Genomic DNA, 121896 nt, shown 5'->3' with positions numbered 1-121896 from the left:
GAACCATATATACCAGTACACACACACACACACACATACACACACTCATTCAGCTGAAGTCAATAAGTGGATGAGAATCCGTCACTATAGCAACACAGCAGCACAGCTGAGGGCAAAGTGTGAGTCATCATTGTTTGGCACCACACTCTTTCAGACTCTGGCACCACAGACTGAATTTTTAAAACCTCAATTAGGTCGGAGAGAACAGCAAATCACGGCAGGTATAAATTACAGCGATTCAGTATAGGCCTTTCATTCGTGAAAAAAAATGATAAATCACAAAGACACATTTAAAGCCATTTATTTAAGTAATACAAGTCTCTAAAATTAAATATACTTTCAACTTTACAGAGTAAACACTACAGCAGATTACAAACAGCTGAACACTCCTGAAAAGTCTATTGCAGCTCATTTTATGGGACGGGTCCTGCTCAAAATTAAAATTCTGTCATTTACTCATTTTTTCAGGTTGCACTAAACCTGTTTGAGTTTCTTCTGTTGAGCACAAAATAAGAGATTTTGAAGAATGTGGGTAACCCAAACATTTGACGGTAGCCATTCACTTCAATGGTTTGGAAAAAAAAAATATTATGCAAGTCATTGGGTGCCACCATCTTTTTGATTTACAACTTTCTTTAGAATATCTTCTTTTATATTTAACAGAAGAAATAAATTCATACAGGTTCTGAATGACATGACGGGTGAGTAAACGATGACAGAATATTCATTTTTGGGTGAACTATCCCTTGAATCATTCTCAAACAATACCTTTGCAATTCACATAATAAAAATACAGCAATTTTTTGGTAGATCTAAAAAGAAATCACATGATCAAAAAAGAAAATCATAAAATAATTATAATATACACAAACTGAAAAAAAAATAGTGGTACGATTAAAATAACACAATTGGATCTGAATGATTAAATATATATATTTGGACTTGTATGCTTCTTTGAGTATTTATTTGAGTTGCATTTGTAGGGTGGGGGAAAAAGATGCACACACAATTACTATTGTCTGTAATGTCTCTGTCTCTCTGCTGCTGAATCTGGGATCATAATTACTATCCAACTCCACCGGAGCTCAGAAGTACAGCGGAAGAGATAATTACTGGTTTCAGAGCTGTATTTGCTGACAGATCAAACTATCAGCTGAATCTCAGACAAAGAGGCTCTGCATTGTTCAGGTAGAAGTGCAGATAGTACAATATTAGCAGCTTCCAAGTAGATAACATGGACCATATCAATCTTAACCTCTAACTTTTCAAACAGACACTGTGAAACTGATCTAAGAGTAAAAGATGTTTCTACTCGCTGTTGAATCTGAAGTTGGATGAGGGATCGGGCAAAGATGGAGACGAGGGCCCAGAACTGGATACGGTACTGGGAGGGCTGCTGGTGTCTGCACACAAACACACACACAGTTAAAGATCCTTGTCTTTCATATTTTTTATTTATTTTTTTCCATTTGTAGTTGTTGCTTTGACCAAAAAATCCTTTAAATGTAATAATGTCATAATCATTAATTTAATCAAATGTACTTTAAATGACATGTTATCTTATTTGAGTTGAAAACAAAAAGATCAAAAGTTTAGAATCAGTAAGATTTTGCTTATATGTGACCCTGGAGCACAAAACCAGTCTTAAGTGTCGATTTTTTGAAACTGAGATTTATACACCACCTGAAAGCTGAAAAAAATAAACTTTCCATTGATGTATGGTCTATTAGGTTTGGACAATATTTGGCCAAGATAAAACTATTTGAAAATCTGGAATCTGAGGGTGAAAAAAAACAAAAAAAAAAACGAAATACTGAGAAAATCGCCTTTAAATTTGTCCAAGCCATGGATATTACTAATCAAAAAGTAAGTTTTGTTATATTTATGGTAAGAAATTTGCTAAATATCTTCATGGAACATGATCTTTATTTATTATCCTAATGATTTTTGGCATAAAAGAAAAAAATCGGAAATTATAATGCATACAATGTTTTTTGGCTATTGCTAAAATATACAATATTATTATTATTATTGGGATGGCAAATCTGAACATTCAGCATCAGTACTGCAGTTTTCAGTGTCACATGATCCTTCAGAAATCATTCCGATCTCATTTTGTGCTAAAGAAACATTTATTATTATCAATCTTGGAAAACATTCAAACATTCAGTCCTGGAAACATTTATATATTATTATATAATCTTTTATATATTCATTTACAGTAATCATCCTGTAACCTAACACAACAACCTTGGCTCAAACAATGGCGTGATTTTGGGGTGGGGCTTCAGTATCTGAATAACCAATAGCAATTCCAATTGGTACCGCTTGTGTCACAGTAATCAATCACAGCACTCAAAATTAATTTTAAAAAACATAATAGAAAGTCAATTAAACTAGAGCCTCTTGGCAGATTCTTAGTATTGGTTCCATAAATCATCTTTTCACATGACCACATATATATAACTGATATCCTGCTCTATTGTCCTTCGTAAACAGCCTCATGGAACTAATGTTACATAACCAAAAACAGAACAATTACACTATTAATCTGAAAGATACTTTTGTCTTCCAGCATGTACCTAGCCCCACTTTTACAAACAACAATATTATAGTAAATGGCTAACAAAGAGGCAGACAACGCAGTGACTAACGCAACCTAGATTTTTACTGAAAGCTGCCCCTAAAGCCACAGACTGCACATAAATCACTAAACTCTCAGGGGAAACTGCGGCATTAAAAGACAACAGTAATCATCTAAATGGAAGAGCTAAAAACTAGAATAAACCTGACGACTAAATTTTGCACCAAATGGAGGTTTCATGTCTCGTCCAGTAAGAGTGCCCATTTAAATTGCCCTCAAAAGGGCCTTAACCTTAATGAAAAACAGGGACTATGACAGTTATAAGATGACAATAACATGCCAAACATTTGTCCAACACTTTACTAGGAACACCTTTTCATCCTGTTCATTAATACAAATATGTAATCAGCCAATCTCATGGCAGCAACTCAATGAATTTAGGCATCCAGATATGATAAAGATGATCTGCTCATATGGCCTCCAGAGTCACCAGATTCCAATCCAAGAGAGCATGTTTGGGATACAGTGGAGACTCGGGATTGCAGGCGACAAATCTGGAGCAAATGCATGAAAATCTCACTGGAATGTATGCCATGGAGAATTGAAGCAGTTCTGTAGGCAACAGAAGGTCCGAGCAATGTGCATCTAATAAAGTGGGTGTCTATTAAGTTAAAGTGAAGTATACTCACACCAGAGAGACTGTGGAGCTGGTTGGTTCTGGACTGGAGTTGACATTGGGGTCTCCTGATTATCAACATCTATGGATGGCTGGGAGTGTGACTCAAACATGGCAGACAGGGCTAAAGAGAAAAGAAAAGAACATACACTCAAATACACTAAAAATTAAGGTTCCAAATGGGTGTTTTGACAGTCTTGGTTTCCAAAACAATCTCTTGGTTTAAAACCATTTTTAGTGTCAAGAACATCTTCAAAATCTAACTTTAAAAATAAAATACACAAAAAACAAAAATAAAACCTTTTGTGGAATGGAAAGGTTTTATGGATGTTAACGGTTCTTCATTGGATCATTAATGTCAATAAAGAATCTAAACACTAAGGGCTATTTTAAATGTCATTTAAGCAGTTTACAGCTATACACCGATGTTTGGTTTCAGTTCAGTGTAAATACATTTTCACTTTAATGCCAGTGTGATCAACATCCTCATGTAAAAAAGAGATCATGATAATCAAGTGTAACAATGAATGTCAAAGTATTCATCCACTTACATTTGAGCCTCTTGAATTGTGTCTCGCTCCCGTTTTTACACAACGTGGTGAGGAACTCGTCCACCTGCTTGAGGGACAGCGAATTGTGCAGTGTCTCCAGTGGATAGATGGAGGGCACCAAGGAGCAACCTTCAAACCCTGCACCAACACATGGTCCAAAAACACAAACTCGTTCAGTGGCAGCCATCATTACAGATATCCCATGAGCACACTTTGAGCTCTTGTATGTAGTATGAAGCCAACCTCTTGTGGCCTATAGGCACTCTATTGCCAAACAAACAGCATTTCGCCAATGGTTCCAGAAAACCTCAAAGATGCAACTGGAATCGCAATGTTCCCTGTTCCCTATTAACAATTAATATGGTGAAATCGAACAAGTTCTAGAATTTCTGTCCACTAACAAAGTGCTTTGCATCTCATTTGCAAGACATTATCATCAGTTTAATGCAGAGAAAATTTGGACGGACTGCTGCAGCAGACTAATAAACCAATTTGAAGCTTTACATGTTTAACTAACCAATAAAAAGATTAGAGAAACTGTCATAAAAAAAAAAAACAAGTGCAATGCTGGAGAAATGCACTTTAATGAGCCCAGTACATTGAAAGTGTATTTAATTATGTCTTTGTTAGCTAATGTGTTGAGGTTAGCGGTAATGGAACTTGATGATGATAGAGAAAATCTGTAAATGGAAGTGATATACTTTCGCAGTTTAATAATGACAAAAAATAACATAGTTATACAGAAGCAGTTTAATTCAGCACTTTATAATATATGAAAGATTTGCATATTTTTAAAAAAAGCTTTCTTTCTTAATCTCATAAGCTGGGTGCACTGTAGTTCTTTACAATAGTTGGTAATCAGATTGCACTGTGCGGCTTTGTGTAACTTGAGAACTTTTGCAAGCAGGTCATTCAGTTAGTGAGTTCAAGATCTGAACGAATCCATCTTGATTTATGAAAAATAATTTTGAGTTTCAAAAGAGCAATAACAATGTACAGTTTAGATGATGTTATTCATTTGACTTTACTGAAATCAAGTGTGCCAGGATGCTTTGTTTAGTAACCAAATCTAGTCATGCAGTTTGTACACACCATATGGTATGCAATAAACACACACAGTAAAAGCACAATTAAAATATAGAATCTTTGAATGATTTATGGGCTCAAGCTAGGTTTGATGCATAATCCTGTTCCTTACATGGGCTACAAAAATATTTGTATATACTCTATTATATCCAGAATTCTTCACATTCACTTAATTGATTTGATCGTTAAATTGATTTTACCATGGTAAAGAAGGTATAAGGGCACAAAGCATGAGAACACTCAATAATGGCGGTAAAATAAATGTATCTACAGGCCTCTTGTGGATCATCTTTCAGTCCTGGAAAATGGTAACATTTCATCAATTAAGTTACTCTAAATAACATGTAAATAGCTGCAAGAGTATTATACTTACTCTATGTAGACGTCAACATAAGCAAGTAATCTTCACATTCACCAAGCCATATGTACAGGCATGCGATAAGAAAAGAGGATCAGAGGTTATGAGATGTTATATAGCAGAACGAAATGAGTGGTGAAAAGCAAGAAGTCAGATAAAAGAGCAGAGCAGATAACTGTAACACTTTGGCGTAAGCTGATGCATCACACACTTTGCACGTGTACATCAAAAATGAGGTCATTAGACATGAAGCAGGGGAAGGACTGGGCAAGTGACAAGAGTGCTGACCAGAGAGGCATTCTGGGGGTTTCTGGCCAGCACGGAGCAGGCGGAGGTGGTAGGAGCAGCGGTGTAGGTGGTGGAGCCCAGCTAACAGCTTTACCACCTGATGCTCATTTAAGAGTGCTACAGAGGGGAGAGAGAATGATGGATGCAAGAGGTGATGGTTAGCAACAGAGAGGGATAACAAATGTCCAGGGACAGCAATAACGGGAAGACAGGAAAAGATGGAAAGGAAAGAGTAATGACAGTTTTTAGTACTACTCATTTCTTATTTGTTATTTTTAAGAAAAACAAATAACTTAATAAAGATACTTAATAAAGGCACAGCAATTCTGGGAAGGTAGAGGAGAAGAAAGGCAAGTAAACAGAAGTAAAGAGTAGAGTGATTTTGAGAGTAAAGCATTATTAATTCTTCAGAAAGAAAGAAACTAGTCATTAAAAAAAAACAGGAATTTTGGGAAGATGGAGAGTAGAAAGAAAGTACCATTTATTTCACATTTTTGATAATTTTATGAATAAAAACGTTTCAATTTAATAAAATCATAAACTGTGTCATTTTTGTTTTGTTTATTAACTACAGTTAATTATTGAGTCAGATTCATAAGCAGAATTATTCAAATCCACGGAGTAACAGGAGGAAAATACTGAGTAACAGGAGGAGGAGGAGGAGAGTAGGAGGACAGGAGGGAGAGGGATGAGGTAAGCAGAGATGTGGCAGAGATGGAGGAGGGATGGTGTGGGCCGTAGGGAAGCCAAGGCTTCGGGGAATCGGGAGGGAAATAAACACTGCAGGTTGAGGGGGAACAAAGGGATGACAGAGATGGAGAAGGAGGAGGAGGACTGCAGCACACAGCAATGAGGATCCACTGCCTCAACCCCTGCTGGGATGTTTCTGCCAGTGGCTCAGCAACATACAATTAATGAGCTGAAATTAATGTTTTTGGTTTTGTCAGGACCTACAACTATTTTCAGAGGCAACTAGGGTGCAATTAGAGTCCCTGTAAGAAGCTAACTCTCCGAACAGAGCCTAAAGATTGAGCAAAGCTCTTTGCATTATCAACTCACGTTCAAATTATGCTGTGGTATTTGTATTTGAATGAAACATTCGAATAGTGCATGCAAACACTCCTGAAGTTTCATAACATAGTGAGTCATTCAAACAAAGTCAGCTGTAACAAGCAGCAATAATCTTGCACTGAAGCATTTTTTATGCACTTCTGTGACATGCAACTAATATTTAAAGAGCATATATACAATAGTCCATAATACACAATATTATCTAACCAATATACCTTAATGTATATACCTTAAGGTATATCCATTTCAGACTGAAAAAGCAGCCCAAATAAATAACAATAATGAAAATTAATAATATAAATAATCTGCAATTAAAACAGATGTTTTTAGCTTGAAAAAGCAGCTCATTTAAATATCAATTATAATAATTAAACAAACATTGATTAATATTTAATAACATCATGTAGATTAATAGTGCAAAATACTACTGTCAATAAAAAAACTAATAATAATTATATAAAAGTATTTAAAAGTCATAATTAATAATAAATAAAATAACTAAGGTCAATAATTGCAAAAACAATGACTTTATTTTTTTTTTTTAAACAGCAGGATGCATCGGTTTTCTGGGTTTACTAACTTGATTTTAATGACTTGATTAACTTGGTCTAAACAGTATGTTTTTTCCTCATAATCTGCAGCTTAAATGAGTCAGTCCAACATTTTTCTCACTTTAAATCAGATCATGTATTAGAGCCTGCAATTCTACTACAAACGATCGCAATGTAAAACCTTTTTTTTGCGTGCTGAATGATAGCACGTAAATCTTCCTCGGTCTTGACAGATATCCTTAAAGGCTGGAAAGATGACTGACACGTGTTGATAGGAAACACATGGTTAGCCTGTCTGAAGGGTTTTTAGACTCGTGGCAAAAATGAGTTTCCCTCAAGCTGTGTTAAAGTGTCAAATGAAATAAGCAGAGTTAGATCATTTCAACTCTTTCCTAGGCTGTACTGTGTGAAGAAAAACACTTCAACCTCTTCAAAACCCGTCTGAGCTCAAATCCCTACAGAGACGCCCACATTCGACAAAGCCTTGTGCTAAACATCTGCATCATTTTAAAAGGGTTCAGTCCCCCAGCAACAGACTTGCTTCATGAGGAAAACTTGTGAATGTGACTATAATGATCATCTTAAATGTCTCACAAAATTTAAGACCAAAAACAAAGTCAAACTTGGTAAATACGAATTGAAGCTTTGAAACTTCTACTTAAGATGTATTGAAACAATCAATAAGATCATGCATACATGAACAAGTTTGTTCAAATAAAAATGCACATCATTTTCATACATTTGATTTAAATCAAGATCATGATTCAGGTAAAACAGATGTTAACCCTCACCCCATTAGCATCTATGACCATCATGCAAAGTGTGAAGTCTATCCATTATCCCCACTGGCAAAAGTGCTTTAATATATTACAATGAGGGAACTATAAACACTGCAGAAATGCTTTAAAAAAATTTTTTAGCAAAATATTTAGATGTGTTTTTCCATTATTAGTAGTTTTAAAATGGTCTATATATAGTTTTTATTTTATATAGTGTATATATTTTGTTATTATTTATTGTAGTATATAAAAACTAAAATAAAATAAATAGAAAAGTAAAATGTTGCCATGGATGAAATCATTTTTTATCCTTTTAATTCTAGTAATAAATTAATAAATAAATACAAATATATTCTCTGAAAAGTCTTAATATCATAAAGATTTTCTTCATCAAATAAATGTCTGTATAATTATTAATTATTTAATATTAAGACTATGATTTATTTTGCAATGAAGACGTCGTTTAAAGTAATGCATATGCCATGTGATCATTAATGCAGTAATGGTGGTGAAAGGGTTAATCATTTCTGGTCAAGTGGATCAACATGAAAGGTGTTCACACATTTTTCCACACAAACAGCAATATATCCAGAGTGATATATTCGGTACACAACCCATGCATCTAGCCAATCAGAAGGAGAAATGAATTAAGATGGGTGTGTCTTGTGAATCTAAATGAAAAAGGTGAAGAAAAGCCTCCCTGATTCATGAAATAAATTCAACAAAAATCACAAACTGAGCTAAATTACGAAGACTAGAGGCAGCAGAGGGCATGCAGGAGAGTGTCAACAAAAAAACACGCAATCAAGAACTCCAAACATACCATTAGTCGGATGCCTGGCATACGACACAGAAAATCTCTTTACTGCCGGCATAGAGAGCAGCTCTGAGGAGATAAAAGAAGCATTCAGCATTACTCGTGTCACTGCGGCCCTCGTGACCTTTCACTTTTACTCAAAAACACCAGCAGTTTTAATCCTCCCACCATCATGCAGTCTTTCCGTCCCTGGTTAAAGCATCTATAATAAGCAGGTAAAAGTAACAGTGGACCAGCCCTTGAATGTGGAGATAAGAGTACCAAAAAAACAACAGATGTCACAACAAACTACCCAGAATTCTCTGTGGATGCAGCATGACATGGCAGTATTTTGGGTGCTATTTCAAATGTGTTACGCAAGGTAATCCTCTATATCTAAGAGACACAGCAACACCCTGTGGACAAAACTATTAATGCTGCTAAGAGAGAGAGAGGGGTGAACATTCATTTCGATTAGTATTATTAATAATAATAATAAATATAATAAAACAAGAATAGCTAATTCACTTCAAATAATAATTTCAAATAATGTATTTAATCCTGATGGGGACAGAGAAAACGCATTTGTTTGCACATATGAAATTGGAGTGCAATTTCTAATAAATGCTTTGCAAATAACCCTAATATCAGTCAGAGATTGTGGTAAAAGCAATCATTTGTGTTGCTATGGATATTATAAATCACAAACACATCTTCAGAATTGCCGTAGGACACTAAATTGTTTCTCTTTTGCATAAAATAGCTTGCAAATTTGTGCAATTTAGCACATCATGAAATGTGTTTACATGCACATGCTGCATGCAAATAAGCCACTTAGCAAAGGTGACAAACGATTAGTTATAGCATTATTTGGTAACTGTGGAAACCTTATTTTCCTATGAGAGACACTGATAAACAGCTGGACACAAATAGTTTAGGAACAGCTCCTGCTGTCTGTAATGGCTTTTTTGGGATGAAAACAAGACTATAATTTCAAGAATGTTGAAAACAGCCACTGGGATGGAAGTAAGAAAACTGAATGCTACTCAACATTATTTGTTGCACTGAATAATGTAAAATGGGAATATCTAGACATTATTCAGAAGAAATGTTCGCTGGGACGTTTGTGATCATTTGAATCTTCAGGTACATTATGACCCTGTGTGTGTGTGTGTGTGTTTGGGACATACCGGTTTGAGAAGACCGATTCCTGAGCGAGCAGGGCTTTTTGCGGGGAACTCGTGCTAGGTCTCTCAGGTTGGGGAAGGAGGCACTGAAGAGGCCCGCACACTGGGCGCCTGCGTGTGGGAGGGGAGGGAGAGCGTGGTGGGGCGGGGGCAGGGGGGAGGGGAAGGGGGGAGGGTTAGTATTGGTTAGTTTTCACAAGTGAACATGCAGCTCCTCATCTGAAGAAGTCAAAAATTAAACGATCTGTTCTAAAACATTTCTGAATTAAAATGTCAAGTTTATATATATATATATATATATATATATATATATATATATATATATATATATATATATATATATATATATATATATTAGGGCATAAAGTAAAAAATACCAGGGTACTATGACTGTCAAAAATGACATTGACATTTTTGAAAAGAATATGTAGTTTAAAGGGATACTGCATTCCAAAATTTAAATTTTGTGATTAATCACTTACCTCCATGTCATTCCAAAACTGTAAAAGCTTAATTTGTCTTCGGAACACAATTTAACATATTTTGGATGAAAACCGGGAGGCTTGTGACGGTCCCATAGACTGGCAAGTAAAATAGTCCATCTGCCATCGGTGGTTCAACCATAACATTATGAAGAGACGAAAATACTTTTTGTATGCAAAGAAAACAAAAATAACAACTTTATTCAACAATTCATCTCCTCTGGCTCTCCGCATCACCGTAGCGCCATTTCGGAAAATATGAGCTGAATGCAAACTGTGTACGCACTTCAGCCACGACACAAGGATACATTTACGTGTATTTACGCTTTGATTTGAACAAAAAACAGCGCATCAGCACAGCACAGCTGAGGCAGAAAAGTGTAGTTATTATTTTTGTTTTCTTTGCATACAAAAAGTATTGTCGTTGCTTTATAATGTTAAGGTTGAACCACTGATGGCAGATGGACTATTCTGACGACGTCTTTCATACTTTTCTGGACCTTGACAGTGTAATTTACTTGGCAGTCTATGGGACAGTCAAAAGCCTTCCGGTTTTCATCCAAAATATCTTAAATTGTGTTCTGAAGAAGAGCAAAGCTTTTATGGGTTTGGAGTGACATGGGGGTAAGTGATTGATGACAAATATTCATTTTGGGGTGGAGTAACCCTTTAACGTAATCTTTAATATATATTATTTAGAAAAATAAAAGTAAAAAAATATTGTTTTAAATTAAGTACTTCAACTGTTTGTTGAAAATTATATAAAAGTTTTACAGAACCATATAAACCAAAAAAAAAAAATGAAGATAACAATTGAACAAGCATTTTAAAATAGATTTTAAAAAGATTTTGTCTTCCATTTTTAACATTCATTTTTGGCTGAACTATTCCTTTAAGCTCAATTCCAGGCCTATAGAGAATTTTTTTTAATAGAAAACCCAGTTAAACCGCTGGTCTTTGGTTGGGAACAAAAATATATTGCCAGTGCAGGAGGGTGAAACTCTAACGAATTTAATTTAAGGCTCTAACTGCAACCAGCAGAGGGTAGTACTATAAAAAAACCAGCACTCAAATGAAAGACATGCCATATACAACATGCACTTAGTTAAAAAATAGTGATCTGCAAATCATGCTTTAAAGGTTTAGTGAGGTGCAAACGTTAGCCCCAATCTCTAATCATTATGCAACGCCGGGCCTAACAAAAACTGCGCATTGTCGCCCTGTAAATGTTCTTTGGAGACAGAAATAGTATAGACAAGAATAGCAGAGAAGGCACTGCCAGCAGCCATATTTTGAGCACTACTGGCAGCATGGACGCATTTCCGATGCACATGATTTAAATGAACTTGAGAAGGGTCCTTGAACTGTCATTGGCGCTAAACAGAAACAAGTGCGTTTAATGGTCAACCGGGATTGGTCACTAAAGAGGTTTTTCCGAAGAGATGTGGTGCATGAGAACAACACAAGTGAAATGTAACTCCCACCTAGCCCGCTGGGTTTGATCTCGGGTGACTGACGAGAAGTCGATGGGAAGATGCGATACGCCAGCCCTCGAGAAGAAGTGTTACTCTCTGAAAGAGCCTGCAAAGAGAGGAAAACAGAAAAAATATAATTATACCAACACAAAACAGCATTGCTAATCATTTTACCACAACATTCCTTCTTTCTAAATAAATTCCGCTTGTTATTCAGTTTTTAAATTACACCCCTGTATGATGACCCCTGTGAAGGAATATAAATGTTATTTATATATTTTTAAATGTAAACAACTGTTCAAAGATTCAAAGACGATCCTTCAGAAATCATAATATAATGATCTGGTGCTGAAAAAAAAAAAAATTGTGCTGCTTAATGTTTTTGTTGTAACCATGATACATTTTTTCAGGATTATTTAAGTTGAAAGGCAAAAATAATCGTTTTTCTTTAAAACATAATTTTTTGTAACATTATAATTGTCTTTACTGTCACTTTTGATCAGTTCAAGGAACTCTTGCTCAATAAAAGTATTAATTTAAAAATATATATATTACAGAGCGCAAACATTTGAAATCGTTGTACTATGTGAGAAAATATTACTGTATGATTTATGATCAATATTTTTGTAAATAAATATAGCACTGTAATTGTTTTATTTATTCATTTTATACGGTCATTAACATAACCTATTAAAATATCATCCAAAACATTTTTAGCAATATCTTAATTTGGTGGTGGCACTTTTTCTTAAACCTTAATGTAGAATGCAACATAAAGGGTTATTAAAGGGTATAATGAGTTATAATTATTCATAATGTACATTGTAATACACAATATCTTGTCGTAAATTATTATAATGAAATTTTAAATGCATTATGTAACAATGTAATGGCTCTAGGTAAAGTGTTACCCTTAATTTCACATGTTTATTTTCACAAAATGTCACTTATGGATTAGACTATATTATCCTCACGAAACTCTCTTGTGCCATTAACCTTGCACTATTATCACCACACAGTTGGCAGTTAAATTAATTGAATTTCAAGTAAATGTTTGTGTCCATTTTTGGATTATGGCAGCCGCCTATTAGAAGAGGCTATAATACAGTACTGTACCTCCATAGATCCAGCCTTTCGGCCTCGTATGAGTGGTGACTTCCTCTGAATGCTGATTGGCTCAGTCAGTGCAGCTCTGTCAGGCTCGTCTTGAGAAAGGTCTTCAAGACTGCCTGGGTCTGTCTGCATCTCGTGGTTCTGTTACATGTGAAATGGAAGTGTTGGAAGTGGACCAGCATGTATATATGTATAATCCATGGGGCAAGTAAAACACAGACCTCGGAGGAGGCAGGCCGGAAGCCAAAACCCATCGGTGCATTCTCCTCATCCTTGCACCCCTTCACTCCAGGGCTAAAGTGCAACTCCACATGGAAACGTTCCTCTGAAGAGGGGTCCTACAGACAGATATCAGCATATGAACGAAGCATAGAAATTGAGTACAAATTGCTGATGCCACATCTTGTACCTTGTTATTGTCCTCATACAGCATAATAACAATCTGTGTCATATAGTTGAGTTCGGTTACAGCGCTGAGGTAGTCCATAGCCTGCTTCCACTGGTCATCTTTTAGCTCCTAAACAAACACAGATATGATAGAGAAAATAGTAACCTGCATTTAGCATGATGCGGGGCATCATGTGCATGCTTGATGTTTGTTGACTCACGTCTAACAGGCCTCCGTAGCGAAAGATGTTAAGCAGGGAGTGGACGTGGCTCTCGCTGGTGAAATACAGCCGGGTTCGAACATGTCGACCCGGAGACATCACGCCCCGCGAGTACCTGAACCACCAGGAGGAATGAAACACATAACCTGATCACTCACAGGTTCTGAGACTGCAGAGCTTCTACAACAGTGTAGCTGAAGAACATACTGCATGGTTTTGAAGGAGAAGTGGGAACTTGTCATTTAGTTATAATACAATATATAATTAATATAATTTTTATTTGAATTTTTTTAATGTTAATTTTGTTTTGCTATTTTACATAGTATTGTCAACAAAGAAATGAGTGTTAAAAATGTTCATTTAAAAAATCTGTATGGATTTTAGTTTAAATATCAAAACTTTTTAAAATAAACATTAAACAAATTAATATCTGCTTTGAAGAAACTTTTGGCCTGGTTTGCTAAATTGTGGTTTGCTATTATTTGAAAAAAAAAAAAAATGCTGACAAAAATGCTATTCTATTTTAGTGCAGGAGTAACATTTACTACATTTAATACATTTCAACAGATTGCATTTACAATTATTTAAAAAATATGGCATGATAAAACATTTTCATAAAAAAACAAACAAACAAAAAAAAACAATGACTATAAAAAAAACTTAATATCAATAACAACAATATTGAAAATAAATAAATAAATTAATAAATAAATAATTATATATCTTTCAAAATGGTCACGTTTGGATTGCTGAAGTGTGAATATGTTTTTACATATATATTACTGCCAACAAAAAAAAAAAATGTTATTTTTTATTGACAAAAACTGTTCACCATTTTAGTGCAAGTAAAATGGATATAAGTTAATAAATCTGAAATGAAAAAGCTTTTCATCAAAGCATTAACTATGGCCAATAAATAAATACATAAATAAAGGTAAAAGTTAAGTGCGAGGGGCTGTGAGTAAAATAACCACACAAAAAAAACATGAATGCTGAAGTGGAATGTACTAATAGTAATTTAAAGCCCTTTGCAGGATGTACAGTATAGACTTCACTCGGTCAAAGAGTCAGGCACTGTACCCCAGTACAGAGACTCACAGTGGATGCAGCTTGTTGACGGCCTCGTCCTCATGGGTTCTCTGAAGATCCAGCTGAATCTTCTTGACCAGAGGCAGGCAGTAGGCACTGGCAATATCCAGCTTCTCTGCTTTAGTGATTCCATACTCCTGAAAGAGAGCGTGTATGCAGCTAACACCAAGGTGAACGAGAACACATGAACACTATTCGCCGCATTTAACTATTCCTCTACCTGTGGGATAATGATGTCTGCAAGTGCTCTGGACAGACGGAAAAGCTCCAGCGTGTCCTCCAGCCCCAGAGAAGAATTGTGTTGGGTGTCGTATTTCACACAGTCATAGATATCTGGGATCTTACTGATGTCATAGCGGCCGTTTTTCATGCGGAAGTCACGCTCCAGTTTGGACCAGCGCTGCAGCATGAGCTCCAGAGTCTCACTGTGGTATAGCTGCAGATCTGTGAAAATTAAAAAATAGATATTTATATATATAAAAATATACATGTAGTATATATATATATATATTTTTCCCCTTCTAAGAAGCCATAGAGAGGGCAAACCTGCAGATTTGGGGTCTTCCAGCCTTTTACAGATCTGCCAAGTAAGGCTTTTAATGAGTGTGTGAACTCGATCACAAGTACTGACTGGATTGAAGATCACCCCCATAGAGTTCACCAGAGATGGGCTGCCTGTTGGAGCCAACTTAAAGAGACAGGACAAATTTAAGACTAGGTTTAGTTAGACTAAGATTATGAGCCTTTTATAAATAAGCAGTTAACCCGCTTCAACCTTGCTGTAGTCCTCCTCACTGAAGTCTTTGTTCTTCTGCATGATCTCATGTAATCGAGCTTTGACTCTCTGCTGGCAGTCAGTGAGAGAGTCGCTGTCGCTGTCCAGCAGTCCGTTCATGTTGGCACTCTTCACCATCTGAACGAGGATTGGAGTCAGCTCTCCTTCCAGTGCTAACAGACCCTGAATACAGCCACAAGTAATATTTCAATGTAAATTAATTTGTGAAATAATCAGTTGGGGGGTGGATTTAAAACTGGATATAATAGATATGATTTTGAATAAAACAATTTAATGCAAGATCCACCAAATAGAAAGATAATTTACAAATAATAACCATTTTCTTTTTAGTAAAAACAGTATTAAAAATATATATTTTTTAAAACAAGCAATGCAAACAATAGAAAAATAAATAAATAAAAAAAGCTAAATTCTGAGCGCCGCTCTTAACCTGCTGTGGTTTATATCAATCCCATCACAGAGCATTATATAATACCAACATACCCAGCAGACAAAACCCAACAAACCTTTGCAAAAGCTGCTGCAGTCATCTGAACACGACCCTCATCTGATGCGTAAATTTTGAGGTCATGGCGGTAAGTGCTGTGTAAACGGAGAAGGCCACAACCAGGGAAGCCGGCATAGTCGCCTGCAAAAGCACAGAGAAACAGTCTTTGAAATAACGGCAATTACAAGAACAGAGCTCCAGATGCATGTGCATATCCTGGAGCCAAAGGAAGGAATGAGTTTACACACACATTCACATTACATAACCACCATTTATAAACCTACATAACATGCTGTACAACCAACAGGCTGAATATATTTCCACAAAAATAAAAAAAATAATCCATGCATTTCAATGCATCCACACTGTTGAAAGCATCCGGCAATGTGGGTTTAGGTGCTTATCAAATGAGTGTTGCATTGCACTACTGAGTAGCAAACAGAACTCTGATTTAGGATTTCAGAATGGCCATTTGAGTGAACAGATGAGTCCCTAAAACAAACCGCCATTCACACAGGCTGCATCCCCCTCCGTTCTTTTTGTCCATGTAAGCAAGTGTCAAATGGAGATATTTAGCCATTACGACGCAAATTTATAAGAAAGTTTGTTTGTTTTTTACAATTTTGAGATGTACAATGTGCTTCATGAAGCTGGTTCTGAATGCAAGAACATGTCCTGTAGCAATTTATGAGATGAAAAATCTATGGTAATTATTACATATTAAATCATAATCTCAAAGTTTACTTTTTAATGTCTTAAGATTTTTAACTCAATTTTGACTGTCATAATTATGCTTATATGTAATAATTAGATTTTTGCATCCCATAAATGACTTTTTTTATGCCAAAAGCATTTTTTTCTTACGTGGTGTTAATACTAGCAGTCCTTCATAAAAAAAAGTTCAAAAATCTGGATGACATTGTCTTATTCCACCTGTTTAGACAAGATATTGGACTGACATGTCTTAAAATTGACGTCACAGATTCTGAAAATAATGGCACAGTAGTTTATAAAGTAGTAGTAATAAAAGTTTTTAAAGAAATCTCCAAATAAAGAAATTGTAAACTCTAGAATTTCAAACTCTCTACACCGAAAGTAAAAATAACTACTTTTATTTCAGTATGTCAAAGCATGACCAACGTCCATATCATCTTCCACACAAAACCGTGGCAAAAGCGAAGCATGGAATGTTTTTGTTGCGTCCTCCAGTTTGGATTAGTTTAATGAGATGGATGTTAAGCAATTAAATTGATGAATGGGGCAGATGATGCATTAACCCAATATCAAGACCACGCACAAATCCAAAATCTCTTCTTACCACAGTCAATAGGGGACTCACAGCCGAGGGACCTGCAGCTGTCTAGTTAACAATTCAGGGTAAAAGAACACTACATTAACCAGCATTGCAATATGCTGCTGACTCAGTCTGATAAGAGAAAATGGTTTGGTCTTTGGAAGTCTGTGAACTCCGAAATGTAATGAGTTACACTCAATTACGGTAGTTGCAGCATGCAAATATGGACTCAAAGGTCTGGGGGGAAGTGATGGAAAAGAATCCACAGCATGACTAAGAAGTTTCTGTGCTGGCGTATTGAAAGTTAAAGGTGCTACTTGAGGAATAAGTATTCACGCCTCCCCGAGTCCTGCCTCTACATGCTTTTGTATGCCAAGCCCATTGAACAAGCAGGTGGAACTGGTTTCCTGCCCAAAGCTATGAGCTTTGAAAAACTGCATCATTGCCCCACTACCTAAAAACAGACACAATATCTTGTCAAAGCATCCAATTCATCAAGATCTCATGCAAAGGGAGCAAAACAACTGTTCCTGTAAACAGCTTAGGCTGGATTCACGGAAATTTTCTTGAGGCAAAAATTAAAGGAAGAACAAGCATGATTTGTTGGAATTCTTAAAATGTAAAATTTTATATATCTTCAATATTTTATACTATTTGTATAATTTTAAGTATACATATTTTTTTATTTAGACCTCAGACAATTCTGACTATAAGAGGATATTTTAATGCATTTTTATAGTTAGAGTTATAGTCAGAATTGCAAGATATATACTCGCAAATCTGACCTTTTTCCCAGAATTGTGTCATATAAACTCAGAATTGTGAGTTATAAAGTCAGAATACCAAGTTTAAAACTTTTTTGTGAATACAAGTCTGTATCTCACAATCCTGAGTTTATATCTCAAAATCCTGACTTGTGAAAAATGAAAATTTAAAAGTGAAAAAGTGACATGACATGTGGCCAAGTATGGTGACCCATACCCGGAATTAGTGCTCTGCATTTATCCCATCCAAAGTGCACACACACAGCAGTGAACACACACACACCGTGACTTCCCCCCATAAATTTGATGTTTACCTGCTTACCCCCAGGGCATCCAAGACTTTGTTTCTTCATAGAACACAAACCAAGATTTTTACCTCAAATCATTGCAGTCTATCAGTCTTATAATTTAAGTGGATGATCACAGCTAAAACATACAATAAAATAAAAAAATAAAAAAACTAACTAAACCAAATTAAACCCTACGGCTCATGGCAATACACTGATGTGTTAAGACAAAATTATCAGTCTGTGCAAGAAACTGAACAGTATTTATATAGATATAAATTTATTTATATTTATATATTTGAGCTAAAAATCTTGGTTTGTGTTCTGCTGAAGAAACAAAGTCACCTACATCTTGGATGCCCTGGGGGTAAGCAGGTACACATCAAATTTTCATTTTGGGGTGAACTATCCCTTTAACTCACAATTGCGTCATTAAATGAAAAAAATTGAAAAGTCAGAATTGTGAGTTTATCTCGCAACTCTAACTTCATTTCTCACAACTGCGAGTTTATATCATGCAACTCTGAGGAAAAAAATCAGAACTGCAGGATATAAACTTGCAATTCTGATTTCGTTTCTCAGAACTGCAAGATAAAAAGTCGGAATAACCTTTTTTATTCAGTGGCTGAAACAGGCGTTCATAGCTTTCTTACGGTTATGCACCAAATTATTTTCAAACTACTTTTTAGGGTCACTGTATTTCTAATCCATTTATTAGTACAGCTTTCAGGCTGGTGCAAGCATAGATCTCTACCTTGTCCTCCAGGGTACATGCAACGAAAGGCTCGTCCAAGCTCCTCAGCCTGAACTCTACCCGCTGGTGTCAGCTCACCGCCCCACTTCAGCACCAGCAGTAAAGATGGGCCCTCCTTCAGAGCGTCTGCCATAGACACAGAGAGGTCAAAAGTGATGCAACAGCTATTTTGAGTCAACATATATACATACTGTACACATACCTTCCTCTTCACTGGATGCTTTGGGCTGCCCATTTGGGAGGTAGGTCAGCTGCACCTTCCTGTTGATCCCTGAGAAATGGCCATACCTGAAAGACAATACACGGGTGGGGGACATAATCATACCACCCCCTCTTAATGAGCATTCTCCCACTGAATAACACAAAAAGCACACATCAGACATAGCACTGCACTCAAACCACTAGCAGGTGCTCTGTGGCCTCCATGTTTCTGGAAACATTTATCTGAGTGACCTTCCCAAGCTGGCAGGGGTTAATCTGTGCCATACCAGGACTGTCTCTACAGGAATGACAAGCTTTGGGAGGAATAAAACGTGTCATCTGCAACAGTGTCACGTTTTTAAGTTACACAATACAGCAGAGAATGGGGAATTTTGGAGAGTTGGTCTCTATAATTTACTGAAAAATGTTTTTAAATAATCTTTTATATAAAGCATATTTTCAAAATATGTTCAAAAGTTTGGGGTCAGCAAGACAATTTTTAAGAAATGAATACCTTAATTTGGAAAGGATGAATCAAACTGCCCAAAAGTGACAGTAAAGTCATTAGAAAGACATGAAAGACATGAAAATTCTGATTTGGCATGACAAGAATAAATAGCATTTTAAATATAATTTAAATAGAAAACCGATATTTTACATTGTAATAATCTCTCACAATATAACTGATTTTAGTGTATTTTTGATAAAGTATAAATCAACCTTGTTGAGCACTAGAGACTTTAAATAAATATTGGCATCTGGCACGCTTTTAGGTTACATAATACAGCGGAGAGAGGGAAATTCTGGAGATGTGGTCTCTACAATTTATCTCCACAATTTATTATACAATATTATGGCTTATAACCGACAATATATATATTTATTTATTTTTTATTTTCTTTACAAAACTGAATTTTAATTATTAGTCAATTATCGGTTATTAGCCATAATATCAAAATAATTATCGACTCATTAATGTTGGCCAGATTTGTAATATCAGTGTGTCCGTAGTTTCGAATATTTCTAATTTGATACAACTTGGTCTAAATCAGGTCTAAAGGTGGTTCTTTATCTCACTGGCCAGAAACGGACTCTGGAGTGGATTTGCTCTGCTGCATTATGTTTAATCAACCCAAAGCAAAGCACTTGCCCAAGCACCTGTTTCCTAGTTAATCCATGACCCCGAACAACCGATAAATGTGTTGATTAGGTGCTTTATTTGAGCTCGGTGAGGGGGTCTGGAGGACGTGAGGGATCGTGAGAGATTAGAAAACAAAATGGCATGCAGATGCCACACAGAATTGCAAAAGGGATTCATCTCCAAGGTATGGTCAATTTTGGAGCCCTCATTAAAGTGTCAGTAATTTGAACAAGATCTTGGGTTAATGAGGGTTATGATCCACTTTGCCTGCTTTCTAAAGAGACAGGGGATATGAGGGTGCGTACTGATTATCATTCAGGCTGGATTCCCTTTGAAGAGAATGGCCAAGACACAAAGAGGGACACAGAAAGAGGAGAAGAGAGACAAAAGGAATGAAGTTTAGAAACTCATCCATATGAGGACATCTAAGGAAGCAAATGAGTCAAGGTCACACTAAAGTCAGTTAAATACATTCAGCTGTTCATGAGATATCATGTTTCTTCTGAAATACGCATCCATGATGCTTAAGACTAGAAGATATGATAGCAATGTAAGTTTTCCTGTGTGTGTCATGTTAACAACAAAATCTAGTCTGATTAGGCTTGCCCTGATTCCCAAGAACTGATTTTAAACTCAAGACATAAAAACTCTACATTTAAAACCTAAATTTAACTGGTACAACTAGGGAGATGCAAAATATCGGTATAATATATTTATTAATACCAGCCGATATTAAAGATTTTTTTTTTTACATTTATCGGTAACGGTCTATATTGGACATTTCATTATCCATGCTCATTTCCACTGTTTTTACTTTTTGACCTTGGAACAAATAAAATTAATCCTTAAAAAAAGAATCTCAAAAAGAACATCTATTCGTATTGTACATTATAATGTTGTAATACCTTCTATTTTTAGTCAAATTAAATTTCAAAAAAGGACATAATTTTAATATTTGCAATTTATCAGGTATTGCCCATAAAATAAACAATTAATTATAAACTCTTCTGCACTGAGAAAACTAAAATATCGGTGCATATCTAGTTACAGTTAAATGCATTTACTGTATTTAGCAACCATTAACAGTGAAATATACATAAGTACATCAAACTCATTACTTGTATGTTTTTTAAGATTTGTATTTACTTAAAAATCATTAAAAAATTATTAAATTATTAAATTATAATTATTAAAAAAATAAAAATGAAAAAAATTGTTTTGGCCATTTTTGTCTTGTTTATGATAGGACACCGTGGAGATGAGAGATGGGGGCGGGATCGGGAAAGGTCCTCGAGCTGGGATTCGAACTCGAGAGGCCGTAGTACAACAATGCTGTATGTCGGTGCACTGCCCATGAGGATATCAGTGCGGACATAATATTATTATTTTATTTTTTTTAAGTAACATATAATTAATAATGTTCCAGTTATTCCATTGTGGCTAAACTCATAAAACTGTGTGTAAAAAATATTTAAGCATTTTTGCACATTCTGTGAGGGCCTACTAATATCTATAGTGAAGCTAATCAAAAATACAACATATGTTTGGAAATTATTATACTTTCAGAAAGACCTTGTGCCCGAAGATGTGAAAAGAGAACATGTATTAGAAATTATTGAGATGAGATGATGGTGTGTGTACAGTAGCTTTCCATAACCTCAGTGTTGGAAATGGAGGGTTTCGGAACTACTGAACTTTTGAACAGTTTACTTACATCTCCAGAACCGTCTTCAGTTGTTCTAGCTTGGATTTCTTCTCCTCAATCTCACAATCATTATGCAGGACCAGTTCTGCCAACAGCTGACGAGCAATATCCAGCACTTCCTGTAAAACATCAAATAAAGTGTTGTTCAGACTTTTATGATGATGTACAAATCACAACTGCACATTATTACAGAAAAGATCAAATAGGTCAAAGCTTAAGCCAACTGTCCACATGGTTAATTTTCACACAAAACCCAACAGCTGCATAACACGCCGATGAGTCTCAAGGCTGCAGCATTCCAGACATAACACTACATCGGTCTTAAAAAAAGACAGCTCAATTCTCTTTGACCTTTGACCCTGTGGCACAAATTCAAAGTAAATCACTAGGCTGGAGGCAAGCCTGTTATGAAACTGCAATATTATGTTAGGTCTTGCATCTACAGAGCAAGCAGCACTTGTCATAAAAATAAATCACTTGTACTTTAAAACAGACCAACCTGGAGCTGTTTTGGTTTCTTCAGCTTGAGTTTTCCAGACTTATAGCCACCGTACTTCTCAAACAACTCAAAAAACCTGAGAGAAATGGAATCAGACTTAACCAGCAGATAAAAGACTTCAATTATAGACAACTTTAACCCTGCCACGATGTGACAACCATTTTAAATGCAGAAGTGTGTCCTCATTCAGTTAACATTTAATTAATTATTTAAATTTACATTACAAAATATAAGCATTCAGATTAAAAGTGATAAAAATATGTAGCTGTAGTCTAAAAGCAGCCTGTTAGAATGTGTCACTTACAGGGCGTTCCTGACCTCCATCTTCATCTTCTGTTTGGGTGTACGGTCACCATGGCGAATTACAGCAATAACACAACGCAGCTCCATCCTACAGACAAGAGACGACATGTTCAAAAGCAACAACACACATAGTAAGCATTTAATTCTACCTCATGGATTTTAATAATCCATAATAAACAGCTTTGAGACAGAAATATATCCTTAGGACAAGAATGGTACACCCACATGGTCCCTGAGGTAGTCGGGACGATAGGGATGTCCTCTGCTTCCATGGGGATTGACCAGGGAATATGGAGCTGAGGAGCCAGCTCTCGCATCACCATGTTCCTGTGGGAAAGACATCAAATATGACCTAAAATATCTAGAAAATTACCTTATACAACAGGAACGAATACATCCGTGCTGAATAATGACACTATTGCCTTCTACAGAGCTGCTTTGCAGTTGAACTGAGTTCACTTGATAACTAGTGAACTTTGCAATACTCACCAGATTAAAGAACTGAACTGATTCAAAACTTGACTGAACTGAACTGGATAATGACACTATTGTCTTTTAAAAGCAGCTTTAGAACAGAAATTGTATTGGTTTCATAAATGAAGAACTTTGTAACATTAATGCTATTATTTCTTTGGTTTACTACTGCTAAGCTGATTTAAAATTAACTGAATCGCATAAAGAGCTATAGAAATAAAAAAAACTTGCTGTTTTGCTGGTCTTCACTGGCTCAAGCTGGTTTTAGCTCCAAGCCTGCCAAGTATTTAGTAGGTTTAGCTTGGTCAGGTAAAAAAAAAAGTGCCCAAAACCACTCTAAAACCAGTCAACCGATCAGCCTTAACAGCCTGGAAGACCAGTAAACCAGTTTAGATTGGTAACAGATTCGATTTTTTCAGTAAAGATGCGTTTTCAATTCAAAGTTTAGATCAAAGAGAATTCAAATAAAAAAATGTTTAGTGTTAGTTTAGTGTATGTGTTGAATTTTACAGAAATTGCAAAATTATTTGATATTATAATTAAAAAATAATAATAATAATAATGTGGCAATTTACACACTGAAATACCAAGTAAATTTCACAAATAATTACCAAGAAACAGCAAGTAACAGATTTAATGAAATCTACAGTATAAAGACCCTAAAATCTTAATTTTATTTACAAATATGGTGGAAAAAAATTAAAGTGTATGCAGTTATGTAGTTTTAATATGTAAAAATTGTGTAAAAATGGGATTTTCGATTTAGGGTTAGGGTTAGGGTTAGGACCACAGACAACAAGCACGGCCTCACCTACCCCAGGACTTTGGCACAATCATCATAGTACTTCATGGAGTTCTTTACAAAGCTGAAGCCATTAACGTCACAAACGAAAGAGTGACCATTTGCTCGGAGGAGGTCAAAACCACAGACTGTTTGCTGGTTTGGAAAGACATTATGAAACAACAACAAAAAAAAACTTTCATTATCATTCATAGCCTGAAGCTACGGTCAAAAAAACTTTGTTTTTTTGCGAGACTCACCTTGAATGCAAGACACACTTTTCTGGCCACAAGCTTCTCCATAGCGGTGAGCATCACAGGATAACGGATCTCCTTCCCCTCACTGTCTCGCTCCACTTTCCCATCCAGAGCAGGAGACTTACGGGCTTCGGCGTGAGCATAATCAGGTCCAACTGTGTAAACCTACAACATCCATCAGGAATAAATAAACGACCCAGCCACCACATACAGTAGAGTCTTGACATGAAATACAGGTTTACCTTAACATCAGTGCCATCTGTGGGCATGAACTCCTCATAGATGTATGATCCAGTCTTGCGAACAGTACTTTCAGGAGAATACACACTGCTCCGACTGCCGATCTACAGAAAGGATGATTTGAGCTCCACGCCAAACAAATGTAAAGTTATTAAAAGTTATCAGTACTGTACCTTTCTGAAGAGACGCTGGCTGCCGCCGCCAGCAGAGGTTGGGTAATAGATGTAGACATTGTGGTCCTCAGCGGAGACGGGCTTCTCCACAAAGGGTTTGTGAAACACTTCCCCGTTCACTTCCACATGGTCCTCGCTCTCCACCAGGTTACATTCTGATGTTGACGAGTCAAAATGTCACAATCTCTCACAATATAGGGAGTATTTATATACCCACTATGAGGAACTTAAATGGCACAGCTCAACCAAAAAAATTAAACATCATACACGAAACATCGAAACGACATAAGTAAATTAGGGCTACATGATGTTGCGAAAATATGTAATTGCGATTTCTCTGATAAAAATTGCAATAGCGATTTATATCTCTAGATTTTCTCTGCTTGTTTGCAGGGCTACACAATTAAATAATAATTTATCAAATAAAATGGTAATGATATTTGTTGTTGTGGTGAATTATTAATATTACTAAACAAAAAAAGTAAGTAAAAAATATTGCTACTACAAAAATGTGTTTTCAATAACAATAGTAATAATAATAAAATAATAATAATAAAAGTTGTATTTTATAGTATAGCAGCTGTTATAAAAAAAAACGTTTTTTTTACGTTAAAACGTCAAGTTTTATTTTCATGAAAACCGAGTGATTAAAGCTTTTATTTTATTTTATTTTTTGTTGCCAGGTTTTTTTTTTTTTTTTGTTGCACGCTTGCAAATGAACAGTGCCATGCTTTACTCTGTCTTCTTTTAAATTATGACCACAGTATTAATCTTTACCCTCTGGTCTGTCGGGGTCCCGGTTCAACACTGCATAGCGAGGAAGGTCAATGCCCTCTTCCTGTAGAATCCTGTACACTTCCCTCCTAAAGCCATGAGCAAATACTGTATGTCCCAGTCAACTCTCATAACAACGTTTACTTGTCAAGAATATTTCAGAGAATAATTTACCACACCTGTCTTGAATGAAATACTGCATATCGAGGTCGTTGATAAGGAGGGGGTTTCTTAGTTTGGCATAACTTACAGCTTTGTCAAGGGCAAATCCTTCAAGATGAGAAAAAATATATTGCATCAGTTTACATCCAATTCTGGGGGTTGTCAGATTTTGAAATGTTTTTCTATTATTATTTTAAATACTCTCTGTTATGCTTACTGAGGATGCATTTATTTGATCAAAAATACAACATTTGTAGAAAAAATACCACAATTTTAAAAAAATGTATTCGATTTTTCATTGTAATTAATTTCTGTTTTAAAGGGCAGCATTAATAATAATACTGAGACAGTATGGCACATCAAGATTTCACGCTGACTGCGTGTGAACTGTGTGATGTCGGATACCTTTGGAATGGAAGGAAATGAGGCAGTCACACAATGGCCACTTCTCCACCGGTTCGTTCAGTATAACCTCCTCTGGAAAAATGACCACAGTGATGTACTCAAACTTACAGAGCCTCTCCAGAATCTCAGTCATTGGCTTGGATTTGGATTTCTTCATCATGGAGCAGATCCCCACTACAATCTGACGCTCTGACTGATAGAAGAAGATATCGCATGAGCATTAGATACAAAAAAAAAAAGAAAGCTCACTCGAGCCATGCATGAACAGTTTTCTGTACCTGATCCTCATCCTCCTCCTCCTCCTCCTCTCCGTAATCCCCTGAGATCTTCCTCATGTCTGTGTCACCCAGCTCTCTGCTCTCACCACCCTCACTTCCAATCAGGAACCGGGGAAGTTCGCTGTTGTACATCCCCTGTCCACTTGACTTCGACATTTCTGTCGAGTCTCTGTCAAACAGCCAAGTTCCCAGCACACCATCTCGTGCTGAAGCTCAGTGGTGGAAACATCAGGCAGATAAGGTGTGTAATCCAGTCAGATGAGGGTCCAGAAGTGACCTAATGCCAAGGTTGTCTTAGAAACTTATGAGGTGTTTATTCCTTAAAGATTTGGTGTCACCCTTCCAAAACCAGGAACATGTTGTGAGTTAATCCAGATCAATTTCTCTCACAAACCCAGTCCTGTTCTTACCTGCAATAAAGAGCCAATAGACAATATGTGATAAATTAAAACTATGTAAGTATGCATTCAATTCATCAAAAGTGACAGTACAGACATCTACAAGTTTCAAACGCAGTCCTTTCAAACTTTCAATTGATCAATAAGTATTATTAATATAAAAATATTGACTCTTGAGCAGCAACTCAGCTTATCAGAATGATTTCTTAGGGATCATGTGACATTAATGACTGAAGTAATGATGCTGAGAAATCAGCTTTACCACCACAATAAATTACATTTACATAAATTACATTAAAAAAAAAGTTATTTTGAATTGCAATAATATTAAATAATACTAAAGTTTGTACTGTATTTTTGATCAAATAAATGCAGCTTTAGTAAGCATAAGAAACTTATTTATTATAAAAAAAAATGAATAACCGATAACAAACATTTGAACCATAGTGTAAAATATTGTAATGTATGCATGGAGCATCATTAAGCACCTTTGCAGTTTTACCTTAGCATACCAGATCATTATTTAATGTTAGCTACTGCATTAACTATGTTTATATATATACATATATATACATATATATATATATATATATATATATATATATATATATATATATATATATATATATATATATATATATATATATATATATATATATATATATAACCTTATTATAAAGTGCTAACACTATTTTGTACCACATTCATTCATTTTCCAGATGTTTTAAAATAATGCAAATAATACTAATAAAAATTCTACAACATTTTACCAAGTCTTGCAGTTACACTTGGTCTACATTTTCCAGAGTTAAGCCACATCTCCCAGAATGCTGACTGCTAGGGAAAGCATGCACTGTTGGAAATATATGCTGGTCCATATCACATTTCCATACCCATGCTGATACAAGGTCATTCTAGCCATGCCTCTAAACAAACACTGCACTGCTGCTTAATCCAAACTATCCCCGGGCTACTTTTTACACAATCTATAAACTCCCATCAAGCCACCCAGATATAGAATCAATGGGTTCATCCGATATGTTTCTCGGTTTGAAAGAATACTACAAACTACAAACTGTTTGCATGTAATCAAGGGCCCAATAATAGCCACGGGCCCCTGGCAGAGGTCATTGTGGGGGAGGGGTGAGACTTGGATCAAATGCTGAGGTCTATGGCTTCCAAAGATAACTCATCACGCTGTGGATGTGTTGACAGGGAACATTAAGTTGAGAGGAAGCCGTCTACAGCGACCCAGGGTCAGGAAAAACACACACACAGATAAACAAACTCATAAATAAATGCTACTATCACTTACAAAAAGCCACAAAGCAACCAGAGTCCAATATCCTTGCAAGATAATACGTTTTTTGAACATCTTAACGCACACTGATCACAAAGTCATTGCCTTCTTCTGCAAGATTGCTGTGTTGCACAATCTTGACTTTGTTAAGCAAACATGCCAAAGTAAGTATGTCCAAGTATGTAAGATTCAACGTGCACTATGTAAATGTCTATAGCTGTTTATTCATTTTTCAGCCTTAAGTGGACAGATTTCATTATGTTTATGTCCATACAGCCTTGTAAAATGTGAAGTCATTCCTGGAACTGAAAAAAAAAAAGACTTTTAAACATGCCCTCATCTGCTATTGGTCGAAAATGAAAAAAATAGCTCCTCCCTAAACTCATTCCATTGGTTGACATTGCTGGGCTGGAATTTTAGTAGCATTTGCTCACTCTTCCAATTTCAAACCTGAAAGCATTTCTTTATTCTGTGTGACATAAAGGTAAGAGATTAAAAATAAAAAAAATTCTATGGAAAAGCTGTTTTTGTTCATACAGTGAAAGTCAATGGGGTCTAAAGTTGTGTGACCCCATTGACTTCCACTGTGTGCGTAAACAGCTTTTCCACAGAAGTCAGTCAACTAGACCAAATTTATCATGACTACTGAATAGTGATGACATCTTTTGGTGAACTTTTTTCTATTTCCAAATCAGAGCAACGAAGAGCCAATTTCCATCTGACATCATAGGAAACACATCAGAGTCCAGTACATATCAGCAACGTGCCAACATGATCCTGTGAAGATGAACGTAGCAGTCCAGCAGACACCAGAGGAGAGAGCCAACGACCTTTGAGATCATATCCTGTGAAGTGCTTTTATTATGATTGGGAGAACTGCCACTATTTATCAGGTTATTTCTGTCATAAATGATTATCATTAAGATAAAGAGGTTAAGAGCAGCTCAACAACCTTGCAATTGAATACCAATGACAGAACGTGGCTATATGATTCTTAAATAATTCTTATTTTATTTATTTACTTTGTTTTTGTTGACAAAAATGTGCCAAATGTCAAAGGTTTTAGCAAATACATAAAATTTCGCAATATTTTGAAAAAGTTGTTTATTTATTGAAAATTTTAAAATGTTTGTTTTCTTTTTTCTTCCATTTTTAAAAAAACAAAAAACAAACAATATGATAAATGCAAAAGACTTAAATAAATCAAACCAAATTTTACAACATTGTGAAAAATAAAATAATTTATTTAAAGACATATTTTTTTTGCCGTGCATTCTTGTTTTTTCTTTTTTTACCTAAGTGGTTCCAAAATGGTAAAAAATTAACTAGAAAGTTAATCATCACCAGTCTTTAGTAAAAAAATCATTACTATAGCATTATACTGCTTAATAAAAAAAAAAAATGTTGAAGGTAGAATCAAACTAGGAACATATGGTGAAAAGCCTGTCCACTGAAGAAAAAGAAAGAAAAACGTTTTCCATCATTTACTCACCCTTGAGTCAAACTCAACAGGACTTACTTTCTTCTGTGGAGAAATGAACAGAATGATGTTCAATATCCCACAAAATAAAAGTAAGTCATACAGGAAGCAATTCTCTCTTGTGTGCCTGTGTGTGTTGTTTAAACTATCCCTTTATGTGCTTCTTTGGACCACAACATTGCGAGTTGTAAACATTTTAAGCCACTTTTCACTTTCACAAGCATGCATGTGGCACATACTAACCTCACAAATTAACCACAATGAGCAAACATGTCACAGAAGTAGAGCATGATCTAAGGAAAGTGTGTCAGACTGTGGAGAGTCACATCTGCAGCTGTCAGACTGCTGGCAGCATTGTAGCACTGCCTTAAAAGTAGTCCCTAGAGGCCAGGACACACAGAGCCCAAATGCCAGGCTGCTGGAGGATGGACCAGCTGAAAGAAGTCGAGCGGGAGTGCAGTGCACTAATGCAACACAAATAAAACACAATGAAGACTAAATAAGGAAGACAAATTTGAGCTACAGGCAGAAAGTGGTATATTATATTGCGCAAAACATTATGAATACAACATCCTCCTCTCATCGTATCATCAGGCGAATCGGTTGACTCAAGTCTAACAAAGCATCACTCAACCGACTTCGTTTAAACTCACGCAGCAGACTAACGCTACAACCACACACTTTACAAAGCAATAAACGACACACAGAAATGACTGCGACATGTCACGGTCCACGCTGCAGGATACTCACTCGTTCTCGGACAGAGTGTGACTTCCTCATCTGCTGTCAGAGTGAAACTAACTGGAGCTCCGCGTGAACTACCTTCACAGAACCCTTGAGCAGCGCCGTCTTTCGTGATCCATGACATGGAAACTGCACACAGAACACTGCCGCCTACCGGACGGGCGAAGTAACACGTCCCTTTAGTATTGAAGGGTTAGTTCACCCAGATAGCAAATTTATGTAATTCATAACATACTCTTATGTTGTTTTAAAGCCTGACGTTTTTAAAGAGCAGTTTTCTTATTAACAATCTAAATCAAATGTGTTTTATGTTTTGCATTATATTATATACAACACAATTTTAAGGTCAATATTGTGAGAACATGGAGCTCACAGTCACTCACAACAAGCAGTAAAAACACATGCAATATGTTGTTGTATTATATGGCCAGATAGAAGCATGGAATTCTGATCTTTCTAATGTAAATGAAAAACATTTTTATAACACTATTTGCTGACTACTTAATGCATATTAAGGCATGTAAAAGATCATAAATGCATATAAATATCAGTTGTCACTCTTTACCTCATGACATGATAATTAAATGCTTACTATTATGCAATGTACAAATAAACAATCTTCATATCATATTGATAGTTACATTAAAAAATGAATGGATAATCAAATCAATTTTTTTATATATTTTTTTATATATCTTCTTTTGTGTTCAATGGAAGAAATAAACTTTTACAGGGTTGAAATCTGAGGATGAGAAAATGATGACAGGATTTTTATTTTTCCTTGCTAATAAGTTATAAAGGATTACTTGATGCATATAATCAAGTATAAACTATCAATCAGACAACAGAAGGCATGTAAGCAGATTGTTTACAAAAGGTTTTTCATTCAGTTATGATAATGTTGAAAATTTAGAGGCCTTAGAAATTCATTTATCACAATTGATACAGTTATTATTGCAGTTAATCTGACGTGTGAACTGTAAAGTGGTCAGAAGAGTATAATATTATGTTGACAGGTCAGTCCCACCCTTAAAATTGCCATGGTATACTGCAATTATGCATTTTACAATAAAACTGAGCTAGTATTAGGTTACATTCTCATAAAATGTATCATAACTATTGTATTTTCTCTGGAAAAATTATAGTTACAATGGTGCATGGTGAATTGGCCTTATACAAAAAGTATTAGGTTTCATTCTATGCTTGTCTTTAAAATGCTTTTCAAAATAGATTTTGTTCCAAAATGATAATAAAGGCTAAAAATAGAGAAAATAGAAAGTGACTAATTATTGTTTTATCTTAAAGAAATAAAATAAAATAAAAACATGCACCAAAGAAATAATTCAATATTTAAATGTCAACTAATTGTATTGTGTACAATTTAAATGCAATGTGGGATATTTAGTTTTACAATGAGATAAAAAAAGTATGCAAATACAATAGTATGCCACTATAAAAATAAATACAAATATTTAAAAATATGAAGTATACCTACATTTTATTTATAATGGCAAAATTAAATTAATTTATAATTAAATTAAAATAAAATTCTTAAAAAGGACACTACAATAAAATTATTATTATAAACAAACAAACTGCTTATCTGTGTAATTCCTAAAGAAACTACTTTAGGAATTAATTATATATATATATATATATATATATATATATATATATATATATATATATATATATATATATATATATATATATATATATATATATATATATATAAACAATATTTAATCTATTCTATTTAAACATTATGTAGAACTATATGACTCTATAGTACTTTAATAATGATTATTTTAATAGCTGTAATATTCAAGTACACTATGCAGATTACTATGGTCTGCTACCGTAAGCATAAATGTCCATAAACCATATATCATCTGCATAATATTTGTAATAATGCTTTTAAATAAACTATTAGATAAATACAAAATAAATAATACATCAACAACAGTAAAATATTAATCAATTAATTAAATAACTCAGTAAATCTTAAGCAGTTAGCTTATTAAATCATGGAATTTTGGAACTTTTGCTGCATAAATGTCACTGTATACATTTAAATGAATAGATAAGTTAAAAAAATAACCTCTCTGTAACCCGTCAGTTGGTCACTGAGTGCTTATATACAGCAGTAGGGGTCCGTGGCTGTGACATCTCCATAATGCCTCCATTCATTTAAATGAAGCCCAGTAAAAAAGGCTGCTTTCCCCCCTTAACGGACGCCGAAAACCTGTGTCAATACCCTGTTGAGCAGGTCAAATGGGAAGTGAGTCAAAGCAAGCTTGTTCAAATTCAGGCCCTGCGTCATATTGAGGTGATGATGAGAGTTTTGGTTCGAGACCTGTGCTGGGGTCAAAGAGGACAATCAGTTATGTGTGACTCTCTACAGCACATATGTGATTCAGTTCACCACAAAATACAGAGAAAGAAATCTGTGTTGGAACATTTACGCTTGTTTCCAATCAACACACACACAATAATTAATCATTTTAAATATGATCTCATTTTTTTTGCTTGAGATGTCAAGAGATGTCAGAACACTGATCAACAATTACATGGTCTTTAAACATTTCATAGGTAGAAAGGCCAAATTAAGACATGAAGCAGACATCAAGTATATTTTTGTTCACTATGAATCATGTTTCCATGTGTCATTTGCCAGAAGCTTAATGTGAAGATAGGCTGGCTCAAAACATTGGTACTAGGATTGCCCAAAGAGGAAGAATTAATCATAAAAAGACAAATGTTTAAGTTTGGCGGTTGGCTGAGGTCTAATATTACCATTTGTGACATGATTCAAATATGACCAATTTGGGGGCTCTTAGTGCACTTCCTCTCTTACACTGTGTCCTTTATATCAGTGTTACTCTATTTATTTATGTATTTTTTGCTGGACCTCCATCATATGTAAAGCAATCATCAAGGAACATCTTGATCATCAAAATACGGTAACTGATGTCAAGGGCAATCAAGCATGATTCTGCTCTAGTCACGTCATTAGCCAATTTTTCTCTCCTTTGTGACATAGAGGTTCTATGCCATATTTCAGTAATTTGTGAGCATTAGCCACTAAAAATGTTTCTATCCCATGACAGAAAATGAAAAATGAAGCATCAACAGTCCTTGACTTGCTTGAAAATTGTCACCTCAAAGAAAACTACTGTTTTCCATTCCATCCACACGCTGGTCTGAAAAAATAAGCAATCCAACACGTACACTGATGAATACGTGTTTCTCTTTTTCATTTTAGAGAGGAACTTGAGCAAACATTACAAGTTGCAGGACTCCTGCTTTGAACAATGAAATACTGTCATCACTGTCTGAATGAAATCTCTTTTAGTATTAAACTTATATTCTGAGACCCACTGAATCAGAATCACGAAAGAATTATTGGATTCTCTACATACATTTATATTCGATAATGTATAACTCTATATTACCGTTTTTATGTACATTATAACATCTTGTACATATCTTAAAGTAACGCTCTAACGGTTATTTAACAGAACTGCACGCGCCCGCGGAAGAACACATTCTAACCGGAGCTACTTCTCCAAGGCGATTACGAATGTAAAAGGTGTTACTCCGCAGCGGTAACAGGCTACAATAGTCCAAAAATACTCACTTATAATAAATGTACCGTAGTTATTTGGGATAAGACAAAAAGGCGTTTTGGTAGATGAACTTATGATTTACTCGCTCATTATATATATTTTGTTAATTTTGAAAACAGAAAAAGTAAGATAGTGTTGCTTTGAATATCAATGTTGTGAACAGTCTTTGCTGCTCAGTAGTTTTGTGGAAACGGATATATTTTTTCAAGATTTTTGATTAACAGATAATACTTATTTATTTATTATCATTATTATTATTATTATTTAATTATTATTATATAATGATTATTAATTTCTTTACTGTCACTTTTAAACACAATAAACAATAAAAAAATTTTATTTTCCAAATTTTTGAATGGTACTGTATCATAGTTTCAACAAAAACAAATTACTATTTTTACAATATTAGAGTTTTTACACTCTTTTTCTTTTAATCAAATAAGCCCCAGTGTGGAGTATAAAAGTTTGAATATAAATTATTTATTTTAACAACATTTAAAACCTTGACTATTACAAACATTTTACTTGTCTACTCAAGCAATTTTCCTTTTACATAGAATTATTGAAGAATAATTACATTTAAGAGCATTTAAACATGCAGTACAACACATATACTATTTATATTGCTATTTAGATGATGTCATGGCTTTACCGGTTCATGACGTTAACTAGTATCCAGGGACGTGTAAAATCCTGGCCCTAATGAACCCCATCCTCCACCTCATTCAAGCTCTTCACTGAACTACAACTGTTATAAACTAAGCATGTCATAAGGGTCAGCTTTTTACCGTTAAGAGCAGACAATACCTGCAATTCTCTGACTTCTCATGTATATTTTGAAATATACCTCAGTGGTCACTCGTAAGACTTCGAAGGTTGTTAGTTTGATTCATAATGTACGAACTAGAGCAACAATGTGCTAGTATGAGAAATAACAAGCACGGCTTGTGTGACCAGACACAATATGTTTTCATTTGAGCCGTCCATGGTTTTCCTGGTAATTAAATTTCTGTTTTACACACATGGTTTATAGTTCACACGTGTGAATATATTGCAGGTTTTTTGTTTATGTTGCCCGTTTAATGAGGTGTATTGGCTCATTGGAGGTCCCTCCTCAAGACATTGTAGATATATCTGTAGAAAGTAACGTTTACTAAGACAGTCTAAGTGGTTAAAACAATATAATTTCACATTTCCTTACCATCTTAGTATGGGTGATGGATTCCATCCCATTGTTAAACTGAATTTATGCTCGATAGTTGAGTTGCGTAGCCAAGATAATCAACTGTGTAAAGGACATTAACTGCCTATTGAGCAAAGCAAGTTTCTTCACATACTGCATAAGGAGAGGAGAGTCTTAAAGGTGTATCTCACACTTCAAAAACGTGCGAAAAACAGCTTCTGTTGGCGAGTCATCACTTTAAACTTTGAACTGTGAAATTCCAGCACCATCAGACGTAGACTGATATTTGGTTGAGAGATTCTTGCAAGATTCACCAGTGTCTCTAAATATACCACACCAAAGGCCCACAATAGAGCTATAAAACCTGTACTAAACAGGAAACTTAAGCAAAGACTGATATTTCCACAGAACTGATGCACAACAGATGATGAAGACTGATAAACTATGCACATTTCATAATATGAACTACTCTAATTGTTAACAAACACAAAGTACCGTAATAAAGCAATGACCCCTATGACCTCTTCTGGTTTCTTCGTTGAATTAAAAACCTAATTAAAAAGACCTATACGTAGAAAATATTAGCGATCTAAAATACTGGTATTATGGGTACTGGTTAGATTTTTTTGATTATTTATCTTTGATGAAACAAACATAAATGCAAACCAACTAACTGCAAAATAAAATTAAATGAAAATGAAATTGAAAATGAATAACCAAGACAGATTCAATGACAGTAATTTTTCATAGTTTTTATTTTTATTTAATACAAATAAAAAATATACAAAGATAAATAAAATCTAAATATAACAGATTCCTGTATTTATTCATTAACATTGATCTAAATATCTCTTTTTAAAAACATGTTTAGCTGAGAGGAAGGTGAAAATGCCCATAAAAATCACTTTGACACATTTTGAGCTTTTAATGTATTTATAGAATCAATGATTGTGGGTAAAGAGGGCAAAAACATTACAATTTTGTGACAGCACCATGATAACAACTCATGTGTCAATCAACTCTTGCAACCTAACAACCCCAGTCTACCCTAAAGTTATGATTTGAACATTCAAAATGCCACTCAGGGGCACTCAATAGTCCCCACTCCCACCTCTCTGCCTCCCTCTGCCCTTTTCTGTCTCTCTCTCCCACTCACTTTGCTAAACTTGTGCCCAATTTGAATTAGATCCCTTTCTGCTCCTGACTCACACAGGGAAGGCAAGCAGTATAAAAACACAGGATTTTAGACATTTCCCAGCTAACAGATTAATGCAATACACAAGGACATTACAAAAAGCAAACAAGAAGAGACACTACTAGTTTGGTAAGATTTTTTATTTATTTTTACTTTTTATTTAGTTTTATATATATATATATGTTTAAATGTTATATATAAATGTTATATATATATATATATATGTATATATATATCATGTTTTATTTATTTGTCAATTAAAGTTTAGAATTTTGTAATACAATTTTATTGGTTACATGTCTAGCAACTAATATTTTTATATATTAATATTTTCTATAAATTCTATTATTTTTTTAATATGAATATTCAGCATTTATAAAGCATGTTGATTAGTATCATGAAATAATTCAAATTCCAATTAAACTGGATGAATGGATAAAATGGATTTCATTAATATATAACCAATATTATATTGGCATGCTTGCTTTTTAAATTTAGATAGCATCTACTCTTTTCTCATTTTGGGGAAAGTAATTACATTGAAGTTTCACAAATTCAGTGCAAGATGAATGTTGCAGTTTTTTTTATATAATTTAAAATATAAGTTATTTTCTATCTTTTCATCTTGGATGTAAAATTGTCCTGATAAGGCTGGGCAAGGTGTGTTATAGGTAAATATATCTTTCTAAAATGCTTGCAAGAGTGCATGAGAGTCGTAATCTATGACCAAATGCATGCCTACAGATTACATGTAGTATGTCCATGATTAATATGAGATAGGTTCACAGTACCATATTACAGTACAAGAGTTACCTGCCACTCTGTGTTGAATGTGGACAGTGTTCTGGTCCTGTGGCTCTCTTGGGGTTTTGGTGATTTAGGGCCTCCTTTGGAATACAGCAGAGTGTTTACATTGGCTTTAATGCAGGTCTGCGTCCATGAGCACAAACCACAGCAGAAACAGAACTCTGCTTATTGGCCTGTGCCTGATGGGAAGAGAACATACCACACTGGCTGAATAGAGATACTGTGGAAGCCCTCTCTCCACCCCTGCTTGACAAGACCAGAATATAGCTGTAGACATCAAGTCACAGTTTTTAAACAGCGTCTGAAAGACACATGTGACTGGCCATTTTGAAGAAGGCGGTTCACTTTCACAGTTCACAAGACTAGAACTGAAGCTAGCCAGTAGGCAGTTGTTCCTTTTGGTGGTAAAAAAAAAAAAGGCAAAAAAAAGAAGAAAAATTGTCATAATTTTTCTGGACTGTATTCTTGTCTTCATGACAGAGGAGATCCTCTTTGACTCGCCTCAGACAGCTGAGTTAACATATTTCCATCTATCAAGCATATGTTGAATGTGGCGCTTCTCACCACACACTTTTTTTATTATTTGCGTGCGTGTTGGTTTTGTGTGTGTGTGTGACTAAAACATTTTCTGTACAGAATCTATAAAAAATTGAATAAACAGTATTACATATTAAAATATTTTTACTGTTTTTGTCTGAGCACAGTGAAAGCAAATTTAAGCTCTCATTCACTTCTATAGGAAGTGGTCTTTTGTTCTTACTTCTGATCCTACTGGCATATAAACCAGTAAAACAGAAGTAAGTAAGGCATTAGAGGTGGGAGATAAAAAGCTACTTCAGGACTGTGCCAGGATGGAGGTCTCCTACAGTCACTCAGTGCATTTAAAACAGCTTGATTCAGAAAACCTGAGCAATAGCCAAGAGGGAAAATTTCAAGCAAAGTAGTGAATGATGCACTGTGTTCATTATCAAACTGAACTTTAGAATTTATAAATCATACAGGGAAATTTATATATTTTTTTCCCAAGCAGATTTCACAGTAACCATTGATTAAAATTCAACTTAACAAGCCCAGAACATTTCCTGTGGCTCAAACAGTGAACTATTCTTCTTTAGAGAGAGACAGGGAGAAAGAGAGTGTATGTGTGAACATTTAAATAGGAGAGTGAATTAATGACGCCATGTTTCCAATCTATTCCAAATTTCCACAAGGAGTACAGTAGCTCAGTCAGGCCATGTAAAGCCTCGGAAACCGGGAGAAAATCCTTTTGGAATGGCTTGAGTGATTTGCTCAGTCCAGTGTGCCTTACATGCCACAACTTTAGGGGTACAACAGCTTGTTAATGGGCCAGTAGTCACTGTTGAATACTCAAATGTGTGTGGTACTATATATAATAATAATATAAAGCATCCACTCTTTTTCTATTTTTCCTTAGGTCAATGATGTCTTTGATTTGGCTCCTGTTATATGCATACATCCATGCCATTTCTGGCATGATCTTATTTGGGGACATGGCTGGTAGGTAAATCTTTTAGATTGCTAAGATTTACTGATTTTAAGTAAAAGATAATTTCAAAATAAAATTATGTTTTACAGATCAGGACAGCCCCATTAGTGTGAGTATCCCTGTTGAACCACCACTGCGTCCCCTATTGGGGGGAAGCATGATTATACCTTGCTACTTCCAGGACAACACTGTCCAGGACCCTGGCGCCCCAACCACTGCCCCACTTCCCCACCGTATTAAGTGGAGCTACATCTACAAGGGCAGAATATCTCTTATTCTTGTTGCCAGTGGGGGTGTGGTGCAGGTTGAGACAGACTACGTGGACCGGGTTCATTTGGTAAACTACCCCATGGTGCCAACTGACGCCACCATTGAGATCTCAGAACTCCACTCCAGTGACTCCGGCACCTACCGCTGTGAGGTTATGCAGGGGATTGAAGACAACTACGATTCTGTAGAAATGCAAGTCCAAGGTAATGCACTTTCAAACTGTTGAGACACAAAAAAAAGTACATTTATTAAACATATAAACAACTGAAAGTAAGAATTAAAAAACTGGGTCAAATCTTTACAGGCATTGTGTTTCACTACCGAGCAATATCTACCCGATATACCTTGACATTTGAGATGGCAAAGGCAGCCTGCATCCAGAACAGTGCTGTTATTGCAACTCCCGCACAGTTGCAAGCTGCCTATGATGATGGATACCATCAATGTGATGCTGGTTGGCTTTCAGACCAAACTGTGAGGTAATGGGAAAATGTAAATATCTAATAACAACATAGATAAAAATCACTCACAAACATGGGTGGTCACAAGCTGGTGTATAAGATGCATTGAACACAATGGAAACAATACTAATATATTTAATAAACATTTAGGTAAGTTAAAACTATAATAAGATTATATGAAATTCGCCATAGGTATCCAATTCATGAGCCAAGGGAGCCTTGCTATGGAGACAAAGAAAATTTCCCAGGAGTACGAACATATGGAGTCAGAGACATCAATGAGACCTATGACGTGTACTGTTTTGCAGAGAAAATGTCAGGTACCCCAGGCAGTGTTTCCAAACTGAAATGTAACTAGTTGGTGCGTTTTGCTGTTTTTACTTTATGGATTCTAATCATCATCCAGGTAGTGTGTTCTACTCTATGTCTGTGGAGAAGTTCACCTTTGCAGAGGCTGAAGACCAGTGTGCAAATTTGGGAGCCCAACTGGCCACCACAGGGCAACTCTACCTTGCATGGAAGGCTGGTATGGATGTGTGCAATGCTGGCTGGCTGGCAGACAGGAGTGTGAGGTACCCCATTAACATAGCTCGACCCCAGTGTGGTGGGGGGCTTTTGGGAGTGCGAACAGTGTACCTGTTTCCAAATCAGACTGGTTATCCATACCCAGACTCCCGCTATGATGCAATATGTTATGCAGGTAAGCACAAAGAATGTAATTCATATTTGAGCTTTTTGTACTTGGTTTGCTAAATCACTTCACATTTACACACCTTAGAGCAATCATATCAAAATGTCACTAAAGGAACAGAAACTCAAAAAAGAAAAACTTATTTACTCACCATTTTATTGTTCCAAACTTCTGCATTCAAGGATGTCTGTGATATGTCCGAAACTTTGTTAAATATTTTTCAGAAAAAGAAGATAAGGTTTCAACAAAGACCTCACCATTTCCTAAAATATCCACTACCACGGATTCCATGATCAGTGTGGCTACATTCACCTCGAGCCCTTCAGACTATACTGAAGAGGTGAACACAGGAGAAGAGGTCCGTGGTCAGCTAGTGACAGAAGAGCCTCTTAACACCACAAGCATAGAAAGTCCTCTACCTTTACTTCCCAACATAACTGAGGTTGAGGAGGACATTATTAATGTGGCCACGGCTCGGCCTTACTTGGGATATGAGATTCCCATGGACAATGAAACTGCTGGTAAGTAAACTAAACTGGATCCAGTGTATGATATCACAGCACATCAAATTAGCAGTGTAAACACCCAGACACCACTGAAGGTAACTGAGCCAATGTAAATGAGCAAAAACAAGGATTTGCAAAGAGTTACAGTACAGGGACAAAATCTAGTTAACAGGTGTTTCAACTGATTTTCAAAAGCAGATGTAAATACCACATGCAAACTGTAAAGTTTAAAATTGGCCAAACCTTTTCTTGCCCTAGAAACTAAGGGAGTGGTATTCCACTATCGTGCTGACTCCGGACGCTATGCTTACACCTTTGAAGAAGCACAAGTGGCATGTCAGAAGCTGGGAGCAATCATAGCCACCCCTGAGCTTCTTCAGGTGGCTTATGAAGCTGGCCTTCATCAATGCAGTGCAGGTTGGCTAAAGGACCAGACTGTCAGGTAAGCTTGTTTTTTACAAAGTGCTGCCCTACATGTTCATAACTGCATGTGTTTCTTTTGAATTAACTAGAATCATGATCAAGTAATGTTGACACCTTATTTTGCATTCAACACTGTTTTCAGATATCCAACTGTGAATCCTCAAAAGAAGTGCTCCGGAGATCAGAAGGACCTCCCTGGCATACACTCTTACAATGTCAGGCCTGCACATGAGCGGTATGATGTGTACTGTTATATGGAACAGATAAAGGGTGAGTAAAGGTTAATTCATGACATAAAAATGAACAATTTATTTAATCCTCTATGATCTCACTGTTCAGTCTCTATCCCTTAGGAGAGATCTTCCATGTGAGCTCATTAGCAGGCTTCACCTACTATGAAGCTGTTGCCCATTGCATAAAACTGGGATCTACTCTTGCTTCAACTGGAGAACTGTTCGCCTCATGGAATGAAGGTTTCCACAAGTGCAGTCCAGGCTGGCTGTCTGATCGCAGTGTGCGCTATCCTGTCCACAACCTAGGCTTTGGTTGTGGTGAAAACAAGACAGGAGTGCATACTATTTATACTCAACCAAACCAAACAGGCTTCCCAAACCCATACTCCAGATATGATGCATATTGCATCAGAGGTATAGCAGCTTTTAAGCCTGTATGTATGAGTTTGCAATGAAAGGCAAGACTGGGTGTTGATCTTGGTGATTCTTTTGTTATTTTTCAGCAAATCTGTCTATGCTGCTTGATGAAGATATGATGAACACTACAAAGATGGGGATGGATCTTAACATGACAGATATAACAGAGCTACTGAGACCTGGTATGAGATATGTTGGATATCGCCACTTGTTACTGCTAACCTTTACTGCATTATTGTCCTATTTAACTATGCTAACTTTCTGTGATGTGTGTTACAGTTCGCCCAATTGTCCCTCCCTTGCTTGTGGAACTGTCTGGATCTGGATCTGGATCTGGATCGAGCTCGGGCTCAACATCAGCATCAGGTGATCCTGATTCCAGTTCTGGGTACATGTCAGGGAGTGGCATACCCAGTGGGAGCATATCCGGTTCTGGCCAAAGTGGTGATGGATCAGGTCACCTTGTGAGGTACCAAGAAGGTGCAGATACACTCATGTGGCAAACTTCTGCCTCCGGCAGCACTATGGAGGCAAGAGAAGGTAGTGGCAGTGGCAGTGGTGTTATCATTACTTCAGTATCATCAGGGGATCAAGAATCTGGAGAGGAATCTGGACTCTTTTATGAACAAAGTGGCAGAGGACCTGGCAGTGGATCTAGTGGTTCAGGAACAAGTGGATTCTTCAGTGGTGAGGAATCAAGCCTTCCATCAGGATTTGGCAGTGGATCTAGTGGTTCAGGAACAAGTGGATTCTTCAGTGGTGAGGAATCAAGCCTTCCATCAGGATTTGGCAGTGGATCTAGTGGTTCAGGAACAAGTGGATTCTTCAGTGGTGAGGAATCAAGCCTTCCATCAGGACATGGTAGTGGATCTAGTGGTTCAGGAACAAGTGGATTCTTCAGTGGTGAGGAATCAAGCCTTCCATCAGGACATGGTAGTGGATCTAGTGGTTCAGGAACAAGTGGATTCTTCAGTGGTGAGGAATCAAGCCTTCCATCAGGACATGGTAGTGGATCTAGTGGTTCAGGAACAAGTGGGTCCTTCAGTGGTGAGGAATCGAGTGGGTCGGGCTTCTCTGGTGTATCATTTATAAACACAGAAATGATAGATATGACTGCAAGTACTTCTGGAAAACAGGAATTGTCTGGTGTTTCTCCATTCGACTTGACTGATGTTAGTGGTCTCAGCTCTGCTTTTGGATCTGGTTCTGCCTCTGGATCTGGCTCTGCCATTGGCTTTGGATCTGGCACCATCATTGACTTTGCATCTGGTTCTGCCATTGGCTTTCGATCTGGCTCTGCTTCTGGAGCTTCAGGTTATCCCAGCGATCCCTCTGGTGAGGTATCTGGCCACATTCAGAGTCAGGATGGAAAGATTGTCATTCTAACGGATGATGAGGTTGAGTTGATGTTTAGGCCTACAATTGGAACAGAACAGGGTCGTGGATCAGTGGAGATCAGTGGAGAGGGCAGTAGTCAAGAACATTATGCTGAGGACGTCTCCATATCTCTTTCTAATAGTACTTCATATGAAGATTATTGGAGTGTCAATGAAACTGTTGATCTCCTACCAGAAGGACAAAATCAACTTAAAGTCATCACTGAGGCATTTGATGTGACTGATCAGTCACCACTGAACACAACACCATCCACGACTTCTATACTCATTACTCCACCTTCAGCTGTACTACAAACACCAAAAGCTATGGAGGAGCCATTTTTAACTGATGGTAATAACTGAACAAAACTATACTTTTGTGTTATTTAACTGGTGTACAACAACATACTTAAAAAAAAAAAAATCTTTAGCAGCTTCTGCTAACCCCTGCGATCCAAACCCCTGTGGTCAAGGTTTATGCTCTTTACAAGGTGGCATTGCAGTATGTCAGTGTCATTTAGGATTCAGTGGGGAAAACTGCTTAACACATAAGTGAAAAGTAATGGAGCATTTAAACAAAGATATCATGCTATGCATTTATTGTGACTTAAAGGGATAGTTCACTCAAAAATGAAAATGTGATGTTTATCTCCTTACCCCCAGGGCATCCAAGATGTAGGTGACTTTGTTTCTTCAGTAAAACATAAAACAAGATTTTTAGCTGAAACCGTGGCAGTCTGTAAATCTTATAATGTAAGTAAAAGGGAATCATGGCTGAAACATAAATAAAAATAAAATAAAAACAAACACAAACAAAACTAAATTAAACCCTGCGGCTCATGACAATACATTGATGTGAAAAGATACAAAACAATCAGTCTGTGCAAAAAACAATTTTTTACTACCTCTGATTCACGCAATGTCTGAATTGTTAGAACTTTCCTGAGCACGTCCTGTTGTTCGCGTTCTAAAGCAGGCGCTGAGGTGGCAATGGTCCAAATGAGAGATACGTGGCGGTAATGCACTTATAAGTCTGCGATCTGACATAAAGCAAGAAGAAGAAGACTACTCACACACCTGCAGCTGAGAACATACACAACAGGATGCACTCAGGAGAGTTCTAACAGTTCAGACATTGCATGAATCAGAGCTAAAAAAAAAAAAGGTAGCACTTTATTTTACAGTCCTGTTCCTCGTGTACATACTATGTACTTATTATAGTAATTACAATAACTATGTAATAACTAGGTACTAACCCCTACCCCCATGTAGTTCCCTTGTATTACCAGAACTTTCTTAGATAAATACACTGTAAGTACACTATAAGTACATGTACGTACACATACTGTAAAATAAAGTGCATCCAAAAAATATATATAAATACTGTTCAGTTTCTTGCTCAGACTCATCTTTTTGTGTCTTTACACATCAGTGTATCGTCACAAGCCACAGGGTTTATTTTAGTTTTATGTTTGTTTGTTTTTTACTTTTAATATGTTTCAGCTGTGATTCCCATCCACTTACTTTAAAATGCTATGTTCACACCAAACGCGAATAGAGCGTCTGGCGTGAATGATTTCAATGTTAAGTCAACGCAAAGGCGCGTTTACTCGTGTCTGGAGGTCTCGCGGCGTGAATGAGGCGTTAAGCGCGGCACGGAAGACGCAAATTCGCCTCATTCGTGCATCTAGTTCGCACGAATAGAGCATTTCGCGTGAATAGAGCGCTTCGCGCAAAACGCACGTTAAGCACGAATGGTGCTTTTTGTGCATTTAGCGTTTGGCGTGAATTCGCGTCTGCCGCCCGAGTTGAAAAATGTGAACTTTGGCGTCAATTCGTGCCGCGTTAATCAATCAGGAGCCTGCTAGGAGTCACTCATTCAACATGGAGGAATGACTGATGTTGTCAGTGAGCAGTCAACCGGAGCTATATGACAAAAGTTCATATTTCTATAGAGACAGGAATAAAAAGGACCTATATATATATATATATATATATATATATATATATATATATATATATATATATATATATAACATTTATAGATAAATTGAATAAAGGCCAAAGATAAGAAACGTTTCATTTTACCCCAAGCAAATTATATTTTATCTTGAACCACTAAAGAGACATCAGAGCCAGCGACAAATGTCAGAAGATCTAGCCGAGGTAAAGCTGCTCTCAGCGGATACATGATGACGGAGCTCCCGCTGATCGCATGGAGCTCATCTCCGAGATCGGCGAAAACACATTTTTTAAATAGATGCTGTCATTATAAATAAACCGCATATTTGAGTTTAAAACAACTACATTCTCGCCTGAAATACTTTTAAAACCACATTTCATGACACATAACAGTAATATTTGGAAAATTATCAGAATAAAAATGGCGGTTGAAAATGCTGCGTGAACTCAGCTGGCTGAAGCCCCACCATGAAGCGAATTCGCGTCTGTTGTGAAGTTAATTTCACGCGCGAATGAAGCAAATTACATGCTCAAATGAAGATGATCTCAAAATGGTCAAGCGGCAAACTAGACGCGGTAGATGCGAATTTGACGCTCTATTCGCGTTTGGTGTGAACACAGCATAAGACTGACAGACTGCAATGATTTGAGCTAAAAATCTTGGTTTGTGTTCTACTGAAGAAACAAAGTCACCTACATCTTGGATGCCCTGGGGGTAAGCAGGTACACATCAAATTTTAATTTTGGGGTGAACTATCCCTTTAAAGACAATTTTAACCACCTTTGTCTTGCTGCCTTGTTACTTCCTACTGGCAAGTAATGGAATAATCAAACTGGACTTCACAGGGTTTTTGATTATATTGCATGGAATTATAAATCATAGGGTAAATTTATGAAAGATGAATTTCTAGGCCATTTGAAATTAAAAGATTTTGCCAAATTAAGTATACAGACATACCAAGTTCAGCAGGTAGGGAGCCTGTCAGTCTTGCTAGTCTTTTATAACTTGCCACCCTTAAAGAACACATAATAAAAACTTGTAAAATTCATTGTCTCGTCTGTGTTGTCAGCGGTACAGGGATGTGCTGAGGGGTGGATGGAGTTCATGGGCAGCTGTTATATTCATTTTGATGTGCGTGAGACCTGGACCACTGCTGAGCAGCACTGTCAAGAGCTAAACTCTCACCTGGTTAGCATATCCTCCCAACAAGAACAAGTGTTTGTAAAAAGTGAGTTTGATCTGATTATATGAATAAAAGACATTTACCTGCTTGTTGATCTAAATGAAAGTGCTAACACATTTTAAACTTACCTAGATCAAGCTCGTGACTATCAATGGATTGGACTTAATGACAAGGATGAGCAAAATCAGTTTCGCTGGACAGACGGAAGCCCTTTGGTAAAAACACCTCTGAGATTCCTTCCAAATTGAGAAACGACTGTGTACTGAGGCATTTGCAGTAAGTCGCTGTTTCAACCAGTGCTACTTTCTCTGCAGAAATATGAAAACTGGAGACCCAATCAGCCAGATAATTACTTCAGCACCGGAGAAGACTGTGTTGTAATGATATTGCATGAGGATGGCCAGTGGAACGATGTACCCTGCAACTATCATCTTCCTTTTACTTGCAAGAGTGGACCTGGTAAGAAAAAGTGACAGACATTAACTTCAGCACCAAGTCAGCCCTAACCATTTAGCTAAGTTATCTATTAGCCTATAACAACAGCTATTCATTGTGAATAATATATTGTGTATAATTTAAGGAAAGTATAGTTAAGATACTTTTGTTTATTTATCAATGAACCACAAATACTATAAACTTAAAGAAACTTCTATTTTCTTGTTTTAATAGCAAGATAAATGTTTTTTGCTGTTTTACTCTTTTTTTATTGTAGTCACGTGTTCATCACCTCCTGAAGTGAAGAATGCCAGGATGTTAGGCAACAGCAAAGATCGCTACCCTGTTAATTCTTCAATTCGATACCAGTGTGACAGTGGATTCACACAGCGCCACCTTTCAGTGGTACGTTGCTTACCTGACGGGCAGTGGGAGGAGCCAAAAGTGGAATGCATAGGAGGTAAGTATACACCACACACACTAGATGGCACAGAAACTATGTTATGCTCTGTAGTGTAAAGTTCCAACAACAAAAGTATTTGTGTCAATGTTATTACCTTCCTCAACAGGTGAAACAAACAACAGGCTACGGAAAAGATCCCTCAAGACACATCCCAAAGCAGTCAATAGTCGAACGTGGAGGAAAGTCCTCTAAACAAGACAAAAAAAAAACACACCTAAAAACATTCAGAGGACTGTTATTAATAAAGATCATCTCAAAGACAAGGGAATAACTTATGTAATGACAAACTTTACTTAGTCCATCTGGCTGATTGGTTTACAAGTGCTACTCAGAGCTCTGTTTTGGGGAAAATAAAGATTTTATTCCTCCCATTTATGTAACTTCTGGGCCACGGGATGATAATCTAATCTAAAAAGAATAGACTTAATTTCACAGAGCCCCCCTTGAGTTTTGACTTTAATTATTACATAATCACTGCTTAGTGCCTAATATTACAAGCAAAGCACAGAATTTACTTTACCATTAGTGCAAGTCTTGAAAGGTTTGCTCCAGGCCACAAGTTAACACTAATGTGTGAATGTTTCCCACTTTCTCTCTAACAATTTGCACAATCCAAAACTGTGATGTGGCCATGTATGTTCAGAAGGGAAGACTACTACTTAGTGAATATGGCTAAGTAGTACTGCCTACAATTAAAAAATAAAATAAATAAAATAAGTGAAAGAGTAGGCATTGACATGACCATCACATGACTTATATACTCTGCATATGAGCGACGGTGACAAAATTTGCATACTCTGCACAGTATACATTATACAGCAATAGTACAGGTAGTGTAGAATTATGCAGAATAAACATAGTCTCTACAATCCCCAATATTGCCCCTTCATACTTAACAATAACTGATGACTGGAAAATGCATTTTTGAATATGTAGAAACACAATACCAGTATTGGGGCATTTTTTAGAGTTTAGTTTTGTCACATACTGTTTGCATTTGAATGTAAGTGTTTGTATCGAGCTCCGTAATTACCTTAGCTTAACTTTTAGGTTCATGCATTTACATGTGGCAACATTGGCCTTGCATTCCTTTTTATTTTATTCAATTTAAAAGGAGGACACAGGGGGTTGTGGGCAATATTAACCCAAACAGCACAGAAGAACTTTGGAAATCTGCCAGAAATAGTGTACCATCCTGGCACCTTTGGCATACTATTTTCAACATATTATGATGGCAAAAAGAAAAAAAAATCCTATTTAGGGCAGACGGTGTGCGAAGTGAACATCTGTGCATTAGATAGCACAAAGGTTATACTGTCTGTGTACCTCTGGGCAACAATAAAAACAAGACAAAAGGCTTTAATGACCACAGCTGGACACAATTACATTTAAGTACATTAGTATTTCAAATTCTTTAATTAAGATGTGTCTTTTTATGTATATTGTTGTTTGTTGTAGTTTAAATGTCTAGTTGTATTTCTGTGAAACTGTGAAAGATACATTCCCCAGCTTTTCGCTTCTGATTCTAGGTCAGCTTGCAATAGTATACAAATGTTTACTCCGATTAGAAAGATTTATTAATTCATTAGCTCATATGATTCGGCTTGGCCTACAAAACAGATTTAACCTCTAATATTGCCTTATAGAGACAAACATACATTTTCAAAAAAGACAGTATTACAAGATGAATTTTTTTTAATGGCCTAAAAGTGTTTAAAAATCCATAGTAATAGCCAACACACAAAGTGTGTGCCACAATGTTGATGGAAAGAGTCAATCGTTTCCAGTAGAGCAATTTCTCATTAATTTTGCACTCTGTCACTGTCAGCCCTTCGCTGAGCTCATATCTGTCTTAGTACCCCTAAAATAAACAGACTAAATGTGTGAATAGTCGATTTTTCTTTTAATACCAGAGAGTGGTATTAAAGCTGAAATGTGTCATTTCTTTGCTGCTAGCATCAACAAACTGCATTGCAAAAATAATAGCTGTTTTCAAAAAGCTTTTCCAATCATTCTCACCCTCTGCCACTGGTCAAACAAACAGACAGTCCCACCCAAAATGACTCCTATTGAATGAGCCAATGTTGCTGTTGTCGGGATGATCAGGATGTTTAAACACACAGAGCCACACTGTTCACACTTTTCTGGGAAATAAACCTACCAGCGACTTACTTTTAGTTCTTTCTGCATACTAAACTGGGATGGAAAACATTTTAGCATTAAAAAAAACATGCACTTCTCATTTAAGTGGTTGTATGGTGAAAGAAAGAGAGTAATGGAAGAGAAGCTCATTCACACAAATTTACATGACTGTTCTATTATTTTTAGAACTTTCATTAATTGTCACTGTTTCCATGCCTAAAAAAAAATATTTACATTTTAATGCTGTAAATTGTGAACCCAAATAATGTTTAGACAAGAACATCACTGCTTTAGATAGAATATAGCTTATCAAAGTCAAATATGGATCAAAATTAAAGATTTTTCTTTTATGCCAAAAATCATTAAGATATTAAGTAAAGATCATGTTTAATGAAGATATTTCATATAAGATATAAATACGTAAAAACGTAATTTTTGATCAGTGATATGCATTACTATAAGAACTTAATTGGGACTACTTTAAAGGCGATTTTCTCAATATTTAGATTTCTTTTTTCTTTCTTTCTTTTTTTTACCCTCAGATTCCAGATTTTCAAATATTGTCATATCCTAAAAAACTATATATTAAATTGAAAACTTATTTAATCAGCTTTCAGATGATCTATAAATATAAATATCGAAAGATGTACCCTTATGACTAGTTTTGTGGTCCAGTGACACATATTACACTGTATACACATAGAGCCTTTTATATATAAACTACATCTATGGAACGTATATTGTTGAGAAACGGGTCAAAAAGGACAGTTCATGTGAATATGACCAAACATTACTCAACATGCAAGACCTAAATTACACGGCAAACAAAACAGTGCCTACTTCATAACATTTTCTCAAGGGAAAAGAAAAAAACCGAAAAGCTCATGAATATACCTCTCTTACCTAACACTGTGCATCTTTATGAGCAGTAAGCAGAGTGAAAAAGCCAGACTGAGGAACACTGCTAGCTTTTCATGTGCTACTCCTCCTCCTCCTTCCATTTCTGTTTGGGAAGCAGGTGAAATAAGGAACAACTTTGACGCCAAGGGATCGTGAAATCCTGTGGAAAAGGGTGGGGTTACTGCTTGCTACAGTGCATTTATTTCTCTCTGGTCAGCTCCCAGTTAAAAAATATAAAAATTTAATAAAATAACAGGAGAAAACATATAAAGAAAACAAACTTGAAATAATAAAGTTACTGTTGGGAAAATAACTGATGCAATGGCCTTAAGTGGATCATTTTTGTAAACATTATTATTATATTATTATATTAACCTATAATTTGATGATTTGAAAGTGATTGTTTATCTTATTTAACAGGTATATATAAACACATTCAACACGTATAACTAATTATTATAATGTATTCCTGCCTCCCTGACTGCGCTTACCAACACTTGATTTTTGTCCCTCATGCCAGCCCTGACAACTCCGCCAAGTAGACCAGCATGTAGCTAGGCTGCAACGCTCTATATGCCCAGACTTATAATGATTCTCGCCCCTCTCTATGCTCACACACACACACACGTCTGGTCAGCTATCCTTGTGGGGACTCTCCATAGGCGTAATTGTTTTTATACTGTACAGGCCATATTTTCTATCGCCCTACACCAACCCTACCCCTAAACCTAACCCTCACAGGAAACTTTCTGAATTTTTTTGATTTTCAAGAAACTTCATTCTGTGTAATTTATTAGCTTGTTTAACCCGTGGGGACCTCAATTTAGGTCCCCATGAGTCTGTGTGTATTCAGGTTTAAGTCCCCACCAGAATACAAAAACAAGTAGCCTACACACACACACACACACACACACACACACATATATATATATATATATATAATGCAATGTGTATTAAAATTAATCCACAGAGTAAATAATTATCATGGAAAATGTTTAAGTAAGTGCAAAAGTTGTGGGAGGCGTGGTGGTGTTGACGTGAAAGACGAGCGACCGTTGTTGTAGTTAATTTATAGCCTAAAGTTATTATTTATTTTTTATTATTTTTTTGGTTCTGGCGCTTGTATTACGGTCTCAGAATTAATATAATTTTGTGAAGATTATCTGAACACAGAGCTTATTTTCTGCGATAATTTAAAAACCTATGGAAAAATCCCATTGACTTTTTTTCGAGGGAGTTTGATGCCAACAGCCGATCCGCCTACAAAGTGACGTCATAGTTTCCAGAAAAGAGGCCTCCGGTCTCCTTTCCCACGTTCTGCCAGACCGTGAGCGGGGTTTTTTTTTTTTTTAAGTCTGCATGACGGTAGCTCTCCGGGAGCAGGGCTGGAGATCCCTGTTCTAGTGGCTGTGTCACGCCTCCTGCTGGTCAGGGTAAGAACTTACCCGCACGTCACGCTTATCTACGGGGACAAGGCTGACTTGTTCCTAAACACGAATACACACCGATTTATTTGGTTGTCTAAACATTTGAAAATATTTAAATAAACACGTACAGAATAGTTTATTAAGAAAAAAACATTTATTGACATGACATTTGGCTTTTTGAATGACGACGTCTCCTATAATAGAAAGAAGTCATGCATACAAATACCAGGAGATGGCACCGACTAACTGATTATTTGCATTAAAATGCTACATAATACAAGCAATCAGATCATAAAAGTGTTTAAAGAAATCACCCATCACCAATTTCAGGATTTAGTCCAGAAACATAGTAGAACTGTACATGCTGTATAAAAAGTGATGACCACACAGTTAGTTTTAACCTTCATTTTGTTTTTAGTGTTAATATCCGAGTTAGCTCTTGAAATTACATTTTCTAACAGAATATTTTAGACCTCTTTACACAGCTGAGTTAGGGCTGTTCTATGCCTGCTCAAAATTGTGTGTAAAGACGTAATGCTGCATTAAACTAAAGACTAAATTAAGCCGGCTCTGACCTACCTCAGCTCTGAATACCAAACAAAGAATTGTATTTGCAGTATAAATGCATTGATTCCACCTCTGAGCAGCATTAAACTGTGTAAATGCCACGTCAGAAGCACCTCTATGCCACCTTTGCAGTGTAAATGTGGTAGGAATAACCTGGACATTTCAAATCAAAACAATACACAATACAAACACATTATTACGATTTGAATATCAGTAGTGTAGAAAAAGATGTACTATTCACTGTGGTTTTCACAAAAGTGTTTATACATTTAAAATGAGGTGTATATTTTACCAGCGGACTTTGTAGCAATACACGCCATGTTTTAAATGCTTTGGAGGGAAGCCAAGGCTGCGCACCCCTGGTTCTGATGTACCACAGTTCATCCTGGGTTGGGTGATTGGGTAACGTACACTACCATCAGCCAACCAGCCTGCATCACACTGGTCCAATCCCACAAACCTCCAGGCGGCGTATAACTGGCCAACTTTAGCAATACGAGCTCCATCGCTCTGACAGGCCTCCACCGCCTCGGTGAAATTTAGTTTGATGTGATGTTGCAGGAAGTAGACCTCTCCTGAGATTGAAGAAAGACATAAAATAACTTGTCACATCAATATTTGGCAACTTAACCTCAGACCTCAGAAAGGAATGGCAATAATTGACCCAGGGTAAAAAAAAAAATACAACTGGCATATCAAGGCAATCAGGTTAAAAACATATGCATGACTGATGGAAACAAGGAAGAAGGCCATTTTATAATTAATCCTTGTTGGCAGGTACACCCAACTTGTCATCCTCAACTTATATTTTTAAAACAGGAACCTTTTCAAGAACGAGCAATTGCAGACATATGTATTGTACCCTGAGCCGAAATAACCATTAATTCATCTTTGTCCAATTTAAAAATCTAAGACACCTGTTAAAAGCACAACTATGAAAAATTTGAAATGTTTGTTTGACAAGATTTCACGGAAAGCAATCAGCATAAGGCAGGATTTGATGAAGTTATATGAGGATACATAAAAACTCCACTTGATTTATATAAACATCATTACCTCTGATGGTTGAAATGAAGCAAAAGGCATCAAACCGGTCCAGACTTTTGTCCCGAACGCCGTAGCTCCGTACACCAGGTGCCAGTTCGGTGCCACCACAGGCCTCTCGTGGCACTACCACGGGATACTGTGCCGTCCCATCCATGAGCCACCCAGCATTACACCAGTCCAGCCCTTCCTCCCAAGAAGCGTAGAGCTGTTCAAAGGTCGCCAGGTGTGCATCCTGCTTCTCACATGCCTCCTTAGCCTCGTGAAAGTTCATCAGATAGCGCCCCCTAGAGGAGTGATAGGGGAACACCACACCTGTGGAGCACAGGAGCACAATGCACCAATAAAGATCAGCAACATAAAAGAAAGTTAAAGATAATCAGATTTTGTTTTAAAATTAAAACTTTTGAATTTGGGGGGGGGGGGGTAAATTATATAATAAATAATGTAGGCTACAAATATAGATTGTGTAGTTGTTAATATAAGACAATAAATTGTTCATTAATATAAACATATAATTACTATATGAATACAATATATAATATTACATCTTAAAATATTAAAATGATGGTGTTTAGGTAACTTTAACGAGAGGAGTTAATCTGTAAATTAATCTGTGACGCACCTCGAAAATTTAGCTGCACTGTCACGCTCTCGTCTTCGAGACCATCAATAATTTCACACCGGTACCGGCCCGTATCGTCGGACTGTAGCGGGTTGATGACGAGGGACGCATCGCCCGGGGCGCTTCGGTGGAGCCGCACTCGTCCTTTGAAGTCTCCGTAGCTCCGGTGACGTGTGCCGATGGCCACCATGACGTCGCGCTCCTGTCCCTCGCCGCTCACCGGCTGCCAGAACCACTTGACGCGCGTCCTGCGCGGCGCGCTGAGCGCAGGCTCGTAGCGGTAATGACACGGCAGTGTGGCGTTACTCCCCTGCACACCCGACACTAGAGTTTCAGGAGACTCCACGTGAAGACGGATCTTGTGGAAGTAGACTAAAAAGAAACATCATGTAAGTGAATAAACTCTTCAAAGAGAGTAAAGTAGGTTATTGTTTGTTATATTGTAGGGTATGTTTGTTTGTTCAACTATGCAAAAGTGAATAGCTTTGAACGTTTTTGACGGATTTGTGATGGAGATCACATTTTTGTGATATCTTAACCATCCTAACTTATTAAAACTATGTTATTACCAGTGTTGGGAAAGGATGCCTTGGAAATGTAGGCTAATAATAGGTTAGAGATTATAAATTACCCTATCTGATATCTAATAAGTACTGTAATCTAGTCTATTTAAATTATCAAAATAATGTAGCTAATTACATTTGATTAGTTTTCTAAAATTAGAATGTTTTCACTGTTCATTTGTCATTTAATGTTCATCATTTTAAATTATTCAAATCAGGGAGGGTAAACATTACAGTAGAACTTAACACTCAAAATACTTCATATTTTGAAACTTGTCACTTGAAATAAAACTATAATTATTTAATTTCAAAGTACAGCCACCACAAAATCAGACTTTAGTCACTACTTTTTACTTTGAGATTGTTCTGAGATTAAATACAGATTTAAAATCATAATGTATAGTTTAATAGTTATGATTTTTGAAATCAAATATTTGGTAACACTGCCATCTAACAATGCATTTGAAAAAAATCTTAAAAAATAAAGCATAAATAAACCTGGAATTAAAAACAGTTATCAAACAGTTAAGCAGGTGTCCTTTTCTCCTGAAACACTGGTGTCTCATATTTTAACCCCCTTTAACATTTTTATAAGTCACAGTAATTTAATAACACATTTGTTCTCAGTACCTCTAACTGGTTACAATTACATTTATTTTGTAATGTTATTTTGTATGTAACTAGTCACTCTCCAACACTGATTATTACTATAACAATATATACTATATAATTATAATTACCACAGAGCTTATAATAAATATATTTGTTCAGGAATTGTAAACTATTAAAAAATATGTACAAATAAAATTTGACATTTTATATACATTTTATTCAATGATAAGTGACAAAAGTTAGTTGAATTATATGTAGGCTACATGTGTACATGTTATGTATCAGCAAGCTGGCTTCTGTTTGCTGGTTTGTTACAGTAGTCAACAACTAAAGTGGATCAAAACCTTTTATCAAATTGGTCCTAAAACCTAAAACCAAAATGTTTTCTTGTGGATGTAAAAAGTATATCTTTGATGAATTGTTTTCATCCACTTCAGATGTTTACTACTGTATTTTGCACACATGAAAACATAAAATGATTAGGCTAACTTACTCTCCCCATTGCCATTTCCATTTCCATTAACTATGTCCTGATAATAATAGCCATTGGAGAATTTCTGTGCAAGGCTTCCGAGAAACAGGTGCATTAAAAGCACCAGCAGATGGCGTAAAATCCACATATTCACGACGATTCCCTGTATCCCACAGCTTTCCAGCAGCGTCCTTGAATTTTAGACAACCCAAGATGAGTAAAGATCAGCAATCAAATATAACGGAACATATATTTAGCTTTAAGCACCTTTTAAATCTGAATGATTTAAAAATGTATATAGAGTTTGACTTGCTCGCCTTAAACAACATAATCATCAGACAAGCTAGCTTTAACCTACTATACAAGAACTAACGTTACGTTAAGTTTATGGTTAGTGAAATTAAACGATTGCAGAAGCGAAAGCTAAAAGGATAAAACTAGCTATACAATTAAGCCCATAAAAAAGTTTTACGACAACAGAAAAACGTATGTAATAAAAAAAGTTATATAAAAACAGACTTAAAGTCGCAAACTCGTTTTGTTGTTGTCAACTAGTTAAATGTAGAATGCAAAGAGTCTGCCAATTATGCACATTCATTAAATAATACAAGCATTTTCTTAACTTACCAAATGTAAAACACTTTCTCAGGCTCCTTTTGCTACAACTACTCTGTTCATCGTCCGAGGTGAGGAATAATAGCTCTCTCTCTCTCTCTCTCTTTCTCGGTCTGTAATAATGATGTGGGACCGTGAGGTGACGTCACTCAGGCATCTCTTTTGAAGTTCTCCAGCTCGCGAACAATAATAATTGTGGGGTCTACACAGCAGTCGAGGGCTGCTGTCCATCAGCACGGTTTAATTTTACAGCATCAGGTTTGTTGATAACTTCTCAAAACCGAAACTGGAGCTTGTGTTCACGGTGCCAGCGAGAATATATTCCACCCAGATCTCTTGTTACGAGGGTTTGTCACAAAAACAATAATTCTTAATAGCCTCAGAGGCAGCCTGGCCTAATAACACAGTTGGTAATAATAGATTGTCACATACTGATTTTCTTTTACATTACAGAGTGTTAGGAAGAAAACAAACCCTAAAATCTGTTGTTAATAGTGAGACCAGATATTTTCACAGGCGTCCTAAATTCTGACCTTTTTTTCCTTGTTATTAAGCAATATGGTTGATGTAAATTCTAAATCGCAATATTTAAAGAGGAAAAGACTGTTAGGCGGCCTTTGGAGGCACCAGGATGTTGTACTGACAGGATCACTCAGTATAATGATCCCAAACTATGCACCTTTTCTCTTTCTCGGCCATTATCAGTGAATTTTCTCAGACCAGATCCAGTCATTTCAATGGAAACCTTGTGTTGAAGTTGTTTCTGTGAATTCATCATGTTGACCAACAGAACGCTGCTTGGTTTGAACGTATCTTGATCTGTTCTTCATCATACATCATGGACACTTTAAAAGACAAGAGTGAGCACATTTACATCGCCTCTCTCACAGATGCTCCAGCATTAGCGACGCATTTGAAGATCCCCGTCAATTAGTCCCCACAGCCAAGATGAAAGCCATCGCCTCAGGCAAGGACCGCCGAGACCCTTTGAATAGCTGTGGGCTTCACAGAAGCACGGTTTTGGCAGCTATCGGGTTGGAAGAACATTGTACACTAACTGTTTGCCCAAACTGAATAGGTCCAAAATGGCTGGATGTAAATGTTTTAGATTCTCCCAACACACTTGTGAGTCTTAGTTACTGCAGCCTGCCTGAGAAAACTGTTTGTTTTAAAAGGTTATTAGAAAATAATACATTTTTATGATTTTAAATATTATATCAAACAAATAAAGCGTTTAAATGTAGATTAGCTGCACAGTGCATTTCCCAGAAAAAATTTATACATTTTATACTTTTATTAAGGTAAATTAACACAATATTTACATAATCTCTTACTGAGAATTGTTTGGGGTCATTAAGTTATTTTAATGTTTTTGAAAGATGTTTCGTCTGCTTGCCATTGTAAAATAATAAAACTGTATTTAAAAAAATATATATATAGTGAATTTTCTGCTTCGGTAGTCCAGGCTTCAGTGTCACATGATTATTCATAAGTTAATATGCCGATTTGCTGCTCAAGAAACATTTATTATCAAGATTTAAAATAGTTATTTTTTTCTTTCAAGATCCTTTTGATTTAATAGAAAGTTCAAAATCACAGCATTTAACTGAAATGGAAATCTTTACTTAACTTTTGTTAATGCGTACTTCCTGAAAAGTGTATTAATTTCTTTAAATAAAAATACAATTAACAAAAAAGGCACTGAATCACAAACTTCCAAACAGTTGTGAATCTATATAAAATAATTTTTTGTACAAACATGTACCATATATGAGGGACACAAATGACACTCAATGTTCAGTACCAGTGGCATATATTTTATACATTTAAAAAAAAAAGGGTGTTTATCTGAGATTGTGTTCCCTGTGAATAACTGTGCTGAAAGAGCTTGAACAATATATGTAAGTGCTTCCAAACACCATCTTCTGAATGACTGTATGCGTGTGAATGAATGGAATTTAGCCCCACAGTTTTGTGGGTTTCTGATTTATTTATGTTGGCAGTTCCCGTCAAAAAAAGCTTGCAGTGAAACTCTAGTAATACTTCTGTTTATACTGATGATTTTGACAGTGAGGAGCGAATTTAAAAAATGTTGACCCAGTTTACAACCCCTCATAAACTTGTCAAGCAATGAGGCGAACGAGGCGAGATTTCCTTTGTAAAGATGTTATTAGAAAGCAAAGAATGTTTGCTCCTGACAAAATATTTGCCACAATACCTCATCCAAAATAGCCTTGTTTTTCCAGAAAAGAATCCTTCCTGGCTTTGCCCATCGGGTGCTGCTGTTTTCCTGCCATTCTTTAGACTATCACTTGATTCTCTCCTGCCTTCCTGCTTTGAGCCTCAAGAGCCTCTATATTAGTGTGTCCCAGTCAATCAGAACCAAAGAGAGTTTGTATGAAGGGACTATTTGGCAAAGGTACAAAAAATGATAATATAAAAAAAAATTCTCAAATATATTTTTCAATATACAAACTTAAAATAAAATCTAAAACGTGTTAGTAAAATAATGATATTAATTATTTTTACATATATTTAATTATTTTATACCTTTAAAATAAATACATAAACACATAATACACTAAAATATTATTATTTAATTATATTGTTCATTATATTATTAATTATATTATGATAAATACATCATTATTATAAAATATAATATTATTTAATATGAAACATATTAACATTTTATGTTTAATGTGTGCCTTTTTTAGAAGATTAAAGAATGTAGATGACTTCCAGTTTGTTTAGTTGGGGAAATATCCAAAGATTTTAACCATTACTGAAAAGTATATTATGGAGGTTTCATAACAAAACAAAACATTCTTCATAGGCAATAAGTATCTATTATATTCTTTATTTGTTTCTACAGTTGAAAACATGAGGAAAATCTTTCAAGAAATACTAAGGAAATGCATCTAGTCTAAACAATCTGAACACAGGAAGAGTGCTACAGTATGAGGCATTAAAAAATGACAAAAGACAAAAGGTTTAAGAACACACTGAATAGAAATAACAAAGTCAATGTGTCTTTACTGCAATGAAAACAACTCTCTGAGAAAAATCAAACACTAACATCAGTATAGAATCCATACCAGAGGAAATCAAAATGCATGCAGCCTAAATGCAGAGATCATGCTGGATTATTAGAATATTCTTCAGTGTTTGTTACCTTGAATACCACTTCAATTCTTCTCAGAAAATATCTCAAAGAAATACTGCCCATATATTTTCTCCTAAAGCTCTATTAATATTAATTCATATTAATACTCGTATCATATTGCACAGGCCCAAAATTGTAAATTTATTCGAGTGGGTGGGTTGAGGTGGGGGGTAGGGGGTCACAATGCATCATTTTGAAAACATTATGTAGATTGGATGGTCATATCAGAGATTCAGTGCCACCGTAAAAATTATTCCAAATTAGATTTGCACCCATCCTGAATCTCATTAAGCGACCAAGCTTGTGACAGGGTACGTCAAATCTTATAATGCAAGTGTGGCCCTATTTAAAAAAATAAATAAAAATTACACATTTGCTGACATCATAATAAGAAAAAACATGAGACCATGTTTGTTTTTAAGTCTTTGTACCATAAAAAGGTGGTTTATTACAGAATTATGGTGGAATAAAAAAAAATAAATTCAGTAGCACACTGCAAATAATTGAACTGCACCTGAGATCCGTGGCCATTCAAATTAAACAAAACTATAATAATAATAAATGATTGGCTGTCACATTTTATGACGAGGCCGTGAAAATGCATCAGCCTAGTTACATTTTTTTATTGATTTAAATCAAATTTTATACAAGAAACAAATGATCAAATTGCTACTTTCATTACATAAAATACAAATGAGCATAAAGCACAACCATATTTTGTGACTTCATCACTTGCTAATTTAAACTACTTCATAATATAAGACATAAAACAGCTTGGCTGCATTTACAACCAACTTAACACACTGATTCCTGTGTAAATAAATAAATTGTGACTTGTTTGGTATGTACAGTCTTTCTTCCAACTGATTGTAACTAATTTGAGTTTTATTTGACAGAAAAGGAAATTAAAATTGTTAAAACTCATTTGTAACACAATAAAAAGTTAAAAAAAAACTTAAGCTATTTCCTAATATGGTCATCTATGGGTAAATAAACATTAATACACATAAGCATTGACTTCATCTTCAAATGGCCACTGCATCAGACTATAGTTAGTACAAAATATTGAATGCTAAATGCGTCACGCTTTGATTTTGAGCTTCTGTGACATGGGTCCCCAGCTGTGCGGGGTGGTGTGGCGATGGTGCCCTCTGTTGCTAAGAGTGAGGCAGTGCAGGCATGGTTGAGGCAAGAGGGAATGGAGGCAAGTATAAAAGAGGAGAAGGAGAGAGAGAGAGAGAGAGAGAGAGAGAGAGAGATGGAGAGGGAGGAGTTCTACTCATCGCAGCCCAGCAGCTCCATTCGCAGGGTAATTTGTTCATGCCACGCCCACGGCAGGATGCGGACGAATCGTGCGTAGAAGGGGGGCTCGAACACGTTCTTTTTGTGCACGTTGTTGTCGCTGTTGCCAGGGAAAATCTGCAGGTGAAGCAGAAGGAAATAAAGATGGGGTGAGACAAGGACTTGACAGACGGATAGTGGGGGAAAAATCTGAGTGTACACAAGATGTGCGGAAACCATTAAAAGAAAATTCTGTCATTGTCATGTCGTACCGACTTATTTTCATCTGTGGAATGCAAAAATATTTTGAGGAAAGTTTCAAGTTTTTTGTCCATTTAAAAAAAAAACATTACATTTCCTCAAAATATCTTCTTTTATGTTCCACAGAAGAAAGATAGTCATACAGGTTTGGAATGACATGAGGGTGAATAACCTGGCAGAATTCACGGTATTATTGATATAGAAAGTGAAAGTCGTCATATTTGCCAAGTCTGGTAACCCATACTCGGAATTGGTGCTCTGCATTTAACCCATCCAAGTGCACACACACAGCAGTGAACACACACACACCGTGAACACACACCCGGAGCAGTGGGCAGCTATGTATCCAGCATCTGGGGAGTAACTAGGGGTTCAGTGCCTTGCTCAAGGGCACTTCAGCCATGGATGTTGAGGGTGGAAGAGAGCGCTGTTCATTAACTCCCTCCTACCTACACATCAGAATTCACAGATCCTAAAAATAGACAGATGCTGAGCACATTAACATAGTAGAGTTGTTTTATTTTATTAGTTATATGCTATTATAGTATGTATTTATAATTTTAAATAGCTTTAATTTGAATATTTTCAGTTGGTAATTTAAGTAATTTAGTGCTTTTGACATTTGTATTAGTTTTATTATTAAACTAATTTATTTATTCATTTTTACTTTTAGTAATTTTAATACTTCGACTTAAATCTTACCCCCCCCCCCCCAATTTTTCATGAATAATTTATATTTCATTTGAATTTAGCTTTATTTTAATTAACAAAAACTATTTTTAATAGTTTAGGTTAATAACACTGAAAACTGACACTAAAACATACAAACAAACATAATATGAAACATAATATTTAATCAATAATTCAGCCATGAGATGACTTATTATAATTGGTTCATTCGATTCAATGTTTCCAGCCATTCAGATTTACATACTCATCACGGTTTACCTATATAACCAGGACATATTCAAAGAATACCATGTTTGCATGATATGTAGGTCCTCATCTTAGCCCACCTCTTCCCCAGCACCACCTGTCTAGATCTGCTACGGGGGATCTTCCTCTCTCTAGCAGCAGCATGTTTTCTTTTCATTTTATGATCCGAACATTTAGCAGAAGCAAGTCTGCTAAATGCTCAGATCATAAACTTAAAGGGATATTTCACGGGATGCATCAAAACTATCTTAATTTGTGTTCCGAAGAAAAACAGAGGTCTTATACGTTTGGAATGACATGTGTAATTAATAACAGAATTTTCATTTTTGGATGAACTAACCCTTTAAGATCTAGTCTGCCAAAACCAAACCGGTTTACACTAATAAATTGATCCCGAGAGTTGTCTTGACTATAATTATGTTACGCAAGTTTTTCCATCTTATACTATTACTTCAAATGTTTTTTTATCAAAAACAAATTTTAATAGTTTTATTTAATAACAACACTGACAGTTTTGTTTTAGTTTTAGTGGCTGTGATCAGTTAAATTGACGAAGATTTTAAACCCATTTGTGTTCTGAATGAAACCTTTAATGAGCAGGTCAGGATAAAACTTGATTCAAAAGGAACTAGGTAATTAGGGGTCAAATTTGATTTCAATTCAAGTGAGAATCAAAGCATAGTTAAGAACCAACCTTATCTGTTTTTGTCTTGTTGTCTTTGAGTATGGTCCAGTACTTGCCGTCATCACTGTGAGCCACTTTAAAGGCGGACACAAATTGCACATTGCCAAAGTCTTTGGCCCCTTGCGTGATAATCCCTGTGATGCGCTTTGGTCTGAGCAGGTCCACCTAAAAGAAATAAAAAAAAACTGGCATTTAGTTATAATGATCTGTGCTATGACATATTCACTACTGGCCTCCAGATAATTGTGTAATTGTAAGACGTTTGCTGTTTGTAAATGATAGCCCCTCAGGACAGTGCAGATTGAAAATCAGGGCGATCTGAATGCATTCAGCCTCTGAAAGGTCATCCAATGTGTAAATGTGCTAGGATCCCAAAGCAACGATCAAGAATGAGTTCATTTCCTACGCAAACAGAAGGGAAGACACTCAAACTGATCTCAGACAGTATCCAGGCAATACTCCCGCTTAATAAAAAATGACTTTTGTTAAAGTTGGAGTGATTATATATACACTTTTGTTCAAAAGTCTGAGATTAGTCAAATAAAAAATGAATAAAGGACATTTAACTGATCAGAAGTGACAGTAAAGACATTATAATGTTACGAAGGATTTCTAAATTAAATATATGCCACTTTTGTTTCACTTTTTGTAAATGTATCACGATTTCCACAAAAATATAAAGCAGCTGTTTTTAACACTGATATGAATAAATTGAAATGTTCTTGTGGAACATTTAGGATATTAGAATGATTTCTGAAGGATCATGTGATATGTCATGTCAAGGCTGCATCTCATTGCTAGTTTTACTTGATCTTAGCGATGTGTTCGACACCATAGATCATGACATACTCATAGATCGATTACTAAACTATACAGGTATTCAAGGGCAGGCTCTAAGATGTTTTAGATCCTACCTGATTGCTACCATTTTGTTTATTTAAATGGGGAGTCATCTCGTTTATCACCAATAAAATAAGGAGTGCCACAAGGATCCGTCCTAGGTCCCCTTTTATTTTCAATATACATGTTGCCCCTTGGTAATATTATTAGAAAATACGGAATTAGCTTCCACTGTTATGCTGATGATACTCAGCTATATATCTCAACGAGATCAGATTCAACTTCTAAATTATCTAAGCTAACAGAGTGTGTTAAAAACGTACAGGATAGGATGACCAATAATTTTCTTCTATTAAATTTCGATAAGACAGAGATATTAATTATTGGACCAAAAAACTGTACACAGAATCTTGTAGATTACAATTAGCAAGAAAAGCTAGTTGATGCATTCATGACCTCTAGACTGGACTATTGCAATGCACTGGTGGATGTCCTGCTTCTTCAATAAACAAGCTACAGGTAGTCCAAAATGCAGCAGCTAGAGTCCTTACCAGGTCAAGAAAATATGATCATATTACCCCAATTTTACAGTCTCTGCACTGGCTACCCTTTAAGTTCCGTATCAGTTACAAATTATCATTACTTACCTATAAAGGCCCTAAATGGTTTAGCTCCTGCGTACCTAACTAGTCTTCTACCATGTTACAATCCATCCCTAAGGTCACAAAACGCTGGACTTTTGGTAGTTCCTAGGATAGCAAAGTCCACTATAGGAGGTAGAGCTTTTTCACATTTGGCTCCCAAACTCTGGAATAGCCTTCCTGATAATGTTCGGGGCTCAGACACACTCTCTCTGTTTAAATCTAGATTAAAAACGCATCTCTTTCGCCAAGCATTCAAATAATGTATCTCTTAATTTGTGAGTGCAGTTGCATCTGATCAAATGCGCATTTTTATTCTTTAGCTTGGGTTAAACTAATTAATTTTACTTTGTCGGAACAGCAGCTATGCTAATGATGTCTCTATTTGTTTCTATGTTTTGCTAACTAGGATTTACACAAGCTCCAGTCTGGATCCAGAACACCTGAGAAGATATAATGCTGACCCCTCAGAGGACCCCAGATGATGCTAACCCTGAATCAACAAACAGAACTAAATATTAATTATTTGTTAATAGAGAAGATGCGCAAATCCACTTCATTTTCAGCGTTTTTTGGTGCATCTTCTCAGTTAACAACGGCTCTGTGTAGGAACAGCTGCTCTATGTGAAATCACGCACCTGATGGAATTAACCGCTGATTAGAGAACCGGCTTTACTAACGAGATGCGCATTAACGATCGGCCGATCGTGATCGGAGCACCCCTACTAAATATTGCTACAAGTGTGACTGCATCATATAATAATTGCTGTTAATAATGTTCATTGTCTGGCTGACTACGTCTTGTATTCATTTTTCTGAAAAATCCTGTCATACAAGCACAAACTGACAGTCACCACTTATAAGCTACTACTAAATATTGTAGAAACGTAATTCTTTGCTTTGCTTTGTAACGATTTGTATTGTAAAAGGCACTATGAACTTGAATTGAATTGAATAGAATGTGACAGTGAAAACTAGAATAATGATGCTGAAAAATTCAGCTCTGTCTCAACAGAATAAACTACATTTTAAAATATAATCAAATAGAAAATAGTAATTTTAAATTGTAATAATATTCCAAAATGGTTACAAAATGACTACAAAAATCTTTAAAATGCAAATTTATTCAGTTAAAGACTCACTTCAGATGGAACACATGACTCTAAATCGGTCTCTTCACAGGCTTACAAGTTTGTCATCTCACCTGGAGCCACTCGGAGCGGTTATTGGTGGCTGCTGTCCAGGCGTTGATCTTGCCCTGCTTGTCCAGACGAGCGTAATGCGGGTGCCAGGTGAACGACTCGATCCCCCAGGTGCGAAAAGTGCTGGAAGCTGTCAGCTGCCTGTCATCGATCAGCCGTGACTTGATACCTAGCGGCTCGGAGCAACCTGTCGTGTTCAAATACACTGTGAAGTGAGACAACAGAAAGAGGAAGGGGACGGGACAGGAAGTGGCAGAGGGATGGATGGGAAGCGTGTCAGCACAAGCACCACAAACGACATCAGCACTGAGCAAGTTTCATGCAGGTGAGCTCAAGATGCTGTGTGTGACGGGGCGTGTGTGAAGCGCATGCGAGCGAGAGCCGGCGGTGTGTGAAGCGTGCTGTGATGGACAGCCTGAGAGACACAGATGGAACAGTGAATGAAACAATGACATCTGCACCATTTCAGTGATTAGAAATGAGACTTTCATGAAGGGATGCATGATATAACGTACCATATCGACTGATACTGGACTTTTTTTGTTAATTATTAGTATTATAAGTAACTTGCTAATTTTATGTTTTTACATTTAGATGCCCATTTCAATGATGAAAGGTCACTTAAGTTCATCTTTAAAAACAGTCACCATTTAATAACACTGATAAATGTTTAATCTCACAGAGAATATCTATTGTTCATAAGTGTACATTATAATATTGAGATGCCAATTGAGATCATAATTGCACACAGGGGTTTAGTATTATTATTATTATATTAAACTAGCTAGGTTTTTTACAGAATATAATATAAAAACTGGCCAATTACATCATTTAAAATAATATAATATAATCATATTTTAAACAAATATTCAAGAAAAGAATTGATCTTTCTTAAACGCTTGCAGAAAACTAGAACGAAATTTAGCAAGCATATACCACACAGGTTAACCAGTGCTGTTCCTCATCACTATATGCAGCTCAAAACCGTGTCAGATGTCTGAGAGGTTTCTACTCAGAATGTTCAGTTTGGGAAGATGTGACTTTGTTCCTTCAGCCAAACAAGCTGCGGTCCTTAACTTCACCACTAACGAAGACGAGCAGGAAATTGTGATGCTGCTTGGTCACTTTTTCTTCCATAAAACCACAGCATTATAACCATATTCTAGTGGAGTTGTTTTGTCTTTTGGCTTCCATAAATCTATTCTTAAGAATGTATAAACATGCAAGAATATCATTGGGGCTTTACCGTTGAGTTCACAGCCCACCAGCTCCATTCTCAGTGTACAGGCTTTACGGCACACAACAGGAATGATTCGTATGTACTGAGCTATGATTGGAGGATCGAACAAATTAGTCTTTGTCCCATCGTTGTCCACATTACCAACAAAGATCTGGAGAACAGAAATGCATACAATCATTAGTTATTTAAAACTTGTAATATAATTACAGGATTTGAAACATTTGAAACACACACACACACACACACACACATATATATATATATATATATATATATATTTATAAAATCACATTAAAACCAACTTGGAAACATTTTATAATGTCTTATTTTTTTATTTTTTTGACAACTTTTCAAATTATTATATGTATTAATATATGTGTAATAAACACATATACAGTAATCAATTATATAATAAATGTAGCAATATATAATAACTATATTACTACTATGTATCAATTTTATAGTTTTGTCCCAGACCCAAAATTGTTATCTTAAACCATGAAAATCCAATTCTAAAAATACGAATTACGTTTACTTTTAAAATGATGGTGATCCAAACAAACAGTGAAATATAAAAAAGTGTCAATCATTTGACCAGAAGTGCTCACAGTTAAACATACACCCAAAAAGTTCAAACCAAAACAAAAAAAGATTAAATAATAAATAAATAAATAGAGAAAAATGAGTGACTCCTCACCACATCTTTGCTCTGGCCCTCGGGTCTGTACATGGTGTAGGTTCGCCCATCTAAACTGGATGCCACCTTGAAGGCTTTGATGAACTCGGCTGCGCCCATGCGACTGGCACCCTGGGTAATGATGCCAGTGAAACGCATCTTCCTCTGCAGGTTGATCTATCATTAAATAAGTCATTAAATGAGTCATTTTTGGGTCAGCACAAATTATATTTGAACTCCAAATATGTATTTAACCAGTAAACCAAACAGACTTGTTTACCTCGATCCAGGGGTTCTTGTCATGTGTCGCAGAGGTCCAAGCATTGGCGAGTCCCTTGTTATTCAGTCGGGCTAATTCAGGCCCCCAGCGCTGCAGTCCCAGAATGCCATAGTACACAGAAGAGGCAGTAATATGAGATTCGGCGATGCCTCCTCCTTCCATTCCCAGCAGAGAGATGCATCCTGGGAACCAGAGCCAGACATTAGCAGATATTCAAGAGCTCAGGAGGCTTACTGTGCGACAGACAGATGGATAAACAGTGTGATGACCGCATTCACAGGAGAGACGTAGCCACTGTGTGCTGAATGAAGTCACCAAATAAAAAGCCAAATACGTGATGGAAATAAAAGTGAAAACCAGTTTGTGGACATGTGTACTGGCAGTGTCCTACTTACGCAGATTGCAGTGCTTTCCTACATAGGGTGAGGGACATTTACAGGTGAAATCGCCATCAAGATCTCGACAGGTGCCTCCATTCTGACAGGGCTGGCCGGCACAGTCATTCACATCTGTGGGAATCATAAGGTGTCTGTAAAACTCATCAAAACTGGTCTGGACAGGCAAAACAGTTGTCAAAAATAAAGCCATTTTTTTTCTGACCTCTAGATGGCAACAAGCAACTTCTACAATGGTCTGAGGTACATGAAGATCTAATATAAAAATACAATTATTTTCTTCAAAAGCTAAAATGATTTTAAATACATATTTATTCTGCATAATGGTTTCTAAATTAATTTAATAATTAATAATTAATTAATAATTAATTCTAATAATTCATTTGTAACATCCTTTAAAGTCAACATACTAAATTTATTTATGTATCGGCCATAATAAACATATAAACACATTCTTATTGCTTAAAGTTTTTCTGTTCTAAATTCCCTCAACGATTTCATTTACGATACATAAGTCTCTAAATAAAACTCTTTATTAAATAAAATTTTTCTTTTTTACATAAAATTATTCAATTGAAATGTATTTACATTTAATTAAAATCTCTTTATTCAAAGCACAAAAACTCAAAGCATCTCTCATGAATATCACTTAATTATATAACAAAATCAAACCAAGTGGCATTCATTTTATATTTTTAAATGTTCAGATTTTAAATTTCAAAATAATAAAACATTATAAGTAACATTTAGTAATGCATAAATGTAATAACATATGAAATGCAATTAAACATTTTTAATGCAGGCACTAAAGTTTGTCTTATATTCAATATTACTGCAAATAAAAAGTCAAACAAAATAAAAATAAAATGAAAAAGAAAGAACAGAAGTGGGGAAGAGGCAGATGATGTGGTAATATTATATATTTATACTTGTAATTTTTGTTTTGCTACTACTCAATATGAACTACATGTGCACTGAATACATACAATCCCAGCTGTATCATTTGGTTTTGACAGCTACGTGAAGAACTGACCATTATTCATATTCAGATCTTGGAAAATTGCTGTTCCAAGAAATGTTTTCTCATCCAGTTAGAGATGTATCACTCAGTTAAATACAATAATGTTTGTCCAAATTAAAGCCAGAAATACTAGTCAAAGTTTTCTAATAACAGTGGTTACGATGGCAACCCAGAATTGAGGGCACATATAAGGAACCCACATATGACCCCGCACGACTGGATCTTTACAGTCGTTCATTAAGAGGATATAGGAGGCTGAGGCAGACCTGCTGAAGTTTCTAATCCACTTATGAGCAACAGTGTCACGTCAGATCACCAACATGCTTCAATCACAAGTGTGTCAGAATTATTAAAAGGTCAACATGATGACGCAGAGAAAGGGTGTATATTGGCCCTCATGTGCCTGAAGGGCATTTTATGTTGTGGGGAAAAAATTTTAATTAAACAGAGAAAAAAAAAAGACAAAGAATCTGCAAATGAACATTCCAGCAAAACTGAAGGAAATCAGTGGGATTATCTGGTGTGTGCAGATGGAGCGTGACTGGGTGTGACCGGTCACAGTGGTCCAGTGCCAACGCAGTGCTCAGTCATACTGAAACACTTCCAAACCTCCAGAGGTCAGCGAGCAGTACTTCCCAGTTCCCCATAAGTGTTAAGAGCGGTCACTTTGTGCTGGACTGACATAAAATGACTGCTGGTGAATCGGAGCTTCAAGATGCATTTTTTGCTTATTCCATGTATCCTCTATATTCATAAGAAAGAGTAGCACACTGATTTTCTTTGGCCCTCTAGTGCACAACACAATGAAATCTCCACAATACAACGGAAACAAGTCACAACACCATGGTCACAAGCCACAAAACAACGGAAACAAGTCAAAACACAACGGAAACAAGCCACAACATAACGGAAACGAGCCACAACATAATGGAAACGAGCCACAAAACAACAGAAAACGAGCCACGACACAACGGAAACAAGTCACAAAACAATGGAAACAAGTCACAACAACATCATGGTCACAAGCCACAACATAACGGAAACATGTCATAAAACAATGGAAAAAAGCCACGACACAACGGAAACAAAACAAGAGAAACAAGCTACAACCGAATGGAAGCAAGCCACAACACAACGCAAACAAGTCACAACATCATGGACACAAGCTGCAACACAGCAAAATTAGCACAAAACAACCAAATTAGCAAAACACAATGAAATTAACAACACAATGGTAACAAGCTGCAACATGACAAGATTAGCACAATACAATTAAACCGGTCCTGTGTTATGGTGATTTTATTGCTAGGCCATCGTACTAAATAGTTCCCGAAAGTTTGTCAGCGATCCAAATGCAAACTGCTAATGTTAACACTCTCAACTGTAGAATGGGTTAAATGGGTCATATGCTGCAATTTCAAGTTGTCCTTTCTCTTTGGAGTGTTACAAGGTGTTCGTGAATCGATAAGATCCCTAACGTTTCAAAGACTAAAGTCTCAAACCCAAAGAGATATTCTTTATAAAGGTTAAGACTCATCCACACCCTCCTACAACACCTTGTTTAAACATGGCCCCACGTCTAAGTCACGGTTTTTTTTTTTTAAAGATTTGCATAACATCGCCCAAATGTTCACGCAAATAAACGCAGCGTAACTTTTATTCTTGATGTAGCATTGTTGCTGCTGCCACCACCACCATTTGTGTTTCATTATAAAATGCAAAACTGCTTTGTTAGGCCTTCCAAAAGAGGACACAACTTGAAATCAGTAGTTATGTTGTATTTAAAACACTGTTCCAGAACAGTTCAAATCCAAATATTCAGATGTGTGTTTCCCGAACCTGGGCGAGTAGCCAGCAGGTTACACTGACTCACAGTAAGTAGGTTTTCATATGTAAAGGATTTGCCACTGATGATTCAAACATGTTTTTAGAAGTGAAGAGTAGCACTTGATGCAAAACTCATAAGTAATTTTAATCAGTAATTATGTCCCCACCGTATGCAACAATTGGCTCGTTTGTAATGGGTTTTAATGGTTTTGTCTTGTCATGCAGGGCACAGACATGTACTTATAATGTAGGGGACTTATAATGTACTTTTAGGTAAAACTTCAGAAATTATTACAAAGTGCACTTTTTAGAAGTGGATTTAAGTGTGTCATGAAAGTAGCTACACTCTCTTTAAGTCCATTTCAATGGTTTTATTTCATTAATATTATATTATCTGCAATTACATCTTACAAAAAGAACATGCTTTTAGGATTACACTTCAAATGCACATTCAATACAATAAAGCACACTTCTTTTTCACAAGGGCTTGACATTTCAAGTTCCCACTTCAAGCATGGCAATTTAGAATAAAACTGTAAAATGCTAGCGGATATTCCTAATGTTAATGCAAGAAGCGGATCATTGCTGCCCACCGAGAAGCAATTCAACACAGTAGTGCATTCTGTTATTCTGAGAACATCAATATCTAGCTACATAATGTGAAATGCAATCTTATGTCAGTTGCAACATCATCCAAATCAATAAAATGCAAGGTAGGAGGTCTCCACTTCCACATGTGACAGTGAAACTGGGGCATCCAAGAGAAAAAAACTGAAGCAAGCTGGGAAGGAACAAAAGAAAGCATTTATGATGACATTTTATGCTTTTTCTTTAGTCTTATTATCTGTTTGTGAAGATGGCTGCACCATACATGTATTTTTTCCATGTCTACTTGTTGTATAATCTATAATCTTTATTCGCTTGTCACTAAACAAGTAAAAACTAGTAAACTAAATGCTATTTGGTTGCTTTCTGTGTTAGTTATACTGTCTCTTCCTGTCTAATCAGGCGATCCTTGACCAAAATAAGGTCTAATTTGGACTTTTGCTAAATTATCTTTCTAAAGAAGTTGATCTGAAAAGAGATATGTTAACACAGTCATGGAAATTAGACAACAAAAACATTAATAAGATGATGATTTAGTCAATAAATTCTATGCTTTTTGTCATTTTATTATTTTATTTTATTTGCCATGATCTATGGACCATATTGTTACAGCTAACTACGTTTATTAATATTTAAATAGTTATCCTTAATTTTAAAAACTTAAAATAAAATAAATATAAATATTTACGCTAAAAAAGTAATATTAAAAGTAAATAAAAAACATATTAAAACCCTAATATAATATAACCAAAATAATTAATTATATTTACTACATTTAAACAAACTAAAATGAAAACTGAAAATCAGTCGAGTCTGAGAAATGCTTTGTGCTTAAGCCCTAACCAGCCATTAAAATCCCTTGACCGCAATGCAGAGAAAGATTAGTGAGGAAAAAAAAACAGAAAAATAACACCAATACAGCAATTAGAAGTGAGAAATTTGAGTGAGAAAACTAGCTCTTATTAACTGGAAAATAGGGAAATTACACCGTAGTGGCAGAAAGGCAGCACCAATTTAGCTAGCAAGCTTTAGATGCAGGAATCAAGCGCTTCGTTAACTCTTTGACTTGCTTGCAGACACACAAGAGAGGCACTGATTCTGCATTTAAACCTTTCAGCAGGTTTCTATTTCAATCAGCTCAGCTAATGTGACCAGTGCTCCACTGCGTAAAAGCTTTTTGACACAGATTTCACGGCCTCTTGCGGGGCTTTCAGACCAATTTCATGCTGTCAGTGAAACATTTCTGCCAGCTGAGAGCCGAGGATGTGTGCGGACTTCATTTACTTTGCCTCCTCCACTTGCATTTTACCCCAGCAACAGGGCTAGTGTGCGACAGCGTGGGTGTGCTACGCTACAATCATATTTTAATTTGTGCTGCCACTATGTTTGACACTAAACTCCACAATCTTTGCCGTCATCCGAGCTTGATTTAGACGTCTCTCTGAGCGATTAAGAAGCTTCTAAACAGTCAATTCAATGTCATTTCCGTTCTTATCTAGCCACATTCCCAGCCACACTGAAGATGAGCCCCCGCATGTTTAACTAAACCCAGTCTAAACATCATAACCCTTTTATCAAGCGCGGGAAAGCTGGCTCTGAAGCCATAATGTCCACCGTAATCAGAGAGTACGTGAGTCTCTGTGGTGAACTAAACAATCAATGCTGTCTCAAATTTATAGCATGGAAAAGCAACGTTCAATTATGGAGGGATTTCAGGCTTTTCATTGGCCAAATTCTGGTCAATCAAATTATATTATATAAATATTAAATTTTTTTACGTTTTAAGCCCAGACATTGGACATTGTGCTTATTGTCTAACTAGGTTTTGAAAGACATAAAGTGAAGTGGGTGACCAATCACATGTGATTTATCTTAACTGTGGAACTATGTGAGGGGCGACACAGTCATGGCTTGGCTGTTTGTTGTGGTGTTTTGTGCTGAGGGCTGCAGGTCTGTTCGCCCCTCAGCCAACAGCCGACGACAGCAGAGACTAGAGTGGTTCTCTGCTGTCTTAAGAGTTGCATCTGTTAATATAGCGGAGATTTGACCATCTGTCCTCATTACATCCAGAGAGCTCCTGGAATTGACGTAGACCATGGTACTTGGTGAAATAATTAGTCATGCATTTCTGAAGAGAACAGCTGCATGTGATATGTTGAAAAAAAAAAAAAACGCTTTCTGCAATACAGTATCTAATTTATCCTTGCATGGGAACTATGGCCAGACACAATTCATAAGACATATAAAAGCTAAAGAAATCTTGTATGAACATATAAAATGTGTCAGCCAGCATGCAACATGCAAATTCTCTATGCTGACCAACAGAAAACTGCTTTCAGTAATGTGAACACATTATCAACAGCTAAATCTGACTGAACCCAGACGATTTAGGCAGTTTAGAACTACAATTGGCCATCTGGGTTCGGTTCTGTGAGAGTTAATTACCATTTGGATGCAGATGTGATCTCCATCCTAATGTAAATTTGATTTCACAGCAATTGAGTTTTCTGATAAGCACTTATATGTTTGGCATGAAACAGATCCTACGGTTTGGATAAAAGCGACTCACTGTTCTGGCAGTGGATTCCATCGAAGCCTATTTGACACTTGCAGATATATTCACTGAAGACGTCTCCTCTTCGGGAGTTGGTGATGATTTCACAGAGGCCATCGTTTTTACAGGGGTTAGGTTTGCAGGGCCCTGAGAACAAAGGTCATGCGAGAAATGATAAACCATACATGCATACAAGCATCCTTTGCACACATGTTCACATATATCTACATAAATAACTGATAAGACTGTTACCGAAATCAGTCTCGTTGCAGATGTGTCCGGTGAATCCTTCAGCACAAATGCATTTAAAGGCATCTTTTCCATCTTCGGTCACACATGTTCCTCCGTTCAAGCATACATTTACTTCACAGCTGTCAGCTGAGAAAAGACAAAGAAAGTGGATTTGACATTAAATCCATTATTGATATAACTTTCAACAAAACTCAGAGGGGCTCATTCATTAAGCATGAACAGAATCTCTTTTTTAATACACTTATATAAATTGTTACATTCAAATCCAAGCAACATGAATTTACGAAGGATTACAGAGAAATTATTATACTTGTGTTTCATGAATAATGCTCATTTGGGGTTAATTCAGTGCCATCAGCAGTATTTTCTGATTCTAGAATTCTGTTTCTTTTAAAAAGGGAAGTGAAAAAGACAATGGGGTCACGGTTTGGTCATGTTTTTATTAGGGTTGGACAAAGTGGACATGACCCAAACTGCTGACGAGGCCGCAGCATTACAAATCCTTCTAGAAGTTTCTCTGCTGTCCTGTGGTCTACATAAAAATTGTTTGTGAAGGTCAGGAAGTGTTTACGTGGGACAGCAATGGACTGAGGAAAAAAGTACGAAAATTTAGCAGAATAAAAATAACAATAATAAAAAAGAAAATGCAAATTAATGTAGAATAAATTGAGTATTATCCTAAAGGATCAAATGTAAGTAATAATAATAATAATAAAAATAAATAAATTAAAAAGAGAAGGAAAAATAAGCAATATATGGATTTGGAACTACATAAGGGGGAGCAAACAAAATGGCAGAATTTTTTTTTTGCTACATTAAGCTAAAGAAACTGCACCGCTTACATTTTACGGATATGCTGAAATGGAAACCAAAAACCAAAAATATCCCACTTCAGTTTGTGGGGCTGTTACTATCTTTAACTGATAATTTTAGCCTAACACATATAGGCCTTGAATTTGTGGAGTTGTAACTCTTCACAATCTGTGCTGGCTTCACACAACTCTGTGTAAATGACACATCCGTGAGAGACTTCCTGCGCATCGTTGTGTCCTCCCCTGGCGCCAATCCAAAATACCACAACGGAGACACTCAGCAGAGTTTATTCTAGGTGAGCGGCACTCCAAATGATAATTAGCCCGTGTTCCATGCAGCTCCACTGCAGGTTTCAACTGTGTGAACTTGTTTTCGCGCCAAGACATCATTTGGCGAAAAATCTCTTCTAATTGTGACAAAAGGCAACGGCCTTCACGCTCAGGGCTGAAGCTTCTGGGATAACGATAAAGCCCCGGCCTGCATAAACAGAAACCTTCTTATCCAAACGATTGCAATGTTTATCTTTGGAATGGAATGCATCCTTCTTTTCACGCTATACCAGAAGGCTCAAAGCACAATTCCCTTTAATCTTCAAGGAAACTAATTTCAGTTTTTGGGGAAAAAAATAAATAAAATAAAAATTCCCTTGGAACTGCTTTTTATATAACACGCCAGGAACAAAACGTTTAGCAAGTCAGATCAACCCATCCATCACAGATTAGCACAGAACACTCCATGGGGAACAGAAACTGTATGTGGATAGCCTGAAGGATTCAAAGTCAACAAGCTTTTCTTGCTGAACAGTTATGACAAAACTGACAAGAAATTGAGAACTGAAAGTAATTCATTGCAGCTTAATAACTCACTGCTAGTCAAAATTCTGCTTTTGTTTCCATAGAAATGTAACTGAACAGAAACTGTTGCTGTCCATCTGCGTGCAATGTCTTTCCACTTTTTTGAGGTGCTGACATGGGCATGTGTTTGTGGGCAAACTCTTGTATCCAACAGGATAAATTACCCAAAAAATTCCATAATTTAACCCATCCTCATTTACCCACTTTCCAAACAATGAAAATGAAAGTTAATGAAGCTCAAATAAATGAATAAATGTATAAATAAATAAAGTAAAAAATGTGATTGGTAAATGCTCTTCTGAAATTCAATTTGCAAAACAATCATTAAAGTTATTTGTTTTATTTCAATTATTATCATTTTTAATAATAATAGCACTGTCAATCAATTAATCGCAATAATATAATATATATATATATATATATATATATATATATATATATATATAGATAGATAGATAGATAGATATACACAGATATATAAAAAATATACACACACACACGCAATATTTAAGAAAAATGTTGTTTATATTTTAAATACATGTATAATATAAACTATATATGAATATAAATATATACATATGTAAATACATAAAATATTTTAGAAATATATACTGCATTGTGTGTATTTATATATACATAATAAATGTACACAGTACACACATTATTTAAAAAAAATATTTTGGATATGATTATATCTCGATTAATCATTTTACAGCACTAAATATTTATAATAATAATAATAATAAAATTGTTTGCAACATTTAAAAGGAATTGAAAAGGAATTGCATTTAAAAACTTATTTTTATTTATTTAAAATGTATTGCATTCACTTCCTTTTAAACACGAATGACATTGTTTTAAATGTGTATTTATGCGTCAAAATAAGTTATTTAGTTTTATTGTTATATTTAACTACATTTAAAAAAAAAATTATTTTAACCATTTTTAATGTCTTTTAATTTGGCAGTATAAAAGTAATTTATCAATTGATGTTTTTATGTTTAAATTATTTTATTTAGCATTTATTTATTGTTTTAATAACACTAGTAGTTCTCTAGCCATCATTCACTTTCATTTTATAGAAATGAGTGGCATAATTATCAGAAACTTCTTTTGGGAAGAAATAAATAGGCCTACAGGTTTTGAATCACAAGAGTTGGAGTAATGTTTTGGGTAAACCATTGGTATAACTATACTTGAGATTATATTTATGAAAACTAATCCGGGTGGATAATATTTCATGTCAAGGATTCCACTTCATGATGTATTACCTAACATTTACTAGCTATTCTTAACCTAGTTTAACTTTTGTAGAACTCAATGTTAGCCTAATACTTTCAGGAAGGCCGTTAGACAGAACTGAACACATCAGCTGAACGTAAAGCTGCTTGATGAAGTGAAACATTTGATCAGCGTCTCATCAGCTGAGCTGGCCTTTTGATCAGCAAAAGCTCTGAAATGGGAGTGAGAGCAGATTATTCCCACAGGCTTTCGGATAGATGGCTTTACACACTATAGTATATCACATGGTCTTATTCCGGAGTTAAACGTGTAGAGGCAGGCAACTGTGGGAGTGTTCGCTGCTCTCTCACAAATGAGGCACGCAAACAGGGACAAAGAAAGCAGAAATGAAGTTTGGCCAGACAACTGTGACCCTGAAAAAACAAGCGGCCATGAGTAATAACCAACGTGCAACTGACCCAATCCCAGTATGGTCAAAACAATCTTACTGTGACTGCACTGATATTAAAAATGTGCAGCCTTAAAGGGATACACCTAAAAATACGAATTTTGGAATAACAGTTGAACCAATTGCAATTTGGTTATACTAGTGGCACAAAAATGACAAACTTCAGCTTTAAATTTGAAAGTAAACAGTCCAATAACAAACACATTTGATGTGCTACTATTATGGTTTGCCAGAAAAATACTACATTTTTTAACTTAAAAAACCAAAATGAACCGTTTGCAGCTGAAAATAACAGAACAGCTCAAAACCATAAAACCACTCGCTCCTTCATTTCATATATCTGGAACGACACTTGAGTCATTTCAGAAAGAAGCATGACCTGATCTGCAATCGTATGAGTACAATCATTATATAATAACTAATAACGCTTAAAAAGTAGGGAAGGGCTTTAGAAATGAGTCATCAGCATGAGGAGTCATTCAGCTAAAATCTGCTGAGCGGATCACGCACACTTGGCCAACAAAAGAACCCTTGACTGTAGTATTAAGAACAGGTGCAAAACAAAAACAACAGACTGGAGGACAACCAAAACACTGCACATGTTCATGTGAGAGCACGCAAATGCAACAAAACACCTACACACTGAATCCCAGTTTGATTCTAGGGGATTCAAGAAAAGAAAGAGATGCAGTGCACTCAGTGTTTATAGGCTAAAGACGTTTATAGGATTGATAATGGTAATTTAGTGACATTGTAAGGTCTTAAAATGGTCATATATTCAAATCATGGAGCTGGATTTTAAATTCAAAAATTTTTTTTACGTTTATAAAATAAAATACTGTAACATTCACAACTCAAAAACATCCTTCCAATAAAAAAAAAATGCATTTATAGAAGATATGCTGCCAATATTTATTTTCATATTATTGCTGATAACCTATGTACGGACAATGTTCTAAATTTCTATGTCTAAATATAATATTTAGAAATGGTTTAAAATAATACAGGTGTTTCACAAAGAAAATCACAACCTTAAAACTTACAGGATGAAAAAAAGTTTTATGAGAGAGATTTTGAGATATGCACATTAAGTGTTATTACATCATTACTGGCAATAGTTTTAAAGATTATTTGAGGGTTAGATGATGGGACGGATAATCGAAATGTTAAAAAAAGAGAAAATTAATATTCACAATATAATAAGTCAATCAAACATAAAAAGGAGCTCATTTTGACCAGTAGTACTGTCAATCAATTAATCGCGATTAATCGCATCCAAAATAAAAGTTTTTGTTTACAAAATATATGAATGTGTACGGTGTTTGTTTATTAAAATATATATAAATACACACACATTCAGTATATATTTTGAAAATATTTACATGTATATACAATTATATGTATTTATTATTACATTTTATATAAATATTTAATACACAAACATAACATTTTCTTAAATGTACACACATGCATTGGTATTTATAAATACATAATAAATATGCACAGTACACACTCATACTCATATATTATGTAAACAAAAACTTTTAATTTGGATGCGATTAATCGCGGGTAATGTAACAGAACCTTTTAAGTTGTTAAAAATAGGTGATCTGTGTCTAGGTGCCGATTTGCGTTACTACCCCTGTATATATTTAGACTCCTAAAGTCTTAGCTCAAGACTACCATGAAATTACTTTAAGGCTTATTGCCTCACACTTTATGCTAAAGGTGTCCTGGATTTGTTACTCCACATTACTGCTGGTGTGAATATGCATGTGTGTAGGTGTGTGTTAATGCACAGTGTGTTTTCTCAGCTATGCGGTCATTCGCACATCATTTAAGATGCCTTCATACGGCCCTGGAGAACTCGGTGTTCCAAACCTCACATTCCTACGTCACTGAAACCCATGTTAAATCTCCCAGAACAGCTCAATACACTGAGCCGCTTGGCTTGCACCTCTTAATGACAAACAAATGATCCATAAAGATATGGTCTGCACATAAGAAACATACTGTTCTTTGACCAATAAACTGCTTTTTTAAAGTAAACTGTCAGTGAGCTTGCATCTTCAGGTGAGATTTCTGTAAACTAAAGGGATTTCTCTAGAACACCAAAGCCATCTGTTCTTATAAATAACCCACAAAGACTAAAAATACACTCTGATGTACAGAGAAAACAGCCATTCTCTAAGGCAACGCAAATATGCTTATAATTAATCTTAGTTGGAAATTCAACAATGCACAGCATACATTTTGGCATTCACACAGATTCAAAATTGACATAAATCCAGTGCAGCGCATTTGTTCAAAAACTGGTGAAGAAAGTTTTCTGACAAGTGTTGGGTTATGCAATTTTAAAAATTCAATACAGCAGATTGGAAAATGGAGCATGAGACCAAGATGGAGCGATATGAGAAATGCCATGTTGCTCTGCCTATGAATGAAACATTGATTAGGGCTTATTGAAAATTAATCACAGGAGAAACAGTCTCATTGGACCGCTATTAGGAGTGGAGTCAGGACAAATGAGCCCATCCCCGGAGGGGAAGACCCTGCTGCCAGATGGCACGGGCCACGCGACAGCTTTTGAACGGCTCGCAAACACATTCTTGCAGAAGCAAGCAAGTGAAAAGCGGGAGGCTGTGTAGTCACTATAATTAGTGTACTCTACATCAGCTGATCTGAGAGGCCTGGGTCATGTTGATAAAAGTCTGCATTTGCTGAATTTAAGCAGTTTTTGCTAGATTTTGATGGATGAGAACTGAGCTTAGATCAGCTTGAGGGTACAGCTTCTATCCAAAGCTGTTTACCTTCTCAATCCGATAAGTGAGACAAACAATTCTCAACTTTTAAAGGGAAAGTTCACTCAAAAATGAAATCATCCTCAAGCTGTTCCAGACCTGTATGATTTTCTTTCTTTTGAGGCCATAATATAGACTTAGGTGAGGAACAGACTGATATCAAAATCATTATTTATTGAACATTTTCTTTGTTGATCTCATCCGGATTCCATGCCTTGTGAACTGCTACTATAGATCCCTTTGTACTAATGATGGGTGGCACCAGATTACTTATTTTGTTGAAGCTATATGGTTATAGAAGAGTTGGAATATATTATGGTGCTCTTTGTCCTGCATGGTCACCATTCACTCAGCTGTTAAACATCTGCTTTTAAGCTCCACGGAAGAAAAATTAAATAAATCACACAGGTGTTGGATAGCCATGAAGATAAGTGAATGATGTGCAAAATTCACTTTTCTAATCTATTTGTTTAACATCACAGAGCGCCAATTTCATGTGAATGAACAAGATCAAGGAGGCGACAACTGTACCATTTGAAAACTTCAGAGAAAATCCTTTATATGGAAAAGAGGATGAATTTTCCTAAAGTTTGCGCAAACCTGTCCTGCTGCACTGGTCGTTAGTGGCAGGAAGTGCCCGGGCCTCATTGGGCTCCGCTGCATATTAAAAAGTGGCCACATTCATTGGAAGTGACTCAGTGATTTGGTCACTTGAGCCACACCTACAGACTGGAGCCAGATCATGGCCTGAGGCTCAACGGCAGATGGGGAAGTGTGTTCTTAAACAAGTAACAACATCCGTGGAGGCTAAAATGAGTAATAGGGCCAATTGAATAATGAATACTGAAATCCAGACATTAAAAACAACACTTGGAAGTACAACAAATTTAATATCGCTCTTTGTTTGTTCAGAGTATATAGAGGAAATTCATTTATATATGCTGTCAAAAAAATCTTAACATACATTAGTAGCAAAGGCATGAAATTGGTGCTCAAATGGTCTTCCTCATCTGACCATGCAGCTATAAAAGTCTGTCCAAGCCTGTAGGTCACTGGTAATGGATTGAAATCAGGACATGATGTTTTGTATAGACAACAAAAGGATAAAATAGAGAGCCCAAGGAGTTAAACGCAAGTACAGACAAAAATAATATACATTTTCATCTAAAAGAGACATCAACTAGATGACCAAAGGGACTTTTCATGAAGCCGCCAAGATTTGTTTACAAGACGACACTGAGAATGGACACTAAACATCATTCATTCATTACTAAATTTAGCAAAGTAAAAACACAAGCTATATTATACATACAAAAAAGTATTAAGAAAAGAAGCTGTTTGATCTCTTGACATTTAAAACATTTAGCATCAAAATAATGAGGACCGTAGACTTTGACTTGCTTTGTTTATTACTGTAATTTGCCATGCTGTTTCTATAGCGCTCAACGCACAGACGAAAACAAAAACACTTACCGCTCGCAGTGGAGACTGAAACAGCAAGAATACAAGCCGCAAAAAGTGGGAAACTAACAAACAAGCTTGAGAAAGTTCTCATGTTGGCGAACCGTAGTTATTCGGTGAACTTCTCGTCGGTCTCAGGAGTCGCTCGGTGTGAATCCGCTCGCCGTTATGACTACAGGCAAGATTTGAGGCGAGTGAGGGACAGTATGTGCGCTCCCACGTGTATCTCTGCTCTCAACCAATTACATCCTGTTTTTAAAATATGGCCCCGCCCCCAGGGTAGTCATTAGTGCGAATAACAGTGCACTGCTTGATTGACTTGATACAGTAAACAAAACAGCTCGGTTTACAGAAGGAGAAAACATTTGGTGGTTTCAGGCATGTGTTATGTTTTGCAAAAATTGAAAATATTTAATTATGTCGTTTCAAACCTGCATAACTTTCTTTATACCGTGAAATACAAAAACCTACGAACCAACAGAGAACTTTTCCAAAACCTTATTTTTTTCAGTTCCCAAAACCAAAGGGGAACAAATAAGCAACCTTATGGGAACGTTCTGTGTTTGGTAGTGTTAGTCACCATTCCTATATCTTTAATTAAAGTGAATGAGGCTGTTTTTCTGATCCACTGTAGCCTATAAATAACAAAAGTGGGGTGAATAAATTATGATAGAATCTTTAGAATCTCTTTACAGATCTTAAAAGGAGCTGATTTTTCTGAATGCATCCTTAAGGCTTCTGGAGATGTTGGAAGCGTTCATTTAAACATCAAGCCCAACTTGCTGTTAAATCATGCAACTGAAGATAAGTAGGCCTAATAGAAAGTGAGATAAAGCAGATTGTTGTAGCATAAACAAATGCTGCATTCTTGCAAAAGCATAAATGGGCTTTGTGGGCCAAGGTAGTGGGTGTATTGCTCTAGCTATGCATTAATGCATTTATGCATGCGGGTCAGAGCAAAGTGTGGGTGATCAATTGGTGATCATGCTTTTTTTTTAGTATCTTGTGCTTTTGTGTAGGCCTATATGCAGCAAAATGTAAAGCTTCTGGACAGTGTAAGTTAGGATTCAGTAAATTTGAAATACTGAAAGAGAAATTGTATTATATTAGGCTAGTTAACCCTAAACTTGAAAGGACTTCACAAAGTCAAAACGTTTAAGAAGACCAATTGTTCATGCACCACTAGATTCCATTTTATGCATAATGAAAAATAGCTTATTAATGTCTCTCTTGGCTCTGTTGCTGGGGCCCTTAAGAGCTTGTGTCTAAATGCTCCTCTACAGACACTTTAGCCAGTCCCACTTGATTTGATTGAATATAAAGTGAGGTTGATTTTCCTCCAGCGGAGCCACTAATCTCTAATAATATAATGGATGTCGGCTGTGGGAAAATCATGGAGCTGGATTTTAAACATCAGACATTTAAGAGCCTGGTTGTCTCACAAAATATCCATCTTATTTAGCATCACTTAGAGTGAGTAACTGTGTTCCATTTATGGCACTTATGGGAAATAATGTAATCATTTATAAGGGGGATCAAATCAGTTGTGCATTACAGAGTGCATTACTTGGAATTTGCCGTGTAATTGTTATATTGAGTCCTCAAGATGTTCTTGGACTGCTGGTGCTCTGCTGTTGTCACTTTTGCATCTGCTCTCTCCAGTTCTCTGAATTTCTGTGAGAACATACCACTCTGACGAAAGCACTTGTAATACATGGAAACTGTAAACAACTTGCTCCATGGAGCGCTGTGTGCTTTCAGTTGTATCCTGCCATCTTGTGGAAATGATCAATCAGCACACTGTTCATATCCATATGAAGCTGCATTTAATCAAACAGTCAGATCACGTTTTCCTCTGTGTTTTAAGCATTTGATTTATGATAATAAATATATAAAGCCATTTAAAGGGATCATTATTTATCATATTTATTATAGGATAATGCTATTTTTTTCTTATTTACCCTATTCATTCATTCATTCATTCATCCTATCCATCCATTTCAGGATTTATTTGTATTAAGCATAAGTTTTTTTCCCCCTGTTTCTGGGTGGTTAAAATAAATGTGTATGCAACATGTGCAGTAAACATGTTTAAAGGAAATACATTACATATTATTTCATTTCATATAGGAGAATCTATTTATTTATTTATTTATTTTGCTTGCTTGCTTGAGCATTTTAGTTTTGGGAGATAAAATAAATTATGTAAACAAACCAGTAGAGGTGTTTAAAGGGATAACATTACTTTTCTATCATTTGATTTAGTGAGCATCTTTATTCTATTCTGTGAAACAATGCGAAACAAAGGTGATCTAAGTTGATCACGTTTCTTTATACATTTCCAATTAAAAGTTTACTTTTACTTTACATTTTTAACTTAAGCAAGCAACCTTGTAATGCTTTAAGCGACCTTGAGATTTGTGCAAAGGCTTTATAAAAACAAAGCAATTTCTTAAGTGCAGTTACTTGTTGAACATTTGTAAACTTTCACTTATGTTTTCGCCCTATTTTGACTTCTCCTTCAGTGGAAATTCAACATAGTATTCATACTTAAAATTAAGTGTAATTTCTTTGCACTCTTTGGTTCACTCAGATAACAGCTACTGAATGACAGTGAAATTTCCGCTATTGTAATTCTAGCGCACAATGATGGTGCTGGAACCCACTGAATATCAATGGCACTAGGCAATCCTGTCGTCACTGTGACGCTGCTCCAATCAGAGGACGCGAATGAAGACGCGCTCCAGTTGCTGGGTGTAAAGTGAATGACGATGCTCTGTGGATGATGTTTGTAGTCGTCAGATGTCTTTGAGTAACGTTACAGAGAAGATGTCAAGAGCAGAGGCACAGATGAGTCACCGGACAACTCTGAAGACAAGGTATGCATTGTTTTCTATGCATGTTGTGCATGCTAAGAATTCGATGTTATTGTTATGTTATTGTTATGTTCATTACGCACAAGCAATATTTAAATTGCTCAACGCGTCCTAAATTGTCTTATAACAAGTAAAACATATGCATAATACAGCAGCTTTATATTGAATAATAGAAATTCAAAAACATTCTAAGCACGTTTATGTCAGAAGTATGATTAACTCTGTTGACAGAGTCACTGTAAACTGTACTCACTAAGAGCAGACAGATTAACTCCCTGTAACTGTGTTGCATGATGAAATTAATTAATTCTATGTGCAATTTTTCTGTCTTTTATATTGGCAATTTATCCTATTTTTATATGTGTTTAGCTTTTTTTAAGTCATATTAATTCTGTCCAAATGTACTCTTTTCTATTACTTTTAGATGTGTTTATGTGTGTATAATCCATTCTTTTATTACCAAAGCACTGTAAAAAACTGTTTACTCAGCTACGGTCTTTCCTTAGAGCAAATCAAATTTTTTAAACTTTAAGCCTCTCCATCAGAGTCTGCTTTATTATAGGTCTATAATGATACTTTGTTAGTGACTGACTCTGGTGACTCTTATCCTAATTCTGTTAGACTTGACCTGTCCTGATACAGGTGATGAAAAATTCATAAAATTCTTCTATCTCGACTAGAATATTTTGTGGGCAACTAGGGAACTGTTATTAGCTGGTTCAAATCATATTTAACAAATAGAAGTTACTCTGTTAGATTGGGTAATATTTCTTCATCGCCTGCTTTACTTTCCTGTGGAGTGCCGCAGAGTTCTATTCTCGCACCCATACTTTTTGCTTTGTATTTATTCCATAGGCTCTATTTACAGAAAAAAAGCATAATGTAACATTTAACTGCTATGCAGGTGATACCCAAAATTATTTACCTTTATTTATTTATGTGATGATGAATTGAAAATGTGTTTCTCTCAAAACTTCTTATTTCTGAATGAATCAAAAACCGAAGTTATAGTCTTTGGCCGCAGTGAAAATTCAGGGACCAGAAGTATCGATCAGGACTACTTTGCTCCTTTTACTTCTTCCTGTATCAAGAACCTAGGCATGTTCTGGGATCAGAGTCTCAAATTTGATAACCAAATAAATGCGGTTATTAGTTCTTGGGGTTTTTTTGGTTTGGTTTTTTTAGCTACATCTTTTCTCTCTGAGAAAACTTTAGAGATTGCTATCCATGAACTTAGCTACATCTTCTTTTCTCTCTGAAAAACTTTAGAGATTGCTATCCATGAACTCATTGCATCTCGCTTGGACTACTGCAACACCCATTTAGGCATTTCTAAATCTTCCATTGCTCATCTCCAATTAGTACAAAACACAGCTGCTAAATTCTTCAAAGGACAATGTAAATTTGATCACGTTACTCCAATTTTGAAATTCTGGTTTATCATGTTTGATAAACAATTATAATGTTTTCTTACAAAAAAACAAAACAATATCATTTCATTATTTAAAAAAGCTTTGCATAAATATTTTTTTTAATATTGAGAGGCTCATTTCCTTTTATTCTAACCGATCTGAAAATAAAGTTATATATGAAATATGTGCTATTCTATATATCCGTGTATGCATGTAAAAAGTTAAAATATTAATATATTTCCTTTCATTATAATTTTTCCCCTTTAATTAGCTTTTAGTAAACTAATCCATCATGAGTGCCCAAGTGGAGGCAGATGTCCGCACCATATCTCCTGAGATGCCGGCCATGTTTGATGGCATGAAGCTGGCTGCTGTAGCCACGGTGCTGTATGTCATTGTGCGGACCCTGAACCTGAAGTGTCCCACCGCAGCACCTGACATCACCTGTCAAGACACCCCTCTCAATCGCTACCTGCTCAAGTCTTGTCCCATTCTTACCAAAGAGTGAGTGCTGCAGCCTAGAAGGATTTCTTGTCATCTTATTGCAGTCTTCTCACACATTATATAATAATACAAAATACAATAAAATGATGCAAATTTGCTGTGGAATGACTAGAAGAAATCAGGAGTACATTTTTAGTTAAATATATATTTGGATACATTAACTATTACGCCACCTGCCCATGTCTCCAGGTACATCCCTCCCTTGTTATGGGGGAAGAGTGGACATCTCCAGACTGCTCTTTATGGGAAGATGGGAAGGGTAAAGTCCCCTAAACCTTGTGGGCTGCGTAAGTACCTGTCTATGCCAGATGGAGCCACTGCCACCTTTGACCTGTTTGAGCCACAAGGCGTCCACAGTACAAGAGGTGAGCCTGGGTTTTTCAATAGCAAAGGGATTTTTGACCCCAAAGGGGAAATCTTGATCTAAAATATACACAGAGCTATCATATGGTTTACTCGAAAATAATCTTTTTATGCTGCATTCTTGCATTTTTAGACCTTGACAGCTTGTTATTTTCATCCACTTATGGTGTTTATGATTAAGAGGATTCCTCTGGAGAGGCAAAGGTGTTGCTCGTACTTTCACTAGTGTTTATCTGCATCTGTCCCATCACAGAAGACCTCACCATGGTGATCTGTCCTGGGATCGGTAACCATAGTGAGAAGCATTATATACGGACCTTTGTGGATTATTCACAGAAACAAGGCTACAGGTGCGCCGTGCTCAACCATCTTGGAGCACTACCAAACATCGAGCTGACTTCCCCAAGGATGTTCACCTATGGTAAGCCACGCTTGGCAAGCATGTTTGTTTGTTATGAAACAAGCAAATTTATATATATACTGTATGTAATTATTACAAAAAATGGAAATTGTGTGAGTAGGTATATATATATATATATATATATATATATATATATATATATATATATATATATATATATATATATATTAATTCAGCTTTGATAATTTATTTCTAAATCACAGAAATAAATTCGATTTTAAAATCTAGTTATTTTAAATAGTAAAAATATGTCACTATATTACTGATTTTGCTGTATTTTGGATCAAATAAATGCAGGCTTGGTGAGCAGAAGAGACTTCTCAAAAAAGAAACATTAAACATCTTGCCGTCCAAAAACGTTTGACTGGTAGTTTATATATGTGTGTATATTAACAATGACAAATTAAATCATATAAATTCTTTAGAATTTGAAATGATACTTCAAATAAACGCATCTTTCTATAGAAAATGTACAGCAATCACTTATTTCTGTTATGTTTAACTATGGTTTATTAACTATGCAATACTGTGTTAAAGGTTGTACCTGGGAGTTTTCAGCCATGGTGGGCTACATTAAACGCACATTCCCACAAACTCAGCTCATTGTGGTGGGCTTCAGTCTGGGAGGGAACATCGCCTGCAAGTACCTGGGTGAGAGTCCAGCCAATCAGGAGCGAGTGCTGTGCTGCGTCAGCATCTGCCAAGGATATAGTGCTTTGAGGTGAGAAATAATTTTTTACTTTAGGGTTAGGGTTAGGTTAGGCACTTGATATAAAATTTATATCAAGTGCATATGTAATTTTGGTTTTATTTTATGTGTTTGTCTTTAGGGCTCAGGAGACATTTCTACAGTGGGATCAGTGCAGGAGACTATACAACTTCCTCATGGCGGACAACATGAAAAAAATCATTCTATCTCACAGGTTAGTCCTTATTTATGTGATCTATCTGACTCTGATTGATCAGTGATAATGGCCACTAAACTGCATGACTGACACTTATTCCTGGCAACCAATTCCTTTATATTCCTAACTATCCCTTGTGAAACTGAGTCAAGTAAATCTGTCCTGTAGGGCAAGTTTATTTGGTATGAGCTCTAGCAATATGGAGGCTGCCGACCTCAGCCATCTGTATACAGCCACTTCCCTCATGCAGATTGATGACAACATTATGAGGTACTTTAAAAGCTTTCAAAGGACACTTCTGACTGCATTTTATATTCCCAAGATGATTCTTTTCAAAATGTATGTCTCTATTAGGAAGTTTCATGGACACAACTCCCTAAAGGAGTACTATGAGAAGGAAAGCTGTGTGCGTTATATTCACAATGTAAGTAACTTTGTTGATCGCCAGTTTTATTAAGTCATGTTGTTCTTCTGAAAACCATAATCGCATATGTCTCTCATATCAGATCAGCGTTCCTCTCCTCTTGATGAACTCTTCAGATGATCCATTAGTCCATCAGTCACTGCTGAAGATACCTCGCACACTAGCAGGTATTTATAGATTAGATAGACACTATTCTGTCTAATTCTTTCCATTTTTATCCATCTTTAGCCAGAGGAGTTGATGGATGTGTCAAGTGGCTTGTAGCAAGCAAAAAATAAATCATTAAATATAAAGGACCTACCAAAGTGAGTGTAAAAAAAAAAAGAAAAAAGGTCACGCGTCTTCAACACGTATGGCCTAATAGTGCTTTTAGGCGTCCATTAGAATTCTCAGCACTGCTGTGTTTCTAAGATCCTGCATTGGACACCTGTGCTGAATTTTTCAGTGCCATCTGATCTTTCCTCTGTGATTATTTATCAGATTACTGCCATCAGCTTCTTCCTTCAGCCTCAGGTGAAAGATCCAAGAGAACCCCATTAACAAGCCTAACTATCTCACGCTAAGGAAACATGTGACACCTAATCTTCTTGAGCTTCAACAGACGTTAAAAGTTGATGCATTTTTAAAGTGGCCACGACAGAAGACTTTGCAGCCTCTGTTATTTAGTTTTCTAAGTGTATGTCTATTTGATATTTAATGCTCTTAATTAATAATAAAAATAAAGTGCATTTATAATAAGATTGAGAACCGATTCTTATTCTGGTTCAGTTATCAATAAAATAGGTCGATGTGTATTAAATACCTTTTTAAAGTACTCTGACAAAATTTCCTACACTACAGTTGCACAATCTGAATCTACATCGTGTGCAGGATGTGCAGTCCGATTCTCAAATGACATCATGTCGCATAAACTGCTTTTTTTTTTTTTGTGAATCAAAAGCATATTCCTCTACCAGTATAGTCTGATTTCTGAATGAATGCTTCTCATAAGTTGCTTCTTTTTAGTGACTCAAAGGCATAATGCACAATCAGTGTAGTCTGATTTCTAAATGAATGCCTCTTGCGAGTCTGCTTTCTTTTAGTGAGTCAAAAGTATCTTTCACAACCAAAGTAGTCTGATTTCTAAACGAATGTTTCTCGTGAGTCACTTCTTTTTAGTGACTCAAAGGCATAATGTCCAGTTTCTGAAAGAAATAATTTTATGAGTCAGTTCTTTTTGTTGAATCAAAAACATACAGAACGACCAGTGTAGTTCGATTTCTGAATGAATGACTGAATTGATTCTTTGTAGTGAAAAACACAAAAAAATGGGATCTCGCTTAGAGAGACCAATCCACTTCAGGTGTAAACTAAACGAGTCTATGCACATTGATATGTGATGATTGCATCCAGTCTCCTTAAAATATTCAGTACAGCGCAGCAAGTGTAGTCCAATTCCTAAAATAATGACTCTTATGAGTCAGTACTTAGTTAATCAAAAACATACATCTAGAATGAATGGCTTCCTAAAGACATTAAAATAGCTTTCAATGTGTACCTAAAATAAGAATAAATCTGTATTGTTTCCCCACAGAAAAGAAGCAAAATGTGATCTTCGCTCTGACACTACATGGAGGTCATCTCGGCTTCTTTGAAGGCTCTGTTCTTTTCCCTCAGCCTCTTTCCTGGATGGACAAAGTCATAGTCAGTTATGCCAATGCTATCTGTCAATGGGAGAAACACAGGCCACAGTGCCAGCAGGCAAAATAATGCCTTGTGCAACACTCAGCATAACACTTGATGGTGTTCTCGTCTTCTCTGACTTGAGGTTAGATGATGGTTTCTAAAAGTCTGACTCACTAGACCTTGCTCTGACCTTCAAGCAGGAATTTGAGAGAAAGTGTAATAAATTACACTTACCATAAGTTGAGTCAGATGTCAATGGCGTATCACTACAAAGCCTGGCAAACTGTGCAGAGGTATTCATAAAATGTTTATGAAAAAGGTTATAGTGAACCTTGTGGAAAAACACATACTTGGTAAGAGAAGATGGTAAAGAGGTGTAGACTAATAACTGTTGTAACTATCACTAAGTTCACCAGATGTCATTTACATCCATTTTTCTATACTATGATGTCAGCAAATCTCGAATAATAATTCATCAAATCACCTTTGTGAGATGTTAAATTTTTGATTAGTTTAGAAATTGTTAATATTTAGTGATGAAAGTTCAATAGAATTTGAACATTTCCACTTACATTTGCTTTTGTATAGTGTGTCAGGTTGCCTTATGTTTTATTGACACTTTATTCCATGCTACTTTTAATTGTATCTTTTTATTTATGCTTCAGGGCCACAGTTATTTTCATTAAAAATGTATTTAATAAATAGTTTCCTGTAGATGGAAGTGCTAACACTTGAAGCAATGATCTGACAATGTCTCCCATTTATTGTTGTCATTCTCTGTTGTTATACAAGACAAACATGGCAGATTATTTACTTTTAATGTAATATTAAATCGAAATAAGAACAATGACAGTGTTTTAATGCACTCTAGGAGTAGATTAGCTCTCTCACTTATCACGTCTTGAATTTTCCTTAAATGATAACCATTTAAAATCCCCTCTTGACAGTAGCTAACAACTGGAATCAGACAATATCTAATCTTAACATGTTTATTTTTATTTGAATAGTCTGACTACTTTTATTTTATTTCAATTTATATTAATCAGTATATATATATATATATATATATTATTATTATTTTTTTTTGCACCAAGTATATCCAACCAAGTAGTGCTCCATACTCCAATCCAGTAGGTGGCGGACAATGCACCTTTAGTTGGTTTGCCAACCGCCATTAAAACAACAGAAGAAGGTGTGTTGTGTTCAGAGGTCTGGTGGATACACAGCTGATAGTCCTATTGAATAGACTGTTAGAATTTGTGTTATGGCAAGAAAAAAGCAGCTAAGTACAGAAAAACGAGTGGCTATCATTACTTTAAAAAATGAAGGTCAGTCAGTCCGAAAAATTGGGAAGACTTTGAAAGTGTCCCCAAGTGCAGTCACAAAAACCATCAAGCGCTACAAAGAAACTGGCTCATATGCGGACCGCTCCAGGAAAGGCAGACCAAGAGTCACCTCTGCTGTGGAGGATAATTTCATCCGAGTCACCAGCCTCAGAAACCGCAGGTTAACAGCAGCTCAGATTAGAGACCAGGTCAATGACACACGGAGTTCTAGCAGAAGACACATCTCTAGAACAACTGTTAAGAGGAGACTGTGTGAATCAGGCCTTCATGGTAGAATATCTGCTAGGAAACCACTGCTAAAGAAAGACAACAAGCAGAAGAGACTTGTTTGGGCTAAAGAACAGAAGAAATGGACATTAGACCATTGGAAATCTGCTTTGGTCTGATGAGTCCAAATTTGAGATATTTGGTTCCAACCATCGTGTCTTTTATGCGCCGCAGAAAAAGGTGAACGGATGGACTCTACATGTCTGGTTCCCACCGTGAAGCATGGAGGAAGAGGTGTGATGGTGCTTTGGTGTTGACACTGTTGGGGATTTATTCAAAATTGAATGCATACTGAACCAGCATGGCTACCACAGCATCTTGCAGCGGCATGCTATTCCATCCGGTTTGTGTTTAGTTGGACCATCATCAAGAGAATGGCAAGAGTGTGCAAAGCAGTAGGCTAATCCAAGCAAAATGTGGCTACTTTGAAGAACCTAGAATATGACCTATTTTCAGTTGTTTCACACTTTTTTGTTATGTAAGTTATGTAAATTCCACATGTGTTTATTCATAGTTTTGATGCCTTCAGTGTGAATCTACAATTTTCATAGTCATGAAAATAAAGAAAACTCTTTGAATGAGAAGGTGTTTCTTGGTCTGTACAATATATATATATATATATATATATATATATATATATATATATATGCATATTAACTATAATAATATATACTATATTTAACTTGTTTTATTTGCAAACACCATATAAAATGAACAGAAAACTGACTTTGTCTAAATGTTAAGCTTCATTTTTAATGACATCAGTTTCGAGTCTTTTTGTATCCAATTTGTGGAAACTGCTATCATTTGTACATCTTATTTTCTAGAAATAGACAGATTTAGCACTCAAGTACAATGTTGGACATTCCAAAATGTTTTTATTTGTTTTCTTTCACAGGGAAAATACATGATAATGTAATAAAGTGTGCACTTGATTTATAATGAAAATTTGATGTACTCGCTTTAACATTCTATAGAAAGTTTGCCATTCAAAACATAATATATTCTTATAGTTATGACTGGGTTGTGTATTTTTCCATTCTTGCTTGATAAGAGAAACAACAGAGATGTCTGGACTCTGTCATCTCTCATCTGTTTCAAAAGAATATCTATTTTTGGGGTTAAATCTGAAGATGGGGCCCTGTCTGAGATTAGTAAGGAATGTCAAGCACTCCAATAGAACGCTGAGTCACAGGGAACTAACTGATCGTATCTGTTTCCTTCCTCTTTAATGACATCTGGACACTTTTCCAGTAAGTTGGCTGTATGGTATGGGAAAAAGTTTCTAGGCTCACTTTCAGAAAACAAAAACACGTTCGATCAATCGTTAATACAATAAAACTAAAATAACACACAGTAGCTTTCTTGTCCGGCAACAGATTAAAAGTGCTTAGTCGAAAAGTTTTGCTGCTGTGGCCTTGCCGTCATATTTGGCACCATTCCCATTGAAGTCTGAAGGTAGGATTTCAGCATCGAACTCCTTGAAGTAGTTCTCCAGCTCATCACCATGAACAAACACCTTCAAAGACACAGAAAGTCAAAACCACTTTCTCATCCATCATAAATATTTTTTCCACAAATACTGTCCAACACAATTTACCCTTTCCAACAGTTTGCTCTTCATCAGGGGTTTGACCACATTGTAGGTGGTGGTGAAGTACCAGGGCTGGTGGATAAAGTGCACAGCTTTGAAACGTGCTGGGAAAGAGTCCTGCCAAACACAAGAAACAGCAAATATTAAGATGTGGAAAGATTAATATTAATGTAATAGATTAATAGACTACAAACTAAAGAATCTTCCAATGCTGCAAAATCAGTCATGGTATGGTGTCATATTACTGCCACTTGGTGGTGTGAATGCAGCAATATATAAAACTATTGCACCTGCAACATGTCCACCATTTTCTTCAGCTCTGTAGGCTTGATGCCAGAAGCTTGCTGCATTGTGAAACCTTTAAAGTTTTCGATGATGCAAAACCCGTTGATCTGAGTCTCTTCATTTTCCAGAAGCTTCTCCAGGATCACACAATAGGCTCTGAGGATCTGGATCATACACGTGACACATTTTGGGGGTATTTTAATGCAGCCATGCGGATTAAAAGTATACATTTCTTCAAGAAATGGACCTTAACATCTTTGATCGGTAGAGTATATTTTTTTATTAACACAATAAAAAAAATAGAAACTTACTACTAGTTTAGCCTATTATCATTAAAAAAAAAAAAAATCACCTCATCAAAAGTGATCTCCTCATAATCCCAGTTCTCAATGTTGAAGAGCAGCACCACACGGCCGTATTTATCTCTGCTGGACAGGATCCCTGGGTAACCGGCCTCAATGGTGCTGCGGACAGCCTCTGGGGTCAAGTTTTCAAAGAGTTCAGGGTAATCCCGCCTGAAGCGCACATAACCTTCAGGACAATAAAACCAATAGTAGCGTCTCAGGACGAGCAGCATTCTGGTGGTAGCAACTGTAAAAAACTGGCAAAACTATTTACCCTTCATAAGCTCATAGGCCCTGTTAACTTCATATTTTCTGGCACGGATGAACCTCACCAGCACGATATCGGGTTTGTCCCCAAAAGTGTCCAGAACACCTTTAGCGAGGTCGTCTCCAGAATCCGCCTTCTCTTTAATAATACCTCTGAGCTCCTTTACGGCTGACTCTCGCTTCTCATCGGTCTCATTTAGCTCATCTTTAGCCTACAACAGCATCACAATATGAAATATTCATAAAAATACAATTATTTATTTGTAAAGTAGCAGTTTTTTTAGACCACCCGAATGTGCAGTGAAGACTTGCTAATTTAGGCTTACCGGATTTTTTTCTTTTTTTCTCAAAAAATATTGTGCCAAACTTGCCACAGTGATGCTATAGATGGCTGCTAGGTTATTACTAGGATGTTTATTTTGTGTGGTCACTATGTGGTTAAATAAGCTAAATCAAAGAAGTAGCAGTGCGTATATTGGGATGGCTGTGATTCGGAAATCACAACGTGCCAATATACAGCAATATTGTACTGCTACAAGTGTGATATTGCATTTATACAACAGTTCAATGGCATGAGTGTGTAGTCTTTAAAAACCTTCTTTTGTGCAGAACTACTTCCTTTACTGCTGACAAACTCATAAAAACATTTCTCTTGTTGTCATCTTATGTAATGTCAATGTGAGTTCTGTATTCACTAGAATATTACACTCCTCTCAGCCAATCAGATTCGAGGACCAGAAAGAAGTGTTGTATAATACTTAACAATAGCAATGCTTCACTAACTTAATTTTAAATTCACTATAGTAAATTCATATTTAGACAGCTAAAATCTGCATTGTTTAATCTAAATGTGTATATTTTATACTTTCTAAAGACTTGCTCACACCTTCTGCACCGTGTGGTCGGGTATTTGTGCACAGGGTCCGAACACCGGCCCGTGATCTTTGACTGTGAGGTGCTCCAGCTTAGCCCTGAGGGCCTGCTCCTCCTCGGACACCATCCGGAATGTTCCACTCTATGAAAAGTTATGGAGAAAGACTTATGAAAAGATCCTAATCCTGAGTTTGAGCAAACACTTTAGTTCAGTAGCCCGAATCAATGGAAGCTAGTGTGGGCCGGTGCTAAGCTCACTCACATGAACTGCGTAAAGCCTAGTAAACCCGGTCTGAGAATGGGGATAAGCTGCTAATGTACGTAGCTCTATCCCTAAACACTAAGATCCGCCTTGTTCTTAAAATATTTGTTCACCAAATGAGTAATGGTTTGGAGGAACCTGGGTGAGATCACATGTTGGTGACATAACGGGTTCTTAAGACTTCAATAGGAAATACTTTGTGTCACTGATGGAAACCGTTGTAAAGGTTTTTTCTCATTCTTATATAATTTAGTCTATAAGCAAATGCAACACTGAATGTGGTTTTACTGTTAATAAAGGTGAAAAATGTACTTACAACAACAGCCATTGCTTCAAATGCTCAGTGCAACTTTCTGTGAAAAGAGAATGATCACAAGGAAAATGCTTCGACTCCAACAAAAAATACTTTTTATGACATACAGGCATGAGACATTATACAAGCTTAATGGTTTGCTAAAACTTTTTATCATAATAAATATACTTAGTATTAAAGTCTTATTCTTATTAGGTTGATGAACCAATGTTATCTGTTAATTTTAATTCAAAACAGGTTGTCTAAATATTAATTTAATTAGAAACAATCACTGAAAGCAGGGATTTTAAAACACATTTTGATGCTCAGGTCCCAAATGATAATAATTTCCCTTATTTTATTTAATAAAATGTTATATGCATAAAAACCCAATTACACTGTTTGACAAAGAAAAATCAAGCATAATATAATAAAGAAAACATGTAGTTTTAGAAATGAAATATGTGTATATATATATATATATATATATATATATATATATATATATAATCTTTTAAATGTAATAATATAAAAATGTATTATTTATATATTATTTTTATATTTTTAAAGATTATTTTCTTCATTTGTAATCAATATTCTAATCAACAAGTATGGTTTCTGACTGTGATATTCAGTCTGTAAGATTTTATCTTCTTTAACCGACTTAAGGAAGTTTTGATATTTGTACTAGAAAATAACACTAAAATACTAAGATATAACTGAAAAGAAATATTACCAATACAATTGTTATAAGGCCAATTTAATAACAATAAAACAGAAAAAAAAAAATAAGCATGTTTAAAACCTTGTTAATATGTTAACTTTGACGTTTTCTAGTAAAAAAATAAATAAATTGTGGACTCTCAAGAAACACTTTGCATCCACCTGGGAGTCCCCGAAGTCCAATTTTAAAAGCAGATTACCAAAGGGTAATCTGAGACATAATTGTAAAACTGGGACATTTCTTGCTATATCACAGGCATTCCAGCAGGGCTGTTATATGATAGTCTCCATAAGTCTGACATGATGAGGTGAAAATTGCACCAACTGCAAAAGCTGAAAGTGACAAAATCTCCCAGATTACTTTAATTCAATCTACCTCATTACAACCACCAACACTTTAAAAGAATAGAGAATTAACCATCATCATCATTCATATTTTAAAAGTTTCCAAAACTTGGGCAACGTACATTCTTAATGATATAACAAATCCCACGCTCTATCCTAGGAAACAACACTTACCTGACACAATGCGGTGCTGCTTAAGCCACCAGAACTGAGTGAGGTGAGGAGCAGCGGGCTGCAATAATTTGTAGTGTGACCTGTGATGGATTAACAGCGTCATATGGATTATGCAGAACAGATTTGATGTTAATCAGCCAAAAACATTGAGAAAAAGAGCAAAGAGAACATTGACCAATAGCCCTCAGCCAATAGCATTGTGACTTTAATCAAGAGTAACCTTCCCTGAACCTAAACACATTGTATAATTAAAAAAAAATGGGGCGTTTATGAGAAAGACTGTGTCAGACATATGAGTTGTTAACAATATTAGAGGTTAAATGTGAGGGAGGGTTTAGCAATCCACTGACCAATAAGATTTGACTGGATTCCAGCACCAATGAAAAATATGTGCTGGCAATGTGAATGGTTTCTGGAAATAGACCTTGAACACAAAGCCTTGTTAAAATGTCAATATGGACATTTTCATAAGAATTATGTGAAAAAATAATGCATCAATTTAAAACATTAAACCTTTTAGAAATTCTACATATAAATAGCTAATCAAGTTTATATATGTTTGTACATTTAACAATACTCTAATAATGGCTGGATAGAAAAAAAAGTTGAGTTTATGTAGTTTATGTTAATTTGGTTTAGTTTATGTATTAGTTTAGGTCATCTCACAACAGTACTCAAAATTCAGTTTTAGTTGTAAGCAGCCACAATGATTGTATTCCACCCTCAAACGTCACTGCAATGTTTCCCACTGATACATTGATCGTGGGGTGGCCATAATCCTGTAAAGCAGGATTTAGCCATTGAATGTGAGGGTCTGGATTACTAAAGCAGTGATTGCAGCACAATGGTCGTCTCTGTGCTACCAGAGCTGCTCAGCATTCATTTTACATCTGTTGGGTAAAGGCAGAGTTGTCAGACAATACATTTGAAGATTCATTATTATGCAGCTATATTGTTTCAGCCAAGCCAGAATCTTTAGATCAATAAACATTTACATGACAATTTATAAAACAACCTATTACATTACAGTTTCAATCCAACCTTGGTCATGCGCTGCCAAATTAAGAGCTTGCATCACACTGTAGTCTGTTAAAAACCAAAATACTAGATTCAAAGCTTTGAAATGTACATCTTGAGCAAAGAGAAGAGTAGAAGCAGTTACACTTGGCCACTGGGGCCAAGAGAGGCATTACATGGGTTGGACCAAAATGTAGTCCTATTTACTGATAAATTAGGTGATGATGTAGTTTCAGCTATTCTTTCTTCTGTTGCGCAAAACAGAAGATATTTTTGAAGATTGTTGTTAACCATACAGTTGACGGCAGCCATTGACTTCCAGTAGGGTGGGTGATGAACCAGCAGACACCATCACTGGTAGAAATTTGGCAACCAGTAGAAATTTTGAACTATCATCTATATCTTGATGCTGCTGTGCTACATTGTCACCAAAATGCTTTGTTGTTTAAAAACAAGTGATTTTAAGCCACTGAAACACAATCTACAGTCAAAGAAAACTCATTTTGCTTTATGCACACGCTGTCAGAGGCACACATGTTAAGATGCGTGTGCAAGAATATTTATTCAAATTGTTAAATTGAAGAAGTTGTTTTCTTAATTTGAAGAGCGTTGAGCTCTCTTGGCCACCGAATAAAGCATTCGAAACATGGAGTGCCAAATTTGATATTGACACTGGTAAAAAGAGAATTATGAAATTTCTATTGCTTTAAAAAGCTTTAGCTCATAAAGACCATTTTTTAAGCAAAAATAACAATATTGTGATCTGTTTGGTTAGCAAAATTTTTTCAAATATCTTTTGTGTTCAACGCAAGATACTTATACAGATTTGGAACAAGATGAGGGAGAGTAAATGACAGAATTGTATATTTTTATGTTAACTATCCCTTTTAGGAGCTGTCACATTTACTATTGTTGAGTGAATAGTTTTTTTGGTTGAATCCAATCATTTCAACATTATCTTGAATTTTGCATGAGGGCAAAACAGTTTTCACTTACTTGTGCTCAAATATTACACACACATTTCCTACTTGGTTTGACAGTGACTTATTTTTTGCAGAAATTTCACTACCTACCTTGAAAGAAATGCAATAAAATGATTTGGAGTTCAAGATTTTTTCCCCCCATAATCTTTATTTAAACATTTCATATTTCAAGTTTTCGCATGACAATACTTTTTGGATGAAGAGCACTGTCAGTTTGAACACATATGAATATATTGCGAACTAGCAGCATAATGTCATTAACATTACACATTAATATTAATCATACAAATTAAGACTCACAATGGAGTCATTAATTAAAATACAGTCTGTGTAAATTTAGAAACCTGTTATTAACTTTAATATTCAAATTCCCTTAATAAACAATCATCTTTTAAGTCAAAGTTTAAGTTATTTAAATAAACTTTCAAGTGCTAGGTAATGTTCTACAACATTTCCATGTATTTCCTAATTGTATGTTAACATGTTTAGAAAAGTTGGAGGTTTAAATAACATTAAACAACAAAGACAGTTCCTAGCATTGAGGGTGGCATCATTATCCTAACTCTTGGTCTTAGGGGCTGCAGTCCATTATGTTTTCTGGCCAGTACTGGTCCTCCATGTAGTGCTCGAGGTTGTTGTTGGGGTTTGAGGTATGGACAGTGTTTAAATCCTTGGACTGTATGTATTTTTCCCACTGGTCCTCTACCAGCTTGTACAGGTCCATGGCAGCACAAGCATCCTCTACAGAGCAGTGACCCATTCTTCCAGACTAAAAAGAAAAAAATCCAGTATATAAACATCCGGCAGCAAGTAAAGAGAAAACACACCAAGCTTGATGCTCCAACTTTGTCTCATGAAAAGATTACAAGTCCTACCTGTATGGTCCTATTGAGAAGTTCCTGAGACAGTTTCTTCAAAGAGACATTGCATCTAGTGGAGGTGTTATACAACCCTCGCAGCAATATACAGGAACAGGTATCCCTAATCATTTGTGGCGGGACGGAGATGTCAAGAACCTGGAAATCATTAAATAAGGCATGGCCCACAATAATCTTCCCGGTGAGGATGTTGACGATCTAAAAAATAAATTGAAAAAAGAGACAGCAATAGTCTATGAAATACAGTCGCCATTTATGAACAGAGCTCAACAATTAGTATATTAACATTTCCAAAAACTTCTATATTTATTCACACACACACACACACACACACATATATATTATACACACAAACTTAATCATTAAAAACAATGTAACTAGTGTATTGAAAGTTTAAATGTTAATAAAAAAAAAAAAAAACAGCTTTCATGAATTCACCAGTAATTTATGGTCTTAACTGTAAAGACGTCATGTACATCATGATACATAAAAAATACAAATATAGAATATATTATCTTAATAAAAAATCTAGTAGGCTATAATATATATTTTAGAAAGAAAAATATTAGTAAAAAATTATGTAACAGATTAAATTTTTTTTTTAAACAGTAATTATTGTTACTGTAAATTATATTAAAGTAAACAAATGAAAAACTAAAAAAATAAGAGTAAAACGTACATTACTTAGAAATAATTATATTTTTTAAATCTATTATTTGTTAATTGTTTAATTTACTTTACTCAATATTAATATAAACTTTAGCCTAAATAATATTAAATACATTAATTTTTGTAAATAAATTTATATATATATATATATATATATATTTAAAAAATCTTTTATTTTTTTGACTGGGCAGTAAAAATATTTGCAGGGCAATTAAACAGCTGAACTACTGGCTTTTCTGTACCAGCCGGGGAAAAAATCCCCTATTGTTTAACGCTACTATACAATATAAAACTAAAGCCAAGCATATAAACCCACTTGAACAGAAAAGAGATTGTGTATACAGTGCAGTTAGGTATGGAGCCTCCTCACCTCATTCTGCGCGTCCTCAAAAGCCACTGCCTGTTGTAAATGATGTTTCCTAATGCCACTCCATCTTGTGCGGTAGTCTGTGACTGGATTCCGAGGTAAAATATATCTATCATACAAAACACTACCATAATAATTTACTATACTACAGCGTGCCACTTCACTACACTTGCCCCCAGTTCCAGTGCCGACCATTTCACAGTCCATAGCTACAAGCTTAGAGTGGTCTATTCCCACACACGGTGAACTCCTGCCACTACTGGGAGGACTGGATTCAGAAGAAAAGCCACTGTCCACCTCCCAGCTGCTACAGAGAGGTGATGCAGACTCAGCTTCACCAGTAAGTGTATAAGGAGTTATCCTGGGCCTTTTGAATTGCACATAATTTGATTGTTCAGATACAGAATCTGAAACATCTCTATGTTTTACACATTCCGTCTTTATTTCCAAATGCTCATCTAACTTTCTTTTCTTTCCTCGTTTTTGTTCAAATGAGACCTCATGGGATTCAGTTCTGGATTTTTTCAGTTTATTCTTTTTTCTTCGTTTTTTAGTTTGATGAGAAATAGTGCTCGTTTCTTCGTTGGTGGATGACAAGATATTTCGGTCCACTCCATTACTGGTGGAGTATCTCCAGGGTGAATCTGACATTATGTCACCATGTAGTTTTACATCTGTCAAAAAAAAGATACTTTTGTCAAAGTTACAGTATCTATGTCCTTATAGAGATCAATGGCGAATAATAACGTTACCCAAGATGCATTATGGGGTAACTTTTAAGTAACCAAGTTAAGATACATGAACATTAACTCAATATTTGACTACATAATCCATCTAAAGAAAGAAGATGGTCGGAAAGTATCAATTATTTACCGTTTTATTAGATTTAAATCGTGATCGTGACCATTCAGTACAGTCACTTAGCACTGGCTAGCTAACCATTCAGCACAGAAACAATAACGTAATCAGTCGCGTTTTACGTTTAATAACAACACTAACCCTAAATGATATTACATTGTACAATATTTCAGCAAAAAGACTTATAAGCGTTGTAATACTTGAATAATTTACACATTTAGCACATACCTCTGCGTACACGTGGATCCGGTGAGAAGCAGGGCTACGAGAACATGCCGAGACAAGACCCAAATCCAGCGATTTGATTGGTCGAGCCGTTTCGACATATTACACTCTGATTGGTCAAATCAAATGCCAGTGCAAAGTTCCTCCCCCAGGGGTTCTTCGTTAAAAATATTGATGTAGCTACTGTTGTTTTTTTGTTGCTGTGTAATCAGTGTGTGGAGTGCGGAATTTGGACTGAGACCGTTTTTATGAATGGAAGTCAACTGAATTAGTACGCTGAACACTGCTAAGAGATAAATAGCAATACAATCTGAAGAAATCTGACAGCTAGCAAGATGATATGTTCAGGCACATCCCTTACGAAAGGAAAATATATTTACCAATATATTTCTTAAAATATATTGTGATATATTGTAATATATTATTTTCCCTTTTATTTTCTAATATTTTATACATTTGAATACATTTAATAATATATTGATGATACATATATTATATAATATATTGCAAAATATACAAATGATTGCCGCTTTCAATATATTGCAATATATTGGAAAAAATAAATATATAAGAATATATGCCTAATATATTACATTATATTTTCCAATATACTGCAATATATTTTTGTTTCATAAGGGATAAGCAGTAGACTTACAGACCAGATACGAATTTCATCAAAAAGGTGATTTTTTTAATTTATTTAACTATTAATGTGGTATTGTAATGAATTTGAGCATATTCCTGGAGAGCCTTGGATACCATTGGCTGAGAACTCTGTTTTAAGTGCTTCCCATAGCAAACCACAGCTTTTCTTGATCAACAGGAAATCAAGGTATTTTTTTCCTTTGAGGTCCCTGATGACAACAATAAGGTGTTCCTGTAAAACTGGAAAGATCATCCAAAAACGAAAATTGTGTGATGTATTTACTATAAAACCTGTATGAGTTTCTTTCTACAATGGGATTCAAAAACAAAAATCATAAACAAAATATTGATTGATCTTCTTGTTGCCAATTGGATATGTTGCCCTTCCTGCTCGTGATCACAGGAAGAACTCCACATAGATGTTCTCAGAGTTTTCAAAATGTATTGGAAGTAGACACATTTATATACTTTGGTTCTTACTAATGTTATACAATTCAAGGTAATATTGACTTCTGGTTTATAGATTAGTTTGCTACTTAAAAGCTTTTTTTTCTTTTAGAAAAGAGAGAGCAAAAAGTCACACAGCATATGGTCAACTTAATTCCTGAGCAAAAGTCACTTGACAGATAGTAAATAACAGTATACAGTTCACTTAGTGGCCATCTGAGGCCCCTTATATTTTCTTTCACAGAATGAACAGGATCTGGAGGATCTTTCTAGCTAACATGAAATTATCATGGACTATTCTTCAAAAGCTGCAGAAAGAAAACCATACAGGATGGATTGAGCATCATGAGAGTGCCTGCATATCATCATCCAAACCAAGTGGCTGTCATGTCCCCACTAGATGGCCTTGTCCTTCTACAAACCACAGCTGTTCACTGTTCATTCAGCTGTGGACATGGGCCAACCTCCTGAAATCACTACTAATCCTTTCAGTGACAACAAAACTCTTACTCGCCCAATCCGCTGCGTCTCTCCAGTGTGCCCACCCTTTTCTCCTCTCTTCATCTCCCCTCCGCACACTTATGGACCCACTGTGTGGAGAGATTGTTATCCAAGTGGATTACACTGTAAATTGGGTGATGCAGGATTGGATGCTCTGGAAGTGAATCTCATCTGCAGCAGTGTGCTTGCCATTGCTTGATTTATATATTATAACTTGGATTATTTCATGTCAAGAACCATGGAACTTTGGAGAACATCTTTCAGGTGTGATGTTTTGCAGATGATGTGATGAGAGCATACATTATTTGATATCATGTTCAAGTGAGTTTTACACGAAGAAAGAAGGACCTAATGATAACTAAGTGGTTTACTTGGATTATCGGTATCATCCTGAATATGGGAAGCGTTGATTACTCCACGCAGCTCAATGAGAATTTGAGACGTGTCTGGAAGATCTGAGTATGATTAGGAGTTCACTGACTTGGGTCATCAGGCCCTCCAAGAACTTTAGGATGTGAAAGTTCAGTTGATAAGGAGCTCAGGGGTTGTAAAATATGTTTGAAACCATTTAGGCCAGCATGAATGGAAGTGAGTGGAATGGACATCGGATTTTAGTCGTCCTAATGGAGTAGTGGATTCTCAGGATCTTCTTCTCCTGACAGATGTGGCTCTTAAGCACAGATGTCATCATCATGTATAACATCAGAGGGTCTTCTTGGATCACATTCTTCATGGTCTACACAGACTGGCTGTGTATCTTCACACAGGCTCAAATGAAGATTCCCCCAGAAACTTAAGATTTACTTTAATTCAGTTGTTTAGCGCCTTCATTTTTTAAGATAGGCCTTCCATTGGGTTCGTTTTTCTCTGTTGATGATGTTTTGTCTTGATGAAGTTGCAATGTCAGGTTGCTTTTGATGGAATCACAGAGCCATTGATGACTTTTTTTTTTTGTTGCTGGAGGGGGGTCAACGTGAATCATTCTTATAGTCGCTCATAGTCACTAAATAAAATATAGACCAAATAATAATAAATAATACAAAATATAAATCTAGAATTATAACAGAACATTCATTTATTTTAAATTATATATAAATTATACACTTCGTGAGCCTTCTTGAAACATCATAAGTTTTTTTTTTTTTTTACTTTTTGGGAAAATCAACTTATATTTGGTTGAGAGAATATAAATAAATAATAACATAAATAAAATATAAGAAAAAATAAATAACATATCTAAAAGAAATTGAATAAATAAAATGGCTTAATAGTGCCTCAGAAGTGCCACAAGCTGATTGCTTTAATGATTTTAAAAGCAATACTTACTTCCTGTAAGCATCATCACTGTTTCAGGCTCAGAAATATCATAATGATGTTCTGCCCTGTCTGTGCAGTTGAGAACAGCCATAGTGTATAGGGCGAAACTGGCACTCTGACTTTAGATGTGAGAGCAGCTCTGGATAATGGGGTGAGTGTGTTTGCATCAGCATCAGTTATAAATAATTATCATATGCTATTCTTAAAGTAAAGGATTATTGTTGTTTCAGGTGACGAGATACTTCTTCAGAAAGTTATTTTTGATGCAGCGGTAATAGCACCGCTAGAGGCCTTCTGGACAGTGCTAATGCTCACCGCCCCAGGTAAAAGGCTTTATTTAATCTTTGTATGTTGTGCATTAAGCAAAGCCAGACTTTTTTGTGTGTCCTTCTTTTATTTTGAAGAACATTTTGGCAAAAAAAGGAGAGTCAGTGTTTACAGTCTTTCTTTCTTTGCTTTTATCTCCGTATAGTGTAGATGAGGGCATGGAGTCGGCTTTCCTGGGAACCCGATCTGGGCTCATGCGTGTGATCAGATATGCAGGAAGTGAGAAGCGTGTTGGAAAGTGAGTGAACTAATAAAAAAAAAAAATAAAAAAAACTTTAATCAGTAGCAATAAACACCATTTTTCTTCTATGGTCCGCATGATGATATAAACCAAGTTGCTTTAAAAAGTCATTGTTTAATGGATTTGTTGCAATGACACAGTTTATCAGCTACAGTAAACTATGACCTCTGTCCAACAGGGAAGAACACTTTTGTAGGGGTAACATCACGTTACCCCTACAAAAAAAAAAAACAGCTATTGCTGAAGGTAAGATATCTGTCTGTCATTGTTTATATGCTCAAATCTAATTCTACATTCGACATATCATTTTGTGATCATTCAGTACGTTATTAATTATTTAAAATGGAGTAGGTTCCAGAAATGTGAGACCATATTAGAATTTTGTGAGCTGATATTAAATATTTGATTGTTTAAAAGCACTAATAATCTTTAGCAAATCTGAAAATGAATATCAATTTTTCACACTGTACAAAATAATGCCTTGTTGAATTTAAAATGCTTGATTTTAGTTTTTAGTAGTGCTGTCAAACAATTAATCGTGATTAATCTAATCCAAAATAAAAAAATTTGTTTGCATAATATACTCTGTATATTTATTTCTATATTTAAATGAAAATAAATATTTTTTCTGAAATATATACATGCATGTTTATGTATTTATATATACATAATAAATATAGACAGCACACATACATATATTATATAAACAAAAACTTTTATTTTGGATGTGATTCATCTCCATTAATCGTTTGATAGCACTAGTTTTTAGCATATATATATATATATATATATATATATATATATATATATATATATATATATATATATATATATATATATATTATTGTGGCCAAAAAGTACAGAATTGTAATAACATGAAAATAATAATTATTTACTATAACTGTCAACCAGAATTTTAATACTGGTGCATCCCTAATGAAGACATACATTATTTATATATTAAACACAGAGCGGTATATTTAAAATATGTTTCTCAGTTCTAGAAAAATATACTAATATGCTAAGTAACAACAGATTGATTGCAACTATAAGAAAACAAACACAGAGGTGGTTTGTTAGGAGAAATCATAGGAAAATATAGAAGTTTACATAAAATCATATTCAGTGTTTTATTTTTATGTTCCTTTAATCTACTTAACAGCTATAGAGTAGTTGAATATATTTGTCTTTTTGAGGTTTTTTTTAACCAGTTTGTTGGAGCTGTAATTGCTCCTGAACTAAATCGGGTCATTTGCTTTCCAACTCTCACTCCCAAACAAATATTTATAAATCTATATACATCAATGATAAACTGCTTTAAACACACACTTCTGGAGGAAATGCCATCCACGCTATGCACTCTGTGGCTTCTGCTCCCTTTCCGATAGTCGGTATCAGATCCTCCTTTTCATCCTGCTCTGGTTCTTTTGCCACCATCAGTGGCTGTTGCCGTTGGCTGTTTCCCTCTACCAGCTGCTGCTGCTCGTGAGCCATCAGCATTGCATAGATGCAGCCGTAGGTGGCTGTTACCACCATCATCACACACACCACGCCACACACCACCCCAGCTACCACCACCGTGGCAGTCGCTCGACGCACACTCACAGGCCGGTAGCGCTGGCGCATGCAGTCTCCGGCTGACCCAGCCGGTACCTGGTGGCCCTCGGCTGCAGATGGGTACCTTGTCTCCAGATAGAGGGGGTAACAGTGTCTGAACATCTCCATAGGGATACTGCGAAGATCCTTACCATGCAAATTAGCAGGAAAGGAGCAGTTGGCAGAATCTATGCTGCCACCTATGGAATGATAAAAGAGAAAGACATAACTTTTATGAAAACGTCAATGCAATTTAAGATATTGCCTGAGTAAATACAAAATGCAGAATTGAAATAATGATTTCATTTATTAAAGGAAAAAAATATGTCCAAATCTGCCTAACACTGTGAAAAAGTAAATGACACACTCCAATAACTGGTTGTGCCACCCTTTGCAGCAACAACTGCAATCAAGCATTTCCAATGAGTCTCTCATAATGCTGTAGAGGAATTTTCCCACTCTTCTTTGCAGAATTGTTTTAATTCAGCCACATTGGAGGGTTTTGAGCATGAATGGACTGTTTAAGGTCATCCCACAGCATCTCAATGGGATTTAAGTCCAGACTTTGACTTGGCCACTCCGAAAACTTAATTTTGTTTTTCTTGAGCCATTCAGAGGTGGACTTGTTGGTGTGTTTGGGATCATTGTCCTGCTGGAGAACCCAAGTGCGCTTGATGCTTCCATCAATTATAGCAAGTCAGGTCTTTAACCAGCAAAGCTGGTCCCCAGACCATCACTTTACTACCACTATGTTTGAATGTTGGCATGATGTTCTTTTCATGAAATTCTGTGTTGGTTTTATGCCAAAAGTAACAGGACACACACCTTCCAAAACGTTCAACTTTTGTCCCATCAATCCACAAAATATTTGCCCAAAAGTCTTGGATATAATCAAGATATTTTTTTGGCAAATGTGAGACGAGCCGTTGTGTTCTTTTTGGTCAGCAATGGGTTTTGTCTTTGAATTCTCCCATGGATGCCGTTTTTTCTTATTGTTGAATCATGAACACTGACCTTAATTGAGGCAAGTAAGGCCTGCAGCTCTTTAGATGTTGTTCTGGGTTCTTTTATGACCTCCTGGATGAGTCGTCGTTGTGCTCTTGAAGTCATTTTGGTAGGCCGGCCAGTCCTGGGAAGATTCACCACTGTTCCAAGTTTTCCAGACTGATACGTGTCAACTATTTTGTTTCTCATCTGTTTTTGAATTTCTTTAGAGTGTGGCGTGATGTGTTGCTCAGTTCTTTCATGATTTAACAGGAGGGGGCAATACATTTTTCTCGCTTGGCCAGGCAGGTTTGGACAGCTTTTTTCCCTTCGTAAATGAAATCATCATTTTAAAACTGCATTTTGTATTTACTTGCATCATCTTTGTGTAATATTACAATTTGTTTGATGGTCTGATGTTTTAAGTGTGACAAATATGCAAAGAATTGTGATAAATGAGCTCTCTCACCTGTGTATACAATCCATTCCAGCCAATGCTTGAGTGGAATTAAATTGCAGTTACAATTCCATGGGTTTCCATCCAGCAGAAGTTGCTGTAGAGCAGTCGCTGGCTCAAGTGAAGACCGCTCCAGAGTTCTCAGCTTGTTGCCAAGAAGCGAGAGCCACACTAGGTTCTGGAGACCATCCAGAAGGTGTGTGGGAATAAAGCTGAGACTGTTAAAGGAAAGATCTAGACGCCTAAGCTCAGTCAGACCTTTGAACTGATCTGGATTCAGTTCCTTAAGCTTGTTTTCTCTTAGAACTAATTCTCTTAGGCTGTTGAGTCCAGAGAACAAGTTAACGGGGAGCCTCACAACAAGGTTTTCAGAGAGATCCAGGACCTCTAGGTTGTTCAAGTGGGAGAAGCTTGAAGGGAAGACACTGGAGAGAAGGTTTCTGGAGAGGTCTAGATGAAGCAGGCTGCTGAGATTGGAAAAGTACCCAGGGTTGATGCTGGAGAGAAGGTTTCTGGAGAGGTCTAGATGTAGCAAGCCACTAAAATTGGAAAAACTCCCAGGTTCCACAGTGGTGAAGTTATTGTTTGAGAGGTTGAGGTAGCTTGCGTCAAAGGGTAGCTGGTTCAGGATGGAGTCCAAGGAAGCCAGTTCGTTAGGGTCACTGCAGTCTGTATGGTTTACATTGCAGGTACAGCCTGATGGACAACTTGTAGATGTTCCAAAGGAGCTCAGAAGAGTCATCAAGAGACCTGAGGAAATTAGAGAAAATTGAGATGGTTAGGAAACAGAGAGAGTTGAGAAGGTTGAAGATGTTGTAATAGGTTAAAGATCTTACTTATAATCTTCATGCTGGACTGCATTGTCCACCAAACCCTGTTGTAAGAGTTCCTGAGCAATTCTTTGGAAGAGCATCCACTGGTCTACACCAAAAGAATGCCTTCCTTCTCCATCATGATGAATCCACCAGACAACTTGTTGAATTCACTTGGAATTGATGTAGTTACAAACAAAGCAAACACTGTTAAAATAATGATTAAAGAAAGATGGGTGGGTGCTATGATGCATGTACAGATTTTATGCAATGTTACTAAGAAACTGACTACAATTTAAATGCTAAATAAATGCCCTGTGAAGGCTGAACATATATTACGTCATGAAGTCTAAATATCACAGACCTGAAATGAATTTGAGTCTTCAGAAGGCAAACAAATAGTGAAAGAGAGTACTTTGTATAAAAGCTGCCCAGAGGCCTATTTCTTGTTATGAGAGAAAAAAGCAAAGTGAAAAACTAGAGGTATTGTGAGGTTACATACAAAGTATATTATCAGCTGCTTCACACATCTCAAATTTCTTTTGGAATTTTTATATTGTTTATATTATTAGGTGAAAGAGATCATTTGCTATGCATGTACAGTACATGTGTGTATTATATATATTTAAAATTAAAAATTAAAATAAAATTTATGAATTTAGCTTTTATCCAAAGCGACTTACAGTGCATTCAGGCTATACATTTTTACCTATCATATATATATATATTACATATATATATAATACAAACACACCAGCATTGCTTTTTCACATTTATTGCATTAAACTAGCAAGGATTAAACTGTCCACACCATTAGATAATAAATCAGAGCTGAGAACAACATCCGCTTTATCAGCGAAAAGAGGATCAAATTGTGCATGCTGGAATGTGCACTTCTAATAATACATAACATTTTATGAAATTTGTTAAAAAATCCAAAATATTTCTATATCTGATTGATGTGGAATGTTTTATAGATCTAGAATAGAAAGAAAACCCCTAAAGAAAATTATTAAAAGCATAGATTTAAGAATAAATGGTAATAATTTATTTTATACTAAAATTGTTGTAAAGAATGCAATTATTCTGTCTAACGGAGACCTAAATATTGAATAGCACAACAACGACCACTGCTTGTTTAACCTGATCAGTGAGAAATTATTATGATTGCACTAAAAGTGAACCAGACCTGAAACATACCTTCCACCAGTCCTCATCTAGTGGTCCTCATGATTACTCCTGTAAACATAGAGTGAGCCAATCGACAGAAAATGAAAGACACAAGAGGAACTGGAAGCTCACAGCTTGAAAAATCCAGAGTGTGTATGAGCGCGGCTCACATCAGGAAGTAGGACTAACATTAGAACAGACTGTGTCTGCCTCCACGGCCAGAGAGAGAGAGATGGATGGACTGAGGAGGGGGCAGAAGAGATAAAACACCAGCTTAGAAAATGGTCTCTTCAGTTTTTTCATGAATCTTTGTGGTAGCTTATGATGTTGAACATATAAGGATTAATCGTGTGATATACGGCATCAACAGATGTTGTCAAGCAAAACATTAATACAGGGTTCTCACGCACATGGAAAACCTGGAAATATAAGGGAATTTTAAAATGAAGATTTCCAGAGAATTATTTTATATATATATATATATATATATATATATATATATATATATATATATATATATATATATATATATATATTTGTTTATTTATTTATTTTTTGTAATGCCTAGCACAGAAAAATATATAATTGACTAGAAATATGAATTAAATCTCTACGATATTATATAAAAAAATATCCAAACTGCTAAAAAAAATAAAATATTTAATTTCACTGGAAATTGCCTATAAAAGGATTTTAAAGTTGTTGGAAACATTATTGTAAATATTTATGGATGTTTTTATCCAAAATATATATTTTTTGTAATGCTTTGCACAAAAATATTTAATTGACAGGAAATATGAATGCAACCTCTATGAAATGTTCTTAAAGGTTTCCGATTTTCCTTTTATCTTCCGTGTGCAGCTATTGGAATGCAAGCATCCCTGGACTTGCTGGAGAGAGTGTTCCTATCCATTGCCAAACATTTGAGTTTTAACTCAAAAAGAATTCAAATTCGATATATGTCCTGCAAGAAAATGTGTACATTTTCTGTCGAATTTATGTACATTTCCTTCCACTCAAAAACGCTGTGCAATGCTATGAGTAATTCAAAATGAAACATCTGTAAAAAATCTATACGGAAAAAGTCCTTCATATTAACACACCACACTGAGCTGTGTTTTACAGACTTTTCTTGAGTGTGTGTAGTGTAAAGGGAGACTCTATGACAACAATCTAGCAAATATTAAAGGTCTTTGATTAATGATGTTTATCAGTTCCTGTCCGCCTCACGCTGACGAAAGAGCAAATAGTGTTTGTCACTGGAGATTTCGAAGTGTACATGTACATGCTCACGTCTGCAGGCCTCCAGGGCAATTTATCAAGATGTTTGCTACTTACCAAACACTTTTTTTATTCAGTGCGACTTGCCACATGACTTATGGTCCCTTCTGGGGTTTAAACCTAGGACTTTTCAAACACCACCCCTGTTTCACACAAGGACTCTTTTCTTGTAGTTTTTGTCATTTAGTGCAACAAACACAAACAACTCTCCAAAACATTCTCCTAATATTTTTCCTACTTGTTTTCTTATTTTTCTTTCCTTATTTCCTCCTGTCAGCCAAACAACACAGATGTTATTTCTAAGGCATATTCAACTAATATGGTACTCTTTGGTGTCCCTTTAATTTAAGTATACATAAACACTCACAAATTTAGACCTGCACCAAATTAGCTGCAATTGTTATTTACAACCTCCATTTGTTTGCAAAAAAATGTTTAGCCCCTAATTTGTTCCCCATTTATAGTCTTTTAATGTAATTTCTTTACAGTTAATTTAGTAATTTGTCAACTGTAGTGTTTGCTCAGTATAATGCATTTGATATAATGTCTTTGTCCATTTACTAAAGCCCTTGCGGCTGTCTTCTTCCTCTTTGCAGTGCAGTGATGTGGACGGTATATGTCCTCTCAGCTGTGAGAGCATTGTGAGTGAAGCTAATTGACTCTTCTTTGTGTCATCTTTATGTAATCTGTGAATCGTTGTTCTGAATCAGTTTACACGAACCGATTCACTAGCATGAATTCTAATCCAGTTCAACAAGGGAGATTCTAATCCATCTCTGTTTTTTTTTACAGGATGTGAACTGTTACCTTGTTGACAATAATGACTTCACACTGGTCTCAAAGGAAAAAGGGGACGTGAGTATTTCAAACGGTTCATTGAACACACATTGACCTTTTGTGACAACATGCCCCATCAGCATTTATTCACAGAAGAGAAGCTGGAAGATGGTGACTTGTGTTAGGTGACGGCTCTAGCTGCATGTTTCCAGTGCCCAGGGGGTTTGGTGTGAAGGGCAGGTGACAAGACGAGGACTCGATAATGTACCACAAGCTTGTCCTTGGAGTGAATAGATGGGGTCTCAAACAAGACAGTGTTTGTGAGAAAGAGAATTAAAATTGACCTGGTGAAATTGGATAAGCTGGGAAAGGTTGCCACATCTTTTTGAATTTTATCTTTTGGGCTTTTATTTATAGAACAGTAAAGTGCATCCAGAAAATAGGAGCATCGAAATGGAGAATGACGCCCTTTATGCAAATGAATATGATGCTTGCATAAAACCTTTGACCAACAGAAGGCTGCTTGATTTAAAAGTAATTTCTGTGGGAGCAGTGCTTCATATTTTACACTGATACACTATTGACAATACACAATGGACTAATCAATTTGATCTTACCTTTATACACTCTGAGTAGTGCATAACTTATTTCAAGTTTACCAAAAAATGCAAACTTCCTGAAAATGTTCTCACCCTCAGGGCATTCAACAATGAGATACATTTGTTTCTTTGTTGATACAAATTTAGAGAAATTGAGCAATACATCACCAGTGGATCATCTGCAGTGAATGGGTGCCGTCAGAATGAGAGTCCAAACAGCTGATAAAAAAACATCACAGTAATCCACAAGTAACCCACACAACTCCAGTCAATCAATTAATATCACGTGAAAGGATCTGTGTTTGTAATCAGTTAAGTTTTTAACATTAAGCAGTTGCTTCAGACAGAAATACAAGTCCTCTATCCATAATGTATGGATACAGCTAAATATTGTAGAAACGTAATTTTCTGTAAAGTTGCTTTGCAATGATTTGTATCGTAAAAAGCGCTATAAAAATAAACTTGAATTGAATTGAACTGAATTAATTTTGCTTCCTCCAGTGAAAAAAGTAATCTTGTCTGAATCAGTACAAAACTGTTCTAAACAAATATGTTAGTGGATTTGGATGTGAGAGGACTTTTTCAGTGTGTTATTATTGATTATGGACTTTATTTTGTATTTTAGCCAGAAGCGACATTTTAATGTTTAAATGTTTTAATGTTGTATTTCTTTCTTACAAACATGAAGGTTATCACTTTGCAAGACATTTAATTGATGTACTGGAGTTTTTTTTATTACTTGTGGATTATTGTGATGTTTTTATCAGCTGTTTGGACTCTCATTTTGACGGCACCCATTCACTGCAGATGATCCACTGTTGAGCGAGTGATGTAATGCTAAATTTCTCCAGATCTTTTCCAAAGAAGAAACAAACTCCTATAATTCTTCAATAGCCTGAGAGTGAGTACATTTTCAGAAAGTGTTCATTTTTTGGGTGAATTATTCCTTTAATTCACTGTTCAGCTTCATCTTATTATGGTAAAAATAATTTTAAAATCCATATCGATTTTTCTTTATCAAAAACATTGTTTAGTGCATTGTTAAATATAAATCAGGATATTTTAGTCAACAGTGTGCTTTATAATTCTCATCATTATTGTTGACTTATGTATTAGATTTAATTGTGTATTAGTGTATTTTGTGGCATATATCTCTATATGCTGACAATAGTCTCATACCATAACCACAGCTGTTTGTAGCAACAAATGCACTGTAGCTATGTGAGCAGTAACCAGGAGATTAATGCTTATGGAGTCTAATCCCAGATTGCCGTGGGGCAGACAGGGCAGATTCAGGCATCTGTTTGCACATCTGAATCACTGCACATCTGTCTGTCTATGAGCGTGTAGGTTTGTGTGTGTGTGTGTGTGTGTGTGTTTGTTTGTTCATTATGGGAGTCAGAAATTAATTAATATAGTGTCATACTGTATATATAAACCTGAAGAATCCTTCACTCTATGCTTTAACATCTAAATTCTATATTGTACTGACACTGTTGGCAATCCACCTCTGTTCACCTCGCAGCCTTTCTATGACCTGCTGGCATTAGTAAAGTGGTTCTTCTCACATTTTGTGATGTAAGTGCTGTTTGCGGTTGTGAAACCAGGGGGAAACTGAGCTACTTTATTCATCTGAGATATAGTTTGATTTGCCAGGATATATGTATCCTCAATTTTAAACTTGCAGGTTTCTGTTGGAGTTCAACATCTGTGGTCTGTGGCATAATGACCATGTTGTGGATGGTAAGTTAGGAAGTTACGAAGAATGAGACGTTTTTGTTTATGATCAAACTTCAGAAATCCTCAAACACCCAGACATGTCAACCTCATCTCCATCTCAGTTACATTTTTGTATAATTTAATATGTAATTTTATGTAGTGTAAGTCTCTCATTTCTTTATTCTCCATTTCCATTGTTCATCATTTTGCTGTAATTGGTTCTGATTGACACTGTCCAGCTAAAGCTGGGTTTCACGCATGTAAGTATCCACATGTGTACATGAGCAAATGTCCTTCATCTAGTTTGTGCCTTTTTAGAGCCAGGATCCAAATTAGATCCTGATAATTTGTAGCTAATGAAAGGACTTATTCCTCTGTACTGACTTAAGCATAGATCTAGGTTTCTATGGTTTTCTTGACAAAATATTAGTCTAGTCTGAAAGTTCAGAAGATCCTGATTTATTGTCTCAGAGGAGCACCAGGACAAGACCACAGGAAACAGATGATTCTTCTGCACAATCTGACTTTGCTGCAGCCTGGAATTGAACGACTGGTTTCGTCTGGTCAGAGGAGAACTGGCCCCCCAACTGAGCCTGGTTTCTCCCAAGGTTTTTTTCTCCATTCTGTCTCCGATGGAGTTTCGGTTCCTTGCCACTGTCGCCTCTGGCTTGCTTAGTTGGGGTCACTTCATCTACAGCGATATCATTGACTTGATTGCAAATTAAAACAGACACTATTTCAACTGAACAGAGATGACATAACTGAATTCAATGATGAACTGCCTTTAACTATCATTTTGCATTATTGAGACACTGTTTTCCAAATGAATGTTGTTCAGTGCTTTGGCGCAATGTATTTTGTTTAAAGCACTATATAAATAAAGGTGATTGATTGATTGATATTATCACAACCAAATCTCCACGACACAAAAGAAACAAGCTGCAACACAACAAAATTAACACAACACAATGGAAACAAGTCGCAAAAACAGAAACAAGCCACAAAACAGCAAAAATAGCATGACAGAAAAGGAAACTAGATGCAACACAATGTGAAAAAGTCACAACACAACAGAAACAAGCCGCAAAACAACAAACTTAGCACAACACAATGTAAACCAATGCAACGCAATGGAAAAAAGTTGCAACACAATAGAAACTAGCCACAGAACAACAAAAATTTCAACATACAATGAAAAAAGCCACAATACCACAGAAACAAGCAACAACAAAATTAGCACAACACAACAGAAACAAGATGCAAAACAATGGAAACAAGCCACAACACAACAAAATGATCACAAAATGATCACAACACTTCATTGGCTCTGCACTGAATAACAAATTATCCTTCTGCCATCACCGCTGTCTAACAGACCAGTATTGTTTAAATATGGCTTGACAGTGGTTGAGAAATGTTTTGTGTGCGAACAGAAAATAGTGAAAGACCATGGAATTACTCCATGTTTGTGTGATTAAAAGTGCAGAAAGTGTTAAGAATTTTTTTTTATTTGAACGTTTTATTGAAATTTGTTTATATAAAAAAAAGTCTTCTTGTACAATTAATATAGTATAATAGAATTAGCTGAATTAATTAACTCTGTAAGCCCACTAATTTTATTTAGTGTTTTTATATAAACACACACACACATACAGTATGTACATATACAAACACACATTGATTTATTATTTGGTTTATTTTTTATTTTTTACTGTATACGACCATTAATATAAAAAATAAAATATTATTTAATCGTTTTATATATATATATATATATATATATATATATATATATACACACACACACACACACACACACACACACACACTTATATGCGGATTTATTTTTACAGTTTTATTAAATTTTGAATATATATTGACTTTTTTAATAAATATGTAATTTTTAATTATTTCAATTTTGTATTAATATTTGTTGACTTATGTTAACTATTATAAAAATAGGTAGAATTGTATTATATTATAACAAAAACATATAGAATTGAATATTAACTATATATATAAACACAAAAAGACAGCACAATAAAGGCCAGAAACATTATTTATTGAACACTGACTTGCTCTGACAAATAAATATGACAATAAGAGCACTGATGTCCAATATATTCCCCTCTGAAATGCCGCTAAATTTAAAATGGTCGACTGATTCCTAACAAATCTTTTTGGACAATTTTCCTTGGAGAAATAAGCCAACATTCATTGCATTACTTTGCAGCTCGAAATGAAATCCGATGAACATCCTTGATCACAATTACAAAGTGACAGAAATGCTTCTTTGTTCTAAAACGGGACTCGTCGTATCACAGGAACCGGATTCCAGCCCCGAACTGCACTCCATCACATATCCTGAGGGACAAAACACATCGGTACATTACAAATTTATAATAGCAGAAGAATAAAACAATCACATTAAAATGCAATCACATGTGTATTTGTGAATGACTGTGTGAATGGCTGCGATTGTCTACCTGTCTCCACTCTGGACACCCATGGGAATGCAATAGTTGAGCTCCAGTCGAGCGATGTTTCCTAGACGCAACACAATACCTGCTCCATAAGACCAGCGGATACATTCGGCCAGCTTGCTCAGGTGTGCCCGCGGTCCTTCCCCTAGTGGATGATTTCAATTATAGCACCAAACAAGTAAAAACATCAAGAAAAACAAAACCATTGCAGCTTTCTTTATCTCACCATAATTGAGGTTACACAGGTTTCCGGCATTGAGAAAGAAATGTGTCCTGAAAAGGTCTCCGAAGCCGCCTCTACCTGGCCTGAATGGGAGAGGGGTGTACAGATGAAGCCCTCCAGCCCAATACGCCTCCCCACCGAGGTAATCACCTGTCATCAAAGTAAGAAAACAAACCTTAGTTGTGAATACTGAGATACTGAGCTTCACTGTCAGAGTCAGTTACCTTCACTCTGAGGGCCGATGCTGTACATGCTGAAGCCCCTTACACTGGTCGGACCACCCAGATAGAACCTAAACACACGTTTAAATACAAAAATAGATTTACCTTGTGGGTTACTTATTTTTACCAATGAGAGAGGGAATTCACTAACCTGTCAGCGATACACGAGGGTTTGTGTCCCAGAGGCAGCAACATACCCCCCACAGTGAGGTGGAGAGCACCTACACAAAGAGGAACATATACAAACAGAGCCTTTGAAGATTAAGACTGTTAAAGAACATTTGAAATAAAATAAAATACAGTTAAACTTATTTTCAGTGCAGCAAGTGTAAACATTGTATTTGAATTTTTTTAATGCAATTTGTATTATTTTAATTTTTATTATTTGTTCTTGTAGCTCAATGGGTAGAGCATTGCCCTATGAAGCGCAAGGTTGGGGGTTCGATTCCCCAGGAACACATGATAGATAAAAATTGGTAGCCTGAATGTACTGTAAGCCGCTTTGGATAAAAGTGTCTGCTAAATGCATTAATTTAATTTAATAAAAACATTTAATTGAGTATTAATAATTATATATCGACTCTTGATATCCAGAATTAGTTGTCAAGTAAATTTTTTAGGTTGAAGGATTAAAATGACTAAAACTTAATAGAGCCCTCTGAAAGTGCTTAAAACATCAACAAACTATATGGTTAGTAACTAAAACTATGACTAATAAAAAACATTCATGTTAATTGTAAAAATGTGACAATAAAATTTTCTAAATATTTTTTTTTCATTAAGTTGCCATTTCTAATTTGAGCTTAGTTCAAGTTGGACAACTACAAAAATTTAAATAAGTACTATAATAGTAGTACATTAATGATACTAAAATAAAACCACAATAAAGAAACATAAGCAATGGTCCCCCCCCCCCAGCATCTCACCGAGTCCCAGAACAGAGTCTTGTTGAGCTGAATTTCAAAGTCTTCCTTCAGGAAACTGACATCTCCTCCAGTGTAACCTGCCAGTTCCTAAAAGACCATCAAAATGAAGTAAACAAAGACAGTATTGGATAGACTATTTCTAACAAAGACAACAGTTGATTTAAACAAACCTGGTTGATCTTCAATAAGGCACCTTTTCTGGGAAGAATGGTAGAATTGCGTGTGTCGATGACCATTGTGTGCTATGAGGAAAATATCATATATTTAAAATCAGATCTCAATGACTGTAATAACAAGTTTCAGAGAAGAAACATACGGAAAGTGAGGACTTCAGGGAATGGCCACTCTCCTCCCTAACAGCGAAGGAAGCCGTACGGGCCAAACAGCCCAGCTCTCTCCACACGCCCTCCCACTTCAAAGTGTGATTTGTCCTCCAGATGGGGAACTGGTGATTATAGACCAAACAATCGATAAATAAATTAGATAATATCTTATACATATAGCAAAACTTTTGACGTTATGGGCCAAATTTACTAAACAGGAAAGTAGCACCAGAGCGCAATTCCAAAACAACGACGATGGGCGTTAAAATATCTGTGGGGGATTTATGACCAAATTAAAGAAAATAGATGCATCTCATTTACATATCGACCAACGCAATATACTAAGCGCAGCGCAAAAAAGCAGAGCTGATGCTCATCTGGTGCAGATGATCTACTTACGACACAGGTGCAAATTAGTAATAAGACATGCTTTTTTGGGAGGTAAATAATGTCGCAAATACCAGTAATTTCACAAGCGCAAACTTTAGTAAATCACATTGCGCGATTCTTTTTAATATTCTCCTTAAATAAATTTAGCGTCTGAAAGGGAAACTCCTACAAATGCATATTCAATAAGTTCAGGCTCAACAATAACCCACACCTTTTCAGAGCTAATTCTTCACTGCGCGTCTTTAGTAAATCGTGACAGTACTGTTTTAATGCCAAAAGATGGTTTGTGCGGACACAAGCTGTTAGTAAATCTGTCCATATCTACTAAAACTAAGTTATTTATTACATAATGTCTGCCTTGTTAAAGAGAAAATAAATGTAAAAATAAATAAAATGAGAGCCAATAATAAAATAAAATATATTAAATAATTAGAATTTTAATGAAGTAAAATAAATCCTTTACGCTGAACTCTGTGGAGACCCCTCGGTCCGTTTCTCTGAGGGAGCTCCATGGGAACTGGCCCGTGACTTTATACAAGTTAATGGAGAAGCTGAAAGAGTGAGTGAATGAGTGTCAACAGCAAACCTGGGAAAACCGGTTCACAACATTCACAAACAACCACTGAAACATGAATACTATTAATCTAGTAATCACAGCTATACTGATTTTTACACATCAAAGTGTCATTTTTAAATAGAAATCTTCACCACCAGGCCAAGAAACATACTTGCGCTCAAAATGTCCAGGCTGTGGCTTGAAGAATGACAAGCCATATGAGGTTTCCTTAGTCCCATAAGAGAACTGGAAGGTCAGCTTCTCTGCACGGCCAAAAACATTGGGCAATTTCAAACCCAGGACCTGAAAATGAGAACCAGAACAACACATCTGTAAATAATTTTGGTTTCTCAATGTAAACACAATGCCAAAAGTGACGATGCAGGAGTCAGTAGCTCACCATGCTTCCCTCGTTGTTCCCAACCATGGTGTTGTAACTTCCCGTCATTCTTCTCAGCTCCTTCACCTCGAATTTCACATCTAGTCCATTCGGCAGGGCATCAGCACCTGATGTTTTCAGAGGAATTCAGACTTTCATGAATCACTCTGATTATTGGTTATTTACCACTAGTTGTTTGCTTATTTGTCGTACCTTCAGCAGTGTCAATGACCACTTCCACATGTCTGAATATCCCCAGACGCAAAAGTCTCTGTCTGGCCTCATGGGACTTCTTCATTACCTGAAACATAATTATAGAGTTTATTAGTTTAAATATAGAAAAAAATATATATGTAGTATGTTTGTGATACAATTTTAATAGTCTTATCTATCCACAAGCAGCATGATACTCACATCAATCAAGTTTTTGGCACGGAAAACATCTGCAATCTCATATGTTAAAATGTCTTCCTTTGTTCTTCCCAGACCATCGATGTGCACATGCTGTACTACAACCTAAACGATTGACATATATGAAAACACCAATGTGCCTGGTACAAGACAACATTTATGTACAAGCAATGGGTAGAAAAATCACATTAAACCCATCTCACGTCTTTATTTTCCAGAACTTCCTGTTTCTCTTCATTCTCTGGTTCTCCCAGGTCCATGTCATCTGCTTGGACCCCCAGCTCAGGTCCTTGCATAGGAAGGGGGTCCAGACTCTGGACAGATATGTAAAAGTCAGCGAGTTAGTGTTATTTTATTTATTATTTTATTACATTAAGCATACTCAGAGAACCTGATATAGCTTATTCAATGCGTAAAACTGCAACAGATACTATAAAAGTGTTTACAATTAAGTATTGTATGACAGCACAAACATTAGTTTGTTAATATCCAATGCTATACGAGTGAGCGTTTATATGTGTAAAATGATTTATTGTCTTATTGACAATTAACGTTAATGTGGAGTAACGTTACTAAACGTCATCCTAAACTCGGCTTGTCATTCAAAGACTCTGTTCAGAGGTCATTCCTTCAGCTTCTCCAACAGCTCTTGAAAAATGCGCTTACCCTGGCATGCACGGTGCCCATGTTTAAAAAAACTATTTACATTCAAATGTCCCCAATATTATAATAAACACAGTTCAGTTTAATACGGAACAATCCGCGGTCTGTCTCTGGCACACTACAACAATCTCCGGGTGGCCGCCATGACACTTAGTAACCACGCCCATAGGGAATGATGATTGGCGAAGGAGGACAGAGCAACTACGTCATGCTCGTCACTATTTTCCTTAAAAAATATGGAGACAAATTGCAGTTTAAGTTACATTTCATACGAATATACACTCTTTATCCCTCGGTCCTGTCGTTTTAAAAATATATATTTTGTGAGTTTATTCGTTTTTTCAGTAGAACATTGTGGAAAATCTAGTTGGTTAAGCGTTCCAGGAGGCGGAGCCAACTTCTGATTTGATTGACAGCCAGTTGCCAGACCATATCCATGGGAACAGCAAAGCGTCCTCGACTGGCTGCAGAGGAGTTGTGTTCAAGTTTTTAACTTGACCAACGACAGTGTAAATACGAATTCAACA

At 35.9% G+C, this 121896-nt stretch overlaps 9 protein-coding genes and 1 pseudogene across 22 annotated transcripts in view; 3 read left to right on the top strand and 7 right to left on the bottom strand.

The window, feature by feature from the left end:
• Positions 1-285: 285 nt before the first annotated feature.
• Positions 286-30524, bottom strand: ppip5k1b (diphosphoinositol pentakisphosphate kinase 1b). 11 transcript variants are annotated; one of them, XM_026202543.1, is made up of 31 exons: positions 30398-30524; positions 26470-26879; positions 26192-26384; positions 25804-25894; positions 25628-25713; positions 24851-25005; positions 24680-24781; positions 24441-24602; positions 24215-24336; positions 23151-23252; positions 22927-23013; positions 22623-22698; positions 22133-22242; positions 20724-20747; positions 19279-19364; positions 19077-19202; positions 15997-16118; positions 15470-15652; positions 15241-15382; positions 14915-15138; positions 14704-14831; positions 13606-13729; positions 13407-13514; positions 13219-13335; positions 13001-13138; positions 11894-11990; positions 9931-10038; positions 8768-8830; positions 3812-3949; positions 3274-3384; positions 286-1403 (listed from the first exon to the last, which is right to left on the bottom strand). In XM_026202543.1, the coding sequence occupies exons 2-31, from the start codon at positions 26623-26625 to the stop codon at positions 1309-1311; spliced, it is 3576 nt and encodes a 1191-aa protein (XP_026058328.1). In that variant the 5' UTR covers positions 26626-26879; positions 30398-30524; the 3' UTR covers positions 286-1308. The 11 variants fall into 11 exon arrangements, with proteins under 11 accessions (XP_026058328.1, XP_026058329.1, XP_026058333.1 ...); XM_026202544.1 differs by having other exon boundaries at positions 13606-13720; XM_026202548.1 differs by lacking the exon at positions 8768-8830 and having other exon boundaries at positions 13606-13720.
• Positions 30525-36371: 5847 nt separating this feature from the next.
• acanb (aggrecan b) lies at positions 36372-49017 on the top strand. Of its 2 annotated transcripts, XM_026202539.1 has the most exons (18): positions 36372-36527; positions 38641-38723; positions 38802-39185; positions 39287-39461; positions 39636-39763; positions 39850-40143; positions 40359-40655; positions 40899-41082; positions 41206-41333; positions 41417-41710; positions 41800-41895; positions 41993-42373; positions 42446-43441; positions 46122-46280; positions 46368-46450; positions 46550-46694; positions 46948-47130; positions 47240-49017. In XM_026202539.1, exons 2-18 carry the CDS (start codon positions 38645-38647, stop codon positions 47323-47325), a joined length of 4092 nt encoding a protein of 1363 aa, XP_026058324.1. In that variant the 5' UTR covers positions 36372-36527; positions 38641-38644; the 3' UTR covers positions 47326-49017. The 2 variants fall into 2 exon arrangements, with proteins under 2 accessions (XP_026058324.1, XP_026058323.1); XM_026202538.1 differs by having other exon boundaries at positions 41993-43441.
• A 2717-nt stretch (positions 49018-51734) lies between these two features.
• On the bottom strand, positions 51735-56264 carry hapln3 (hyaluronan and proteoglycan link protein 3). The gene is made up of 5 exons (XM_026202540.1): positions 56113-56264; positions 55507-55676; positions 53839-54210; positions 53226-53528; positions 51735-52744 (listed from the first exon to the last, which is right to left on the bottom strand). The coding sequence occupies exons 2-5, from the start codon at positions 55631-55633 to the stop codon at positions 52458-52460; spliced, it is 1089 nt and encodes a 362-aa protein (XP_026058325.1). The 5' UTR covers positions 55634-55676; positions 56113-56264; the 3' UTR covers positions 51735-52457.
• A 2680-nt stretch (positions 56265-58944) lies between these two features.
• mfge8b (milk fat globule EGF and factor V/VIII domain containing b) lies at positions 58945-81791 on the bottom strand. 2 transcript variants are annotated; one of them, XM_026202536.1, is made up of 10 exons: positions 81595-81791; positions 73964-74089; positions 73727-73858; positions 67704-67817; positions 67309-67490; positions 67050-67205; positions 66359-66503; positions 65115-65317; positions 62439-62594; positions 58945-60685 (listed from the first exon to the last, which is right to left on the bottom strand). In XM_026202536.1, the coding sequence occupies exons 1-10, from the start codon at positions 81674-81676 to the stop codon at positions 60542-60544; spliced, it is 1440 nt and encodes a 479-aa protein (XP_026058321.1). In that variant the 5' UTR covers positions 81677-81791; the 3' UTR covers positions 58945-60541. The 2 variants fall into 2 exon arrangements, with proteins under 2 accessions (XP_026058321.1, XP_026058322.1); XM_026202537.1 differs by having other exon boundaries at positions 65115-65299.
• Positions 81792-84350: 2559 nt separating this feature from the next.
• Positions 84351-90936, top strand: abhd2b (abhydrolase domain containing 2, acylglycerol lipase b). Of its 2 annotated transcripts, none has more exons than XM_026202534.1 (10): positions 84351-84461; positions 86142-86374; positions 86564-86739; positions 86994-87158; positions 87696-87879; positions 87989-88081; positions 88232-88333; positions 88418-88487; positions 88570-88654; positions 90061-90936. In XM_026202534.1, exons 2-10 carry the CDS (start codon positions 86163-86165, stop codon positions 90234-90236), a joined length of 1263 nt encoding a protein of 420 aa, XP_026058319.1. In that variant the 5' UTR covers positions 84351-84461; positions 86142-86162; the 3' UTR covers positions 90237-90936. The 2 variants fall into 2 exon arrangements, with proteins under 2 accessions (XP_026058319.1, XP_026058318.1); XM_026202533.1 differs by having other exon boundaries at positions 86991-87158; positions 90061-90935.
• A 1687-nt stretch (positions 90937-92623) lies between these two features.
• On the bottom strand, positions 92624-97058 carry LOC113043282 (retinaldehyde-binding protein 1-like). The gene is made up of 8 exons (XM_026202532.1): positions 96925-97058; positions 95707-95743; positions 95142-95270; positions 94263-94467; positions 93997-94175; positions 93650-93808; positions 93366-93476; positions 92624-93284 (listed from the first exon to the last, which is right to left on the bottom strand). Exons 2-8 carry the CDS (start codon positions 95716-95718, stop codon positions 93156-93158), a joined length of 924 nt encoding a protein of 307 aa, XP_026058317.1. The 5' UTR covers positions 95719-95743; positions 96925-97058; the 3' UTR covers positions 92624-93155.
• A 1977-nt stretch (positions 97059-99035) lies between these two features.
• Positions 99036-102033, bottom strand: LOC113043281 (apoptosis-enhancing nuclease-like). Its single transcript, XM_026202531.1, has 4 exons — positions 101925-102033; positions 100842-101512; positions 99800-100000; positions 99036-99693 (listed from the first exon to the last, which is right to left on the bottom strand). The coding sequence occupies exons 2-4, from the start codon at positions 101487-101489 to the stop codon at positions 99496-99498; spliced, it is 1047 nt and encodes a 348-aa protein (XP_026058316.1). The 5' UTR covers positions 101490-101512; positions 101925-102033; the 3' UTR covers positions 99036-99495.
• Positions 102034-106478: 4445 nt separating this feature from the next.
• LOC113043880 (leucine-rich repeat and transmembrane domain-containing protein 2-like) lies at positions 106479-109515 on the bottom strand. The gene is made up of 3 exons (XM_026203459.1): positions 109273-109515; positions 108449-109186; positions 106479-107195 (listed from the first exon to the last, which is right to left on the bottom strand). The coding sequence occupies exons 1-3, from the start codon at positions 109295-109297 to the stop codon at positions 106717-106719; spliced, it is 1242 nt and encodes a 413-aa protein (XP_026059244.1). The 5' UTR covers positions 109298-109515; the 3' UTR covers positions 106479-106716.
• A 7320-nt stretch (positions 109516-116835) lies between these two features.
• LOC113043280 (sorting and assembly machinery component 50 homolog A-like) lies at positions 116836-121539 on the bottom strand (annotated as a pseudogene).
• Positions 121540-121826: 287 nt separating this feature from the next.
• Positions 121827-121896, top strand: part of LOC113042844 (EF-hand calcium-binding domain-containing protein 6-like) — a 2065-nt gene continuing 1995 nt past the window's right edge. The window contains exon 1 of the mRNA XM_026201835.1: positions 121827-121896. This exon is cut by the window's right edge and continues 35 nt beyond it. The gene's annotated coding sequence lies outside the window, so the exon portion shown is untranslated.

Source organism: Carassius auratus, chromosome 25 (genome assembly GCF_003368295.1).
Source record: "Carassius auratus strain Wakin chromosome 25, ASM336829v1, whole genome shotgun sequence".
NCBI lineage: Eukaryota > Metazoa > Chordata > Actinopteri > Cypriniformes > Cyprinidae > Carassius > Carassius auratus.
The sequence above is the reverse complement of the archived record's forward strand: the minus strand, read 5'-3'. Positions and strand labels throughout refer to the sequence as shown.

What these genes read in the sequence shown, in the direction of transcription:
- hapln3 (XM_026202540.1), bottom strand. Translation starts at nt 55,633, where the DNA reads ATGTGGATTTTACGCCATCTGCTGGTGCTTTTAATGCACCTGTTTCTC. An exon ending in AGTGCAGCTAAATTTTCGAG is followed by an intron (nt 53,529 to 53,838) that starts GTGCGTCACAGA and finishes TGTGCTCCACAG; the next exon opens with GTGTGGTGTTCCCCTATCAC. An exon ending in CTTCATTTCAACCATCAGAG is followed by an intron (nt 52,745 to 53,225) that starts GTAATGATGTTT and finishes CTTCAATCTCAG; the next exon opens with GAGAGGTCTACTTCCTGCAA.
- abhd2b (XM_026202533.1), top strand. Translation starts at nt 86,163, where the DNA reads ATGAGTGCCCAAGTGGAGGCAGATGTCCGCACCATATCTCCTGAGATG. An exon ending in TGTCCCATTCTTACCAAAGA is followed by an intron (nt 86,375 to 86,563) that starts GTGAGTGCTGCA and finishes CCATGTCTCCAG; the next exon opens with GTACATCCCTCCCTTGTTAT. An exon ending in CAAGGATATAGTGCTTTGAG is followed by an intron (nt 87,880 to 87,988) that starts GTGAGAAATAAT and finishes GTTTGTCTTTAG; the next exon opens with GGCTCAGGAGACATTTCTAC.
- LOC113043880 (XM_026203459.1), bottom strand. Translation starts at nt 109,297, where the DNA reads ATGCAGTCCAGCATGAAGATTATAA. An exon ending in GTCCAGCATGAAGATTATAA is followed by an intron (nt 109,187 to 109,272) that starts GTAAGATCTTTA and finishes TAATTTCCTCAG; the next exon opens with GTCTCTTGATGACTCTTCTG. An exon ending in GGAATGGATTGTATACACAG is followed by an intron (nt 107,196 to 108,448) that starts GTGAGAGAGCTC and finishes ATCATTCCATAG; the next exon opens with GTGGCAGCATAGATTCTGCC.
- ppip5k1b (XM_026202541.1), bottom strand. Translation starts at nt 26,625, where the DNA reads ATGTCGAAGTCAAGTGGACAGGGGATGTACAACAGCGAACTTCCCCGG. An exon ending in AGCATCCAGTGAAGAGGAAG is followed by an intron (nt 19,203 to 19,278) that starts GTATGTGTACAG and finishes TGTCTATGGCAG; the next exon opens with ACGCTCTGAAGGAGGGCCCA. An exon ending in CAGACATCATTATCCCACAG is followed by an intron (nt 14,832 to 14,914) that starts GTAGAGGAATAG and finishes GCTCTCTTTCAG; the next exon opens with GAGTATGGAATCACTAAAGC.
- LOC113043281 (XM_026202531.1), bottom strand. Translation starts at nt 101,489, where the DNA reads ATGTCAGATTCACCCTGGAGATACTCCACCAGTAATGGAGTGGACCGA. An exon ending in TTGAGGACGCGCAGAATGAG is followed by an intron (nt 100,001 to 100,841) that starts GTGAGGAGGCTC and finishes TTTATTTTTTAG; the next exon opens with ATCGTCAACATCCTCACCGG. An exon ending in TTCTCAATAGGACCATACAG is followed by an intron (nt 99,694 to 99,799) that starts GTAGGACTTGTA and finishes TTTTCTTTTTAG; the next exon opens with TCTGGAAGAATGGGTCACTG.
- mfge8b (XM_026202536.1), bottom strand. Translation starts at nt 81,676, where the DNA reads ATGAGAACTTTCTCAAGCTTGTTTGTTAGTTTCCCACTTTTTGCGGCT. An exon ending in CTGCAACGAGACTGATTTCG is followed by an intron (nt 73,859 to 73,963) that starts GTAACAGTCTTA and finishes CTTTGTTCTCAG; the next exon opens with GGCCCTGCAAACCTAACCCC. An exon ending in ACCGCTCCGAGTGGCTCCAG is followed by an intron (nt 62,595 to 65,114) that starts GTGAGATGACAA and finishes TATTTCTTTTAG; the next exon opens with GTGGACCTGCTCAGACCAAA.
- LOC113043282 (XM_026202532.1), bottom strand. An exon ending in CCGACCACACGGTGCAGAAG is followed by an intron (nt 94,468 to 95,141) that starts GTGTGAGCAAGT and finishes ATGCTGTTGTAG; the next exon opens with GCTAAAGATGAGCTAAATGA. An exon ending in AAATGGTGGACATGTTGCAG is followed by an intron (nt 93,477 to 93,649) that starts GTGCAATAGTTT and finishes TGTGTTTGGCAG; the next exon opens with GACTCTTTCCCAGCACGTTT.
- acanb (XM_026202538.1), top strand. Translation starts at nt 38,645, where the DNA reads ATGATGTCTTTGATTTGGCTCCTGTTATATGCATACATCCATGCCATT. An exon ending in TTTTGCAGAGAAAATGTCAG is followed by an intron (nt 39,764 to 39,849) that starts GTACCCCAGGCA and finishes ATCATCATCCAG; the next exon opens with GTAGTGTGTTCTACTCTATG. An exon ending in TACTTGCAAGAGTGGACCTG is followed by an intron (nt 46,695 to 46,947) that starts GTAAGAAAAAGT and finishes TTTTTATTGTAG; the next exon opens with TCACGTGTTCATCACCTCCT.